The 117,090-nt window shown below is 39.9% G+C and overlaps 1 protein-coding gene across 2 annotated transcripts; it reads left to right on the top strand.

Moving 5' to 3' along the window:
• Window positions 1–1,505: 1,505 nt before the first annotated feature.
• LOC104139595 (zinc finger and BTB domain-containing protein 5) lies at window positions 1,506–106,734 on the top strand. Of its 2 annotated transcripts, XM_068925880.1 has the most exons (4): window positions 1,506–1,523; window positions 60,051–60,147; window positions 89,640–89,675; window positions 101,202–106,734. In XM_068925880.1, the coding sequence occupies exon 4, from the start codon at window positions 101,206–101,208 to the stop codon at window positions 103,231–103,233; it is 2,028 nt and encodes a 675-aa protein (XP_068781981.1). In that variant the 5' UTR covers window positions 1,506–1,523; window positions 60,051–60,147; window positions 89,640–89,675; window positions 101,202–101,205; the 3' UTR covers window positions 103,234–106,734. The 2 variants fall into 2 exon arrangements, with proteins under 2 accessions (XP_068781981.1, XP_068781982.1); XM_068925881.1 differs by lacking the exons at window positions 1,506–1,523; window positions 60,051–60,147; window positions 89,640–89,675 and having other exon boundaries at window positions 100,999–102,982; window positions 104,135–106,734.
• The last annotated feature ends 10,356 nt before the right edge of the window (window positions 106,735–117,090 follow it).

Genomic DNA, 117,090 nt, shown 5'->3' with positions numbered 1-117,090 from the left:
TGAATGTGTATCCTGCATACCTACAAGAATGTGTGTGAGGTATCACAGGTGCTGAGTTTGGGAGGGAGCCTGCCTTGTAGGCACAGGGCAGTGCCCCACTGGGGGGGGAGCTGAGCTGCAGAGAGAGATTTTGTAGCTTTCCCATGCCAGTGCAGGCCCTGAGTACATAAAATCCAGTACTTCAAGAAAAGAGCCACAAGTTTACATCTTGCTTTTTTTCATTAGCTATTAGATACAGTCAATTGAATCAATCAGTTCTGTATAGTTGTCAATTCACTTACAGGAGACATGGTTCTTTAGAAATGCCTACATTCCTGTCATATACTTCTGGGAAGTAATTTTCAGCCTATACAATTAGTCACCCCCCTTACATGTTTTCCAGCAGGTGCAGGTCTCCATATTAGCAAGATGAAGCCTACAGACAGTTGGTTGGCTTTCCTTCATCCCCTAGATGTAGTCCATGGACCCCCCCCAGGAGTCTGTAAACCAACATCTACAAAGTACTCCTGCAGGGCACTGGCCTGATGTTTGTCCTCTGGCTGCTCTTGTCCTGGTAGTTAGTTCTGGCAGGTCACTCAGTGATGAAAAACTATTCAGTCAAAAAACAACTTCTTCAATGGCCTAAAGGTGAAATTTAAAGGGAATCAGGTGATGGCAGGATAATCCAGCAAAGGAGATGTTATCACCAAATATTTGGGGGTGGTGGTTGATGAACAGGAAGGGAAATTGGGCTATAATATGTGCCAGCTCCCTTGTGTGCTCCAGTACAGGGACAGTGCCCACTTGCAGGAGGGCAGGATCCCTGCACGTGGGACGTTGGTGTAGAGGGTACAGAGGGGTTATTGTGGAGATGTTACAGGTGCATTGGGGTGTGTTTCTGTGTCAGTTGATTTCCGAATGTGGGAGAGGGTAAGAGGTCAAGAGAGCTGGTTTTTTTTCTTTCTCAGTAGAGTTCCTTCTTTCAGTTTAATTGCTGAGGAACATCTTGAGTGATTAATATCATAATTTGCTGCTGGTTTGGTGGGGCACCCATTCCTCATGCCATGCAGAGTCTTCTGTCCAAATGTCCATGTTCTCCTGCACCCAACTGCCCTCTCTGCTTTTCTCCTAATTATTCTTTTTCCAGTGTGAGCTGCTGTGGTGACATCATGCATCCCTGAGCCTGTGCAACAACTCATAGGGTTTATAGCATTTTTTTCCCTTAGTCACTAGAATCTAGTCTTTTTTCCCCTTTTATTCTCTTTCCTCATGCGAGCTCTTAGTAGCAATATTGGCAGGCACCTCACAGTGCAGTGAGAAATGACAGAAGGAACACAACTCCGTGTACGTCTGTGAGGCAAATAGTGTGATACATCATATAGATGATGTAACTCACGTGGTCTTTGAGTGCCCGTGTGCTTGTGTTTGCTTGAATCGGAAGTGATCATGACTGGAAGAGGAGGAGCCTGCTCTGCTGCGCTTGCTTTGGTCCGGAGGGCGGGGGCTGTGCTGTTTTGGTTGTTACTGTTTGGTGGCAGTTAACAGTGAGTACGTGAGTTTGAAAAGGGTTGCAGGGGGTACTGGTAGTTGCTAGTTTCTGTCTCTGAACTTTATTGTCTCTATTGCCTGTATTTTCTGGGGCTTTTTGTTTTATACCACCTTCTAGTTCCCTTCCAGTTTTTTGCATTATACCCTTGCCCCCAGCACAGTCCCTTACAGCTGACCCTGTTCACCTCTTCTCCCAGCACAGCCCTTGTGATCCCTCGTCTTTGAGCACTTTTCTTTTTCCAGTATAGGTACCCCTTGCTGCTGCACAGGTCATTTACTGGGTCCCTTAATATACAGTTTAATGGCCCTCTTTTGCCCTGGCACCTCCTGTCTCCGCAGGTTCTCTCTCTTTTTTTTTTTTAAAAAAAAGGGAGCCTTTCCCTAATCCCCTTTAAATCCATGCTGTTTTAGCCCTAGCACAGGCATATCTGCAGTCCTCCTCCACTACCTTGCTCTCCTGTAAACCCAACATAGCTCCTTCTGTACCTAATTTACTCTCTCTGCCTCACTTTCCCCTAGGCCTGGTTTAGTTTGCACTGGTGCTTTGTACTGCCTCAGCCTTTTCTAGTCCCTGCCTTTCATACTAGGAATAAATCACATCCTGTAGCTGTTCCTGAACATGAAGTATAAGTTTTATGCTTGTATTACTTGCTCTTGATTCACCTTAAAGTGAGGGGATGCAACATGTGCTAGGATCCATTTCTTTTATTAAAGTGGAAGTGGGCTGAGTTTTGCCAATTATAATATTACAGCTTTTAATGGTGCCAAGTATCTTAAATTTAGGAGCTACTTGCTTTTAAACAACTATACTTGTCGTTTGTGTTAGTGTGTATGTTTGACTGCAATGTAACTTAATCTTTAAACTAGCACAAGAAAAAAATGCACATTAGGTCACTAGTGGGTTTCAGTCTTGAACAGTGTTGTATGAGAAAGATCAGTAAAGAGGGATTGTGAAAAGGGAGCGATTTTTCAAAAGGCTCAGAATAAACTTGAAATGTTTTATAGTAGTTGTGCCAGAACTTGGGTATGCAAGATTCATTCCTGTGACCCCTTCAAGGGATTAGCTGCAATTAAAGGAGTATTCATGTACTTCTTTTTTGGTCCTTAAATGTATTTGCACTGTAGTTGAAAAAATTATAGAAGAGAAAAACTTTTTTATGAACATGATTGTAAATTAACATCACAATCTCTCCTTGCTTTTTACTTATTTTGGTACATTGCTGCGAAGCAATACAAGCTATCCTCAGATGTAACTGTAACAGCAAAGCCAGTTTAACTATTAGATCAGTTTTATGGTGCCCTCTATCTACTTTTTGGCTACTTGAAACTGCAACAATAAGTACCTTTTAGGGCTTCTTTTTATAGAAATTGATGAGAATAGCTACTACGGGATTCATCTCATGATAGCTTTTTAAAAATGTTTCAATACATGGATGGTTTTATTCTGGAATGAGTGTGTGCACACAGGGAGTTACTCTAGATATCTATAGGCTGCACATTTCACATTAGGTGATGCAAGGAAATTGCTTTTCTGTTATCGGTTTTGAATGCAGCCCTTTTTGAATGAAAGCCAAAATAAAAAACATATTACTACATTTGTTATGGAAGCACACAACAAGTAAAGCAAAACTGTCTCTTCATATTATCTTACTATATTAAACATGCATTTTTTAAAGCTACCTTGATTTAGCAGTTCCATACCTTTATTTAGGATAGCATGAAGAATGGAATAGAGGGTTTCTAATCTGCACTAGACTACAACTGCTGTTGATGTTATCTGAATCTCAAAAAGTCAATAAATGGCGGAGACTTTTGCTAATTTCTATTTGGTAATTCGGTAATTACTATCTTTCTCTTCCATTTATTGTTGTTCCTACCTGGTAATGGAGAGATGATCCTCATATTTTTGTCCTTACCTCATAAAACAGCACAGCATGCTGTTGTTATCTTCAATGCAGCATCTGTCATAAAATGTTGAACTTAATATTACTACAAGGATTGAACAGAGAGAGAGAGAGAAATAAGGAAATATGTGCTGTGCTATGAATTGTTTACATTTGACCACTAATGCACCAAGACCTTCTCATGGGAATAGAGGCCTACTGATTTTTCTTTCCTTCATCTCCAGACTTTTCATGGAGTATGCTACCCTATCCTTTTTAATCATCTTTTTTTATAAATATATTTTCTTTTTCTTTCTTGATAGGTCTTAATGTCTGCTGTTCATTCCTACTAGTAATAGTTGCTGCCCTGCCGCAAGCATTTAGTGAAATTGTCATTTTAGTTTTATTGCTTCTCAGCTGGTTTTAAGTAATATCAGAAAAACTAACTAGGTCTGTTGGCAACTGCTTTTAGAAGGTTGGGTTCCTGCAGATGTACTGGAATTCACTGTGAAGATTTGTGGAGGGAATACTGCACCTGTCTGAAAAGTTCTCTTTGCGACAGAAAATAGTCTTTCTTTTAAAAGTTAAATAATATTCTCTTTGATGTGCTTTTTTAACTCAATGCTGGATTTTTTAAAAGGGAAATATAGAGGTTTTCAAATGAAATTTGAGTCAAGATAAGCAGAAGTTTAAGAAGGAAGAGCAGTGCTAGTTAAAGCAGAGGAAAGAAATAGGTATTAGAGAGAAACAAGGTATGTGAAGCAATGATGGCATGGGAAAATATGGGCCAGCCACTACTGACTTACGCGTAGCACTCTGCACTCATGATCATGTCTGAATGTCCTAAGCAACTTTGGTATTGTGGCTGAAGAAGCAGCTTTCTGCATGTGACTTGAGAATTACTTTGGGTCCTATGAGTAACTTGTATGTTCTTTTTTCCCTGCTATGTTTCTGCCTTCTAGTCAGCATCACTATCTTGCTTCTAAACATGGCCCTACTGCTCATTTGCTTTTTTTTTTTAGGTTATTTACTTTTGGGGGGGTGTTTTTTTCATTTTGACTTCTGATATAGTAGGAATGCAAAAAGCTCATACAAACCCAAATCTGTCATCATTGGGGTTCCCTTCTTTGTGTGCATACGATATGTTGGCATAATGGGAGCCTTTATGGTCTTTAAATGCTACCTTTATGCAAATTTACTAGTATGGAAGGCTCACAGTTCTAAATTTGTGTACTTGCGTATCAATATGTGGACTTAAGCAAGACCATACCACTTTGTTTCATAACCAAAAAACTGAATTTAGTCTGACTTTTTTAGTCCAAAAAGCCCACAATGGCTTCAATAGGACTTAGGGCAACCAAGAAATGAAGGTTAGACCTTTCTCTTTAAAGGGGAGGGAGAAATCTGATAGCATGAACAATTTCTAAAATAATATCTCAAAAATTTTTTTATACAAATGGATAAGCCATAAAACATGAACAGCAGCTCTGTTCTTTTTTTTTTAATGGCTATACATTCTTACTCAGTAAGCTCTTTCCCTCTCTAGTCAGAGGGATGTAGGCTTAAATTATGTCATTTTACATACTCTAGTAGTGTAAGCCCAACAGAGCCTGCAATAAAGACATGAGTTGAATTCTGTGATCAGAAAAATCATTATCAAAGTCCCAGTTGTAGAGTTCTTACTGTTCATTAGATTCCATCTTGATTTTTACAGGGTTAGTTGTTAATTAAAATATCACATCTGTAAACATTAATAAACTTACTCTTAAAATTGTGGGATGTGAAGGGAGCAAGATCATATTTTTGCTAGAACAAACCAATATAGATATAAGAGCTTAAAAGCTACAAAATAAACTATGACAGAGTATAGTAAAGAAAGAAGTTTGCCACATTGTGAGATTGAGTTTCTTTTGGACATGTGAGGTTTTATATTTTCTAAGTTATAGTTGGGGGGTAGCACTAAGTATATCTAAAATGAGGGGAAAACATTTCATAATGGGGTTTCATCAAGAAATGCATCTAATATATGCATCTTAGAATTGAATAAAATAACTGATTTGTGCATCCATTTCAATGCTTTTTATACTTTTAAAATATTTAATCTATATCAAGGATATTTTTAACTAAATTTATTTATGTTAAAAGTACTCTGAGATTATGAAAAATTGATAAAGGAATATCAGTGAAGTTATTTGGATTCCTGTTATAATTTGATTGTAATTATTTCAAATTTGAGTATAAACTGCATTTACATTTACTTTTGGGGAAATGCTAATAATTTTGCTGTATAAAATATTTCCTGAATTCTTGTCCTTCTGGGGTTTTAATTCCCCAGCTTCTTGTGAGGGTGTTGTCTATGCCACACACATTTTACTTATGAAGTCACTATATGACAGGGAGATCTTTCTCTTTACATGTAAATGAGATAATTTAGCATCTAAATTAGACAAAGTAACTTTAGAGTGCCTTTGAATTCTTTGTCTGTAGGGGATATTTAGAGAACTTTTAAGAAATACTCTCCTTTTGATTTGGATATTGTCTTGTGGTGTGTTTGTTCTAACAGGGAATATTTTGCTGACTGAATGAGAAGGGGAATTTGGGCTTTAATCCTAGATATGCCAAAAGGCCTTTAAAGGTTGGAGATAATTACTGCACAATGGGTTGCAGTACAGAGATCTCATAGCTAGTGCTGATTTGGATTGATAAGTCCAGACAGTGCCTTCGGATATGCCCTCTTAGAGTCTAGGAGAATTGTAGCTGTATTTGTGTGGCATTGTAACTGAGCTTGAAAGCCCTGCAAAGAGGGTTGATCTTATTAGTTTACATGAAAGCTGTAGGTTTGTAGCTATGCTACCTTCAGACCTGAGCTTGTGCAGAGTTTGTCTGGGTGCCTCTGTGCCATAGCCCCTAGCACTTCTGGTTCTAAGGTTAGCTTGTGTAACACCAATTTGGGTGTCTCTGTATGCCAGGTGTAGATATGCTCCAAGTTATTTTTTTTTAATATTGATGAATGATGCTTGCCTGTTCTTTCAGATAGCTGTGTATAAGGAATTACTTAGAAACAGAAGATGCAAAATGCACAGAATTAATACTAGTTGGTGGAATGACCAAAGTTATAGGATGCTGAGAGCACATTAAACACAACTTTCACAAGTCAAAGTGGTTAAGGTTAAAATGCAAAACAAGATGCAGCCTTAACTAGCTCTTGCTATTGTGGTTGTGAAAACTGATACTTTTGTAGGTGTAAGTCTGCTTGGTTTTTTTAGAGTGCTAAGACTAATCATGATAATTCCTGCTAATTTCAGAAAGAACAAATGCAACATTTGGAAGATGCTTTTGGACTTATGTTCTTGATCATACTGATGTGAACTTTTGGGATTTTTTTTGTAGATATGATCTACTTTCTTTCCAGAATGTTTGATCGATATGAAGACATAGAGGATATAGAAGCATGTAAAGACGACTTTTATCATGAGGAAATATTCAGTGAGCTCAGTGTTGATAGTGAGGTACTGTCAACACTCAGTTGAGGTACTATCAACTCTCAGAGCAGTAAACTGCTCAAACATGTTTAAGAAAGGATGGTAGCCATTAGGGGCAGGAGACACAGGAGGAGACAAAAGGAAAGATGTGAGAAGACGCAGGAGGAGATGTGAGAGAAGATACAGGAGGACTCAAAAGGCAATTTGTGAGGAAAAATGTGAAGAAGAGTGTTTTTGGAGAAAATGGAGGAGGAATCGGAGGAGGCATATGGAAGGGGGCATTGCTGAGGATTCAGCTGGAGATGCATTCTTGGAAGGAGGTGCTCCATGCTGGAGGAGGTATGCCCCCAAAGGGACTGAGGACCCACACCAGAGTAGATACAGCCCTGAAGAGTGTGGCCCATGAAGGACCCATGCCTGAGCAGGTACGCCCCCGAAGGGACTGCCCCCCATGGGCAACCCACGCTGGAGCAGCAGAGCAGTAAGAAGCAAGGAGTGGTGGAGGAAAAGAATAAGAACCTAGGAGCAGCAGAAAGAAACCGTTATGCACTGACCCCAACCTCCTGCACTGCCTGTTGCTTCACTGAAGAGTTTGGGGACGGACTGTGTAACGCATGGCAAAAACATGGGGAGTTGAGACAAGGAAGGGGGGAGGAGAGGTATTTCCCTAAGTGTTTGTTTGATTCTGTTATCTTTTTTTCCTCAATACCCATTCAGTAATTAAAAGTTTATGTTAATTGGTAATAAATTAAATTAAGTGAAATTCCCCAAGTTGAGACTGTTTTGTACGTGGCCCTGCCTTATCTCATTGCCCCTCAGTTGTGAAGATACAAATGCTTTTTAAGGCTGTGCTGTATGCTGGACCTGTGAAACTACTATGGTTTTTTGCTTGTAGAATTGAAGAGAGAGGTGAACATCTGGCAGATGGGAAAGACTGGGTAGGGACCTCCTAAACTGATTTTGCTTGCTGAGAAACAGATCCTATGACTACACTTTTAAGAGTGTGGCAATTTGGGCTATTTATTTAAAATATACTGTAAGTTATATGGATTCTGCATTAAATAATTCAGAGAGATTCCCAAACAACACAATTATTAACATTTATATTTTGATATTTTCCAAAATATGCTTACAGAAAATTAGTAAATGTGATGGTTAATGCAATAGATTTTAGGTACGTGTTTGTAGTAAGTGACTTCTGTGATTGTTAGAACACTGGCCATGCATTATGATGTCAACAGCTTTATTATTGGGAGAGTATGTATCCTGTCATCAGTGACTGACAAATCTAATAGATAGTCATCTTTCCTTTCTTTCTGCCCACCAGTTTCTTGAAGAACAAAGATTGTTTTCAGAAACAGCATCCTCTGTCAGCCACTAAGAGAAAGCATTACCTTAGGAGGTGCAGATTCAGTAATCAAGCTAGTTAGATCAGCTGCAGCAGTTGGGACCTTCACTAGACTTTTGAATTAAAATTATGGCAAACTTTTTTTTTTTGTGCACATGGAAATGGGATGTTTCTAGGGTGCAGGGAAATGAAACTTTCTTGTATGCTAAACTCTAGACTAATATCAAGAATTTCCTCAGGATAACTGTGCAAACAGTGCTACTGTTCACATGCTGGTAATGACTTATTTGGGAAGGAAGAAAACTGAGAAATTCTTTCCTTTCTGGTAAATCATCTGTTTCTTGTCTATAGAAGTTCAGAACAAATATTTTTTTTTGTGTAATGTGTGTGTTTTTTCTTCTGTGTGTTTTTTAATAGTTACCCATAGTCCTTTGCTAAATAGACTATAGCGTGCCTTCTGTCTCAGAGGGTTGATCAGACTTCTGTGTGGTTGCTCATGCTTCAGATTTAAAAAAAAACAAAAAACTTTGTGTGTTTCCAATTCAATGTCAGAAGAGCAGCAGAGAATACAGTTCCCACAATACCACTCCAGATAGCCACATTATATTTAGCACTTGTAATAGATTTTCTCCCTATAAATTTTTTATATGATTTAAAAATGCAATTAATAAGGATTTACTCAAAATATTGCTATTTTTTATTAAAATATTTCTTTTTATATTCTCATGTTCTGTCCTTTTCTTCAAAACCAGGGCTAAATAGTGTATGTATTTTCTTAAAATACTTTGCCTCCTGGGGGGTAAATATTTGGGGCCACCTGGTAACTCCTGTAATAGCAATGCAACTTGCAATATGCTTTCAGGGTAGTTTGTGTGTCTTTTTGGTTCTCTCATAATGCTCAAGGAATAACTATTGGATAGGCAAATTACCTTTTTTTTTTCCAGGTTACTCTGTATATCTCCTTGGGGTAATGTACTGGAATTGCCAATGATGGTTCTAAATAGAAAATATCAAAGTAATGTAAAGGATTTTTGAGCTTTTTGTGCACATTCTAAAATTACACTCTATATGCTTTGGAAACATTTTGTAACTAATTTATCAAATTGATTGTTTACTAGGGATAGTGCCAAAGTGAAAATTCATGCCTTTATTCTTTGTGCTATAATAGTAAAGGTATGCAAATATTAACTTAAAACAACTTTTTTTAAAAAAAAAAAGTATGTTTAATATAGGAGGTTAATATCAGCAGACACTTTTGCTTCACTTGTGTGTTTTCATAACAAATGTAATAGGTTTTTAGCTTAGATTTTGAGAATGGCCAACCTGCATTTAAAGCAGATGATGGAAGAGGAATTTTCCTGTTCTGTATACAGAATCACAGAATCGTTTAGGTTGGATGGGACCTCTGGAGATCATCTAGTCCAACCTCCCTGTTCAAGCAGGGTCACCTAGAGCATATTGCCCAGGATCACATCCAGACGGGTTTTGAATATCTCCAGGGAAGGAGATTCCACTACCTCTCTGGGCAACCTGTTCCAATGCTCTGTCACCCTCACAGTGAAGAAGTTTTTCCTCAGGTTCAGATGGACCTTCCTGTGGTTCAGTTTCTGCCCATTGCCTCTTGTCCTGTTCCTGGGCACCACGGAGAAGAGGCTGGCCTCATCCTCTTGACACTCCCCCTTCAGATACTTATATACGTTGATGAGATTGCCTCTCAATCTTCTCTTCTCCAGGCTGAACAGGCCCAGCTCTTGCAGTCTTTCTTCATAGGAGAGGTGCTCCAGCCCTCTAATCATCTTGGTAGCCCTCCGCTGGACTCTCCCCAGTACTGCCATGTCTCTCTTGTACTGGGGAGCCCAGAACTGGACACAGGACTCCAGGTGAGGCCTCCCCAGGGCTGAGTAGAGGGGCAGGATCACCTCCCTCCACCTGCTGGCAACACTCTGCCTAATGCACCCCAGGAGACCATTGGCCTTCTTGGCCACAAGGGCACACTGCTGGCTCATGTTTAACTTGTGGTCCACCAGCACTCCCAGGTCCTTCTCTGCAGAGCTACTTTCCAGCAGGTCAACCCCCAGCCTGTACTGGTGCATGGGATTATTCCTGCCTAGGTGCAGGACCCTGCACTTGCCTTTGTTGAACTTCATGAGGTTCCTCTCTGCCCACCTCTCCAGCCTGTCCAGGTCCCTCTGAATGGCAGCACAGTCTTCTGGTGTGTCAGCCACTCCCCCCAGTTTAGTATCATCAGCAAACTTGCTGAGGGTGCACTCTGTCCCTTCATCCAGGTCATTGATGAATATATTGAACAAGACTGGACCCAGGACTGACCCCTGGGGGACACCACTAGCCACAGGCCTCCAACTAGACTCTGCGCCATTCACCACAACCCTCTGAGCTCGGCCATCCAGCCAGTTCTCAATCCACCTCACCGTCCACTCATCTAGCCCACACTTCCTGAGCTTACCTAGGAGGATGTGATGGGAGACAGTGTCAAAAGCCTTGCTGAAGTCCAGGGAGACAACATCCACTGCTCTGCCCTCATCTACCCAGCCAGTCATTCCATCATAGAAGGCTATCAGAGTGGTCAAGCATGATTTCCCTTTGGTTAATCCATGCTGACTACTCCTGATCACCTTCTTGTCCTCCAGATGCTTAGTGAGGACCTCCAGGAGGAGCTGTTCCATCACCTTCCCAGGGATGGAGGTGAGGCTGACAGGCCTGTAGTTTCCTGGCTCCTCCTCCTTGCCCTTTTTGAAGACTGGCGTGACACTGGCTTTCTTCCAGTCCTCAGGCACCTCTCCTGTTCTCCAGGACCTTTCAAAGATGATGGAGAGTGGCCTAGCAATAACATCCGCCAGCTCCCTCAGCACTCGTGGGTGCATCCCATCGGGGCCCATGGATTTATGGATGTCAAGTTTGGACAAAAGATCTCTAACCTGATCCTCCTCAACCAAGGGAGAGTCTTCCTTTCTCCAGCCTTCCTCTCTTGTCTCCAAGGTCTGGAATTCCTCAGGACTGGCCTTAGCAGTGAAGACTGATGCAAAGAAGGCATTCAATAACTCTGCCTTCTCTGTATCCTTCCTCACCAGGGCACCCGCCCCATTCAGCAGCGGGCCCACGTTTTCCCTAGTCTTCCTTTTGCTACTGATGTATTTGAAGAAGGCCTTCTTGTTGTCCTTGACATCCCTTGTCAGATTTAACTCCAAATGGGCCTTAGCCTTCCTTGTCGCTTCCCTGCACGCTCTGACAATGTCCCTGTATTCCTCCCAAGTGGCCTGTCCCCTTTTCCACATTCTGTAGACTTCCTTCTTCTGCTGGAGTTTTGCCAGGAGTTCCTTGCTCATCCATGCAGGTCTCCTGCCCACTTTGCTGGACTTCTTACTCAGAGGGATGCACCCATCTTGAGCCTGGAGGAAGTGATGCTTGAATATTAACCAGCTTTCTTGGACCCCTCTTCCTTCTAGGGCCCTACCCCAGGAGATTCCCCTAAGTAGGTCCCTGAAGAGGCCAAAGTCAGCTCTCCTGAAGTCCAGGGTTGCAATCCTACTCATTGCCCTGCTCCCTCCTCCCAGGATCCTGAACTCCACCATCTCATGGTCACTGCAGCCAAGGCTGCCCCCAACCTTCACATCTCCAACTAGACCCTCTCTGTTCGTTAGTACAAGGTCTAGCATTGCACCTCTCCGCGTTGGCGTCTCCACCACCTGTGTTAAAAAGTTATCCTCAATGTTCTCCAGGAACCTCCTTGACTGTTTGTGCCTAGCTGTGCTGTCTTCCCAGCAGATGTCAGGGTGGTTCAAGTCTCCCATGAGAACCAGGGCCTGTGATCATGAGGCTACTTCCAGCTGTCTGTAGAAGGCCTCATCGACTTCCTCTTCCTGATCAGGGGGCCTGTAGTAAACCCCCACAACAGTGTCACCCATGTTAGCCTGCCCTTTAATCCTTACCCATAGGCTCTCAACTTCAGAACAACTGCCACCTGCATCAAAAACCTTTCTCATGTTTTGACTAACATCAGTAATCTCATGATCAGAGCTTTAAGACATGCAGAATAGGGATCAGTTACACAGAGTAGTTTGGTACCACATTCTAGACTTAAAGATATGGCTTTAATTGTTTTCATTTGGTTTTTGCTCTCTTTGTATGTGTTTGTAGAAAGCCTCAAGATCTGTCCATTTTTCTTCCTGTTGTAAAGACAAGTTAATGATGATACATTTGAGACTACTGTATATGGGGGCTAGAACAGAATGGTGTACTCTAATGCTGAGGTGTGAAATATAATGTATGGCTCAGCTGAAGTGTAGATTAACCCCCTATTTCTGTACTTTGTCTGAAATTCAAGCAAGTGTTACTCAGGTCCAGTGTAGAAAAGTTTGCTTCAGTTGTTGTTTTGTTTCTAAAACATATAGTGATGGGGATGGGGTGTAAAGACAGATAGTGAAAATAACTTTGTTCTGTTGCATGTGTATAAAACAAAAAGCTAAAACAGCATCAAAATATTGATGAAGTAGAACCTTGTTCTCAGTTTTAGGGAACAAAAGCCACAAATCTTCACTATATAAAAGCACCCATGATTTATCTGTTTGAGCTTATACAGCATAATCTCTCAAGTGATGTAGACTATACAGCAGTTCTTTGCTGAAACTTAAATATATTTATTTAAGTCCAAAGAAGGAAAAAAGTTTTTGAAAATTGTATTTGTTCTTTGAAAAGATAATTCACCAGACTGTTAATTCATATTGCAATTATTTTGAGACATGTTTGTAGTTATATTTTCAGGACTTCTGAAGAACAACATTAAATATTGATGTGAATATATAGTGTGCAAATTACTGTTTTAAAGCTTATAATATGAATACGGGTGCAGTGCAAAATTTAGTGACTGGTGGAACCTTGCTCCTTCCCTCCTCCCCAGAAAGTACTTATGGCTGTTTAAATCTGATAGACCTCCTGTGACGGTTTCTTGGTGTATATAGTGCCCAGTTTGATTTGCATTAAAGAAGGAACTGAAACATGTGCAATACTGTGACTATTTGAGTAGCCTGTCTGTCAATCATTTGATGGGTCTGGTTTTGTGCCACTGAGATAAAGGTGCTGAGATTCCACTAGAATCAGGAATAACTGTTCAAGGAAAGGAATGAAGTATACCTCCTTATTGTGTTAACTTTTCTATATCTTAGTTTAGAACAGGGCAGTAAATAAAAGCCTTATTATTTTTAATATTCTTTATAAACAAAGAATATGCTTTCTTGATTCCTTCACTACCCAGAGAATCTCTTCTGCTTACAGTCTTCTAGGTTCTGTATATGGTGACTTTTGTCTCCTATTGTAACAGAAAGAGGCATCTGTTTGTCCTGGAAAAATGAGCACTGACTTCTTCATAGTAAAGCAAGATTCATCTGCATCTTTGTATTTTCAGTTAATATTTTGAAAATTATGGCTGATCAAATCTTAATTTCTACAACAGTGCTTTTAAGTACACAGATTAAAAACTACTTCTCTCCTTTCTGCCCTTCCTCCAAATGACTTTGACTTTTGCTTTTTATTTTTGTCACATTCATGCATATTCACCACAACTTTAGTTGTCCCCACATTTATAGAAGTGCAACTTTTCTCATATTTATGTTGCTTTTTCAGGAAATCTGGCTGATGGTCAAGCTTTATTTGCTGTATGAAGATAGATGCTAGCTTTCTTGTTTCGTATAGAGAGCTTTCTTGAAGGGGAATAATTACTGTTATGGAAACAGTTCGACCCTAGGTTTCCGAGGAGCAGAGTCTCACATACATCTAGCAGTGAAATTAATTATTTATTTAAATGACAGTACAACAAAGTAACAGCTCGAGCTGGGTGCTTCCAGGGAGGGACCCCGAACAAAGAAATTTTGGGGTAATTATACGCCTTACAGTCTTATTTCCCTGCCTGCCCCTGACAGTCTCTCCCAATCTTCTTTACTGAGTCGGTGGTCTCTTTCCTCTGGATTGGTTCACGTCTACGTCCCGGGATGGTTGCTATGTTCCAGCTTCATAGTGTTTTATCTTATCCAAAGGTTAACCGTTACCTCTGGCCATTGTGTGCTGTATCTTTGAGGGCTGGTTCTAGCTGGGTTTGCAGTCGCATCCTCAGCAACGTCTCTCGAGCTCATTTACAATTCAGTCCTGCAGCCTGCAGGCTTCATCTACTTTAGGCACTAGTGCTAAGCTGGGCGAGAGCTAAATTAGCTCCCTTTTCTAACATTACTGTATCTGCAGTGATTTTGAGCCACCTTATCCTGACTTTATTTTTCTGTTATGAGCTTATGTATAGCTTGGAACTGAACAGTACATCATAACACTGTAGAAGAAGGCTGGAAACTGGTCACTTCTCATAGAAGGAGAAAGGTTCTTGCTCCTCCTGAAGACTTGCAGCTGATGAACAGGTTCAGTGCCCTCCAGGCTGAGGAGGAGCTGGGCATGGCTCCAAGGGAAGCTACTGGCCTGGCAGACCCCGTGCCATGCAGGAACACTCAGAAGAAGCGGCGAGTGATTGTTGTGGGTGACTCCCTGCTGCAGGGGACAGAGGCACCTATCTGCTGACCTGACCTCTTGTCCAGAGAGGTTTGCTGCCTGCCAGGGGCTCGAATGAGAGATGTCATGGAAAGACTGCCAAGGCTTGTCCATGCCTCAGACTACTACCCTCTGCTGCTCTTCCATGTGGGCACTAATGACACCAAGGGCAAGTTGGAAACCATCAAACAGGACTTCAGAGCTCTGGGGATGGTGGTGAAGGGTCTGGGAGCCCAGGTCATCTTCTCTTCCATCCTGCCTGTGAGGGGGAAGGACGGGAGGAGGAGTAGACGAGTTTTCCAAGTTAAGAACTGGCTGCGCTGCTGGTGTTGGCAGCAGGGTTTTGGTTTCTATGACCATGGGACCCTGTTTGAAGATCGACAACTGATGGGGAGAGATGGGATCCACCTCACCAAGCGGGGCACGCGTGTCTTTGCCAACAGGTTGGCCAGCCTGGTAAGGAGGGCTTTAAACTAGGAAAGATGGGGGAAGGGGAGTGGTATAGAGCCAGGGTAGTCAGTAAAACACCACTCAAGTCAGGATGCCTCCAGTGGGTGCATGCAGCCAGGGGAGACAGCATGGGACATGGCTATGGAGGATCCTCTTGCACCTTGCCTGAGAAACCTGCGTGCTTGACTGGCTCTCTGAAATGCCTGTGCACCAACGCACGCAGCATGGGGAATAAGCAGGAAGAGTTAGAGATCTGTGTGCGGTTGCAGGGCCGTGATCTCATTGCAGTGACAGAGACATGGTGGGATAGCTCACATGACTGGAATGCTGTCATGGATGGCTATGTGCTTTTTAGGAAAGACAGGCCAGGAAGGTGAGGTGGTGGAGTTGCTCTTTATGTGAGGGAGCATCTGGAATGTATGGAGCTCTGCCTAGGGGTGGATGAAGAGCAAGTTGAGAGCCTATGGGTAAGGATTAAAGGCCAGGCTAACATGGGTGACACTGTTGTGGGGGTTTCCTACAGGCCCCCTGATCAGGAAGAAGTCATCGATGAGTCCTTCTACAGACAGGTGGAAGTAGCTTCACGATCACAGGCCCTGGTTCTCATGGGGGACTTGAACCACCCTGACGTCTGCTGGGAAGACAGCACAGCTATGCACAAACAGTCCAGGAGGTTCCTGCAGAGCATTGAGGATAATTTCTTGACCCAGGTGGTGGAGACGCCAACAAGGAGAGGTGTCCTGCTAGACCTTGTGCTAACAAGCAAAGAAGGGCTGGTTGGAGATGTGAAGGTTGGGGGCAGCCTTGGCTGCAGTGACCATGAGATGGTGGAGTTCAGGATCCTGGGAGGAGGGAGCAGGGCAATAAGTAGGATCGTGACCCTGGACTTGAGGAGAGCTAACTTTGGCCTCTTCAGGGACCTACTTAGGGGAATCTCATGGGGTAGGGCCCTAGAAGGAAGGGGGCGGGGTCCAGGAGAGCTGGTTAATATTCACGTATCACCTCCCCCAGGCTCAAGATGGGTGCATCCCTCTGAGTAAGAAGTCCAGCAAAGTGGGCAGGAGACCTGCATGGATGAGCAAGGAGCTCCTGGCAAAACTCCAGCAGAAGAAGGAAGTCTACAGAATGTGGAAAAGGGGACAGGCCCCTTGGGAGGAATACAGGGACGTTGTCAGAGTGTGCAGGGATGCAACGAGGAAGGCTAAGGCCCATTTGGAATTAAATCTGGCAAGGGATGTCAAGGACAACAAGAAGGGCTTCTTCAAATACATCAGTAGCAAAAGGAAGACTAGGGAAAATGTGGGCCCATTGCTGAATGGGGCGGGTGCCCTGGTGACAAAGGATATAGAGAAGGCAGAGTTATTGAATGCTGCCTTTGCTTCCGTCTTCACTGCTAAGGCCAGTCCTGAGGAATTCCAGACCCTGGGGACAAGAGAGGAAGGCTGGAGAAAGGAAGACTCTCCCTTGGTTGAGGAGGATCGGGTGAGAGATCATTTGCCTAAACTTGACATCCACAAATCCATGGGCCCCGATGGGATGCATCCACGAGTGCTGAGGGAGCTGGTGGATGTTATCGCTAGGCCACTCTCCATCCTCTTTGAAAGGTCCTGGAGAACAGGAGAGGTGCCTGAGGACTGGAAGAAAGCCAGTGTCACTCCAGTCTTCAAAAGGGGCAAGAAGGAGGAGGAGCCAGGGAACTACAGGCCTGTCAGCCTCACCTCCATCCCTGGGAAGGTGATGGAACAGCTCATCCTGGAGGTCCTCACTAAGCATCTGGAGGACAAGAAGGTGATCCGGAGTAGTCGGCATGGATTCACCAAAGGGAAATCATGCTTGACCACTCTGATGATAGCCTTCTATGATGGAATGACTGGCTGGGTAGATGAGGGCAGAGCAGTGGATGTTGTCTCCCTGGACTTCAGCAAGGCTTTTGACACTGTCTCCCATCACATCCTCCTATGTAAACTCAGGAAGTGTGGGTTGGATGAGTGGACAGTGAGGTGGATTGAGAACTGGCTGGATGGCAGAGTTCAGAGGGTTGTGGTCAGTGGTGCAGAGTCTAGTTGGAGGCCTGTGGCTAGTGGTGTCCCCCAGGGGTCAGTGCTGGGTCCAGTCTTGTTCAATGTATTCATCAATGACCTGGAGGAAGGGACAGAGTGCACCCTCAGCAAGTTTGCTGATGATACTAAACTGGGGGGAGTGGCTGACCCACCAGAGGGCTGTGCTGCCATTCAGAGGGACCTGGACAGGCTGGAGAGCTGGGTGGAGAGGAACCTCCTGAAGTTCAACAAAGGCAAGTGCAGGGTCCTGCACCTGGGGAGGAATAACCCCATGCAGCAGTACAGGCTGGGGTTTGACCTGCTGGAAAGCAGCGCTGCAGAGAAGGACCTGGGAGTCCTGGTGGACAAGTTAAGCATGAGCCAGCAATGCACCCTCGTGGCCAAGAAGGCCAATGGTATCCTGGGTTGCATTAGGCAGAGTGTTGCCAGCAGGTGGAGGGAGGTGATCCTGCCCCTCTCCTCAGCCTTGGTGAGGCCTCACCTGGAGTCCTGTGTCCAGTTCTGGGCTCCCCAGTACAAGAGAGACATGGCACTCCTGGAGAGAGTCCAGTGGAGGGCTACGAAGATGATGAGGGGACTGGAGCATCTCTCCTCTGAGGAAAGGCTGAGAGAGCTGGGCCTGTTCAGCCTGGAGAAGAGAAGACTGAGAGGGGATCTCATCAACGTGTACAAGTATCTGGAGGGAGGGTGTCAAGAGGATGAGGCCAGCCTCTTCTCCGTGGTGCCCAGCAAGAGGACAAGAGGCAACAGGCACAAACTGAACCGCAGGAAGGTCCATCTGAACCTGAGGAAAAACTTCTTCACTGTGAGGGTGACTGAGCCCTGGCACAGGTTGCCCAGAGAGGTAGTGGAGTCTCCTTCCCTGGAGATATTCAAAACCCACCTGGACGCGATCCTGGGCAATATGCTCTAGGTGACCCTTCTTGAGCAGGGAGGTTGGACTAGATGATCTCCAGAGGTCCCTTCCAACCTCAACCATTCTGTGATTCTGTGGACAAGGCTGTCAAAATTACATGTAGTAGGCCATGTTCAAAGACAGGTGATCAACTGTGACCATACCTGTATGCTGTTTCCTGTGTATTTTAGTTATAACTAGTGTGGCATCTTTTTAGACTTCCTTGTCTGATACTTAGAATAAGTGCACTCAACTGCTTTCAGTTTTTAACTTTGCAAAAGAGATCCTTCCCCTTCCCCCCTTCCCCCCTCTCCACTTTGTTTGATATTTTAAATAAGGGTAATCTGTTAAATCTAGATCTTTAGAACCTTTCTTTTCTGGAAAAATGCAGCACATTGAAGGTGGATTCTCTCATCCTGCCCCTTCCCTCTACTTTGCAATAAGGGTATGTATGTAGCTGTAAATCTTTCATCCTTTCCTTCATTGGCCGCCTCTTAACATATTTCCTTTCTCATGTGTAGCAGCAATTTTAATCTTTTCTTTTTTCCTCCCTGCTTTTGGAAAGACAATTTTCATTGAGATCTAGCTATGAAGGGGTACAAAAATGACTTATCTTCTTTTATCCCTTGCCCACCCCATATCTTCCTCAGAGACAGCATGCTAATTCTACAGCTTTCTCTGCATGGCAAGTTTGTGGAGCATAATTTATAAGGTTGTTTTTGTATCCAAAGCTTCTGTGAAATAGCATATACTGTTCTCCGCTAGGCTGTTAGAAGGAGGATGTTTGTTTTCTCTGCTTTGATTTTTTTTCTTAATTAAGACAATGATTAGACTTTTAAAGGGTATAATTAGAGATAGCTTCTAGTAGACAGAAGTAATATTAAAAGTAACAAATACTGGCTATCACTTATCCTAGTAAACAGCATTATGTTTAAATGCCTTTTGTGGTCATTGCTCATCAGACTGAAAACCTCATTAGAAACTCTGGAACCTTCTTAGCTGCTTTGGCTGTGTTTGAACAATGTTATGAGATGGTGACACGACATAAGATAGTTTGAGTAATTTACATATGCTCTGCATGGAGTAGATATTGTTTGAGATCCCGGCACATGATAGTTCTTGTCTTCCAGCAGCTGTGCTTCAGACTAGATATCTGACTTTACTTTTTATTCACATATAGTATATAGTATCTATGTAATTCTAGCAATAATCACTACTTTACAAAGTCTGTGCACCAAGGATTATGTTCTACTCTTTTATTTAAGCGTTTTGTTTGATGATTGCATGAATGCTTTGCCTTCTTGTAGCTTTGGCTTTGATGATAAATTCAGACAAATGAAAAATAGAAGACTTGGACCTGAACGTACAAAATTCAGCTGAACTTATAGGTTATTAGAAGATATTTTCAAATCTGTTTATCAAATAGTCTTCTAACTGTGTATATATGAAGTAATTCTTGGGGATTTTTTTCTGCTGGTCTGACAGATTGACTTTTAGCATCTCTTTAAATGCATACTTTTTTTAGCTTCTCTATTCAAGATGTTTCTGAAGGGAAACCAACATCTGAGCAGTAAATTGTTATTTCACTCCAGTTCAGGAACATAATTTTAAGCTAACCTTTGCTTTTACAGTTTTATAAAACTGTCCTGTACAAAAAAGTCCTCTACAGACCCTGATTACTCTGATTACCACCATTTTTAGTATTTCAAAACAATTTACTCTGCCATTTGAAGATGGTTTCTATAGGTGAATGAACTGGTAAAAAGAACAGAATATGTATCTGTTAGTACCTGAATAGTATCTGTTTCCATCTCTTGTTTACTAGGTTTACAAGTCTTTCAAGGCACTGATTTTTCTTGTTAAGTTTTTATCTGCAGTAATTTTCTCATTTAGTCCATAAAACCACAATGAAAATGTATGCCTAAAATGAGATAAGAAAAAAAGGCATTTGTAAGCATTTTAATTTTGCCTGTCCCTATGAAATGTCATATTCAGTGTAGGATCGAGTTTTCTATTTAGCAGTAATAACTGAAGCTTATGGAGATCCTGGAGTCAAAACAGAAATAGCAGCCTGAGAGAAATTTAACACCCATTGGTGTATCTCGACCAGCCATGCTCCAAAAAGGAAAAATTCTTTGTTAACTATCTGTTTAAAATGGATTCTTCTAGATAGTATAACTTAATTTTTTAGCACTCTACATTGATAGTCCCAGAGATCATTCAAAACTCAGACTATACTTGTAACTTTTCTCTCTACACTTATCCAATTCCCTTAAATGTATTTGTAAACAACAAAAAGGTTTATTTCAAAAAAATTGACAAAAATTGCACTTCGTTATGGTTTTTCTCCTTCCATATACCTTTTTTCTTTGATTACTAATTTCAAATACTTGATCTTTGCAAGATGTGGTATGTTTTGCTTCTAGAGGCTTGTTGTATTTGTAGCAACAAATTATTATTCAACATTAAAAATGTCTACAATAAACTTTTTATTTTGTTATACTATAGGAAATCTTGTTAAAAAGCCATGTTTTCCTGAGCTTTTAGATGGCTAAGATTTGGGGTGAGGGGGTTAATTCTGAAAACAATTTTTGCTGATATTTAGCTCAGCAATTAAAAAAAAATTTTGATTGATAGCATTTAATTAAATCTGCTCCATTTCTTGATTACATTAAAACCCACTAGTGTGGGCTATGTGCAAACTAATATGACACCAAAAGCACACAAAAAACAACAGTTTCTTTTTTGGTGATAAGGGATGCTTATTTAGAGTATGTTCCTGCTCACAACAATTTGTAAACAGCATACTTACTGTCATCTTTTACTTGAGACATTTTTTATAACTGTTAACTTTGGAAAACTTTTAGATACTGAAATTCAGTAACTGTGGGCCATGTTGCATTAATGTCTACTCAGTTTCCTTTTTTAAGAGTTTAGAATTCTGTATTTCCAACTGTTTCCCTTCAGTCATGAGCAAAATTTCAATGCTACCTCAGATTGCTTTTAAAAAAATAAGTGTTTCAATTTAAAATGAATTTTGATGTGTAATTAGCCTATCATCGCTGTTATATTTCAGTATAATAACATTTGGTTGACATACTTCAGTGTAAATAGGACCCTCCTTACCCTAACTTGTTCTGAACAGCTTACATGTGGATTTAGTTCTTGTTGTTGTCATGGTGTTCAGTGTCTCTTGGGGGGATGGGGTGTCAGTGCTGTGAAAGTCTGAGGCCTAAAGTTCAGATGTCTAGGCAAGTTCTGCTTGGATTCAGAGTTCCCTATAAAGAACAGTTAGTGATATTAGGGCTTAAGCGTGTGATGATTGATATATAGAGGGTTTTTTTTAATGAAGATGGAAACTGTGAAAGTCAGTTTTTCTTTCAAAGTTTGTCCATGTGCTGGTATGATGGTCTGTAAAAAGATATACCCTAGTTCATTATCACTTCTGTCTATGATAACTTTATTTTTTGTCTTGGGTTTCTGTTATATATAATATTATACATTCACAGTGATACAGAGTTTGTGAATATATACTTATTCACACAGATGAGAATAAATTATCAAATTTATGCTAAATCACACCAGTTTAAATTTAGAAGGCTGATGTCAGACTTTTTTTTTCTTTTTATTTTAGTTTATGTATTGCAAAGGTATTGACTCGGTACATGGCTATGAGCTTTCTTTCCAAAAAACAGTGGATCAAGGTGAAAACTGATGCTTTTAATGTAACTTCTAGTTTTTTTTTCCTTACTTTGTTTGCTAGAACCTTAAGGCTACTTAAATAGAGTTTTTGTGCATGTATTACTATAACAACATGCACCCTAGAGTTCTAATAAACAGTAGGCATCCACCTATCCTTTAGTAGATACAGTACATGCATATGGATATTTTGATTAAAGAAAAAAGTTAATCTTCTTTATGTTGTAATGTGGATACATTTGAATTTTTTGATCAAAAAAAAAGTTATTAAAACTAATAAAGTTTCTTTGGAAACCCCAGAAGATCCAGACTAAGTATACCTACAAACTTTGCAGAGCCTCTTATCTGTACAGATTTCCCTGCTTGTTGTGGACCTTAGCTCTAACTAATTTAAATTTTCCTTGAATTTGGGTTGCAGACTAGGTTTTCTGCAAGAGCGCCCATGCTTACGTGTTCATATATTCTGGGTGACTTTTTCACTTTTAACTTTTTTTTGTTGTTCTGGTGATTGCTAAAGACGTTTTTTTTTTTCCATTTCTCTCATCAGTTTTTTTTTCTTCCTTGTCCCCATTTGCTTCTGGTTTTTGCAGGTTATGAAGAAGTTTTATATTGTAGTTTGATCTTTGATGGAAAATTAATTTAGATCTTTTAAAGGAGAATTTGAAGATTTTTAAGTAATTAAATGCAGATAATTTTGAGGTAGCAAAGGAAGTCAGGATTTACAAAGTGCAAAAAATAAAGTTTGAGTTGACATACAAAAGGAAAGGAACATATTCATCTTGATGAGCACATGGAATAAACATAAAATCAGTTTATATTAATAAAGTTTATACTCAAACAAAAATCATATTCTAAAGGAGGGTTAATAGCAGGAATAAAATGACTAATTGCTAGGGGTTTATTATGTATGTTCCTGTTTGTAGAAATATGTAGTGGAAGAAGTCTGTTTCCAAGTGGTAAATTCTTGTCAATCTTGATTTTGCCCACAAGAATGGCAAAGCTTTTGTTGTGAGGCTATACTGACATGCTTCTTGAGAAGTTTAGGCTTGTTTACAGTACAGACTTTTTACAATAGAGACTCAATTTCTTTCTTATATGAATGGGATTTACTCTGAAGATGTGAAAGCTGCTAGTGTGTTGAACTATTGTAATATCAAAATACAAAGAGATGCAGCATTTTAGATAACCTTGAAAAATTTTTTTACTGAAAACTTAAAAAATTATGTTGCAAAGTGGTATCATCACAAAGAGCATTAATCTCATGAGTGCCTTTACAGTTGGTATTTTTTTGTTTGTTTTTTTTAAATCTTGTGGAGATAGGGAAGTAGGTTCTTGGGCTATTTATCTCTGTGGACACATTTATATAAAACAAAATAAGTCTGAATATAATTATAATGGTTGTCTTTATAATCTGTTAATGCATATTATTGATATCTTCAGTATTCTCACTTATCATATGCGTTTTATTATTGTATTTACTATATAATGATTCTTCTTAACATCTTTTACTAGACAAGAATTGTGGCATCTTACAGGCAAGATATTCAGTATATCTAGTTCCACGTATGTTATTTGTCACCAAAAAGCCAACAAGCTAGTATATCTTGGAATGAGCACAGTCTGAAACTGTGTTTCACTTTGTTAATTGGCATCTTTATATCCAGTCACAGTGCAGGGACCGTTTCTAATCTTCAAGTCTAAATTTGAAGTAACTCTTGAAACCTCTAGAGAAACTCTGAATTAGTATGGTTTTAACTGTAGCCAGAATCTGTTCAGTTGTCTGGTCCTCAACTTGTTCAAAATATCCTGGCTTTTCAAGAAAACTCTCAGCATTGACTAATTTCTGCTCTTTTGATATATTAATAAGTTAACAGGCGTCCTATCTATTCTAGAGAAGATAGGAGAGGTAAGGTCTGTCACTTCTGAAAATAAAGTTGATGGAAGAAGCAGTCAGAGAATGTCTCAAAAGTTTTATATAAAAATTCCATTGTTCAACTTTTGTTCTGAGAGTTTTCTGTTAGTAGCTACATTTCTAGTCAATGTAGAAGTTATAGTTCTGCTCTTTACAAATGTTGACAAATTTGATTTTAAATATTACTCTAATTGGCCAAGCTCAGCAATTGTTGTGTTTAACTGTTTTTTATATATATATTTTTAATACCAGATATGTTTCAAATCTGCAAGGGTGAACCTTTTATCACTTCATATGATGATGGTTCTTGTTTGTTTTTAATAATCTCTCTAATATATCTCTCATTTAAAGTTTTATTCAACAAAGGTTGATGTCTTTAATGTAAGAATGTTAGAAGTCAGAAATAGGAAAGTGAAAGCTCTGTATTTTCCAGAGAATTTCTACATTTTGGGGGCAATAGCTTTAAAGTTTCTATAACATAAGCTCTACATCACCATATTCATGCATTTTGTCACCAGTCTGCTGCTATTTCTGTGAATTCCTTTTTTGTCTTTGTACAATGTCAAGTTTGATACTTGGTGGGGTGGTTTTTTTTGGTGGTGATGCATTTTTTTCTTGTGAAACGTTGTCTATTTGTATAAACTGTTGGGAATATGCTCATATACTTTGGAAAAGACCTTATTTGGTGTAGCACGTTTTTGTGGCAGATGTTTACAACACTATTCTTTGTTCAGTATAGATAGATTTAGCTGCAAATACTTTTTTGTTGTTGCTCTTGTTGCCTAGGCCATTGCAGCATGTTCTACTTTCTTTGGAGCCTATAAACATAAGGAACAACCAAATTCTCTTCAGGCTTTTAAAATGCTTTATAAACCATTCATAGTCAATTATTTTTTTGAGAGAGAGAGAGAGACTGCCAGATGCCTTTTTTGGTCTTTATTTAAAACTTTGTCTACATCATGAAACACTAGTCCCCTCCCCCCTTTAAATCAGAATCTGTGAAATACTTAGTGTTTAACAGCCACTGTGATGACAGTAATTGTTTTAACGTTATATTTATTTCTTGGTCTAGATACTGCTCTTAAGATAAGCCAGTAAAGAATGATAGCATTATATCTTGTACATTGAAGACTTTAGCTTCAAAGGTGTTTTGTTTTGTTTTTTATTCTTCCCTGTAACAATAGTGGGCTCAGAATGTGTCTTGAAATGTGGCTATTTTCAGTTTCATGTAACTAATTTGGAATTGTGTGTGTATATATGTGTTTATGTATGTATATACATTTTAAGATTTAGCTTTCCCATTTGCATTGTTTACTGTGGAATGCCTATTTCTATGCAGCTTTATGAAGAAAACTACACTTAAGAAAAAAAATTGTTTGCCAGCTCTGGATACAGATTTCTCTGATATTTGAAAATGTCTTTAAGGTATGAAGTAGCAATTCTACTCTTTTTTCTTTAGCAGGATAGCTGTATTCTATGTGGTAGGCTTCCGAAATGTGATAATCCACACAAAACAAAATTGTTTCCTGATGGTTGCCCTTCTGTGATATACAGACTTTCTGTATCAATATAATTGCACTTCTAATGTTTTTAGAAAGTGAGTGGGCATATACTATAAACATGGTCCTCCAGAGAGTTTTTCTTGTCAGATTTTTAATGTTTATAACTGTATTTTAACACAGAACTTAAAATAGCCAAGAAGATTAGTCATTTAAGAAAGGGGGTGAATGTAATATGAATATCAGCAATCAAAACAGAGAAACAATTCAGTTGAGACTTGTAATATGAGACTTATATTGTAAATATCCCCACATCAGATGTTCTATTCTTTGATGGATTGATAGTGAAGAAAGTTTATGCTTTGTGTTTTAATGGAATATTTGTGTTGGCTTTTCATGTACCATTCTTTTCAAAAATATTATTTTTAAACTGTTGAACTTTCAGCTAATGAGTAAATGCTTAAAATGTTCTAGTGGTGGTGCTATATCCTTTTGTCAAAAATGAAGCCTCAAGAAACAGGCGTGCAGTTGTGTATTTCTCTCAGAAGTGGTGGTTTTGGTTTTTTAGCACTAGTCTTCTGCAGATAGAGTAGATGCTGTTTAGCATGTAGTTTCTCTAAAAATTGAGTTATTTAGATATGGTTTAAAGTGGTAACTTTTTTGTTAGCAAGGTAAATAAGCTTTACAAAGCAAAGATAAGGAGGGAAGAATACAACTAAATTAATTGCTAGTAACAGTAATGTATCATTTACTTTTCACAGCATTTTGCTTCCAAAGTTTTTACTTTGCCTGTGTGCTCATGTCACAAAACTAGTAAAAGATTGTAGCCCTGTAAATAGATCTGTGAAAGGAATCTGAAATAAGTGGAGTCTTCCAATTCAATGGACCTCTTTAAATGTTGACTGCCAGGAGATCCTGAAAACTCAAATGCACATGTATGTTAGTTCTGAGAGTTTAGTGTGAGTGCCTCAGTATGGGCTTCTGATTTGTTTATGTATCATCTTTGTTTTCTTTGCCTTTTATTATCATGATTAGGCAAGTTACAAGTCAGGCCATCAGATTTTCCTACTCACTAACCTTCTCACCCTTCCTATCCAAAATTGTCAAAGCAACTTGTTACATAAGTTTAACTATATTATTGCCAGCTTTCTGACTTGTATTCAGCCAAGTGTTGACTTAGCTGTTACAGTAACTGGAATGTAATTGATATGTGAATGCTCTTGACTGTGCCTGTTATGTGTAGGAGACTGTCAAATGTGCAAGGCTAGCTCACCCTTTGTGGAGTAGTGGGGGGGAGGAAAGGTCTCTGAAGATGAGGAGGAATTCTTTAACCTTCTAGCAGGGCCAAGGGGTCAAGGTCAGATTTAGTCATGCTGTTACTTTAGCCTAGTTGTCCAGAGAGATGACTGAAAAGTGAGTATTTTATTTCTTTTTTCTGTGTGGTTATTAACAGGATTAAATGTAAGCCATTGTTTACTTAGTATTAATTAGTTTATTATCTGAGAGATTTGTTATGATTTTTTTTCAGTCTTCCATCTTGTAATATTGTTTCATTGATTAGATTTGTGAAAGAATCAAAAGAAACATTTCTAGAACTGTGCCCTATCTATATTATTCTCTCCATATCTGCTTTTAGAGTTTCTAAGATAGAAGCAACCTTGCTAATAGAGTCCTGAATCTAAATATTTATAATTTACTTTAAACAAAATTACTCTTCATTGTAAATGGTCATAAAGTTACAAACTTGGGTGATTTAATATGTTTAAAAGTGAATAAATTTCAGAAATCAGTATAATAGCAGTAAAAACCAAATCTAGCAAGTTTTATTTATTCTCAATTTGTTGATATTTTAAATTAGTAGTACATTAGTTATGTATTCTAGCCCCCATGTTCTTAAAATATAAAATGCACCAAGCCATTTAATCTTAACAAAAATGAGCTGATGTTCATGGACAGTAACTTATTCCCATATTGTTTTAATATGTACAAAAAAAGGCTGTCATTGTTTATGTGACTCAATATAGTGTTAAATGCAAATGATTCTTTTAAGACGTATCAGTCTGACAATTTTTTAAGGTCCATTTATTTACAGTACATTAAGGACAAAAACTGAAAAATTTTCCCTTATGGATAATATGCATTTGAAAAACTCTCCTCTGATGGTCTCAAATGATTGGAAAGAGCACACAGAAAAGTTTCAGATATCGTTGAGATGGTGAAACACAATTATATCAGTGTCTTGAAAGCTTAAAAAAAGGCTCTAACTTCTCTTTAAGTTGTATTATTTTGGCACAGAATAAAGGAAATAGTGTGGACTGCAAAAGCATAGGAGTTAATTTTATAATGTTGTGAAAAATAATTTGATTTCATTGGACTTAAGACTATATGTGTATATACATAAATACATACAAGAACCCCCTTGGAAGTTGGATGACTGACCTCTTTTGTTAATAGGATATTGACATATAAATTGATAACTATTTCTAAATTTGAAAGTAACTTATTTCTAATGCATTTAGTTAACTTAAGACATCCTCAGTTGGCTTGTTTTTTATACCCCATTCACAATCATAGAGAATATGTATTCACAGTCTTCCTCTCCTCTTTTTTTTCCCCAATCTTTTTAAAATCTTTTTTTACTCTTTCCCCACCCTTTTTTGCCCCCCTTTTCCAGGAAGTACATTTGAAAAACAACAGTACAGTGCTAACTTAACCTCAAAATTTTAGCTAATAGGTTAACAATTTTGATAATGTTAAAATTAACTGGAAAATCTGCTAGTAAATTCTCAGATTAATTTATTTAAAAGAAGTGCTCTTACCTTGCAGTTCTTCTTCTTCAAATAGAATGTTTCATTGAAAGAGAATGTTAAACAGGATGCTAGAGTTGCTCCACTAGTTTTGATTGATTTATGTTTCCAAGCAGTAAACAGCAATGTTTTGCTTTTTTTTAAGCTGGAGGGTTGGATGCTTTTGATACATTCAAACTTATAAGTCATGCTCAAATTGCAAAAGCCATACCAGAAGACAAATTTTCAATTTTTCACTACTTTAAATCTCAGTTATATTTTTAAAACATCTGCTCATATCTGCAAAAATGACACGTATTCCAAGAGAAGTGGGGAAGCACACTAAATGTTTTGCCTGGCTTTCACATTTATAGTTCACTTTCAGAAATGCAGCATTTGTTTTTAAAATTATTTTGAAAAAAAAGCTATTTTCTTGAAGGTTTTTTTGCTTGAAATCACTTAAAAGAAAAAAGAAAGAAAAGGTATTTATAGAAAGGAGGGAGGACAATGAGTAGATTCTTTACTTTTGGTTTGGATGTGTCCTCCAGATCAAACGTATGGTATAATATCAACAGCAATCCCAGGCATTTCAGTGGGATAGCTGTACTTATTCCTCTTCTGTATCTGTGGATTATTTTGTTGTTTTTTTCATAGCTTTGCAAGAAAAAAAGTTGCTGCATAATATACCTTGTCTCAGATCTGGAATATTTTCTAAATCTCAGTTCTAAAATTAGTCTGAGTATAAAGGAAGGTAGTTTAGCAGTGTAAGATTTTTTAATGCTTAAGACCCCTGATGCTGTGCTGGTATAAACATATGCTGAAGTTTGAAGACAGAGGGACAAGAAATGAGTCTATTTTCAGAAAAACTGAATTTCACAAAAGTCTCCAAGTCTGGTATTTCTTGTTGGTCCAATCTAGGTCTGCAGGGTTACGTAGTTAATAGAAAACTCCAGGTTCAGAGACTGCAATGGAATCTTGGTTGTCTGAATGTGGCTTATGATATTTAAATCTTTGTAGGATGAAGTTCTAAATTTGGCCAATTAGACTTTTATGTCAATTTGCAGTATAAGAATATCATGCTGTCTAAAAAAATGTGAGCTGTAATGTTTGAAGCAATTTACTACATTTAAAATTGTGACACTAATTTGCTTTAATCTGAGTTTCTTTTATTTATTTATTTAGATGATGACTTCAAAAATCAAATCAGGTTTAAAGACTGGATGTATCACAGTGTAATAAGGAACAGGAATTTATTGTATGACCAATCTCATACAATGCATATGGTTTTTACTCAGGATATAGCTTTCTACTGTTGCTATACAGTCTCAACATGATAGAATATTATTGGTTTATGTTTCTTAAAGACTGGGGAAATTAACTGAAATGACTTTTTAAGAAAAAATGAAGTACTTAGAACAATAAATCCCAGTGTTAAGATTGCCCAGGTATTTAATTAATAATTTGAATAGTGTGCAGTGAGTGAGACAGAAATGTGCTGAAAGGCTTTGGTTCAGCAAAATTGAAACGTTCTTGACTTCAAATACATGCTTATGTCCTCTAGATTTAGGATTATTATAGATTAAAGCCAAGTGCAAGCTTAAATGTTCTGCTTAATTGTAGTCAAGGTATTTTAGACTTTGTTTATGGGCATATACTGTTTGGAATTTCCACAGTGTAAACTTGGAGTACTAGAGGAGTACGTATCAGTGTGACTAGAAATATTTTGGTTCTCAGTCAATAGGAAGTCGCCATAAAATGAATGAAACGAGGATTGGCTCATTGGGTAGTAATTTATAAAAAGAAAAGTTAAAATATGATAGAATATTTGTTTGGTTTGCCACACACCATGTAACCCCTGTAAAGTCACGCAGCAGTCCTGATATAATCATGGGTAGTCATGTAACTGAAAACTGCACTCTAACATATTCCATATGAGGCAGTGTTAGGACCACACAGGCAGCTATAAGTTTTGAGAGATCCTGTTTTTTGATTGCTCTTTTTAAAACTCTAGCATTCTTTTAACATTGTTTTTTGGATCTATCCAATTATTAAAAGACAAGTAAAATAGAGGCACTATATTTTTAAGACAGCAGTTATCAAAAAGTTGACCCACAGAGCACTTGATCATGCTCCAGATCAGCTGCTTAGTTATATGTTAACATCCTTCCTTGTTTACACCTCCTGCATTAATAGTAGTTAAAATATACTACATTCTGGATAATGTGTTTTTCTTTCACCGATTAGTGTATTTTATGTAGGGTGTTAAGTGTTAGCCAAATCAGAGAGATTATTGTCTGCAAGGTGCCAGAGGGTAAGATTGATAGAAGTTTGAGAATCTCTGCTTTGTCACAAGTACATGGGAAAAATATTTACCTTAATATGCGCTCTCCTACATTCCCATTTTTTGAGCCTGGAGTGCTTAATATTTCAACCTTTCTGTTGTAATAATATGCATTATGAGCTGAAGAATAGTATTGCAATAGGTACCCATACTTGGTAAGGCTGCAAAATAATTTTTGTTGAAAATTGTTACTGTTATGTTGCTCTTTTTCTAAAGCTTTCCTATTTCAGGTTGAAGTATTTTTGTTTTTTATCCCTTAAGACAAATAACCACTTCTCTCCAAAATTTGAACAAAACTTTAGCTACTCAGTGAAGTACTTTCTTGACTTATTTGTTTTTTATCAGCTTTTCAGGAACAATGAAAGAAATCTGAACCCTTTACCCCTTTGGTTATATTAGAATGCCTGCTTGAGTCCTCAGTTATGTCATGTGAGGAGAGAATCTTTCTCCTTTCTAGCTGCTACTGGGGGGATGATTGAATAAGAGATTATGAACATCTTCTACAGCCTGTATAAAAGAGTCTCCTTTAACATAAAGCCTTTCTACCAAAAGGCAGGTAGAAAAATAATTCCTGGATTCTGTGACTTTAGAGATACTGAAACTGTGCTTTTTGGAAAACATTGGTAGTTGGGGAAAGAGGGTATAACCTCCCCTCCAGCACATACATGCACATATTTACTTTGTAAATGCAGCTTGTAACATCAGTGAAGACTGGGCATTGCTTCTACACAAGTATATAGAAAAGAATAGGAGCCCTGACCTGTTGCTTCTCACTTTATGCTGGGTTTTTGATCAGATGTGCCTGTGCGAAAGTAGTTCACTTCAGAGATTGAACACTCATTATTTGAGCCTTATCTTTGTAAAATTCCACTACAATTGTAGCTGGACCAATCTAAAGAGAGTTGTTCAGGCCCTGTCTGGAGTAGGGAAATAAGTTCTGATGTAACATATCATTTGTTGCACTTACCTAAACACTGTTATATGTTAGTCTTGGCAAACCCTGTTTTTACCACAAGACTTTCAAAATTTAAGGTTTTAAATTTAAAATTTTGAATGTAAGGCTTTAATTTTAAAGGTTCCACACTCTCTGTACTGTTGGCTATGTGCTGTTTAAAATGTGCTAATGTAAAGCTATTGTTTTGATATGTTAAAATAGCATTTATTTTCCTAGTCTAGACTCTAGGCTCCTGTGGTAGAACCCTTGCCAGAAGACACCACATTGAACTACACATTGAATCTTTTTGGTGTCCCAGAAACAAAACAAAACAAAACCAAAAAGGAGGTGTGTAGGGGGAATAACTCAGTCATTAAAAAGCTGGAGGAATAGGAAAGGTATTTTAGATTTTTAGATCTCTCTTTTTTGTCATCTTGCTTTGTATTTTATTTTGAGAAAGATACTAGAGGTTTTTCATGTTATATTGTGATCTTAAAATATGAGGGATTTATAAATATGCTTAACATGCCTTTCCCTTTTGTCTTAGTCCTTCTAATTTGCAGGTGCAGTGCCTGAACAATTAAACTCTATGGTGTGACAGGTAAATTTCACAATTTCCCTGCTGTAATAGTGTACTCTGTACTGCCATTCAGTCATCTCAGAATTTTACTTCCCTGATTAGTTGAGTACAGCAGATTTTCAATGTAAATGTAACTTCATCTACTTGATTAAAAATGTAACTGAACATTATTTGATGCAAATATATTTCAGAGGATTAGATGATTTTGCCTGTTTAAAAATAACATCTGTTTATATTGGCTGGGAGCAAAGGATTAATACCTCTCTAATTTCAAGGTTTACCAGCCCAGCTCACTTGTCTCTTTGCATGGGTAGTTGAAATTGATGTCCATTGGGTATAAACATTTACCTGTTGATGTTTAGTTGATGGCTTTCTTTTTTAAGGATAACATAGAATCCCATCATTGGGCATTAATTTATTTGCTGCTCATCAAGATGATTGACAGTTTTACCAACAACATGGAAAAAGATTTTCCTTCTTGGCATGTAAGAGAAATTTAAGTGCCTCACAATAAAACATATTTCCAAGATTTTTCATTTCTAATGTTTATTTTAATTGTGTTGAATTGAAGCTTAAGGTTGGCATGAATTTAGTGGGACATAGTGGGAGGTGGACTTCTGACAAATAGGACAATTCTGCAGCTGCTTTTCATCAAGTGATGACTTGTTTAAGCTTCAAAGTAAAAATGAGAAAGAGCCTGCAAACCTGAAAGGCAATAATTTTGAACAGAATTAACACAAAAAGTTAATTCTGTGAAAGTATTAGTTTGCTGAGTGAAGATTTTGAGAGGCTTGACAGAGTTGATCATCTATCTATTGCATTGTTCTTAAGAGGTATTTTATTGCAATAAGAAATTGGAGCTATGTTAAAGCAATTATCAAGATGCCATACGTATCTGAACCTAAGATCACCCTGTATGTTTTCAAGATTGGTGGAGCAGATCTGATTTACAGAGGGAAATTGGGGTTCTGGAGCTTCTTCTTCCTTTCCATCTCCAATAAACATACACACACAGTCACTCTCTCCTTCTCTAGCTAAGAGCAGTAGTACTTCTTTCCATGTGATAGGAGAAATTGTAGCACTGCACAGACCTTTCCTGATATCAGCATCATAATGGAGGGAGTAGTCAGAGGAACATAAAACACTGGATGTCAGATGCCTGCTGTAATTGTCCCTTTGTATGTGCTTATTTTGCGAGTTAGCTAACCTACCTTTCTGTTGATAGGGAAAATACCTTGCATTTACTGTAAGATAAGAAGGTGCCCAAGAGCAGTTACTATGCTCACACACTGTGTAGATTCTTATCCTGCCCATCTGTATATTATTACCCTATATTGCTTAAAAAATTATTTTTGGATGTCTTATGCTCGCCTATTAGGTGATAAGCTAAAGCTTGAATTTTACATTTGTGAAAAAGCATCTTGGTTTCAAGTAAATATGATAAATCAGCAGGACTAAATACAGAGCTTAGAATTGTGATAACCTGTGTGTAATGGTATTGTTCAGATTCTGGATGGTTGTTTCGCAGCTACTACTTACTGTTAGTATTTTCTGTTTTAGTAAAAATAACAGTTTTACAAGTAGGATTTATGCTCCTTATGTACCCAGGGCACAGTACAAGGGAAGATATTATTGCTCTTGAATCTCTGGTGGAGAGACTGATTTATTGTGTGAGCCTGGACAAATCACATTATTTCTCTCTTAGTTTTTCAACCTCTAACATAGATCTGAAAGTAGTTGCCCAGCTTTGCAAAGCATGTATGTATTATATGAGTGTTGAGTTTTATGTATACTACTGTCTCTACATGTTTTCTTTGGAACTTTTTTGTAAAAAATTGTGATGATATTGACTTTAAATTGCAAAAAAGTATACCACCATTTAATTTTGCTCCTATCCTAAAAATATTTAAAAGATTATCTCTGTATGACATACAGTTATATTTAAATTCATTTGATATTAAGATAGTTGACATAGGTATTACTTACTATAGCCATGCCTGTTCTTCCATCATCAACAACACTGTACTATGAGCATGAAAAGTCATTGAATTTTCATTAACCAAAACCTAAAGTGTCATACTCTGCACTGCACACACTTAGGGCCCAATCCTCTATTATATCTAAGTGACATCCAAAGGAAGATGGCTGCAACTCCTGGTTTTCAGCCACTTAGCCCTGTTGGAAATTAAAGCTTCAGCGAGTCTGCTGTAAAGTCTATGATGGACTGTTTACCAGTGGAAGTTGAAGTATAGTGGTGGTCTACTCTTTTGTCCTTGCACTCTCCTCCTTTTTAGTTCAAGGCAAAGGATGGCTAGTATAGAAAGCAGTAGAGTAATTTTTTGCCAGATTTCCATTAGCAGGGCTGGATATGTCTAGCTTTTTAAAACCATGCTACATTGCTCCCACAGCATAAAGTGATCATAGCTTACTTAAAGAATTGAGTGCTAAAATTCCAGAATATCACAGAATCATGGAACGGCCAAGGTTGGAAGGGACCTCTGGAGATCATCTAGTCCAACCCCCCTGCTCAAGCAGGGTCAGCTAGAGCATATTGCCCAGGATCACATCCAGACGTGTTTTGAATATCTCCAGGGAAGGAGACTCCACCACCTCTCTGGGCAACCTGTGCCAGGGCTCAGTCACCCTCACAGGAAAGAAGTTTTTCCTCATGTTCAGATGGACCTTCCTGTGGTTCAGTTTCTGCCCATTACCTCTTGTCCTGTTGCTGGGCACCACGGAGAAGAGGCTGGCCTCATCCTCTTGACACCCTCCCTCCAGATACTTGTACACGTTGATGAGATCCCCTCTCAATCTTCTCTTCTCCAGGCTGAACAGGCCCAGCTCTCTCAGCCTTTCTTCATAGGAGAGATGCCCCAGTCCCCTCATCATCTTCGTAGCCCTCCGCTGGACTCTCTCCAGGAGTGCCATGTCTCTCTTGTACTGGGGAGCCCAGAACTGGACACAGGGCTCCAGGTGAGGCCTCACCAGGGCTGAGTAGAGGGGCAGGATCACCTCCCTCGACCTGCTGGTGGAGTCCATTATCTATTTCAAAGGTACAAAACCAAATGTTACTTACAGCTTATCTGTACATTTTTTTTTCCTTTTTTCTTGTTGTTCAAACATCTTGGAAAATTCTAGTAGAGTCATAACTTCCCCTCTGTAGATTTGAAATATCAAACATTTATTTAAATAAAAATTATACCCCATTAGGAGCTTGATCATCCTGTCACTGAAATTGGTAGTAAAATTCTCACTTCACTGCTGCTTAATCTGTCCCCCAACAATGCTATAATTTCTGACCAAAAATAATTGTAAATTAGGGAAGCAGCCACTGGTATACAAAATTTTCTTCCAAATCTTTTCAGGAATTTTTAGTGGACCTACTTGCGCATATAAATTCTATTTATTCTTTATTCTTATGCTCCCCTAAAGATAATTTATTAAAATACTGTCTTAATACTGCTAGAGACCTATGTATTATATCAATTTGTGATAAGAATATTACTTATTTTACACTGCTATGAAAATGGCAATATCACATCTGAACAGTTTAGAAAAATTATGAAATGTTTTTAATCACTTTTTAATTGCTAACATTATAAATATTGAATGTGGCATGAGTCTTCATACTATAAATATCAAACAGTTTTATGTGCAAGGCATGTAAATACATACACTTCTTAGATTACTTTTTTTGGTATAGTCTATTTCTCTTTATTGTATATGAGTACAAGAGTTATTGTAATTTTTTTTTAGTCTAAAAGCTGTTCAATAAAAGTAACTTCAGACTAATCCAGGTTGTATGAAAAACAAGGGTGGATACTTTAGAGGATTTGTTGAAGTTGTGCTATTGTCAGTCTGTGAGGTTTTAGAATACTGTTTCAATAGGTTGAGATGACCTCATCTTTCCCTGCTCACTAATCCACTACCTCAATTTTTAGCATGTCTTAGAAAAGTTTACTACGGAAACTTGCTCTGGAATAATGGATAGTGTTTTGCATAAGTCACAAAGTGAAAAATTAAATACATTCAGTTCTTTCTTTGCATATCTACTGTTGTAGAAAAATATTAAATTCAGTTTGACTAAATATTTTTATAATATTTTGATTTTTATGCAGTGATGTTAAAACTTAAAGCAGCCTCATACAATCTGTAACTAATACTCTAATTTAGTATCTGTGATTCAGTTCTCACTTTTTGAAACGTTGACTCCCTTTCCAGGCAATGCTAGGAAAAAGTCACTACATCTGTCTTCTGTGAGGATTCTTATTCCTGTGCCCTTGTTCTTTCATTTGAAAGCTGTAGGACACTTGTCATTTTTATAGTGTTTTGACTGCTGAGGTGTGTGGTACAGTTGATATAGTTTAAGTTGGGTCCCATAATACCTAATTGTAGGTCATGTTTGCAATATATAAATATTGCCCTTGAAACACTCTAGTCCGTTCATCTTGATTGTTGTTGGTTGAACAAGCTTTCTGTCATACAGACTTGTTTCAGCTCTTCTACATGATTTCCATTAGTTTCATAAAGAAGTCCAGAGAAAGCTCAAGGACCTTGAGCTTATTCTTATTCTTGCATGAAAATTTACATTTTTGGGAAACAAGTGGAGCCCAATTGCAGATGGGAAAGAAGACAATAGCTACACTGTCTTTTCTCAGGCCTGTCTCTCGCCCCAAGGTCCTTCTCTGGCAAGAGAGGAGAAAGAGTCTTTTGTCATAAGATCTCTGTTGCCACAGATGTCTTTAGATTCCTAAAAGTATATGACAGACTGCCCCAGCTATAGCTTCTACCCAGTAGAGGCTCGGAATTCTTGAAGATCTTTGAGCATATTACTTATGTCAAAGACCTCCTGACATATGTCATGGTTGTAGTTGGGCAGAAGGAAAAATCAGGAATCAACAAGTAGTTCTTCCAATATTGAGTTTCATCACTGCAACTTCACTCAGTATCCATGACACACTTTCATACAACAGTATTTAAATGAACCACTGGAAAAAGTTAGCATAGGTTCTTGCATCCCATAACAGACCTGTGCACCTCTGTATTTTTGGTGGCAGTCCAGAGACTGTTTGCAACTGGTAATACTTCAACATTTCAATACCTGTTTAATATATGTACTACGTAGGCTTCCAACGCAGGAAGAGGAGTCCACAGAAGAGGGCACCCCTCATCTGCCACCCTTCCTTCCCTTGCCAAGTGAAAATAGTGGTACGTGAATAGAAAATAGGTCACTTTCATCCCCACAACGTAAGTCTCCAAGGTATTTCCCCCTGCAGTCAGTGAAAAGATGGGTACTGGGTCAGCATTAAGGAGCTTCAGAAATCTTTTGAACTAAAAGTTACTTCTGGATTTGATGGACAGGCTATGTTTAAGCTAACAGCAGGAAATGAGTTTATAGAGGCCTGAAGATATGAGACTTTCAGAAGGCATTTTTAGTCACTGTACAGTGATGGAAAGCACAATTACAGATCTGCAGAAACAACCTTTGCAGGATCAGTTCAAGTTGTCTGTGGATACTGAGAAATGGCATTTCTCTCTGAGGATTGCCAAAAGTACATCATTTTTCTACCTCCTTGAATTGGAAGCTTTAGCCTCTTCATGGACCAGAGAAGGGAGAATGTTGTGTAGAGGTCTATGCTTTTACATTATTCAAGGAAGTAGAAGTCTAACAATTTGATGCATAAACTTGTCTATAAAAGTTAATTACAAAAGACAGAAAAAGCAAGTTAGACCAAACAAAAATGTTCCATGGTCCCATCCCAAGACTGTGCTAAGAGAGCTGGTAATCGAGAGATGTGTAGGACCTGAAGTTAATTGACCAGTCATGGAGCCAGAAAATCACACTTGTTGGAGGAAAAAAAGATGGTGGGTTAATTAAACCCCAGAAGTGTGATAGGTAGGTGACTTCAAGTGAACATGTGGAATCAACTGTTTTTCACCTCATCTGTTATGCTGTCATCTTCTAGAGTTTGAAGATTTGCAGTTGTACCATGAAGCTTGATAATAACAATATTGATGGTTCTGTTGATCATAATATTGATGATTCTGATACATGTCCAGAATGAGACAAGGGAGGAACACATATGGCAATGCCTCATACCAGGTTTGGCTACATCTTGAATATCACGTGAAATTTGAGAATTGCATTCCTGCTGGCACCCCTCTTTCATGTCTCTATTTCCTTTACAGTCCATTTTCTTCTCTTTCTTATTCCTCTTTTGCTTGCTGTCAAAGAATCAAATTCAACCTGCCAATCTTTTGCAGTGTTGCACTGAGTCTCTGAACAAGAAAGGCAGTTGAAAAATGCCTTAAAAAGCCCACAAAGTACAAAGTTTCAGGATCTTGTCTACTGTCTGTCCTTCTCTAGCAGTGAGATTGCAAGTAAGACAGTACCAGAAATAGAAGCTGAAATTTCTTTCTGCTGTTTTCTTTTTTCATTCCTCATGTATGTTTTTTTTCTTGTTTCCTCAACAAGAAAATAAGATTTGGATTCTAACTACTGCAGCCCCAACCAACCTCAGTGACGTTTTTCTCTTTCAGCCCCTGAAAATAATTATTACTATCTTCAGTGCTAACTGAAAGACTCTTAAATAGCTATTGGTGTTTGTGCTGGAACACTGACAAATTTGTAAAATATGTTTACATCTCTATTTAAACTTTGAGATATTCCTTCATTTGTATGCGTTTATATGAAGATTTCAGCTGACAGCATGAGACCTTCAGAAAGTCTGGAGAAAGGAAGACTTTCCCTTGGTTGGGGAGGATCGGGTTAGAGATCATTTGTCCAAACTTGACACCCACAAATCCATGGGCCCCGATGGGATGCACCCACGAGTGCTGAGGGAGCTGGTGGATGTTATCGCTAGGCCACTCTCCATCCTCTTTGAAAGGTCCTGGAGAACAGGAGAGGTGCCTGAGGACTGGAAGAAAGCCAGTGTCACTCCAGTCTTCCAAAAGGGCAAGAAGGAGGAGGAGCCAGGAAACTACAGGCCTGTCAGCCTCACCTCCATCCCTGGGAAGGTGATGGAACAGCTCCTCCTGGAGGTCCTCACTAAGCATCTGGAGGACAAGAAGGTGATCCGGAGTAGTCAGCATGGATTCACCAAAGGGAAATCATGCTTGACCACTCTGATAGCCTTCTATGATGGAATGACTGGCTGGGTAGATGAGGGCAGAGCAGTGGATGTTGTCTCCCTGGACTTCAGCAAGGCTTTTGACACTGTCTCCCATCACATCCTCCTAGGCAAGCTCAGGAAGTGTGGGTTGGATGAGTGGACAGTGAGGTGGATTGAGAACTGGCTGGATGGCAGAGTTCAGAGGGTTGTGGTCAGTGGTGCAGAGTCTAGTTGGAGGCCTGTAGCTAGCGGTGTCCCCCAGGGGTCAGTCCTGGGTCCAGTCTTGTTCAATGTATTCATCAATGACCTGGAGGAAGGGACAGAGTGCCTACTCAGTGAGTTTACTGATGATACAAAACTGGGAGGAGGGGCTCACACAGCAGAGGGCTGTGCTGCCCTTCAGAGGGACCTGGACAGGCTGGAGAGCTGGGTGGAGAGGAACCTCCTGAAGTTCAACAAAGGCAAGTGCAGAGTCCTGCACCTAGGGAGGAATAACCTGGGGGTTGACCTGCTGAAAAGCAGCTCTGCAGAGAAGGACCTGGGGGGGGACTGGAGCATCTCTCCTATGAGGAAAGGCTGCGAGAGCTCGGCCTGTTCAGCCTGGAGAAGAGAAGACTGAGAGGGGATCTCATCAATGTGTACAAGTATCTGGAGGGAGGGTGTCAAGAGGATGGGGCCAGTCTCTTCTCCGTGGTGCCCAGGGACAGGACAAGAGGCAACAGGCACAAACTGAAACACAGGCAGTTCCATCTGAACATGAGGAAAAACAACTTTCCTGTGAGGGTGACTGAGCCCTGGCACAGGTTGCCCGGAGAGGTTGTGGAGTCTCCATCCTTGGAGATATTCAAAACCCTCCTGGACATGATCCTGGGCAATGTGCTCTAGGTGACCCTGCTTGAGCAGGGGGGTTGGACTGTGATTCTGTGACCTCTACTCCTGAAACCTTTACACCTGTTATCCTAAGGGAATTTCTTTAAAAAACTTTACAAGCAATGTAGTCTTGGCTTCTGCAATGATATTTGTGCAATTTGTTCTGAGTTTCATTTGTCCTGTGAATGCTGATGGAATGGAGGTGTTTGTGGTCCATTACAGTAGTTATCTTCCAGTTCTTGGGATCTTCACTGCTGTGATCTAGATACTAGTCTTTCTAGTCTATGCCACTGGCTCCTTCTGCTTCCCAGCATCAACCTGAGCTCCAGCTCTGATGCTCTTATTTTTGACTGCCTGGCTCCATGTGCCCCTGCAGGGAGCATTCACTGCTTGCCAATTAATTCCCCCTTGTGGTGAAAGATAGCGAGCAAGAAGCAGCTGCATGGGGACAAAAAAAAAAAAAAGTGTGACTAGAGTAGAATTTATAAGATCTGGTGAAAAATCTTGAATTCTAGAACACACTTTGGGACAATTAACTCCATAGGTTTAAATTTTTTTAAAGGAATTTGAGCTGAATTTGATAACTCACACTTGCCCAGCTTTTTGTTTCAGACTCTCAGCAGACTCAGGGATGCCAAGTCCTTCAAATGCTATTTTCAGTGTGATGACTACAACAGTTCTTTGTTTCTTAAATTGAAACACAGCACTGAAGTGGCGATGAATGCCGTAATGAATTTAATGGCTGCAGAATTGGGATTTGTTAGGCCTTCCTAACTGTTCATTTGGTATCTTGATTAGTGATTTTTTTTTCTTTTTTACTGATTTATTTTTATATTATATCACTTTTTAAAGCCTGCATAAGGTCAGCAAATGTTTAAATGGCTTGAATTTCTTTAATCAAATATACTTTTCTGCAAGTCTAATGTGAGATTTATTATAATTTAGTTACTGATACAGAATTACAGGTTGGTATTTCTCCCCTTTTGTTACTTTGCAATTTGTATCCTACATCTAAGGGGACATATTTTTCCTGCTGTTTTCCTCACAAGCTCCTGTTTGAAGTTAAGCAAGCAAATTTTGGAGATTAGAAAAGTGATTATAGCTTTGAAATTTCTTTGAAAGAGATTTTACTTATTTTTTCTAATAATTAGTAAAACAATGTTACTTAAGACTAAAATTGTATAACACTTACTTCACAAAGCAGTGAGTTCTGTCACAGAATCACAGAATGGTTTAGGTTGGAAGGGACCTCTGGAGATCATCTAGTCCAACCTCCCTGCTCAAGCAGGGTCACCTAGAGCATATTTCCCAGGATCACATCCAGACGGGTTTTGAATATCTCCAGGGAAGGAGACTCCACTACCTCTCTGGGCAACCTGTTCCAGTGCTCAGTCACCCTCACAGTGAAGAAGTTTTTTCTCAGGTTTAGGTGGAACTTCCTGTGTTTCAGTTTCTGCCCATTGCCTCTTGTCCTGTCGCTGGGCACCACGGAGAAGAGGCTGGCCTCATCCTCTTGACACTCCCCCTTCAGATACTTATATACGTTGATGAGATCTGTCCTATATGTTATATTCAGAATTGTTTATTTTTGCTAGTTAAGGTTTGTTACTTCATTTGAAATAGAACCTTTTTTTTGGTAAATAAAATTCTTCAGACAAAACTAAAATACTTCTGGTGTTAGTCTGAAAGTTGCAGCTTCACACCTTGAAGCCTTAAAAACCTTGTCCAGCGGGTATCAGTATTGCTTTGTGGCATCACAGATTTGCATTAGTTTCCATATTATTTGTAGGGGATTGGGAAAACTCATTAATTCATTGCAATAAGTTGTTTCTAAAATTCCAGCTTCCTTCATTTGAAATTATCACATCAGGCAAAGATTTTTTTTTCTAACAGAAATATAAAGTTCATTAATATGCTGTGTATTTTTTAATCTCCTCGAATATAATCTAGGGTTTATATACTGTAATAGGATTTATGACATTATGCTGTTTAATATTTATGGTGATACAAACACATTAATCACTTGGCAGAAACTACCATTTGCCTTCAATTTAAGGATGCTCTAACATAAGAAAATGAGTATCAGAGCCTTACCTGAAGATCATTTGTCTGCTTTTATTGGTATTAATGTATGTAAAGATTTTGTAAACTCTGTAGAATAATATCAACCTGATGAATTCAACATCTTACTTTCAAGGACAAAGTAGTACTGTTTTGAGGGAAACTAGTATTAGCCATTGAGTGTATTTGTATCTTCATGTTGACATTTGTTTCTGTGCTTGATAAGGATATATGTTGAAAAGATTGACTTGAAAAGTACTCCATTGTGAAAGGAAAAACTAATATTTTTCTTGAATTGAAGGAATAAAAGTTCTTTGCTATCTTGCAGTACACAAAACTATACTAGGTGCTTTGGAAAGAGAGACCTTTCTTGTTTGCAGTCTAAAGAAATGAGCAAAGTGAAAGCAACAAAAATTAGAGAAAGGCTACTGAAAGGAGAGGGAGGTTCAGTAGTACAACACACTTTAAAAATGTATTAAAATACTAGTCTGAGTCATCCTCAGTACAAAATACTTCAGGCATCCTTCTTATGCTTCCTTTCTTTATAAATACAGATTTTTAGACCATCTTTTTAACACTTAAAAAAAAAGCACAGGGGAAAAATGAATATTTCTCTGCAGGGTTTAATATTACAGGGGGGGTAATCTTTCAACAGCTCTAGCCTTGGAGTAAAATGGACTCCCATGTTTTTGATTGGATGCAAATGGCGTAGCCATGTGCTTCCTCTTCTGTCTTCCTGTATTGAGTAGTTGGCTAAAGGCTCCCAACACAGGCCCTATTGTATTTTTCAGTCAGGTCCTATTGCCAGGCATGTACAAAGCCAGAGCATTCCTTGTCCTTGATAAAATGTTGATCATGTTAACTGTCACAAATAGCAATTAATGACATTAATAAGATATGATGATGTTTCATCTGAGTTTCTCATGTTGAGTATGAAGCGTATCATTTGGAGAAATGAAAGCATTCCAAAAGTGTTCCAGTGTTTGTTTTGGTATTAGGCAAAAAACCTTGATAAATGTGTTGGGGAGGAGGGATCTATGAAAATGTGCTGGGTTCAGTTTAATGCACTGCTTTCTAATAGCAATTCCTTCATCCAAGGAAAGTTGTTTACTGGGCTAAGGCTTGTTTCATGTGCAAGCTAATTAAGCTGTTAGAAATACAGTGGCTGTGTGAGGGACATGGCCTAAGCCATTATTGTATTTTCACAACACTTAAGCAGACACAAGCACTAATATGTTGTGATTTTACATTGATTATTGGAGGTATGGTGGTATTTCTCCCTCCATATCACTGTATGTTAAAAAAATCATAAGGACTGTTACTTGGCTGCCAAAAACCAGTATATTTATAAAAATGGGATCAGCATTGAGAATGTCTATGTAGATAAGGTGTATTTTATTAAAAATAAAATGTTTCAATATTAATCCACTCTAGCGTACTAGAGACATGGTGTTTTGTGATGTTGATACTGATCTGTGACCGACCAATAACCCCTACAACGGGAGAAGGCTCAGAGGGCCAGGTGCCCCATGAAGCTCAGGGATAGTGTAGGATGCAGCTTGTTAACCACAGCTGTGGCACAGAGAACTGACTTTATCTCAACCCAAAGGGGGCCAGAGGGTGGCCTTTGTTTCAGATAAGCAGCCATATCTGTTAATTGGACCAGGTGTAAATGCTTCTCCCTGAAAATAGCCAGACCAGCATGGGGGAAGTGTATATGTGGCTCAGCCCAACATAGAGTATAAAACTTGAACAACTACCAAAGGAATTGTGAAGACAGCAATGGACTTGAACTTGTTTCAACTGACATATTCATTTGTGATGATTGGGGATGCCTGGCATTGTGCTGGTGAGCATATTATAGAGACTGGTAATGGGAATCACATTGGTGTGATTGAACTGTATATTGCAATTGCTATATTTTGCTAAGTGTAACTTACACTTGTACTGTGATTTCAACACATTGTTGTATCACTCTGCTAAATCAAAAATCCTGTGTAACATCAAATATCTTCAAAGAAGTAAACTTTAATATAAAACATTACACCCTCCATGTGTAGACTATCTAGAAGAACCTGGTCAGAGAGTATTGGACTCTGATACAGGCATTTTCTGAAACCACACGGATCTGAGAGGATGCAAGAATGAGTGGCTGAGGACAGTGGAGAAGGGTTGTTGGAACAAAAGGTGGAAGCCAAAGTGCAGAACAACAAGCAGTAAGATCAGCAGCTTCAATCTCAATGGTTAACAGCCTTTTTTGTTCCAAAGCTAGGGTGCTACTTATGTACTGTGGCATTTTGCATGTTTGCTAGATATAAACAGTTGTAGAAGCTCAGACCAGATGTTTATTTGACCTAGTATCCTATCTCCAACTGTTGCCAACAGCAGATAGCTAGAAGTATAGGGCAAATAGGCACTGATATTTCTCCTTACTGCCTCTATTTGTGGCTGAGGGACTCTGAGCAGGGATTAATGTCTCTGTACTAGCCTGTCGGTAATGTTTTTGTCCATGAATTGTTCCAATTGCTTTTTGAACCTATTTAAAAAAAAAAAAAAAACACAATGGCATCCTGTGGTATAAAAATAACAAGTGTAACAGCCTGTTGTTTGAAGAAGTACTTTCTCTTCACTATGAAAGTCAGGGAGCATCAAGTTAAACTAGTGTTCAAAACAATGAACTCTCTTTAAAAAATAGTTTCTCTATATATTCATTATTTCTATAGACATCTATCATCACCCTCTCATTCTCTTTTCCTCATTTAACAGTAGCAATAAAAAAGTATTCTAGTCTATCACAAAGTAATACATACACTGTTTGAATGTATTTGCATATTTCAATTCCATATAAAGGTGATAGTTCAGAGCATAATCACATACATAATTTTAAGAATCTAAAATTAGTAATTCAGCCCTACTTCAACTCAGATCCTGAGTAAAACAAATACTGGTATTCACTTGTTAGTTGTTGTGGCTCAGCCCAGCATAGAGTATAAAACCTCATATACACCTCCCCCCCCCCATGCTGGTCTGGCTAATTCAGGGAGAAACATTAACACCAGTTGATTCACTCAACAGATACAGCTGCTTATCTAAAACAAAGGCCACCCTCTGGTCCCCTTTGGGTTGAGATAAAATCAGCTTTCTGTGCCACAGCTGTGGTTAATGAGTCACACCATACATTATTCCTGAGCTTCATGGGCACTTGCCCTTGTCCATCTCCTCTGGGCCTTCTCCCATTGTAAGGGTTTATTGGTTGGTCACAGCCTGAAAGAAACAGAAGTTGCAGTTGCTTTCAATAAGTCTTGGCCTCTCTTATCATAAATGTTATCTATGTTAAAATTGAAGTCTTTCAAAACAGTTTCTTATGAACTCTCTCACCATATCTGACTTCTGTCTCAGTTCTTATGAAAATTTCTTCATGGCTGATGACTGTACATGAGCATAATGTTCATGTACATAATGCTCAGGTACCAAGCTATAGCAATTTGTTAAACACTTCAGAATCAGGTCCTGTTTTCATGCAACATTGATATTTGAAATGCAGCTGCTACAGATGAACTCTGAGGCACCAGATGGTGGCTGTCTAATCCTCATGAGAATTCATGTCCTAGAGGCTGCTCTTATCTCTCCAGAACTGACTGACATTGTCTGCAGGTCTACTATAAGGGAGAATAATGTAAGCATGCTATGCATGAGTTTCACTTCCTTGAATATCACAAAGACACAGGAAGTTGTAATTAAATGTTACAAGAACAGAGTTCACGTTACCGAAGGCATAGCAATTTATGTTATGCTAGTAGGTAGCCAGTGGTTTTAGAGGTAGGGTGGATACTCCAAGCATCATATTGATTGTAGTTTGTTATTCAAAACTGTGGAATGTAGATAAATAATAAATTTGGATTTATTTCATCTTTACTATTAGTCATGATTAGCACATTGTTATAATTTTAAAAAATATTAGCAGACAGAAGAATTGGAATTCCCACTGTAGGATACTGGGTTTCCTGTATACTTCATGTCCTAAAACATGCTATAAAATGATGACACATGCATTTTGTATTGCTTTCCTTGTTAAATATAGTAGTAGACTTGTTACAGCCAAGTTAATGTTAACACTAAAATTTTTAATTGCCTATTATTCTCTGATTTTAATTTGCAACTTGAATATTACATTAATGCAGTGTTTTTTGCCTTCAGTTCTATGCTACTGTTTCTTTTCCTTCACTTAATAAAAACAGAAAATGAAAGTACAGGCATGTGAACGTTAAAAGCTTCAGGGTTTCACCAGTTTGTAGACTGATCTTTCTTCTATATAGAAAGCTCTTGTAGATGCAGCACAACTGTTGTATATAATGCTTTCAGATATTTGGTCTCAAACTGCTGAGCAATCTATAAAATAAACTTAAAACAAATGGACTTGAAATCAAAGCACAAATTTCTGGAACAAAATATGAGACAATTTCATGTTTAATGAGGGTAGAAATGTTGTCAGTAGCATTTAGCCTTAAAAATTATTGCCTCTCAGAACTGCCAGATGGAAAGTCATGCTGTGGTCCAGTACAACATAATCTCTGAAGTGCATGCTCAGTTTTTGGCATGGAAGTATCACAATGACTTAGGTTACTTGTGCTTAAACTTGAGCACGTGTTTAAACTCATTTCTCAATTGCTACCTTTGTAGCAGAGTTACATTATCAGACAGTTCAGAACTTTCCAAGGAAGTCCTTTTGCCAATGGAACACTGCAGCATAGAACTCTCTCCTCTGTGGCTGTTCTCTTGAACACAAAAGAGAGAAAGTAAATTGGTGGAAAAGGAATAATTAATAAGTGACTGCAGTTTGGGAGTTTTCTGATGTAACTATGTGTGTAACCTTAATGCTAGTTTAATACGAAGTTGTTGTTTTTCCCCTTTGGATGGGTAATAAATGTAAAATGCTATTAGGCTAGTGGTTCAAAGTTAACTTAGTAAGATATGATAGTTATTTGAGGGGCAGGAGGTTCATTCATACCTTCTTATGCAGCCAAGAAGGTACAAAAAATGAGATGGTCATTTGCTTTTAGATAAAAAATGATTCTAATAATGAGTATCTTGCATAAAAGCGGCTTGTAGTCTTCCTGAAGAGAGTAAATAAATTCTTTCTAAGCTGTATTATCTGTTGTCCTAGTATATCAGGGAATGGTACATACTAAATATGGCTCTGCAAGGTTATAGAATAGTTCCCTTGGATAGATCTTAATTAGTTTTCTGCAATAGAGGAAAACTTCAGTTAGATGAATGTAATTAGACTAACCTTGTGCAGGGGTTAAATAAAAATAAAGTCCTCAGTTTGGATATAGATCTGTGTCATGTATAATGCTGATTCCTACAAGGACAGGGCCTTCACCCTGAATATTCTGTAAATAGAATTCTATTCTTTTTGTTAGAAGTATTCTAAATTGCAATATATACAGTGAGTGCTACAAAATGGAATCTATTCTAATATGCTCAAATTAGAGTAACTTACTTGTATTACAGTCCTTTATATTATGTTCATATAACATTTATCTATGTTCCATAAACTTCAGTCTTCATTGTGACCTCCATAAACAATGATTATATTTACTCACTATTTTTTTTCTATTTAAAAAAAAAAAAATTTCACAAGATCTACTTTACATACTGAAAGTTTGGCCACAATGTATGCCAATGTATTTATGACATAAATTATTAGTGGCAATTTTAGTCTATTTTAGCTCCTAGTCCATCCAGAAGAGAAAATATATATTTTTATGTTGAATAATTGTCCCAGCCAATATTGTTTTGGTAAAAAGGGTACATAGTTGAAACTTTTATCAATCAAACTTTTGTTTCATTTGAAACTGTTTTATGAGAAACCATTTAATCTTAGCTCTCTAGCTTTATTTTAGCAAAAGCTGACAGTACACTTCTAATGGCATCTAGTAAGCATGTAACTAGCAGGCTTTTATGCTTTGGTCATGTAAGTTGTAATTAAACTATAGTTAGCCAATTTAAAGCTGGGTCCTGAAGTCAAAGATCAATTGCATTTTAACTTATGGTGTGGCAACACTGATGACCTTCCTAGGAACCATCATGTTTCATTTGAACAATGTGTTGTGAAAGTTAGCTAGGTATGAGTGTGATGGAGCTATTTCCAGGAATGTGTCCTCACTAGCCTGATGATGCTTAGTAGGGTTGTGGTATTGTTCATAAGCTGTTCCAATTTAAACTTGAATGTTCTTAAGGCATGCTTCTGTAACTTATTTTCTTAATGTTTTGTCTATTTTGTAATATATAAAAATGTTACCTGAATTGATTACAGTTGTACAGTTTGCTTTATTTCAGTTCCTAAATTATTGGCAGTTTTATTTATAAGTTTTCCTTGCTGCATATTGTTGCATCATAATAAGTATACGAACACAGAAGAGAACCTCTCAAGAGCTGAGCATATGTGATTGTTTTTCAATTATTTGCAGTAACAGAAGGTAAATCATACCACTTTTTAAAGTTGTCTTTTCTTTATAATAAAGCACTTAAACTAATCTCATTTAGGATTCTACTATTTAAACTTCTGGGAGCAGAAACATCACAGAATTCTTATGTTTTTAGTATTGAAATCGAGCCAAATGTCACAAAGGTTTTCTGATACAATATTAGAAAATGGGATGTGAAAAGAAGGAAATTTCCCTGGTTGCAGTTGAAAGATTTCTCTCTGTTCTCTTTAGTTTTAATAATGATTGTATTCTGCTTGCTTTACAAAGCCCTTTATTACAAACAGTTATGAATATGAACATCTCATTTGACTGCTGATGAACAGAGAGGGAAATCTAAACTAAAATTTCAAATACCAATTTTAGGTTACCTAAATGGCTTTGACTGTGTTAGCATGCCTGGGATTATTCTGTTTCAGTGCTTCCTTGGTAAAAGCTGGTGGCTTCCCAGGCTTGCTGCTGTCACTGATGAACTATATACAAATAAATGACATTATGGTAAATTCCACTTCATTGCATATTTTTAATTTGCACAACACGACCATTTTGACTAGTGAATGAAGGCTAATTATCTCAAGATCGGGGGGGGGGGGGGACTCTTCCCTTTGGAAAATAACAGAAATGTCACAGATTAATGATGCTGTTGATCTTTAGAAGAAAAAAAAAAATCTATCTTTATCCAGCTAGTGCTGCTCCCTGAGAAATGTGGTTATAAAAAGAATCTGAAGTTGCAACTTAATAGATTATTAAAATTATTTGAGTGCAGGCTCCTCTGATTTAGTCTTTCTATAAATTTAAATGGAAGGTTTGCTGTAGCTCTGAAAGAAGCGCTTGTTTATGAGACCACAGGGAGAAGGTAGGTTACTGACAGAAGATTCATTTTATCTTGTTCTAAATCTGCTTTTCTTACCTGAATGAAACAATAATGTTTCAGAAATAGTTTAAAATGTCTGGAGTATGTTATGCCTCTGTCTTTTCAACATTATTAGAAGAGTAAATAGGAATAAAACTTTCATTTAGAGTTAACTAAATCAGAACATGAAAAGCTGGGCTCTTATTTATAGGTTGGCACTCAGAAATATGGCATTCCATACAGGAAGAGTATGAGGAGGAATATTGTAGAATTGCAATGGCATGGAGAAACTATATCGAGTAAGCTTTGTCATTTGATTCTGGGAGAGTACTGTTGCATAGGGAGATGACACTGGTGTCCTCAACTGGCACAATTCAGATGTGGTGTGGAATGTTTTTGTTCTGGGGCTTTTTTGAGTTTCTAAAACCTGGGAAAGAGTGAAAAAAGGAGAGCACCTTCACTAGATCAAGTACTGTGGGCTGAAGTTATAACTATTTTTTTCTTTTTATTCCTATTGAAATGAAGAGAACTCTTCATAGTTTTCTTTAAACCAAACTTGCTTGCTAAATTGGTGATATCTTGCCTAGCATGTCCTTATCTTCAAAAGAAAGATGTTATTACTGCTTCAGTTTTTTCTGAAGACAAAATGATTGAATATTTCCCTCTTGTTGCTCATCCTCTTCTGTCTTTGGACAGACAAAATATTTTTTACTTTTAAGTAGTCTGGATTTCAAAGGGGATTCCCTTCATTTGCAGTAGTTTCTCTTAATGCTTTCCCTCCCTTCAAGTGTATTAATGAGTCCTGCTGTTAGTGTAGCAGGACTTCTACTTTACAGTGCAACAGGCTCTTGAACACTACGGGTGGTACTACCAGGAAGTTTTCACTCTACTTTTTGGGATCATAATTATGCTTCCTTGGGAGCCAGCACTTTGCTTTGCTGGCAGTCAGTTTAGGATCACTTTGAGAGACAGTAGTAGAGCAATCTTAAAATTAATAGCATTGTTTTGCTACTGTGCCAGAGCCTGCATCATGCTACAAAATTTATGAGCAAGTTGATGTAAAAGGAAGGAAAACCCTCTCCCTGTAGAGGGCTTTATGCAGCTGACTTGAGTTAAATCTCTAGCACCAGAACATATTTCTCCTTTTTTGGGAATCAGTGATGCTTGGACTTGTTCTTTGGCATGCAACTACGTACTTCCTATGCTGTACCTGACACCTTATTTACTGGTTGTAGGCCATCAGTAGGGGAGGGGGGAAGAATCTTTCTGTGCCTCATGTGTGGGCTTAGTCACAGTAGTTTTCTTGGGTAGTGAACATCAAGTTTTTTTCAGAGACATGGAATTTTGTGCACTTGTCTAGCCTCTGGTTGAAAACTGCTAGGAAAAAAAATGGAATAATAAAACAACCACTGTCTTGTGTTTTCTGACATTTTTACTTTTATCCTGCCTCAGTTATGCAAATCAAGAGAATGAACTCCAGAACTAGGAACTGGTTCAGAGATTCTCTGACACAGGAGTCCCAACAGCCAATTTTATTTGACTTTTGTAAGGAGGACTGGATCCTCTCATGTATTAAATGAAACTGAGTAGTAGGAGAGTCCTCTTTCCCTCTGGGATCCTTTTATAAGTTTCTGGGTCCAGCCTGGGGTCTCTTGTACCTTTGCAGCATCATCTTCAGTATATTTCACAGATGACCTATATATTATACATGAACCTCATTTATTTCACAGAATGGTTGAGGTTGGAAGGGACCTCTGGAGATCATCTAGTCCAACCTCCCTGCTCAAGCAGGGTCACCTAGAGCACGTTGCCCAGGATCATGTCCAGGCAGGTTTTGAATATCTCCAGGGAAGGAGACTCCACCACCTCTCTGGGCAACCTGTGCCAGTGCTCAGTCACCCTCACAGTGAAGAAGTTTTTCCTCATGTTCAGATGGAACTGCCTGTGGTTCAGTTTGTGCCCATTGCATCTAGTCCTGTCCCTGGGCACCACGGAGAAGAGACTGGCCCCATCCTCTTGACACCCCCCCTTCAGATACTTGTACACATTGATGAGATCCCCTCTCAGTCTTCTCTTCTCCAGGCTGAACAGGCCCAGCTCCCTCAGCCTTTCCTCAGAGGAGAGATGCTCCAGTCCCCTCATCATCTCTGTAGCCCTCCACTGGACTCTCTCCAGGAGTGCCATGTCTCTCTAGTACAGGGGAGCCCAGAACTGGACACAGGACTCCAGGTGAGGCCTCCCCAGGGCTGAGTAGAGGGGCAGGATCACCTCCCTCGACCTGCTGGCAACATTCTGCCTAATGCAGCCCAGGATCCCATTGGCCTTCTTGGCCCCAAGGGCACACTGCTGGCTCATGGTCAACTTGTCCACCAGCACTCCCAGGTCCTTCTCTGCAGAGCAGGTCAACCCCCAGCCTGTACTGGTGCATGGGGTTATTCCTCCCCAGGTGCAGGACCCTGCACTTGCCTTGGTTCAACTTCAGGAGGTTCCTCTCCGCCCAGCTCTCCAGCCTGTCCAGGTCCCTCTGAATGGCAGCACAGCCTTCTGCTGTGTCAGCCACTCCTCCCAGTTTAGTATCATCAGCATTTGTACACTTTACTCCTGTTTTAATATTTCCAAAGTCAAAAGTCTCATTCTTCTCTTCACATGGAAGCTTTCAGAACTTCATTGCACGTATCTGAAGACCTTTGACTTCTGCTAAGCACTTTCTGAAATGGAATTACCAGATGTTAAAGGGTACCTATCCCCTTTTTCCCCTTGGTTGGGATGTCTAGTTAAGAGACATGTAGGATGCATGAGTAATTAGCTTTCTTCTTTCCAGTATACACAACTGGTTTGTCAACAGTAAACTTTATCTACCCTCGTATTGCTTGATCATATAACTTTAGACTTTTTTAAACGACTGTGTGTGAAGCACAAAGACCACTGTGTTATATGGGCAGATAGAGTTGCATCCTTCTTTAAGGATTTGCTGATCGACTGCTAAATAGTTTCATAGTGGAGTCCCAGGAACACTAAGTCAAGCCCTGAAAACTGTTCTTCTGTGTGCTTGGTCATACATGTAATGCTTGACATATTGAGATTCCCCCCTAGTCTTGCTTGTTTCTGTTCTTACCTCCTTTCTTTTCCTTCTTACCCAAACATGTCACATGTCTCCTTAGGACTTTCTGAAAAGTTTGGACTGTATATCACCTTAAACATCTTCATGCTTTAAAATATGTATGTTACATGTTCTTTGGGGCACCTGCTCTGTTCATATCCTCACAAAGCTATAAGTGCTTCCCTCAACCACTGCTTGCTGACAATACCGACTGTTGCCACTAAACGGGCTATGCCATTAATGAATTACTATTGACCAAACTGATTGTAGATCTTGATTAGTGTGTTCTATTTAAGCTCTTTCATATACCCTGATTCATACTCTATTGTCTTGTAGACTTCCTACATGTATGTTTAATGTTTGTCACAGAGAAGTACATGATACAATCTATGTGATAATTTAAATAATTTCAATATAAGATGAAGATGATGTAGTTTTTCCTCTAAAGAAAATGAGAAAATAGCGTGGAAAAAAATGAAAGGCAAATAGTTTTCTTCATATACTGTTTTTAGTTTTTATTGTATCCACATTTAATGTCTTCTACAAATGTGTGAACACTACTTAACCACTGTTTCATCAAATGAATAGTTTTAAAATAATAATCTGAAAGGGTATTTTTAAAACTATTTGGTTTTAAAACAAACTTACACTAAGATCTGTGTGATTGTTGAAATGAAGGAAGATACTGTCTCATGGGAAAAAATATGTACTTGATAACATAGCAGATAAATGTAATTTTTTTTTCTGCCTAGTGTTGTTTGTAGTGTTATGTATTGATGGAATAAGTTGGTTTGCATTTGGACTTCAGCACTTAGAGTTTAAGTCCTAATAATCCATGATACACTTAAAATAAAAGATAAGTGAAAGAAACATGCCACGCAACACTTTACTATGAAAAACAGCAAACACACCAGGAATACTAAATGTATTCTTATTGTCACTAACAGACATAATGTATTTTAAGTTCTTTGCTCCCTACCTTGTGGTGTTGCTTTGTTTTGTTCATCTACCTTGTAGATATCAGTGACCCCATGTTCTATTCTTTTAATTTAGTTCTCCCTAGTAAAAAGCCAAAGCGCTTAAACAAGGAGGGAGGGTCATGAACAAATACTATATAATGCTGCAGTAAAGGAACAAATAAAATAGTTCTGTTTCAACTGAATATTTAAAAGTATCTTGAGTAAGCCAGGACTAATGCCTGTAGCTTAAGAATTTACTGTGACTATTTCTTGGCCTTTGTGTATTGCCTTGGATGAATCAGCAGTACATAGGATGGTATTTTCTGTAAATTATTCATCTACTCCGAAGTGTAATTTGAGCACAAATTTTGTCCTGAAGGTTTACTGGAGTTCATACAAGGCAACAGTGGCTTACGTGCTAAACTGATTTCAAATGATTCAGAAATCAGTCAATCCCCATTAAAATCTCTTCCTTGGAAGAATTTGAACTTGGAGCTGCTGCCAGATGTAGACTGATATTTCTGCAGGACTTGCTGTAACAAATATTCTTTCCTTAATATGTCTGTGCTCTTGACTATTCAAAAGATTTGGGACTTTGTGATGCACATGTACATATTACAGGTTGTAATAGCTCTTCAGCCCATGTCCATTGTATCTACTGCTGGCTTTTGAGGTTTTTGTGGTAAACTGTGGTCCCCTCCCAGATATAAGTTTGTCTTTTTGCTTAGTCCCCATAGTTTTAGGCTCAATAGCTTAAATGATAACTTGACTCAGATTTTCATAATTATACTGAAGTTCAGAAGATATTTCAGAAGCCGTTATGGAAAAAGCAATTGCCTTAAATATGAAAAGTTTTGAGTCTCAAAAGGTTAGGGTTGTAGTGCTGGCCACAGTTACTTCATTTTTTTGAATGTCATATTTTGCTTAGTCTGGTTTCTCCTTGGGAATTACCAAAGTTTATGTAGCAGATGTATATGACTTTATCATCCTTCTGTATAGGGAGTGATCATATTCTGTTAAGCTTCTATATTGCTCTCAATTTCCAATTTTCATGGGAATAAAGCTTTAGTTTGTAAGCTTGTAGGTTGGTAGAGCTCTGACCATAACCATTTCACTGGTGTAAGGGAGGATACTCAGCATTTATTCAATAAAATTTGTGAATGAAAATTATCTGCTTAAAAAATAAAGCAAAACTGCTTTTGTCTGAGGGTTTCTTTTCTTTTTCAAATTTAAGTTTTTTTAGAGATTTAGAATGGTAAGAATAATCTTGAGAAAGAGCTGCTGAGTATGGGTTAGAATAAAAAAGTATACAACTCTTACTGTATAATTATTGTATCTGCATATATGGAATGTGTTAGTGAATGTGTGTTGTTCATATTTTATTAAATAGTGTAATGTCTTGTGATGAAGTAGTAGAATTTTTCAAGTTAGTTTTTCCTGGTATTAAGTTATAGTAGCATACAGAATATTAGAGACATACACATCTATACTTTGCCTATGCTTTTGATGCAGTCTAGTTCCAGGAACTGAAAATCCCCCCCAAAAAAATCATGATTTAATGGCTTTTCTTTTTCTATTGGAGAGTTATTAATGCAGCCTAAGAGATCTTAATTGAAAAAAATAATTCAGGTTTCATTTTGATGTAATCCATAGACACAAGTTGTCTCAAAATGGCTTATTCTGTGTGTTTTTTTCTTTTTTTTTGTGGCTACTATCTAGCATTAATATATAACTTCTTCCAGTTGTGCTAATAGCCAAGGTTAGCTATTGCAGGAAATGGTTGCTTTTTTTAAAGGGGGTTGATGTAGAAAGACACATGTTTTGGAAGCATGGAAACTTACTGGAGGAGGTTGCAGTAATAATCTCATCATTATCAAATGATAGCTGGTAAAACTCTGGCCCTGCTGAATCAAGGGAGATTTTTCCATCAACTTCAGTACAACCAGAATTTTAACTCTAGTGTTTCAAAGAGGTTGCCATCCTACAATGATACACTTAACATACTCTCAATGGGTAATGTTGATTTTTTTCTTTTTTTTTTTTCTCTGTAATTGTTGCAGTATATCCTGTTCTGCCTTTTTATTCATCACATTGTAAGATGAAAATTATCTGGGCTGCTGGGCTCAAAGGTTTGTGATCAGAGGTATAGAGTCCAACTGGTGGCCATTTAATAGTGGTGTTACTCAGGAGTCAATACTGGGGCCAATACTGTTTAGCATTATTTTTTATTAATGACCTGGACAACAGGACAGAGTGTACTCTCAGCGAATTTGTGGATGACCCCAGATTGGGGGGAGTAGTTGATATGCTGGAGGACAGGGCTGATATTCAGAGGGACCTTGACAGGTTGGAGAAATGGGCAGAGAAGAACCTCATGAAGTTCAAGAAAGGGAAGTGCAGAGTCCTGCATTTGGGACAGAATAACCCCATGCAACAGGACAGGTTGGGGGCCAACCAACTGGAAAGTAGCTTTTGCAGAAAAGGACCGGGGGGTACTTGTGGACAAGCTGAACGTGAGTCAGCAGCATGCCCTTGCAGTGAGGAAGGCCAATCACATCATGGACTATATGAGCAAGAATGGAGCCAGCAGGTCCAGGGAAGTGATCCTTCCCCTCTACTTGGCACTTGTGAGACTATCTGCAGTGCTGTGTCCAGTTCTGGGCTCCCCATTACAAGATAGACATGGACATACTGGAGTGAGTTCAGCAGAGGCCATTGGGGTGATTGGGGGCTGGAGCACATGACATACAGAGAGGCTGAGCTGGGTTGGTTCAGCCTTGAGAAGAGAAGGCAAATAGGAGATCTTATTGCTGTCTACAGCTCCCTAATGGGAAGGTGTACAGAAGATGGCGCCAGACTCTTCTCAGAGGTGCACAGAGATAGAATGAGAGGCAATGGGCAGAAGTTGGAATATGGGAATTTCCGACTAGATGGTAGGAAAAAACTTTTAATGTGAGGGTGGTCGAACATTGGAGCAGGGGCCCAGGAAAGGTGTGGGATCTCCATCCTTGGAGATATTCAGAAGTTGACTAGACAAGGCCCTGAGCAACTTGCTTTAAGTTGGCCCTGCTTTGAGCAGGGGGTTGGACTAGAGACTTCAGAGTTTTGGGAGGTAGAACCTTTCTAAAGAAAGGAAAAATGTTATTTATTTGTAGCGTGAGGAAATAGTTATACTGGCAAGTAGTTCTGCTGCTGTAATCTTCATATTATGCTAGATGATAGATTTGCTGTGTTTGGCCCCATGAAAACTTCAAATCTGATATATTTGCTTTCCTAGTCTACTGCCAATGTATGGGATATATATATATAATTATATATAATAAAAATCTTCCTCCCAAAGCTCTGTGTTCTTTAAGCAAAACTGCCTCTTAGCTTTACACATGGGGGGGGGGGGGGGAAATCACCAGTTACACAGACTTCTGGTATACTTATGGAAACAGTCACATCTCAAATGGCAAATAATTTAGACTTTTTTTAGCCAATCTTGTTTTTATTTTTTACCTTCCTACTTTTTAAGTTAGCTTTAACAACCTAAACTGAGCTATTTTGCAAGAACCTTCTTTAGGAAGCAATCTTCATTTAAAAATAACACCTTAAACATTTCTTTCTGCTATCCTTTCCCATTCAAAAATTTCATTTTATTTTTAAAGTTATGTAGACAGCAAATGATATATCTAGCATTCTTGTCAATCATCATGATCTTCTGTCATGATGATGAAAGTTATCTCCCCAATTTATTCTTCTGCAGTAGTTGTTCCTTTCAGAGCAAGCATCTTGTATAGCTATTTGTTGAATTGTGTATCTACTGAATTAGTCAAAGACTTGGCTAAAACTATTTTTTTTTTCTTTTCCTCTTAACAAAAGCAAGTTTGGGGGAGGGGTTATGTATTGGCTTGCTAATCCTTGTGTTGAGCAGTATCAGACATCACCTTTCTTGGGGGCACTTAGTCCACTCTTCCGCTTTCTTTGTCAAAGGGCTCCCTTAATAGGAGAAGTCAACAGGGAGGACAAAAAGGATTGAAAGTTGTATTTAATCGGGGTCAGAGAGGTGTTGTTCAGAGTGACGGGCCCACAGGCAGGCTAGCCTTTTATGCCTTCCGATGCAGATGGTCCCAAAGCATTCAGCTAAGAGAAGAGAAAGCTGCCCAGTGAAAGCTATTGTAGGGCAGCATCGTTACAGTTGAGAAGGGTTGCCAAGGGTAACTAGAGAGTATCACCAGTATTGTGTGATCGCTAGTCTGTGCCATTGAAAATGTTGCACTGAGAATTGCTTTGGGTCCCTTGGCATCTTGATACTCATGTGTAAGCAGTATTATGTTATTTTTGCTTTGAAGTGCATGAACTGCAAAATCATTTGCATTTCTAGAAATTAAGAATAGTTACTTGGTGGAAAATATACAGCTACTTGTTCTAGAACATATTGCTCTTCTTCCCCTGGGGAATTGTCTAATATTTGAACTTCTTAAGATAACATTGTGTTTACAGAAACTTAATCTTTAAAAAATTGTCAGAGTTCATGAATATCTGAATTTAAAATAAGAAAAGCGAAAGGATATACTATTCAGCATGTATAGAGCCTGCAGGCATGTGTAAAAGCTTTGGAAACAGTATATAACCCAAGGAGATTTCTTGAGTCTCTCTTTTGTTTAAACAAATAGCATATTGCAGCAGGTAAAATATGTTCCTGACAAAGTAGCTTAATGTCTGTACCTTGAGTGTAAAAATGCACACTACCCTGAGAGAAGGGTAGCATGGCAGACTGGGGGAAAGGACTAAATAGTCAACCACGAGTTCCAGCAATATGATATGACTAAATAAACAGCATTCTCAGATCCCCCAATTCAAGCTTTCAGGCTCAATCCTCAGCTGTAGCTGAGCTCTGCTTGGCACAGCTGAAGGGGGAAGGGCAAAGGTGCCTTTGAGCCACCTTTGCAGTTCCCTGATCCTGAGGCTGGCCAGAAGTCAGTTCAGCCCCTGGTGCAACTTAGAGGACATGCAGACCCTTCTGGCACCAAGGGAGGTGATGTAGACCCAGCTATGCCACCTAGGAATTTCTTGACACTAAGGGAATCTTTAGCTGGCTGATTAGACTGGCACTGTAGCTTATTTGTTCTGCCAGAGAAGTGCAAAGAGGCGGAAGTAAGAGGTTGTAATCCAGCCCCTGATTTGTGGTATTTGTTGGTTTTGTGTGTTTTAACAATGTTTCAGCATTAGTCCTCGTTGAATTGCAGAGGACTACCTTCTAACAATGAAAGTTGCAAAACCTGCAACATAAGTTATATCAACATTTCCTGTAGAATTTAATCTCTTCAGTTTTGTATCATATGATAAATTAGAATTTCATGTGCATTTATAAAATAAAGGGAGATTTAGATAAAAATTAGTCATTCTGGACATTTTAGCACTTTAGTAAATTTTTAACAATTCAAATATTATATAGGACATGATTAAGCAATTCATTTTTCCTTTGTATTTAAGAAGTTTTTTTATACTCCTGCACATCAGTATTTTTCAATATGTGTATTCCCTTTGAAATTGATAATAAGAGTGAAATCATTGTGGATTTCCTGGAATCTCCTATCTCATATCTTTCTTTTTTTCAGTATTAAATCTCTTCCTGGGGGAAGAATATGGTTTTTGGTTTTGTTTGTTTTTTGAGTTAAAAAAAAATATATGGAAGGATGATATGTGCTATTTTTATTGCAGCAGTGTAAGAATGTAAAAAGGAATGTTTTGCAGCCTTTCATAAGGATGAACAATTTTGGAAGTTGAAGTTTAATCTTTAGTATAATGAATCATAGAAAATCATGAAGGTTGGAGGCAGGTATGTAATTCAAAGAGCATGTCATCAAATATAGTAATGGAAAAGGAAACCAATGTTTGTAGAACACCTGTTAGATGTTCTCTTTTTGAGTGACCAGTTAACATTTTTTATATATTTCTGAGAGGGAAGCTAGTTGGATATTTCTTTCTCAGATTAATAATATCCAGTTCACCCTCTCATTTTCACAGATTTTTGAATGGTGCTGCTGAGTGGTATATACTGTTCTGTTTAAAAAACATGCTTACTTGGAGGCATTTATGTTGAGTAGGTGGTTTTCTACTGTTGGTACTCTATCTTCTTTTTCTGAAATCATGAGTCTTACTGGGTAGCAGACTTCAATTATCGTTGCTCTTATGCCTTGCCTTCCCAATTCCATTAAAAAAGCCATTGCATTTTTACCTACTTCATCATTGACTTATTGGCTTAATGTATATTCTTCTTCACTCAGTATAAGGCATGAATTAGATTGAACATGTGGAAGAACAAAAGGAAATCTAACAATAATACATTTAAGATCTCATAAGTGTGTGATTTAAACTTGTACAGTAGACTTTTGTTGGAAAATATTTGTAAATTCAGTTTTTTACTGCACCTTATGAATCAGTGGCATATAATAAAAAGGGACACAAACTTCTAGCATTCAGGAACTTATGTATTGCTAACATAGCAAGGAGTTGAAATGAGATTTTTCTGAAGTTGTTCTTAGCAGAGGACATTTCCACATGTGAGGGGTAACATTTTATTAGTCTGTCTCTGGTTTGGCCTTTGTTTTAGGGGCTCAGTATATAGCAAAAGTAACTACTCAGACTTAAAATAATGAACGTTTCCTCTTTCCTTTTAGAATTCATGATGTAGATCTGGATTACTTCAAAATCATATGCACTCAACACCAAAGCCAAAACCTTTCTATCATTCCTGGCCACTGGAACTATGTGTATGTAAGTTCTTAGGTTAGACATTCATTGTGTGGATCAGTCAATTTGAACTTGCTGTCTTGTGTTATGTACTTTTGCCAGCACAGTTCTGTTGATCAGTAATGTAATAAAATGCACTTCCTGACCGTTGTAAGCTGTGCTGGCAGCAGCCCCTAGTGTAGACAGTTATTCCAGGAAAAATGTCTTTTGCAGATATTTCTCCCTTGCTCAAGAAGGAAGCATCTTGGGCTAGATATAGTAGCAAAAAGAACAGTCTTGTCAGTAAATTACTTAGGAACATTTTGTTAGTATAATGTATAGTAGAACCACACCAAATAAAACATTCCAGGTGTAGGTCTTATTTTATTTTGAAGACAGTCAAAACATGACTTGCTGTCTGCTTGGACATTGTTTAAATGTCACTACTGTCACTGATGCAGTATCCTACTCTTTGTTGGTTCTGTGCAATACATTCAATGACTGGCTGAAGAAGATAAGGTACTGTCTAGTCTTCCATTTTCTTCTCAATAGTCTAGATGTTTTTTAAAATTATGATGTGTGACAACCATTCCAATTCACAGGTACCTCCTATAATGTTTGTCTTAGTTGTGCTTCCATACCTCAACTCTTCAAGATTGTATTAGAAATTATATTGATAGTCCTGAAATCTGTGGTGATTACATTTCCTGATTCAAAGTCCATGCCCTGGTGCAAGGTTTAGAGTATCAGACATGTTTTATTGTTGTCCTTGTCTACCTCCTGTGTTTTGCCTCGTGAAAGAAGGGGGAGAATCCCCCCCAAGGTTCTAGGAAAAAATGCAATGCGAGTGTCTTGGGCTCCCAGTCTTTGCATTCTTCTCAGATTTTACTAGGAAAAGTTGATATCATTCTGTTTTACTGGCAAGTCTCTAGCCACGTTTACTAGCAATACTCTTGGGTAAAAGGGAGAAAGACCTGAAATTAGAGGAAATAATTTTTTTTTCTTTGCACTAACTGGAACATCTTTAGATATTCAAAAAAAATGAATAGTCTTCTTGAGAACCCTTATTTGCTAATTATCAACTGATGTTACATTCCTCCCTTTTATTGGGGGAAGGAAGGGAATGGCATCATTCCTGCTTTTGTCTTTCTAGCAAGGATGGAACTGTTCTAGACAAATGAGAATTGGTAACTCAAGGTGAGGCTACCTCATTTTCTGTTGCCTTACAGTGGTGTTTCTGCAGAACTCAGAAGCAGCGAACAGACGCAGCAGTTTGTGCAGCAGTGTCTGGGCTCTGCCTGGGCCTTTTGTGGGCCTTGTTGGGAGTTGTGGAGGCTTTCTGGGGACCCCTGAGGAACTAGACAGTGCTTGCTGCTAGCAGGAAGGGAGAGCTAGGCAAGGACTACTGCAGGGGGCCTTGACTTAACCTCTCCTGGGAAGCTCCAGCTAGGTGGGGCTGCTGCTAAGGAGCTCTCTGGGCTGCCCTGGTCAGAGGGAGTTGGGGCTTTTGTTTCAGGTGGCTCCTGACTGGGTGGGTCAAGCACCCTTGTGAGTCACTGCTAGGCAGAGGCCTATGTAAGAGCCAGGCCTAGAGCACAGCCAACAGATGCAGTGAACAGATGCAGCAGTTTGTGTAGAAGTTTGCACAGAAGGGCACCAGAAGGCAAAGAAGGCACCTCTCCATTTTGCACAGTGGTGTGTCCTTCCCCGGGGCATGGTCATGACACGCTGCAGAGCACGTTCCCCAGTGGCTGCTGGAGGTGCTGCATCAGCTGTGTCTGAGGCTTCAACCCAGACAGACCCTCAGACAGCAGATGCAGCTCTGCAGGTGTCAGGCTGCAGGGAGTGCCTGGGGCCTCTCCGTGAGGCCTGGGCTGACAGTCAGCTCTCCTGTGTGAGGTGTGCTGTGGTTGACCAGTTGTATTGCCAGATAAAGGAGCTGCGGGAGGAAGTTAGTAGGCTGCGTAGCATCCGAGAGGATGAGCAGGAGACTGACAGGGTATTCTCAGAGACTGTGCAGCTCCAAGAGTCCCCACCCTCCACTGCAGCGGAGTTGCTGGAGGGCTCTGTACCGTGTGTAAAGGTGCATCATAATGCTGTTGAAGAGGGCTGGAAGCTGGTGACCTCTCGTAGAAGGAGAAAGGCTCTTGCTCCTCCTCAAGACTTACCCTTGAAGAACAAGTTTAGCGCCCTCCAAGCCGAGGAGGAGCTGGGCATGGCTGCAAGGGAGGCAACTGGCCTGGCAGACCCTGTGCTGTGCAGGAACCCCCGGAAGAAGCGGCGAGTGATTGTTGTGGGTGACTCCCTGCTGCAGGGGACAGAGGCACCTCTCTGCTGACCTGATCTCTTGTCCAGAGAGGTTTGCTGCCTGTCAGGGGCTCGAATGAGAGATGTCATGGAAAGACTGCCAAGGCTTGTCCATGCCTCGGACTACTACCCTCTGCTGCTCTTCCATGTGGGCACTAATGACACCAAGGGCAAGTTGGAAACCATCAAACAGGACTTCAGAGCTCTGGGAATGGTGGTCAAGGGTCTGGGAGCCCAGGTTGTTTTCTCCTCAATCTTGCCTGTGAGGGGAAAGGACAGGAGGAGGAGTAGACGAGTTTTCCAAGTTAAGAACTGGCTGCGCTGCTGGTGTTGGCAACAGGGCTTTGGTTTCTATGACCATGAGACCCTGTTTGAAGATCAACAGCTGATGGGGATTGATGGGATCCACCTCACCAAGCGGGGCACGCATGTCTTTGCCAACAGATTGGCCAGCCCGGTAAGGAGGGCTTTAAACTAGGCAAGATGGAGGAAGGGGAGTGGTATAGTGGCAGGAGAGTCAGTAAAACACCGCTCAAGTCAGGATGCCTCCAGCGGGTGCATGCAGCCAGGGGAGACAGCATGGGACATGGCTATGGCGGATCCTCTTGCACCTCTCCTGGGAAGCCTGCGTGCTTGACTGGCTCTCTGAAATGCCTGTATACCAATGCACACAGCATGGGGAACAAGCAGGAAGAGTTAGAGATCTGTGTGTGGTTGCAGGGCCGTGATCTCATTGCAGTCACAGAGACATGGTGGGATAGTTCACATGACTGGAATGCTGTCATGGATGGCTATGTGCCTTTTAGGAAAGACAGGCCAGGAAGGGGAGGTGGTGGAGTTGCTCTTTATGTGAGGGAGCAGCTAGAATGTATGGAGCTCTGCCTAGGGGTGGATGAAGAGCAAGTTGAGAGCCTATGGGTAAGGATTAAAGGGCAGGCTAACATGGGTGACACTGTTGTGGGGGTTTCCTACAGGCCCCCTGATCAGGAAGAAGTCATCGATGAGGCCTTCTACAGACAGCTGGAAGTAGCCTCACGATCACAGGCCCTGGTTCTCATGGGAGACTTGAACCACCCTGACATATATTGGGAAGACAGCACAGCCAGGCACAAGCAGAGGAAGAGGTTCCTGCAGAGGATTGATAATTTCTTGACAGAGGTGGTGGAGACGCCGACGAGGAGAGGTGCAATGCTAGACCTTGTACTAACGAACAGAGAGGGTCTAGTTGGAGATGTGAAGGTTGGGGGCAGCCTTGGCTGCAGTGACCATGAGATGGTGGAGTTCAGGATCCTGGGAGGAGGGAGCAGGGCAATGAGTAGGATTGCAACCCTGGACTTGAGGAGAGCTGACTTTGGCCTCTTCAGGGACCTACTTAGGGGAATCTCATGGGGTAGGGGCCTAGAAGGAAGGGGGGTCCAAGAGAGCTGGTTAATATTCAAGCATCACCTCCCCCAGGCTCAAGATGGGTGCATCCCTCTGAGGAAGAAGTCCAGCAAAGTGGGCAGGAGACCTGCATGGATGAGCAAGGAACTCCTGGCAAAACTCCAGCAGAAGAAGGAAGTCTACAGAATGTGGAAAAGGGGACGTTGTCAGAGTGTGCAGGGATGCGACAAGGAAGGCTAAGGCCCATTTGGAATTAAATCTGGCAAGGGATGTCAAGGACAACAAGAAGGCCTTCTTCAAATACATCAGTAGCAAAAGGAAGACTAGGGAAAATGTGGGCCCACTGCTGAATGGGGCGGGTGCCCTGGTAGTGAAGGATATAGAGAAGGCAGAGTTATTGAATGCTGCCTTTGCATCAGTCTTCACTGCTAAGGCCAGCCCTCAGGAATTCCAGACCCTGGGGACAAGAGAGGAAGTCTGGAGAAAGGAAGACTCTCCCTTGGTTGAGGAGGATCAGGTTAGAGATCATTTGTGCAAACTTGACATCCACAAATCCATGGGCCCCGATGGGATGCACCCACGAGTGCTGAGGGAGCTGGTGGATGTTATCGCTGGGCCACTCTCCATCCTCTTGGAAAGGTCCTGGAGATCAGGAGAGGTGCCTGAGGACTGGAAGAAAGCCAATGTCACCCCAGTCTTCAAAAAGGGCAAGGAGGAGGAGCCAGGAAACTACAGGCCTGTCAGCCTCACCTCCATCCCTGGGAAGGTGATGGAGCAGCTCCTCCTGGAGGTCCTCACTAAGCATGTGGAGGACAAGAAGGTGATCAGGAGTAGTCAGCATGGATTCACCAAAGGGAAATCATGCTTGACCACTCTGATAGCCTTCTATGACGGAATGACTGGCTGGGGAGATGAGGGCAGAGCAGTGGATGTTGTCTCCCTGGACTTCAGCAAGGCTTTTGACACTGTCTCCCATCACATCCTCCTAGGTAAGCTCAGGAAGTGTGGGCTAGATGAGTGGACGGTGAGGTGGATTGAGAACTGGCTGGATGGCAGAGCTCAGAGGGTTGTGGTGAATGGCGCAGAGTCTAGTTGGAGGCCTGTGGCTAGCGGTGTCCCCCAGGGGTCAGTCCTGGGTCCAGTCTTGTTCAATGTATTCATCAGTGACCTGGAGGAAGGGACAGAGTGCACCCTCAGCAAGTTTGCGGATGATACTAAACTGGGGGGAGTGGCTGACACACCAGAGGGCTGTGCTGCCATTCAGAGGGACCTGGACAGGCTGGAGAGCTGGGTGGAGAGGAACCTCCTGAAGTTCAACAAAGGCAAGTGCAAGGTCCTGCACCTGGGGAGGAATAACCCCATGCCCCAGGACAGGCTGGGGGTTGACCTGCTGGAAAGTAGCTCTGCCCAGAAGGACCTGGGAGTCCTGGTGGACAACAAGTTAACCATGAGCCAGCAGTGTGCCCTTGTGGCCAAGAAGGCCAAGGGTATCCTGGAGTGCATTAGGCAGTGTTGCCAGCAGGTCAAGGGAGGTGATCCTGCCCCTCTACTCAGCCCTGGGGAGGCCTCACCTGGAGTCCTGTGTCCAATTCTGGGCTCCCCAGTACAAGAGAGACATGGCACTGCTGGAGAGAGTCCAGCGGAGGGCTACCAAGATGATGAGGGGACTGGAACATCTCTCCTCTGAGGAAAGGCTGAGGAAGCTGGGCCTGTTCAGCCTGGAGAAGAGAAGACTGAGAGGGGATCTCATCAATGTGTACAAGTATCTGAAGGGAGGGTGTCAAGAGGATGAGGCCAGCCTCTTCTCCTTGGTGCCCAGGGACAGGACAAGAGGCAATGGGCACAAACTGAACCACAGGCAGTTCCACCTAAACCTGAGGAAAAACTTCTCCACTGTGAGAGTGACAGAGCATTGGAACAGGTTGCCCAGAGAGGTGGTGGAGTCTCCTTCCCTGGAGATATTCAAAACCCGTCTGGATGTGATCCTGGGCAATATGCTCTAGGTGACCCTGCTTGAGCGGGGAGGTTGGACTAGATGATCTCCAGAGGTCCCTTCCAACCTCAACCTTTCTGTGATTCTGTAAATGCAGCATATTAATTGCTTGTACATGTAGCTGTTGTTTCGAATTAATACTCTTTTGTGTTTGCCATTAAAAGCTTTTCTTCAATGATTTGTTACTTTCCTTGAATGGTTGTTCCAGCCTGAAGGATGATTCGTCTTGCCTAAGATGAGTTTATTTTATAAAATTAACGCTCTCTTTTGTGAAGATAATTGTTCTTGTATTTTCTTATAAAGAAAAATATCTATAAGTGTAAATGAACAGAGAGAAGAGATAAATACTCCGGAAGTCTGTAAGGACATATTTCTTAATATATTAACACCACTTCCTTCCCCCTCAAAAAAGTAGTTTTAAGTTATAAAATTTTCGTTTGAGTTTACTTTTGACATTGGGAACTTAAGGAATCCAAAACTACCCTTAGCAAATGAAGGAAAGACCATCTAGATATAATATACTAGGGTAGGAATAATGTTAAAAGTCATAGAGACCGTGAAATTAAATTCAACTTTGAAGCAGCTCTAACGGTTTTGGGATGTTTGTCCAGAAATACAGAGCTAGAGCTTTTAAAAAAAAAAAAAAAAAAATCATATTGTGAAGAAATGGCTGCAGTTACATGAGTCTGAATTTGTCACTCCTCACAAACAAGTTTGCAAAAATTTCTCTGTGACTACATCTGTTAAGGGTGGTAACTGATACTTGGAATATACAGGGGTAGAAGACACCACTCTGGAGTGAAGTTATTAGATGTTTACCTTGAAATCCCTGAACTGCAAGGGGAACCCCAGGAACCTTGTGGGGAAGTGACCGGGCTGTCCCAGGCACCGCAGAGCACGGGCCCGTGGCAAGATTCAGGGGGGGTGTGGGTTTAAGGCAAATAGGCTACAATATGGGGTACTGTGCATGCACTACAGATAACAAGGGAAGCAATAACTCTTTATGAGTATACAAGTCTAGATTGACGCCTATGTGGCACAAGTCTAAGGGCTGTGACCTGCTGTTTCTCATGGATTCTGCACACCAAGTGTTTTGGCAGCTGGAATAATTGATTGGTGAGGAGATAGGAGCATGCTGACCAATCTTCTGCTGCTTACCCACTACACTCCTCCCTGTGACCGATTCTTACTCTTCCAGCTGGTAGGTCCATGGCTTTGATGTGGTTCACCGACATACACTGGCACACTGGATGACACAGGAGATATACCCACATAAATGCATATCAGAGTAAAAATTAATGCAAGTATTATTTGTACTATTTTCCCGACCCAGCCAGATAGAGAGGTCAGCCAGCCACACCAAGTCCCACCAGTACTCTGCTTTAGAGAGAAGGCCAAGCTGTGGAGGTCAGTTATGCATTGTTCAATAAGTTTGCTATTGTCAGAGATATTGAAACAACACATGCCTTTGAATTCTGCACATCCATGATTATGTGGGAGTAATAGGTAGTTGATGGCCAATCTATTTTGTAACACTCCTCTACGTACCTCTCCTTGCTCTTCATTCAAAGCTGCAATTAGAGGGGAGATTAGGTTTATTGATTTAGCTAACACGCAAGCAATTTTGACTATGGCATGGTAGTTATGTCTTATCATAGAGGGCACTCCTACAAGGGAGATAGTGAGGGCCAAAGCCTCAGCTCCTGAGAATAAGGTTAGATGTGAGTCACAAGTAGGTGGGATTGGCAGGGTCTCTCACTTAGCTCACCATTGCTGACGTAAGGGACTGGCTAAAAGTGTAAGGCGCCTAATGGTGCAAGGTCCACCCATACTGTTCATGGGCACATAAGTATAAGCAGTAATTCCACAGAGTAGGAACCACCCAGGAGGTAAGAGCAAATGAGCGTAAGCATAACTAATATTAATGATGGAATTGCATTGCAATATATGGTTTGTATGATTTATACAACGTAAAGGACAATTGACAAACATAACACAAACATCTGCAGTAGTTACGCTGGCAATATGGAAAGCATACATTTCTGCAGTTTTCCTTGGGATCACTGTCCCCAAGTCATATAAGTTAAGATAGCTAATGTCAACATCAAATGCTTTCAACATAGAGTAACTGTGTAACATTTGTATTGGTGTTGGTACGCCAATGAAGCAGGTCGACATCAATTCCCCGATGGAAATGCCACCTGGCAGGCAAAATGTCAAGGAATTCAGGGCCGTGCGTGCCAGCATGACCCACATATTGGAGGAACTTGAGACTGACATAAGCGACTGTTCTGCAGAGTCAGCTGCCCTCCCCAAGGTTATTAGCACGATCATGCTGGCTAATACCAACATCATGCTTGTGATGTCACAACATACACTGTGATAATCTAGATATGGGAACATAATATGGAACATTCTGGTTATCAGGTAACACATATGCAGTTTGACCTTGCCCCATGGCGAGAATCATGCCATTAAGCCTCTCTTGTTGAGGATGCTGTATCCAGACACTGACCTATTATAGAGTCCTGCACCTGTGGTGGTGTGGCAACTTTCATCTGTGCACTAGGGGCACCATAACCTGCAAGAACACTTCACCTGGGTTAATGTAAAGGTCAGTTGGCCCTATATTCATCAATATGAGTGAGATAGGGGCCTCGTCCACACTCGTTAACACACTAGGTGAACATAGTAGTTGATGGTGGTGCAGAACGAGGTGGAGAATTAATCCCTTAGGGATGGGCAAAGCAATGTCTGTATGGATGGCCATCACCTCTCCAGCATTTAACTTAACAGGCATTGGGGTGTGCACTACATATTCCCCAGACCCGTCTAACTGGGGTCTAAGAGTCCACAGATCCCCAGCGATTTTTGTTAACACTTTGAGTGTTGCTCTTTTACCCTCTGTCAAACACTGGTATGGGGTCTTTCCAGACACAAATTGATTATTAAGTGAAAAGAGAGCCTTATCCAACATGGTGAGCCAACTCTTAAGTGTATGCATTGGAGTGAATTTTCGTATTTAGTCCTTCAATAACACATTCAATTAGCCCATTAGCTTGGGGATGATAGGGTGTATGAAATACCCAATCCACTGCGCAATCCTCAGCCCAATACTGCATCTGCGATTTGATAAAGAGAGTCCCTTGATCACTCTGTATCTGCTGAGGAATACCGTATGGAAGGCTTAGTGCCATTAGGGCTTGGATGGTGGATTTTTGATCAGCGTGCACTACAGGGAACACAAAGCATAGTCCGAAGACAGTATCAACTGCTGTAAATGTATACACTTTTCCTGCAGAGGGGGGCAAAGGTCCCACATAGTCCACCTGCCACACTGTTGCTGGTCTACTTCCTCGATGAATGTTTCCCAAGGTTTTTTCTAATGGGACTGGATGAAACTTAGTGCATACTGTACAGCCAGTCCGGGCAGCACAGAGGGCCATTAGTGAAATATATTCCCCTTGTGCCCTGGCCCAGACTTGTGCTGCCAGGGTACCTCGGTGCCCTGCAGCTATGTGAATTTGCATTACCCTTTGCTGTATTACTGGGCTAACCAGGGCATCTACGTCTGTGTAAAACCATGCTTCTAGCATGTCTCTCTTAGTATGAGCATCTACATGGCGCACAGCGAGTTCTCGTTGAAGGCTGTGGGTATGTATGGCTTGCCACATGTCAGTCCACTACAAGGGCTTGCTATTGATACACCAGTCTTGAGTGGTGCACACTGCCATCCATGTGGTCATGTCCTTATATACCACCCAGCTATCGGTATATAAATATAATTGGCCTTGGGTTTCCCCAATTACTAAAAAGATTGCTCATAGCTCAGCCCATTGACTGGGTTGCCCCAGACCGCTATTGAAAAGTATGGTTTCACATTCTGGGTTTAGGCCTGCCACTTGCAATAGTTGTCGGCCCGTAGGGTCGTATGTGACTGACCCATCTGTGAACCATGCCTTTCTTCCTGTTCAGGGGATAATTTTGCATAATTGGGGGTATCCTGTATAGTTGGACTGGGGACCTCTGTGTTTGGCTGCTTCCATTGATCCAAGGCTGGCTCGTGCATAAAGGTAACCACCCCAAGGAGTAAGGCGTGAGGTGTGCTGATAGTGGGTTTACCTGCTAGCATTCGTTGCTGCAGATAGAGCTTCCATTTAAAATGCACTGCTGCTTGGGCTACGCCAGTATGGGCCCATGCGGACCAGTCCTCTAACCAAGCTTGCAGGGGTATAGGTGTATGCAATCTGACAGGGGCTGACCCAATTATACGTTCGGTATCCTGAAGGGCCCATACTACTGCCAAAATTTGGCACTCCAGGGGAGCGTACTGAGTCTCTGCACCTCGCAAGGTGCGTGACCAGTAACCGACAGGTTCTTTTTGCTTGTCCCCTATGTGATTGACCAACAACCCCTACAATGGGAGAAGGCTCAGAGGGCAAGGTGCCCCATAAATCTCAAGGACAGTGTAGGGTGCGGCTCACTAACCGCAGGTGTTGCACAGAGAACTGACTTTATCTCAAGACAAAGGGGACCGAAGGGTGGCCTTCGTCTTAGATAAGCAGCCATATCCGTTACCTGGACCTGGTGTAAACGTTTCTTCCTGAGCTGACCAAAAGGATGTGAATGTCTCCCTGAGATTAGCCAGACCAGCATGGGGGAAGCGTATATGTGGCTCAGCCCAACAGAGAATATAAAACCTCAACAACTAACACAGAAATTTCGAGGAGAGCAACGGGCTTGAGCTGGTATCAACCTACGTATTCCTTCCTGGTGACTGGGGACGCCCAGTGTCGTGACGGCGAGCATATTTGAGACTGGTAATGGCAATCACATTGGTGTTGTGCTTGATCTGTCTAGCTAGATTTTGTTAAGTGTATACACTTGAATTGTGATTTCAGTATATTGCTGAATCACTCTGCTACATCAAAATCCCGTGTAACATCAAATTCCCTCAAAATAAACTTTTATATTAAGCATTGCACTCTCCGTATGCGTGGAATATCTAAAAGAACCTGGTCAGAGAGTACATCAATTGTAATGGTAAGGCGGGGGCATCGCCTTGACTCCCGGCAGGGACAGATACACAAACACAAGGCACACTAGGGTCGATACTGAGCGTTTATTACCTCTGCGTCTGAGCAGGGGTTCCCCAATGATTTCCCAATCGAGGCAATAATGGAGCAGGAGAGTCCCTGGCACCGCTGAGCATCGGTCCAGGGTGAGGAATGCCGGGGGGGGGGCACTATGTGAGGTTTTTATGGACTACATGCATGTGCAGTGAGCATACTGAGCTCATCGCTAATCTCAATTCACTGCTTCCGATTCAAAGCCCAGGTGCAGTGCCACACTAGCACAGGCTCAGCCGCGTGACTATGGGTCAACATGCCCTGTTGATGCTCCTTTTCCCACGGAACGGTCTGGCTAGCTTCCATCGCCTAGCTCCTCCACATTCTTCTGCATTTTCCCATACAACTGGACTCTGACACCCTGCTTGTTGCCAAAGACCCCAGGACGCCATGTGTCCTGATCCATGGTCACTTCTAGTTCAAAGGGTAGATCCCTTCGAGGTGCCTGTAAGCAGGTGTGTTGCAGGATTGCCTCCTTACACAAATCAAAAGCTATCTGATGTTCTGGCTTCCAACACCAGGTACTGGCCTTCTGGACCAGCATTTGCAAAGAATGCATCAGCATGGCTAAATGAGGAATAAATGTTCGCCAGTACCCCAACAAAGCAAGGAACAATTGTAGTTGCCCCACATTTTGAGGCATTGGGTAAAGGCGAATTGTATCCAGTACCTTGGTGGGTATTTTCCTATCTGGCCCAGTCCATAGTACTCCCAGGAATACTACTTCTGCTGATGGCCCTTGAATTTTGTCAGGATTAACAGCCCATCCCCTTTCAGTGAGGTGCTGCACCAAGTGATCCAAGCTTCACTGTACCAGGGTTATATCACCACCTGATATCATGATGTCGCCGATGTAATGATACACCTTGACATCTCCTTTGAAGGGAATGTTCTGCAAATTTGCTGCCACGACAAATGGTTGGGCTGTGTTTGTACCCCTGGGGTAGCACTTGGAAAGTGAGAGCCTGACTTCGGCACCTCCTAACCCATTAATTGGGATCCCACTGTCTGCAGGAGCGTGGCTGCTGTGAAGTATAGTTACTTCTGCTCCTGTGTCTATAAGCACCGTTACACGCTGTTCCCCTCCCCATGGCCAGTGGATAGTAAGCAGACCTTACGGGCGATGGTCCCCCTGCTTGATATGACTGAATCTCCACATTTTGTGCTGCTGTAGGAGACCTGCCTGCTAGTCACTGATGGGCTTTGGGTAATTTCCACTGCTGCGGCACAGGGGGAGCTGACAAGGTTGCCGGTGGCTGGGCAGCCAGAGCCTTTAACAGCTGGACCATTCGTTTCTCAGGAGATAATTGGTGCCAGCAGCGGAAAAACTCTGTAGTCGGCAACCCATTAATCTCCTCTGAGGGAATCCTGGCACGCAACAAACCATTCCACGTTGTTCGTCTGGTAATTTTCCCTGTGTTTGTCCCTGTGTTTTTCACTTTCTTATTTTTCTGTCCTGCAATGGGGCAGACCCCCCTTACTGGATTCCATTACTTTTTCTAATTCCATTAATGTAGTTATGAACTCCCCAATGGTACCGTCCGCAGCCATCACTACCCCCAGTAACGCAGCTTTAAATTGGAGTGGTGCCAATTGCAGAAAAGCAGCATGGGTAGTTTTCTGCACATGGATGTCGTCAGGACCTGTGTCCCCATGGCCACTACCCATGCTGCACCTAATTGCCTGTGGGCATTAATGCCTTCTGCCAGTGTCTTCCAGGGGGGTACCAGGGCTTCTAATTCCCCAGTCGATGGGTACACTTCCTGAATGGCTGCAGACAGCCATCAGAAAAGAGTAGGGGCTTCTATTTCCCTACCATCATTGCCTTGCAGGGTTTTAATATCTGTGAGTGCTTTCCAAAGATTAGGATTGGTAGTTAGCACTCCCATTTGATTAAGTTCAGATTTTAACAGGTTAACTGCATTTCCCCCATTATCCCAAACACGCACAAACCACACTAGTAGCGGTTCCCCAGATTGCTGTTTATAATTTTGCAGTAAGTCCTGTATTTCACTAGTACAGAATGTGCAATACAGGATCTTGTCTAATGTGATTCCGAGGGTCGTTGGTACCATCAGTTTCCAAGCGCATTTCTAGTACCGGCCGAGCCTCAGTGGCAGGGATGTTATACATTTCCTCCCCCTCCAAATCACTAGATGCATCCCAGCTGTTGCCATCCCATTTCTTGGGATCCCAGTCAGGCTGACTCATAACTGCTTGAACTTGAACTGCTGTGGCAGGTGGTCGGTTGGCTCGGGAGTGCTTTTGATTTGTAATGCATGCTGCAATAATTTCACAATTTCCTGCCAGCAGTTGAGCTTGATCAGACTGTGCCGCCACTACCTCTTGGACAATGGTTTTTGCGTTTTTCAAATCTGCATGCTCCCTCTCCATATCTTTTATATGCTGCTGTAGATGTGACCATTCAGCATCTAGGGCGTGGAGTGCTGTGATCCACCCCCAACTCCCCTACAGCTTTCTGCTCTGCCCTGTACGCCGATTTAATCGTAGCTTTTGCAGCAGTGTTTCCACACTATGTGGAGTGACATTACTGGCAGCCGCTACCTCTGGCCAATGGGCGAGTGCTGCCAAGCCCACCAGAAACTACGCAACTGGCCCATTGGAGTGTTCCCCCACCCGCCCGATTTCACCCAGAAGGGCGTTCTCCCCTGCATATCCTGCCAACTACACCAAGTGGTAACAGCACTAACTGACACTTGGAATACGCAGGGGTAGAAGACCTTCCTGGAGCAAGGTTATTAGATGTTTATTACCTTGAAATCCCTGAACCGCAAGGGGAACCCCGGGAACCTTGTGGGGAAGTGACCGGGCTGTCCCAGGCACCGCAGAGCATCGACCCGTGGCGAGGTTCGGGGGGTCTGGGTTTAAGGTGAATTAATAGGCTACAGTATGGGGTACTGCACATGCGCTATGGATAACAAGGGGAGCAATAAGTCTTTAGGAGTACACAAGTCCAGACTGGTGCCTATGTGGCGCAAGTCTAAGGGTCGCGACCCGCTGCTCCTCATGGGTTCTGCACACCAAGTGTTTTGGTGTGCTGGACTGATTGATCGGTCAGCGTGCTCCTGTCTCCTTGCCAGTCTTCTGCTGTTCACCCGTTACAACATCTCATCCATTTGCAATGTAAGCCCTTGAAATGCTAACATACGATCACTGAGGAAATTGGCTTTAAACAGATGCAGCCATGGTCCCAGAATATTTTTCAACCCTTTACATTTAATACTCTATGAAGGCACTTAGGCTCATTTGCATAACTCACAAAGTATGTGCCTAAATGGTCCATATTTACAAACCATTCCAACTCATTGTGTTATATATTATATAGCACGTTACTATGACATGGATTTTTAAAAAAACTTTCAAACAAATTTTGTCAAAAATATGAGATCACACAGAGTAGTTAAGTCCTAATGTTTTCTTCTACTCTGAGCAAAATGCACTTTCTCCTTTAATGTTAATGTTTGCTGATTTTATTGAGCAAGTAATACAAGTGTATACACTGTTTTGTAGTGCTTCTGACCCAAAGTCACTGTCCAAAAGACAATCTGTGGAATTACAATTTCAGGTTTTACTTTGCTTATTGTGTTCTATCACTGTAATTTCTTCATGAAACATAATAGCTATACTATTCTTAGTTGTGAGCAGACATTATGTATGATGTTTTATTTCTCACTTTTAATCTGTTTCTGGCCCCCCTCCCCCTTCTTTAAACCGCTGAAAGAAATCCAGCTAACACACTTTTTTAATTTCTCCATAGAAAATTCCCCCTTGTTGCTTGTGTGAAGAAAGAGGTCACCTACAAAACACTTGCTCAGCATGGTTTTGTTTGAACTGCTGTTTGCCAGGACACTATTCTAAGAGTGTCTTGAGAAAGCCTATTGGAGTAAACACTGTAATCACTGTGATATGAAAGGGCATTATGCTGATGTGAGTATAGACTATAGCAAAGAATAGCCTTCATTCACCTCTCTTATTTTTATGCATCAAAACTATAAGTTAAAGCAACCAACATCTTTCCATCTTTTCACTTATTTTAATATAGTGTATGTATGTGTAGTAGTTACCTAGCAACATCACAATTTTCAGGAGGGGGGAATGTTCCAAAAGGTAAAAAAAAAAAAATTAAAAAAAAAAGAAGCTTTTAAACTCCCAAGCTTTACTATGTTTTAGCTTTTATCCAGTTTAGTTTGGACAGTGAAAACTGTTTATGAACTAGCATTGAGCCTTTCATACGGTAAATAAAATAAATTATTTGTGTTTCTGTCTTATTCATCACTTTTAACATAAAGATTCTAAAACTGAACCAACAGGGTTCAAACAGGTTCAACATGTAGTTTTACAAAATTAGAAAATAGACATATTAAAAAAAACCGAATGAGGTATTTACATTTTAACATTACAGTGTGCACTGTCTGTGCATGCGTGAAGAACTGTTAAAAATGGTAGCAATGTGCTCTCATTAAAACTTTTCTCATTTCTATTCAGCTAGAGGTGTTGGTAGGATAAAATTAGGAGATATTGTCTGCCTAAAGCATGCCAGCAAGAATTAGAGGGATAGCTGTGGCATGCAAGACGTCTCAGATCAGTAAGTTTTTTACTATGATCATACCACTATAAAAATATTATTATAAGTTTGAGTTAATGTGTTTGGGATGCATGTGTAACCTTATTGTATTTTGCATCACAAGTGTACTTCAGTAAAGAAATAGAAATGCTACAGTTTTTTCTTATGTCAGTCCAACTAAATAAAAATTGTATCTGGCAGTAATTTATAAAGAAACAAGTTTAAAAAAATATTTAAGTGCCTGCTTTTCAGTCCTTTGTTATCTATAAACATGCAATAAGAAAGTTGATGATGAGGTTAATTATCTATCCCCTTCCATGTCCCTAGGGACAGGCCCATCGCATATGATGTAAGAGAAACTATAAAGCAGTGGAACAGTTGCAGAACTGTATACCAAACCATTGAAAAAATGATATAAATGGACACATTTCTTGTATGAAACCTATTGATGATTGTCTCAATCCCCTTGTGACTGACCAATAAACCCCCGCAATGGAAGAAGGCTCAGAGGAGATGGGCAAGGGTGATGTGCCCATGAAGCTCAAGGAAGAATATAGGGAGTGACTGACCACAGCTGCTGCACAGAAAGCTGAATTTATCTCAACACAAATGGGACTGGAGGGTGGCCTTTGTTTTAGATAAACAGCTATGTCCGTTGAGTGGCTCAACTGACTGCATCACAGTTGAGTGGATCAACTGGTGGTGTAAATGTTTATCCCTGAGTTCATCAAAAGAGTGTGCAGGTCTTGCTGAGTTAGCCAGCAGACCAGCATGGGGGGGGGGGGGGAGTATATATGTGGCTCAAGCCAGCATAGAGTATAAAAACTGAACAACTAACAAAAGAACTTTGAAGAGAACAATGGGCTTGAGCTGGTTTCAACCCACGTATTCCTTCCTGGCGATTAGGGACGTGATGGTGAACATATTGCAAAGACCAATCATGGGAATCACATTGATATTGTGATTGAACTGTATATTGCAATTGCGATATTCTGCTAAGTGTAACTTACACTTGCATTGTGATTTCAGTATATTGCTGTATCACTCTGCTAAATCAAAAGTCCCATGTAACATCAAATATCCTCAAAGAAGTAAATTTGATATTAAACATTATACCCTCCATGTGTGGAATATCTAAAAGAACCTGGTCAGAGAGTATTGGACTCTGATACCCCTCAAGAACCAAATTGATGTTCTTCATCTCCACTATTATTCAAAATCAGACATTTGCTACTTAAAATATCAGTGTAGCTCATACAAGTTGGGGTGGAAACTCTGGCCACAGGTGCCAATCATTTCTTTTCCCTTTTCATATTGTTACATTGCCACTATATCAAAACAGCGGAGAGAGAAAAGCACTTAGAGGAAATAGTTATCTCTATACCTTACCTAACAAAACAATGTTTCAGAAATGTTAGCAAGCTTCTATCTGTACTCACAGTATTAATGGTACTGTCAAATGGGAATATGGAAATACTCTCTTCATGTATCTATTAAAAAGGTGCTTATAAAAAGATAGAGTATTTAGTTTATTTCCTGTGAGATGCTTGACTACCTGTTCCAGGTTGAGTAGCAAAATGGGGGAAGGATTTCCATTTATTTTGCAGAGAGATGGAGGCCCCATAAAACACATGCAATCTGCTATTTTGTGCACTTTTTTGGTGCAGCCTTGAAAAAAAATGTCATTCAGATGAAGCATGTTTTCCATCCAGAACACTAACTGTGAAGTAAAGTTGTGGAAGTTTGCTTCCTTTTTGGATAAGCTTTTATATTCTTGAACCATATATCATTATTTAAACAGTATCATTATGTAAACCCAGTATTCAATATGTAATCTCCTTTCTTAAAAAAAAATTTTGAATTGAAAAAATGTTTCTGTTTCCCAAATGCAAAGTATGTTGAGACATTTTGACATAAATAGAAACTCTTACTTTTGATTATCTGCCCAAAGCTCATGTTACTGCTAGTGAAAGTTTGTATGCATCACACACAAAGTTAGGTGTAGGTTCCATACTAATTACTGGAAATCCTGGATGCGAGGTATACAGGATCAACTTTATGTATGACTACTCTGTGCTGTGATATAAATCAAAAGATTTTAAATAGGAATATTGAAAATTATCCTGAGTAACATGTAAATGAAGTAACAACTTGGATTAATATTTGGACTTCGACTTCTATTTTAATGGGAGTTTTTCTTAAAGCATCCACAAACCATGAAATTAAAAAAAAACAAACAAAAATCCCACCAAAAACATACACTTTAAAGCTTTCTGGATGGAAATCTTCATGTCAAGTTTTACTATAGGATGAATTATTATTATTTTATATTATATTGTTCAATGTCTGAAAGATATTTATAGCAGACATTAAAACATTCTTAAGTAAGTATTGAGCTATAGTGTACTGGAAGTTTAGTGGTAGAATAACAAGATGTTGACAAAACTATCATGCTTGGTTTTTACAGGTCACATGAAAGTACTATGGGATCATGAACTGCCAGCAGTACGTTAGAATGATATACTAACTTTATGAGATTAGTTATGACAGTGGAAAAGAATATTTGGAAAGGTCATGTGTGTGTACAAAATCTTTCTCAAACATTCTTTAAATGTGTGTCCCTCTCATATGGATTGAAAGATTTTTATATTTATATATGTACATTTAAAGATGTAAGCTAGATGATAGTAATGACACTTAAATAGATGAGATATGAAATTAAAGAAGTACACCGACCAGTCTCTTACTACTAAGAGTTAAATATAAACTCTGGAAAAGATCAGTGGAAATGCAGAAATATCAGTGACTAATGTAGCAATAGCTACCCGAGCTTTTAAACATATTTGTCAGAGGATGCAAACAATTGTCAGAAATGTATAATTTCTTCATCCAAAAAAATCAGATTTATTTTCTTTGTCTCAGTGCAAATATACAAGAAACTTTATATCGATTTTTTTTTTTTTGTGGCACCAAAATAAAAGACTGGCATTTGGAACTGACAATACCATAACGTAATGGTGCTGACTCAGCAGTTGGGGAAGAAAAGAAAAGAAACATACTTGAAGTACGATTGGAAATATCTTTCAGGTGGCTTTTTGGAGTTAGTTATACCCAGCCATTCTAGCATAGCTGGACAGCCACTGATAGAGATGCTTTCATAATAATGCAGACTTCAATCATACTCATTTCAACTGTGACTATAACATGAAGATGTGTCCTCATGTTTCATTCCTATATATATATATATATATATACACACACATATAGGAATAAGATATGTCACGTGCTCTCTTTAACTTCACTAAGGCTTTTTTTTAAAGACTAAAAAGAAAGGTGGAAGTAGTTTGAAACTCTGTGGGTACATACATCTAATATGATCAGCCCAAATAAAATGTAGGTGTAATAGTCAATGTGATTTAAATGTAACTTTTTTTTTAAATTATTTTGCATGATATTGTTGTAGCTATTTGCATGTCCTATAAATTCATTTCTGGTATGCAATAAGCATATTTAGCCTTTTATAATATATTTATTTTTTCCTCTAATGAAAAGCAGATCAAACACAAAAATGTGAAAGGATGTGGAAAGCTATGATATAGCCAGCATAAATTCTAGCTTCCCTTTATAGCTAAAGGTATGATTGAAATGTTTCTTTTCCCAATATATGTTTGATTCCCCAATATGCTTTTTCTCCTTTTTTTTCTTTAAGGTTTGAAATTATGTGAAATCTCTTCCTACCCCCTCCTTTTTTTTTTTTCTTTCATTTGGTCAAAGTATAAGACAGATACTGGGAAGGCTTTTATTCCCTTTCACCAACTGAATACCACCTCCACCTGATGAAACTTAAGTGGCATAACCTGTCATTATACTGACCTGACAGGCAGGAGAATCTGCCCTGGATGTGGCTTTTGAGTGTTGTTTCCAGACAGGGTACAGGGTGAAAGTGACTCTTCATATATCCATCCCGCTCCTGAAGATTATCTGGTACCACACCAAATGTGAGAAGTTGGAGGAAGAAAATTTTGAGACTGTTGCGGGCTTATCACAGAGGAGAGGCAGATCGTTTGATGTTTTGGATGTGCAAATTTTTCAACTCATTTGAGAGTTTATCTAATACTATTTCTTTTGGTATTTGAATGTTAGAAATCTAAATTTGGTCTTCCTCTCCTATCTGCACTTTTGCTACTTACAGGTATGTATTAAGTACCATTATTTTAAAGGAAATGAAAAGATACATTTCTCTCAAATATTTCTGCTTGTAGTTAGACAAAAGCATAATCTTTTCTTTGCATGTCTTGCTTCCTTTTCCATCTTATGGATCTTACAGGGCCGATTCCCATAAAATATAACTTTCTTGTTTGTAAAGACAGAATTATCCCAAAATGTAAACCCTATTCAAGTTGAATAGATCATTGGGAATGTCACAGTATATGTTTGTGGTGTTTACCACATACAACTTGTTTAGGTACAGCCTAATTTAGAAAAACTTGGGTGCTTAAACTTTTGGGCAATCATCTTGGTCTCATGCCTGTAATGCAGAAGCCTATCTGTGCAGTGAATGCTAGTCCATGTGAGCTGGATCTCCCCTCCTCCCTTCCTTGAAAAGGAATCTAGCATAGCTGAATCGCAGAGTGCAAAAGGAAGCTGGCATGGCTACACAGCAGGATCAGAGAGGTTGTTAAAAGCAAGAAAATCTGATCTGATCTAAGTGTCCAAATGAAGAAAACAAGGATGATAAACTCTGGCAGATTACATTTGAAAGCACAATAAATCAGGCTAAAAAACCTTGAGGAACAACTAGCAAAGTAATCAAAACTAATAATAAATCTTTCTCCAAACACTTTGGGGCAAGAAGTCTGCTAAGAGTCTGTAAGGCCAACTGATGATCAAGGCATAAAAGGAGCACCCAGAGAAGATAAAGCCATTGTAGACAAACTAAATACTTTGTATCCAGTGTTCATTGTGGAAGAAGCTGGGGAGGTTCTTACACTGGAACCTTGCTTTGTGGAGGGACTCACCAGAGAATTTCTCTGAAACTGAACAGCTTATGAAACAAACTTATAAAATGAACAGTAACAAATTGACTGGATAGTATTCATCTGCACACCTCTCTCATACTCTTTAAGCTAGAGCTTTTCCCTCCAAAAAACAGAAATATATATCAGTATGCAACTTTTCATATACTTTTTCCTTGATGTCTTGCCTGGCAGTTTAAGTAACCTTTACAATCATACTTCTCCCAGAAGATTTTTTTTGCCTATTTTTAGAATTTATACTGTCAAGTGCTTAGTATTAGTGATATGCCGGCATCTTAGGGATTGGCCATGGCTTTACTCATGCTGAAGCTAAAGTGGCTAAAAGACTGTGAGGGTTCTGCTACTGGTGCTGTGTTTGGACTTCTTTCCTTTGCTAGTTAAGGTGTCTTCCTTCCTTTTAAGTCTCTTGGAAGAAAGCAGTGATTCCTGCCCATTTTTTTTCCTTGTGATCTCATTCCCCCAGTGGCATTCTTTTTTTTCATGCCTGCTCCTGAGTCAATTTGTATCTAATCGTAAGCATAAGTAAACATTATAAAGAGTCTTTTTAATCCCTGTGGTTAAACACCTTAATTCTGTGTGAGGTGGCAGGAGAGTGTGATCATGTGAGGCTTATTATGAGGAAAGGGTCTTTACATCTCGTTGTGTAAGAATGTTTTTAAAGTAAAGCATTTTATTCTTTTTGTGGTTGTTTTTATACAAAGGTAATGAAAAGTGTTCGTTTTATTAAATCTTTTGTTTCGGTGTGGTGACTAGCATTGGGGCAGCTCCTAACAGCCGCCGCTTTGACAAAGCACCAGAGGATTCTGTTAAAAAGTTGTGTTTAGTAATTGTAGTCGTCGTGTCAGACCATAACTGACTTGGAGCTGAAGGATTTTTGTGAGATGAGTAGCTGTGCCAGCAGGGACCCAAGTCTCTTGGGCCAGCCGCGCTCTCATTAAGATTTGCCGCTAGCCGTGGTGGTGTTCGGCAAGTATGTGACGTGCATTCTGTTATTGTATGCTTGGCTTGTCAGCCTGCAGCTTTCTGACACTCACTTATGTCACTCTTTATTCAGAGAGGAAGAAGCTTTTGATAATTTGACAAGACAAGCTCTTAAACGATCTAGGTCATGGCCTTCACTGTCTGTGATTGTGAACATATTTCCTGAAAGCCCTGTCACTCATCACAGCTACATTTTCTCCCGGGGAGCCATAGGCCCGTCCTGGTCTCTTGTCAGCGCATACATTTTGGTTATTCATATACCAAATACAGTAGTGGGGTTTTTTTCTTCACTTTTGCAAATGCTAGCATGTTAGTAAGGCTAATCCTTTCTCCTGTGTTGTGTTCCCAGCAGGGTTGTGTTCAAGGGTTCTCTCTAGTACAAGGCAGACAACTGGCCAAGGGGAGCTGAAAAGGAGGAAAGGCCGCTTAGTGCTGTTTTTGTGTTTGTTCATTGTTGTGGAAATATGAGAACTGGTGGCAAGGGCCTTGTCTATTGAACACTTGAGTCTTGGTCTGCTGTCAGGGGCTGTTTAAGATTGAGTGTTTTATTTTCTTTGATGTTCACATTTGAGAATAGGGAAGTGGGAATTAAACAACAGATGCATTAAGCCGTTGTTCTCGTAAAACAATAATTAGCACCTGATAAAATTCAATATGGGTTGAAATGCACAATATATGCTCTTAATTCATCTGGTCTGGCAAACTTGGTTCATGCTTGAATGTTATGAACAAATAACTATTCCAAGTTACTAAAATTTGGGTTACAATAAAAAATAGCATTAATTGTGGAAAACTTAATTGTGCAGAATTTAGAAAAAGGCATGCAGATGCAGTTAAAGCTATTGAAAAGTGTACTTTGTGTATGCTTTGTGCAGATATAAGGTGGTAGTACTGCTTTTAAGAGTAGGCGCTTTTTGTGTTCATCTATCTAATTGCTAGTAAGCTTAGACCACTGGGGCAGGAGATAAATGCAATTTTATTTTAATGCAGTTAATCATACTGCCATTGTACTTGTATACCACAAGGGCCTTTCTTTAAATGAAGGCTGTTCATGGTTAAATGCTTTTAAATGATTAAGAAAAATCATAGATTCAATTGTTGTCATATTTGGTTATGCTCTCTTCCATTATAAACTACTTAATTTCATTTGAGAAGCCAGGATTCTGCACTGAATTGTTAATTTATATTTTCTTCATTCAATGATAAGGAAGAGATATAGACAATAGCTATAAAGTTAATGCAAAGTAGTAAGACTCCAAGTTAAAAGTCTAATTTTTAAAGGGCCAGACATAGCTGGACATTAACTTTGTACTTTTATATTCAACTTCTGAAGTTTTTAAAGTAATCATTGTGATCATTGTGATTATAATCATTGTGATTATAAAGTAATCATTGTGAGCGCAGCCAACAGAGGCAGCGAACAGACGCAGCAGTTTGTGCAGCAGTGTCTGGGCTCTGCCTGGGCCTTTTGTGGGCCTTGTTGGGAGTTGTGGAGGCTTTCTGGGGACCCCCGAGGAACTAGACAGTGCTTGCTGCTAGCAGGAAGGGAGAGCTGGGCAAGGACTCCTGCAGGGGACCTTGACTTAACTTCTCCTGGGAAGTTCTAGCTAGGTGGGGCTGCTGCTAAGGAGCTCTCTGGGCTGCCCTGGTCAGAGGGAGTTGGGGCTTTTGTTTCAGGTGGCTCCTGATTGGGTGGGTCAAGCACCCTTGTGAGTCACTGCTAGGCAGAGGCCTATATAAGAGCCAGGCCTAGAGCACAGCTTCCAGAGTGCAGCCAACAGAGGCAGTGAACAGATGCAGCAGTTTGCACAGCAGTTTGTGCAGCAGGGCACCAGAAGGCAAAGAAGGCACCTCTCCATTTTGCACAGTGGTGTGTCCTTCCCCAGGCATGGTCATGACATGCCACAGAGCATGTTCCCCAGTGGCTGCTGGAGGTGCTGCATCGGCTGTGTCTGAGGCTTCAACCCAGACAGACCCTCAGACAGCAGATGCAGCTCTGCAGGTGTCAGGCTGCAGGGAGTGCCTGGGGCCTCTCCGTGAGGCCTGGGCTGACAGTCAGCTCTCCTGTGTGAGGTGTGCTGTGGTTGACCAGTTGCGTCACCAGGTAAAGGAGTTACGGGAGAAGGTTAGTAGGCTGCGTAGCATCCGAGAGGATGAGCGGGAGATTGACAGGGCGTTCTCGGAGACTGTTCAGCTCCGGGAGTCCCCTGCCCCCACTGCAGCGGAGTTGTCAGAGGGCTCTGTACCATGTGTAAAGGTGCGTCATAACGCTGTTGAAGAGGGCTGGAAGCTGGTGACCTCTCGTAGAAGGAGAAAGGCTCTTGTTCCTCCTCAAGACTTACCCTTGAAGAACAAGTTTAGTGCCCTCCAAGCCGAGGAGGAGCTGGGCATGGCTGCAAGGGAGGCAACTGGCCTGGCAGACCCTGTGCCGTGCAGGAACCCCCGGAAGAAGCGGCGAGTGATTGTTGTGGGTGACTCCCTGCTGCAGGGGACAGAGGCACCTATCTGCCGACCTGACCTCTTGTCCAGAGAGGTTTGCTGCCTGCCAGGGGCTCGAATAAGAGATGTCGTGGAAAGACTGCCAAGGCTTGTCCACGCGTCGGACTACTACCCTCTGCTGATCTTCCATGTGGGTGCTAATGACACGAAAGGCAAATTGGAAACCATCAAACAGGACTTCAGAGCTCTGGGAATGGTGGTCAAGGGTCTGGGAGCCCAGGTCATCTTCCCCTCCATCCTGCCTGTGAGGGGGAAGGACGGGAGGAGTAGACGAGTTTTCCAAGTTAAGAACTGGCTGCGCCGCTGGTGTTGGCAACAGGGCTTTGGTTTCTATGACCATGGGACCCTGTTTGAAGATCAACAGCTGATGGGGAGCGATGGGATCCACCTTACCAAGCGGGGCACGTGTGTCTTTGCCAACAGATTGGCCAGCCCGGTAAGGAGGGCTTTAAACTAGGCAAGATGGGGGAAGGGGAGTGGTATAGTGGCAGGAGAGTCAGTAAAACACCACTCAAGTCAGGATGCCTCCAGTGGGTGCATGCAGCCAGGGGAGACAGCATGGGACATGGCTATGGAGGATCCTCTTGCACCTCTCCTGGGAAGCCTGCGTGCTTGACTGGCTCTCTGAAATGCCTGTGCACCAATGTACGCAGCTTGGGGAATAAACAGGAAGAGTTAGAGATCTGCGTGCAGTCGCAGGGCCGTGATCTCATTGCAGTGACAGAGACATGGTGGGATAGTTCACATGACTGGGATGCTGTCATGGCTATGTGCTTTTTAGGAAAGACAGGCCAGGAAGGCGAGGTGGTGGAGTTGTTCTTTATGTGAGGGAGCATCTGGAATGTATGGAGCTCTGCCTAGGGGTGGATGAAGAGCAAGTTGAGAGCCTATGGGTAAGGATTAAAGGGCAGGCTAACATGGGTGACACTGTTGTGGGGGTTTCCTACAGGCCCCCTGATCAGGAAGAAGTCATCGATGAGTCCTTCTACAGACAGGTGGAAGTAGCCTCATGATCACAGGCCCTGGTTCTCATGGGAGACTTGAACCACCCTGACATCTGTTGGGAAGACAGCACAGCCAGGCACAAGCAGAGGAAGAGGTTCCTGCAGAGGATTGATAATTTCTTGACAGAGGTGGTGGAGACGCCGACGAGGAGAGGTGCAATGCTAGACCTTGTACTAACGAACAGAGAGGGTCTAGTTGGAGATGTGAAGGTTGGGGGCAGCCTTGGCTGCAGTGACCATGAGATGGTGGAGTTCAGGATCCTGGGAGGAGGGAGCAGGGCAATGAGTAGGATTGCAACCCTGGACTTGAGGAGAGCTGACTTTGGCCTCTTCAGGGACCTACTTAGGGGAATCTCATGGGGTAGGGGCCTAGAAGGAAGGGGGGTCCAAGAAAGCTGGTTAATATTCAAGCATCACCTCCCCCAGGCTCAAGATGGGTGCATCCCTCTGAGGAAGAAGTCCAGCAAAGCGGGCAGGAGACCTGCATGGATGAGCAAGGAGCTCCTGGCAAAACTCCAGCAGAAGAAGGAAGTCTACAGAATGTGGAAAAGGGGACGTTGTCAGAGTGCGCAGGGATGCGACAAGGAAGGCTAAGGCCCATTTGGAATTAAATCTGGCAAGGGATGTCAAGGACAACAAGAAGGCCTTCTTCAAATACATCAGTAGCAAAAGGAAGACTAGGGAAAACGTGGGCCCGCTGCTGAATGGGGCGGGTGCCCTGGTGACAAAGGATACAGAGAAGGCAGAGTTATTGAATGCTGCCTTTGCTTCCGTCTTCGCTGCTAAGGCCAGTCCTCAGGAATTCCAGACCTTGGAGACAAGAGAGGAAGTCTGGAGAAAGGAAAACTCTCCCTTGGTTGAGGAGGATCAGGTTAGAGATCTTTTGTCCAAACTTGACATCCATAAATCCATGGGCCCCGATGGGATGCACCCACGAGTGCTGAGGGAGCTGGTGGATGTTATTGCCAGGCCACTCTCCATCCTCTTTGAAAGGTCCTGGAGATCAGGAGAGGTGCCTGAGGACTGGAAGAAAGCCAGTGTCACGCCAGTCTTCAAAAAGGGCAAGGAGGAGGAGCCAGGGAACTACAGGCCTGTCAGCCTCACCTCCATCCCTGGGAAGGTGATGGAACAGCTCCTTTTGGAGGTCCTCACTAAGCATCTGGAGGACAAGAAGGTGATCAGGAGTAGTCAGCATGGATTCACCAAAGGGAAATCATGCTTGACCACTCTGATAGCCTTCTATGATGGAATGACTGGCTGGGTAGATGAGGGCAGAGCAGTGGATGTTGTCTCCCTGGACTTCAGCAAGGCTTTTGACACTGTCTCCCATCACATCCTCCTAGGTAAGCTCAGGAAGTGTGGGCTAGACGAGTGGACAGTGAGGTGGCTTGAGAACTGGCTGGATGGCCGAGCTCAGAGGGTTGTGGTGAATGGCGCAGAGTCAAGTTGGAGGCCTGTGGCTAGCAGTGTCCCTCAGGGGTCAGTCCTGGGTCCAGTCTTGTTCAATGTATTCATCAATGACCTGGATGAAGGGACAGAGTGCACCCTCAGCAAGTTTGCTGATGATACTAAACTGGGGGGAGAGGCTAACACACCAGAAGACTGTGCTGCCATTCAGAGGGACCTGGACAGGCTGGAGAGGTGGGCAGAGGAACCTCCTGAAGTTCCACAAAGGCAAGTGCAAGGTCCTGCACCTAGGCAGGAATAATCCCATGCACCAGTACAGGCTGGGGGTTGACCTGCTGGAAAGTAGCTCTGCCGAGAAGGACCTGGGAGTGCTGGTGGACAACAAGTTAAGCATGAGCCAGCAGTGTGCCCTTGTGGCCAAGAAGGCCAATGGTCTCCTGGGGTGCATTAGGCAGAGTGTTGCCAGCAGGTGGAGGGAGGTGATCCTGCCCCTCTACTCAGCCCTGGGGAGGCCTCACCTGGAGTCCTGTGTCCAGTTCTGGGCTCCCCAGGACAAGAGAGACATGGCACTGCTGGAGAGAGTCCAGCGGAGGGCTACAGAGATGATTAGAGGGCTGGAGCACCTCTCCTATGAAGAAAGACTGCAAGAGCTGGGCCTGTTCAGCCTGGAGAAGAGAAGATTGAGAGGCAATCTCATCAACGTGTACAAGTATCTGAAGGGGGAGTGTCAAGAGGATGAGGCCAGCCTCTTCTCCGTGGTGCCCAGCAACAGGACAAGAGGCAATGGGCAGAAACTGAACCACAGGAAGTTCCATCTGAACCTGAGAAAAAACTTCTCCACTGTGAGGGTGACAGAGCACTGGAACAGGTTGCCCAGAGAGGTGGTGGAGTCTCCTTCCCTGGAGATATTCAAAACCCGTCTGGATGTGATCCTGGGCAATATGCTCTAGGTGACCCTGCTTGAGCAGGGAGGTTGGACTAGATGATCTCCAGAGGTCCCATCCAACCTAAACGATTCTGTGATTCTGTGATTATGAAAACTTTTACACTGACTCACTATCTGAATGAAGGAATATGCTAGGCTGATTTTCCTCTAGCTTCCTCTTTCCATCTTCCTTAAGTTTTCCCATAATCTTAAAATGTGCATGAAGATGAGAATAATAATACCTATTTCTTGATAGCATTGTTAAATGGTTGGGATTGCTCCTCTTTGAGTATTTTAAGAACCTTATAATCCTACTTTCCTATTCTTAGTTACAGGTTTTCACTATAAATAGTCTTCATGTTCAGAGCAACAACGTGATTATTCTAAAATCAAGTTATTTTTTCATTAAATATTTGCTGTGCAAAGGTCATGTAGCAGAATGCCATTGTGCCAGTATATGACAACTCATTGATTGTGATTTTTTTTTCAACCGTATTAATCTGGGGACGCTGTGGTAACCAAAAACTAAAAACTACCCAGAAGTAATGTATAAATAACTGTCTGCTACCCCTGTGCTGAACTAGCAAAAAACATGTACAGTTGAAGCCCTTTTATAGTTTGAAGGAGGAAGACAATGTCTTTCATAGAATACTTCTATAGGATAGAGAATGTTTATATATTGCACTTGAGACTCCTATGCAAGTGCCAAACTAATATCTATTTTAGGGGAGTAGGTAAATCCCTTTGTTTCCTTTCCAAGACATCTTGACTGTGTTCAGACTGTCAAATGTTGTACTGTTTTCCTCTGGTTAGAAATGTGATATACTTCACACAGTTTCTCTATAAAAATGTTAATATAAAACTCAAATTTTTGCATGCATTATTTGACTAAAAGGAAGAACCATGACACAGAACACATTGTAGATCTTTCTCCAGACAACTTTGTTACTTAGAAAATGAATAATAAATAATATAATTTCATCACATTTTGGGAAAAGATATTGTATATGCTATAGGGTCATTGGCAAAAACTTGGTTTATTTTTTGAGAGATTCTATTCCTAGTATCGGGGGGGGGGGTGGAATTATCATGCTCTGTTAATATACAAGAAAGCAAGAATTTGTGTGTGAGGGAAAATTATTCAAAATCTTAAATGTTAATAATACTAATTTGCAAGTCGGCATGAAATTTGAATGTTTGAACTTAAAACTGCAGCATATTATATAGAAGTCCTGGAATAACTAGTATTTCTTGTAAAGCTAAAAATTGAGATCGTCAAATGAAATGGATAATTGTTCAAATGATTAAGAAAATATTTTAATGTAAGGACATTGACATTGAAAGACATCCACAGATACCTTACAATAGTTCTGTTTATGTACACATGCACACTGTCAAGTGCTTATGTAGCTAATAGATAAAGTAGCATTATGTCTGTATCTTTCTGGCTTCTGTGTGGGTACAGATAGAAAAGCCATTGTTACTTTTGTAAAAATATTAAGAGCTTTAAGAAAATGCCCCATGTCATTGATCATTAATATATTCTGATTTTGCTTAAAGAAGTTTCACATTTTCTCTTACCTGTGTCTTATATATTCGTCAGGTCTATTGTGAAATTGGTGCAATTGAAAGTCTATTCTGCATAATGTTTTACAATGGCATGCACTTACAAGTTTGTGTATGAACTGGGCAAGTATTAAAAAAAAAAGCAAGCAAGCCATTGTAAAGATAGAAACGTTAAAACAATCTGTTATGCTCCTTATTTACATCTCATCTGACATTAAGCTACTGAGATTATTCCATGTAGCAACTATATTTTGATTAGGGTAAAGATACGTACAAAAATAGTAAAAAACCCTTCTACTCCTACATGAAAGTAAGGTACCCTGTGATTTAATTTCCAAAACATTATGTTACTTTAAAATGTTAGAAAATGCAATCTATGCCAATATGTAGAATTTCAGTCTGTTGTTTGTGTTTGTTTTACAGTATTAATACTTACTACAGTTGAGAGCACATTGCTCTCCTGAAATTCTAACCTTAAGAGAAGAAAGGCGGAGAGAAAACTGTTACTGGCTTTCTGACAATGGCAGGGAGTGTGTTAAACCAGTGTAAAATTCAATTAAACTATCTAGCTGGGTTTTTTTGAAGGTGAAACACAGACCCTTTCAGTTAAGCTTCTTATTTTCCTGTGACTGACACTGGTGGATACTGTGTTATGCCAAAACCAATAGACTGTAAAGCACCTTGTTTCATGCTCCTAGGTGATCAATATTTTTATTTTCCAGGCTTGCCCAGAAATATGGAGGCAGTATCATCTAACAGTAAGTAGAAACAGCTTTTTATTTTTGTTTACACCCAACCTATTTACTCTTCTATGAACTGCTGACCATAAAATATAGACAAGCATCTTCTGCATGTAGATAATAAACATCTGAAGAGTTTTGGAATTGAAGGATGTTGTGAAACACTGTCCATGTTTTTTAAACAACCTTAGAAGTTCTGATTTGATTTTAATACTGGAATCATTTAATGAGTTCATTGTAGCAATTTTGTCTCTGTGATTGTGTTTACTGTACACATAAAAAGATTAAGTTTTATGTTGAGATACATAGCAGAAACAATAGTCCCATCTCAGATATCCCTGATTCTGTTAGCTATTATCATTGTATATTACAAGGTATTCTTTTTAAATTAATAAAAGAAATCTCAGCCAGAGAGGAGATGTTAATTTGAGGGGGAAAAAAACTTTACAAACTGTAGATGATTATTAACAAGAAAGAAAGTCTAACTTCTTGTTTGGCCCATATTTTGTTGATCTTTAGTTTAAACAACAAAATTAAACCTGTTACAGTGTATCAATACATTAGTCAAGTTTTTTCCTTATATTAAAAATATAGACAAAAATGAAACAAACTGCATATAAATTTAGCTAATATCAAAACTAGAAACAGTATTTGACCATTTCAAAAAAGCATTTAATGGATTTGTATCACAGAACTGAAATGTATTTATTTGTAAAAATATTATTCTTTAAAGTGTTTGTAAGATTAGGATTTTTAGATGTTCATCTGAATATTTCCTGTCATTACTGTTCAACATAAAGCTTATGTATGTTTAATTGTTATATATTAATAATCTTTGTCCTCTCTGAATGGCAAACAAAGTAGGAAAGTTTGTCTGGTACTTTTTTCTTGATTTTGGTCTTTTTTTTCCTTTCAAGTAAGAAATGTAGGATGCACTTTATAATCTGTTCCTTCTGCCCCTTTGACATAGTGGAATGGGGTTTTTTTGTTTGTTTTTACAACTAAATTTAATGGTAAAGGATGTTGAAAATTTCTCATTTGTCTCCCCTATTTAATGATTTTAAAACAAAATTGTACTTTGGAAACCCTCCCCTCTATTTGGGCAGTTACTTTGCTCTTAAAGAAACAGAACTGAAAAGACTTGGTAAAAAGATGATGAGTAAAATAGATGCATTCACTCACCACTACTCTTTGCTTATTTAAAAATACATCAGTGAAAAGGGTAAATTATTTCATTATAATCCATAAGAGCATGTAAAAATGATTTCTTAAATTGTTGATATTTGAAGTTTAGTAATCATATCGATATACTAGGTACAATAATATGTTGGATTATATTTTTAACTGAGGTCTTAAAATAAAATTAATTTTGGCCTTATTTGGTCATTGAAAATTCCTCAGGAAAAGAGTTGCAATCAATACTATAAAAACAGTTACTTTTAAATGGCAGCTAAAACAAGATTCTTCTGAGCAATCAATATGAAGTGTCTGAGCTATAAAAATTTAGCTATTAATTTTGTCAAAAGCATTTTGAGTTTACACTTTTATTAGTATGAAACTAACATTTATCAAAACAATATCTACTTAGGAAATATTATTACTATAAATGGAAATGTAGTTAAAAACATCCATTTAGAATTTTTGTGGTGTTTTTCAGAGAACATTTTGAAATATGAAAAGTATACATTTAAAAAAATAAATTCAAATTGAATCAGATTCTAGCTTCTGTTTGACAAATTAATTTTTCTATTTTGCAATTACCTGCAAATAATCCAGGTCTCTAACATGAGGGTACTACTTTACACTTGCCCAGTGTTTTCACGTGAAGACTAATTTTGACTCCTAGCTAAATTATCAGATTAAATTTCACATTTCAAAATTTCAGTTAACAGATATACTTGATATTTAAAATAAATTTACTTCAGAAAACTCTTTATTGTCCAAGTTATTTAAATATGTCAGGCCCAACTTTTATTTTCCATTTAAATATTCTCTTTTATATCTGAAGTAGAACAGAAGTAAATACCATTCATTAAAGGAATCAAAACTTCTATTTTAGTATAATGTGTTTATATATTTCTTTTATAAAAGTAGAGATAGCTTACTCTCAGATTAGCATAGTGGTATTTCAATATGATTGTTAGTGTTTAAATTTTCCTTAGTTTAAAATAAGTATTTCTGTACAAACAGGATAGTTGTTGAAAGAAAAATAATGCAAGTGAAAAAATATTATTATGCCTATTTCTGCTGTATATGCTAACCTTAATGTTAGCATACATTCACTAAAGTCAGTTTTTCCCATGCTTTAACCATTGATGCGACCACTGGATTTAAATTCATTTTGATAAAATGATCATGTTGCATATGCAGATACCTGTACATGCAAAGCAGTGCTTATATATTATAAACAAGGACTTCAGGTTTGTAATCTTTTAAGATTACTTATATAATACTGCTTTAACAGTATTCTGTATTTAACTCTTTACAAACTTTACAAACTCTTACAAAGTTTGTCTAAATGCTTGTCCATTATTTAAAATCACTGTGAATATTTCTTAAAAACAAGAGAGCCCAATACTTCTCTTTGTGAAATTTTTGGTGTTTTTATTCATTATTTAGCTCTTTCCCAAGAGTTGGACTGCCATCTATTGACTCCTTGTATCCCTGCACTGAAACAGTCGATTCACTAGGAACAATGACTAAATAATTAATCTATTCTACTTTTATTAATGGTAATAGCTTTTGTTTATGCTACTGTGGTGACAAATTTTGACATGTTTCAAATATTTTGTAGTTTTGGCAGAAGTGTCTTAATTCTGACCAAAATAGACTGCCAGGATAAGAAATCTTAGCAGTCAAAATGGCAAAAAGAATTATAAGCAAAGCGTTTTAATTTCCCCTTGATAAAAAGAGATAATCATGTTGTATTCAATGAAGGTTAAATTTAAAAGGCCCTGTGATAATCAAAGCTTTATAACTGATGAAGTTAGTTTCTTTAAACTTGTTCTTTCAACTCTGTTAACTAAAATTATTCTGCAAAAAAAAGTCAGCAGAACAATCTAACTTCCTCCAGAAAGAGAAAAATTTCAATATAACTTCAGTGAAAAATATTGAGGCTTGAGAGTTAGAAAATTTGGATTCTAGAAAGGACTGTGTAGGTTTTGTGCAGATGAAGGATGGCTTTAGTGTTTTCCAGAAGGGGTTAAGCCTCTTTTTTCTCAGATTCAGGGATGAGATTGTTGTAGTAGCTTTGAACGTTGCTCCGATGTCAGCTCTTCTAGTATTGCATGACATAAATTTGCCAGATTAGTGGATTATCACACTCATGTTAAGTACATTTGCATTTCACCATTTGACCAGTATCTCTCCTTCCCCCCCACCAATTGTGGAGAAAAGTACCTCTTTGGTTATACATGTTGACAGTATTTTTTCATATTTTGGAGGCACACTGCAGGCCCCTGTGCATAATGTGTCAATACTTGAGTAGCTGTTCAACAGGATATTTTACAGTGAAGATGATCCAAAATTCCTAGGGATTTGAATTGAGAGGAAGGATGACTTTATCTTCTGTGTGGTTGTTGGGAAAAACAGGAACATCTGAAATGAGGCGGTATCCCCATGCTTACCATAGAAGGAGAAGTGACTTTTTGATATTTGGGTTGCAGAAAAGTTTTGTTCTGTGAACATTTGTGATGACATGTTAATAATAATAATCTATGATGTGCTTCCTTTAAGCCTTAACCCTGTCCTTTTTCTTGTGCAGTTCTATGGCAGAGATGCCCCTGGAATATGTGTCTAGACTTCACAACTGTTCTGTTTAAAAATAAATATATCAGGGAGAGTTTGATTTGCTAGTTAAATTAAAAGGTCTTTTGAGTTTTATTTTACTTCATATTTTATTTTTCCCTATTAATGATAATCTCCTCCTGCTTAGTGTTCCCCTTGCAAGGTTGCTTAAGGTATGTTTACAGTTATCAGCAAACTAAACAAAAAAGTTTATTAGAAAATAACTAGATTTTACAAAAGACAGTATTTTGATAGTTTTCTTGGACACACAAACATGACTAACTTCAGTGAATACAAAATATGTTTTACAGATTTCAGTAAGGTAGACCATTGGAAAAAATAAAATTATTTCCAAGTTTTTAACTTTAGAATTGTATTTAAATTTACAGGAAAATTGAATTCCTGTAATAATTTTATATTTGTCTTCTCAGGAAAATGGTGTTTTTTAAATGAATACAGCTAGCCACCTATGAGTCCAGAATAATTGGGGGGGGAGTTATTTGTTGGTAAAGTTGAAATAGAAAGTTCAAATTGCTTATCTATAGATTGTCCCCATGCTGTTGCATTTGCACATATCTTGGGAAAGAGTTACATTTTTTTGGTACCTTCCTAATGCTAAGGACAGATCCTTAGTTGATATACACGATTATATCACAGAGTTGTGATAGTTACCCCATTTAAGTATCTGGTCCTTGCTACATTGAACTGTAAAGTTAAAATGGCTCTTAAGAATTCTACGTGGACCTGCAAAAGGTAGTTAGGATGGACTATATAATCTTCCAGCAACTGTCACTTACCTTAATCATTTAAGCATTGTCGTTAGTTCCTGCCAATTTTCTCTAATATTTTATCCTTCCCTTGTTCTCCTGATTTTTTTTTTTTTTTTTTTTTTTTTACATTGAGGGGGTAAGGTACATCTTGACTAGAAATTGCATTCTTACTTTTTGTTGTTGGAAACAGTCTGGGTGGGTGGGGGCAATAGATATAATGGCTGATTGAAACAAGTCCTTTCCATTTCTCTAATTTTGGAGTGCATATATGCAGCATTTCATATATATATATATATTTGGAGTGTGTATATATATATATATATATTTGGAGTATATATACAGTAGCCCCTTTGAACTCTTCCTCTTTAAGTGACATCCTTCAGAGAATCTCTAATTTAAGTTACAGATATTTAAGGACTTAGGTATTTCTGCAAAATAAAAGCTTTGGGGCCTGCCTTTAAGTTGGAAAGGGAAAAAGAGAAGAAAAAAGAATGCAAGTTAAAAGATTTTATTTTATTGTGAGGTATTTAAATCTGTAGTAAACAGTAACATCTTACTGTCTGGAAAATGTTTTGTTGGGTACACAACTTTTTTCAAATGTTGTGCCAGTGATTCTGGTGGCAAGATGTTCCCATGACTGGGAACTTGTTTAAAACTGACAGGAATTGCTGTATTCTCAACATACAAACCACTCTTTACATTCATTCTTTTTTTCATTATATATTATTTTTGTGGTGTACTGAAAGTGTTGGATAGTTAAACAGAAAACATAATAATCACGATAAATCCATTGTTGAAATGTCTTCCCCTCATACATAACTGCACTTCACTTTAATCAAAAGGATTAAGGTGAACTTTTCTTTAATGCTTACAGCTTTGATCTTTCTCTCCTCTTTCCTTTTATTTAAATTGAAAAGGTGGTTTTAAATGATTGCGTAGCTCATTTTTTGTTTTGTCAAATATTAACCAATTGAATCAGTAAATAAATAAGTTTCAGGTAAAAATCAGTTTTACCATGTGATATATTTACACAACAGGCTTTAGTGGTGGTGGTGGTAGGGAAGCAGTATTTCTGCAGTTTTTCTGCACTAAATTTTCTGTGTAAATATTTGACATGGGGTATCTACATTCCTGAAAAGTATTGCCCTGGGCTTAATCTTGACATAAAAGGTGTCAGTTCAGAACTATTTTTTCTCAATTTGATTAAAACTTGAGAAATAGACCACAGATCACTTTTGTTCTTTCTTATAGCAAGCCTGAAACTAGCTGGCATTTTTAAATATATAAAAATTGCACTTTCATGTACTTACTTTAAAATATGCTTTGGTGGATTTTGATATTATGAAGTGGATAGATGCTTTAATATGTTGCAAAATCAAAGCAAAAGTTAAAAGCAAAAACAAAGAAACAAACAAAAAAAAACTACTGACAGAACATAAGTATCCATGAACTGTAAGTATATATTATCATACTTATGAGGGCTATTTTACTTGTCAGATGTCTGCTCAGTAACTGTCTGTAAATTATATGCCTTAGTATCGTTTAAAACTTGCATTTTATCATACAACTAATCTGCATGTTAAAATCCTTGGAGTATTTACAGATTAACATGTATTTAGCTCTACTATGATAGACATGTATGTGACACACCATGATTGCTATTTAGAAGCTGTTTATTTTGTCAATGATCCATGTATTAAGGAGCAGCTAAGCACTCAAATATGTTAGACCATTACTTTATGAAGTTATGCTTGATAACATTAATAATCTATGGATTAAGATTCCTCAAAAGTATATATTAATTTAATTCTGAGAGGGTCTATCATGTCAGGAATTTTAATACATCTTGTTATGTCCTGTCATACAAATAAAGAAGTTACTATCTCAGTGACAGGATTACCCAGATTTTGTTTTATTATTTAAAAAAAAAATCAAGCATAAAATGAATTATAAGAATTGAAATCCTATATAAAGTCCTAAAGAGCTTAGTTCCATCTTAGATATCTTTTTAGCTCACTACTGGAGAAATCTCAGAGCAGTGGGTAATTTGAGTGATCATACATGCTATAATATATGTGCATGATTAAAAAAAAAGTAGTCTTCACTCAATTTTTTTGGCTTCTGTGGATTGACGTTAGGCCTTCAGCTGTAACTTATTTTTGCATGTTAATTTGTTGTTAATTAACATTGAATAAATTATTTAAAAATATATGTGTATAACTCTCGAATGTACATAGATACCCTGTATATTTGACTTTCTCTTAACAGCACTTCAAGATTAAACAACCCATGATGTCACTGTCATTGACTGTTCTTTTCATCTCCATCAGGACTCCATAAACCTTTTGCTTTTTCTTTAGTAGACCAAGTCAGCGTTCGGGTTCAGAGTTCCTCAGAGTCAACTTTTAGTCCAAAAGCTATTTGTCCATGTTTTTTTCAAACTATTAGTTTCTGTGCCTATAATAACTTCTCATCTTATAGTTAACAGAAGATACTCCATGTGCATAGGCCATTTGGTTTTGGGTTTTGCCCTTGCAGTTAATTCTATTTGTAATATCTTATCTTGGCACTTTACACACATACACGCAATGTATAAACCTGCTGATTGTCTGTGCGTGAGCATGAACACATACAGAGTGAGCATGCATGAAGGGATTTCTCAGAGCTATGTGATAGTCCTGAAGTATTTTCTTTCTTTAATTATGTTAGGTTTACACATTACGTACAGTTTGTTTGACTTCTTTTGATGGCAGATGAGAACCTCCTTAAATGATTTATTTCTGATAATGCTTTCCTGATGATGGTGTGAGAGGGGAAGCAATAGCAATGAGATACTCTGAACCGTGGGGTTTGTTGGGCTCCCCAGTGTATTAGCTAATAAATATAACCATGTTTTAGTTCTGTTTAATTTCTGATTGTACTAGCTTTACTACTGTTTGTGTTCAGATTAATGTATAAACATATGTGTAAATATGTATATACTTAGTGGCATGAGCATGTGTGTATATAACATATGCCTGTATACATTCTTCATGTGCTGTATGTGTATATAAATGCATTTGATTAGTCGCTTAATAAACATTCAAATAAAACATATATGGACCCTCATAAAAGTCTCCTCATTCCTCTGCTGTCTTCCCCATTCCTCCCATCTCACCCACCATACTTCAAAGCTTTGTGGTCCTTTTCCATCCTTGTACTAAACATTTTCTTTGTAAGCCAAACCATTTGTCTATCATTGTTTGGGGTTCAAACAGTGGTAAAATGCCCTGTCACCAATCCAGAATGCTGTGAATGGCAGATCCTCTCCAGACAACTGTCCGGAGATGCTGAGAAATATTCTTGAGAGGATTGTTTAACCTTTCAGTTTAGGGGACACAAAGCCTGGCTGATTAATGAACTTTCTGATAGGCATTGATAAGCAGATCTATTTCTTTATTTCCTCTAAAAGTGATTCTTTCTCCTGTTCCTTATTACTATAATCTTAAACATAATATGTGGCAAATATAGATAAAAAACCAGCACTGAAGTCTGGTTAGCATACTGAAGGAGCTAAATTAAAATTGGTAATGAAAGCAGTGGCTGAGCCCTGTATGTGGGTTATATGTATGTGATGCTGTTTCCAGCTTGCCTAGTAATGACTGCTTTTGGTGAGCAGGCCAGGGCTGGCTTATGTAATCTCCATTCCCCCCTCCTTCCCCCCCCCCCCATGAGTTGTGTTATCTGGATGACTGCAGACCCATATACATCCCTCTTTCTCACTGCATGGGCAGACAAGGTCGATAGCATTACAAGGTATTTGTGGCAGTGCTTGTTTCAGCTTTCAGAGCTGCCAGTTTTCAGTCAGATTTGAATTACAAAAGAAGAAGCTGGCATGGAAAATGAAAGGGTTTATCGGCTAGTCTGAAGCCTCATAGCACATTGCTTATTTATGCAGTCCATTTGCACAAGAAAATATAAAAAGGAAATGCATTTTAAAAATAAGGTCATAAAGACCCAGATATGTTTAAGATCACAAATAAAATATAGATACCTATAATATCTTTCCAGGAAATAATTTCACTTAATGTTGCACATTAGAGGAACATTTATGTTACTGTTATAAATTTGTGCATTTGTGTCACTACATAGATGGTCTTTGGTGTTAGAAAAGGGAGCTAATTTAGCTCTCGCCCAGCTTAGCACTAGCGCCTAAAGTAGATGAAGCCTGCAGGCCGCAGGAGTGAGTTGTAAATGAGCTCGAGGGACATCGCTGAGGATGCGACTGCAAACCCAGCTCGAACCAGCCCTCAAGGACACAGCACACAATGGCCAGAGGTAACGGTCAACCTTGGGATAAGAGAAGGCACCGTGAAGCAGGAACACAGCAACCGTCCCGGGATGTAGACGTGAACCAATCCAGAGGAAAGAGACCACCGACTCAGTAAAGAAGATTGGGAGAGACTGTCACGGGCAGGTGGGGAAATTTCACTGTAAGGAGTATAATTGCCCCAAAATTTCTTTGTTTGGGGTCCCTCCCCGGAGGCACCCAGCTCGAGCTGTTACTTTGCTGTACCGTCATTTAAATAAATAATTAAATTCACGGGACGTGAGACTCTGCTCCTTGGAAACCTAGGGTTGAACTGTTTCCATAACATTGGGGATTAAGAAAGAAGCCTTTGCTAACTTGCTTGAAATTTAAAATGCAAGAAAGATAGGTCTATAGTTTGAGAGCTACATCAGAAATAGTTGGTCTTGCATATATTCACTGTTCTTCACTAACTGGAGATTTTTTTGTCCACTTTACAAAAAAGACTTTCTAAATTAATATATTTTTTTTTTCCTCTACTTGCAAGAGTATGGAAAGATTACATTCATTTCTTTTAAATATATAATTGCATACCTCTTGTCTCTTGTTCTAACCTTTTTACATAGTTAATTGTAGATGCTATTTGCATCTATTGAAAATGCATTTTACAGATGTCTTATTTCTGTAGAAGACTACCACATTATACCACTTGTACTGTGGATTGAGCAACTTATGTTTCTTCTTCTGGAAAAGACTTTGCTTTTCCAGGCTATGCAATTGAAAACTAGTATTCTCTCCTTTGATTTGTGAGTTAATGTGTATCTTTTTTTTTTCTGGTTATTTCAGTGTGCTTGTTAACTACTGGGTGTGGAAGTGTTACAAACAAACACATTTAGTAAACTCATCTGCAAGGTGTAATTTGTGATAAGCAAACATTTAAGTGTTTTGGGGACCTGAACAACTTCTTTTGGAACTATAGAATTTTGAAATGGCTAGCGGTGAATGAATGATCCCATCTTCTAATTGCTTGGAGATTGGGATTTTTAAAGCCAAAATATTAAAGTTCTATGTTTCTTCTGTATGCTAATCAAGCTCTATATTCCCCATCCCCCGGAATTTTCATATGAATTTTTACAGTGTAGCATGTATGGTTTAACGATGCCATTACCTGACAGAATAGGAAGACTTCAAAGGAGATGTTCCAGTCTGTGTGTATAATACTTGTTTCAACAATCTGCCTAATTAAGGACTTACTTACCCAATGGAGCACAAGTCTATTGGGTGCGTGACATGACTTAAAAAACAAAACCAAAAAAACCTCAGTATCTTAACAATATTACACAATATCTTATATTGGTAACTTTTAATATAGTGAAATGATGCATACTTACCATTGTTTCAGCTAAAATAAATACAAATAGACTGTGATAGTTTGTAGTGACACCTACTGTGTATAATCATTTACTTGATTAATTATACATTGAGTGTATAATCATTTACTTGATTATCTTTCGGTGGCTCAAGAAACTGTTAAAACATCACTGATAATGAGTTTTAGTCCCTGTTTCATATTTGCTTATTTGCCTTTGAGTTGCACTGATCTGCAAAGACTACCCTGCATGCAAAACTCATGTGTTGATTTTGATGGGAGCTTTATTAGAACAAGGAATGCAGGATCATCTGTTTGGTTTATTTATGTCTCCCCCCCCTTCATTAATTCACAATTTAATTGTTAGTGTTACAAGGAATAATGGCAAAAATGAATTGACAGATTAGGCATGAACATGGCAGTTGGTATAGTGGATCAGAAGAAACAACTGTCTCTTAGCATGAGAGCACAGTAGCCTTACATCAGGCAACCCTAGGATATGCTGTGTGGAGAGTTTACAAAGTTATCATGTTGCATGCTAAAGTGGAGCTATCCAAAATAGTGTTTGGTGTAGCCATAAAAATCAGTGCAAGCCTAAATTAGATGCAGAACAGTGGCTGGTACAAGCTGATTGATGTATGAAGAGTGTGACCTTCATATGAGGTCACGTTAATATGAGGTTATATATCTGTCTGGAGTTTTCTATGCCAATTATGCTTGTAGTTCATGGCTGCACACACATGAAAATAATCATCAACTCTATTTTAAAAGCTCCTATGCAAAAGGCAGATATTTGAACGAACGCTTTGCAGTGTAACAGATAGCAATTGGCTCTTTGTATACTTCTGAAGATGAAGCTAGACCAATTCAGACTGGAATTTAATTCAAACTTTTTAGCTCAAGCTTTTCAATATGAGGTTATCTAACCATCTGAACAACTTATCAAATAGTGTGTTGGATTCTTCACAAGTAGAAATTTTTACATTAGGAGTGGATGGCTTACTGAAGGGTGTGTTTTAATTTGGACAGGAATTAACAGGAACCATGTATTGCATTATTTAGCTCACAGTAGAGCACCCTGTGACATGTTTGATGTTGTGCTGGCTATTATACTGTGTTAACTCTATAACAGAATTTGTTTTTTGGGGTTTTTTTGTGCTCCTTCACAGAGTTGCCAGCATGAGTATGATATCAATATGGTAGTGGGAAATTAAGATAAGTTTTTTGGTCATCTGTCTTTTAGCTGTCATCTTTCATTTTTAACCTGTTCTCACTGTGATCCAAATAAACTTTAGCCATTTTAGCATGATTTCTTCTGCTTTATTTTATAGGATCATGGATTTTCCAGGACACTTTGAGCAAATCTTTCAGCAGCTAAACTACCAGAGGCTTCATGGCCAACTTTGTGACTGTGTCATTGTGGTGGGAAACAGGCATTTCAAAGCCCATCGCTCTGTTTTGGCAGCATGTAGCACACATTTCCGAGCTCTCTTTACTGTAGCAGAGGGTGATCAAACTATGAACATGATTCAGCTGGATAGTGACGTGGTGACAACAGAAGCTTTTGCTGCTCTGATTGATATGATGTACACTTCTACGCTAATGCTTGGGGAGAGCAATGTTATGGATGTCTTGCTGGCTGCTTCTCACCTACATTTGAACTCTGTTGTTAAAGCATGTAAACATTACCTTACTACCAGGACACTACCGATGTCTCCACCTAGTGATAGAATTCAAGAGCAAAATGCGCGCATGCAAAGATCTTTCATGCTTCAGCAGCTTGGACTGAGCATTGTGAGCTCTGCATTAAATTCCACTCAGAGCACAGAGGAACAACCAAATACCATGAGCTCATTGATGAGAAGTAACATAGAGCAACGCGCTACTTTTCCTATCCGGCGTCTCCACAAGCGTAAGCAGTCTTCTGATGATCGGGCCAGACAGCGAGTCAGACCTACTGTAGATGAGTCTGTCTCAGGTGTTACTCCAGAGAGTGGGCAGTCAGTAGCTCATTCGCGAGAAGATTTTTTTTCACCAGATTCACTGAAGATTGTGGACAATTCTAAGGCTGATGCTGTTACTGATAAACAGGAGGATAATACTATTATGTTTGATCATTCTTTCAGTGCTCAAGAAGATGTTCAAGTGCCCAGCCAGTCAGACAACAGTGGAGGAAACGTTTCACAGATATCCATCGCATCCCAGGTAATAGAAGTGGAAACCAGTTTTGATCAGAAAACTACTTCTGAGAAAAACAACTTATCATGTGAAAATCCAGAAGTCAGTCTAAATGAAAAAGAACACATGGAGGTGATGGTTAAATCTGAGCCTTTGAGTTCCCCAGAGCCTCAAGATGAAGTGAGTGATGTCACTTCTCAAGCAGAAGGCAGTGAGTCTGTTGAAGTGGAAGGAGGAGTGGTGAGCGCAGAGAAGATAGAACTGAGTCCTGAAAGCAGTGATCGTAGCTTTTCTGACCCACAGTCCAGTACTGATAGGGTGGGAGGCATCCATATTATGGAGGTGTCAAATAACCTGGAACACAAGTCCACTTTCAGTATCTCAAATTTCCTGAATAAAAGCAGAGGTGGCAACTTTGGTGCTAGTCAAAATAGCAATGACGACATTCCAAATACAACAAGTAACTGCAGAATGGATGGTGATGCCTCTTACCTAATAAGTTCAGAGTCTGGGCCTGCTAATGGTCATTCCTCTGCTACAGTTTCTCATGTAGAGAATCCATTCAGTGAGCCTGCAGACTCTCATTTTGTTAGACCAATGCAGGATGTAATGAGTCTTCCCTGTGTACAGGCTTCTGGGTACCGAGCTGCAGAACAATTTGGTATGGATTTTCCGAGGTCAGGTTTGGGCCTGCACTCTTTGTCAAGGACAATGATGGGCTCTGTAAGAGGTGGAGCTAGTAGCTTTCCTGGCTACCGTCGCATAGCCCCCAAAATGCCTGTTGTGACCTCTGTCAGGAGCTCCCAGCTGCAAGATAACTCTTCCAGTTCCCAGCTGTTAATGAATGGGACCACTTCTTCTTTTGAAAATGGGCATCCTTCACAACCTGGTCCACCACAGTTGACAAGGGCATCTGCAGATGTTCTTTCAAAATGTAAGAAGGCCTTATCTGAGCACAATGTCTTGGTTGTAGAAGGTGCTCGCAAATATGCCTGTAAGATCTGCTGCAAGACTTTTTTGACCCTAACAGACTGTAAGAAGCACATCCGCGTGCATACAGGAGAAAAGCCTTATGCCTGTTTAAAGTGTGGCAAACGGTTCAGCCAGTCCAGCCATCTATATAAACATTCCAAAACAACCTGCCTGAGGTGGCAGAGCAGCAATCTACCTAGCACTTTGCTTTAATCTCCCCCACTTCCCTAGCCCCTATGAGAATGCCAATACAAACTTTTAAGATTCTGGAGTATTTCAGGAACATTAATGCTATTTTATTCAAGGCTGAAGGTTAGGGAGCTGCCCTTGTAGATTAGTAAATACTTGCGTGTGATTGTGCCACATACACAAAAGTCTTGATTCTGTAAACTGGGGATAATAATACCATACTTACCTCACAGGGGTGTTGTGAGGCTTAACTGTTAGTGAACCACTTTGAGATCCTCAGAAGGAGGCACTGTAGACAGGTTAAGAGTTATTGTTAGGTACATGTCGGTCTTGGGCTCACAGGGATGTAATCCCTATAACCAAGTAGTTAGCATTGCAGGGCAGATGGGTGAGGTTCGAGTGAGAATGTAGTTAACTCCTAATTATGTTTAAGTAGCATGTTTCAAGAATGAAAAATTGAAGGGCAAATTTCCTTTTTTAGAGATTTTGTAAAATTGTGAAAACATTTCAGTAAATGACCTATAACATAAGTTATAGCTGTGTATGAACAATAATGCCAAGAGCTTTTTACAGTAACTAACACAGATTGCATAGTCTTAAAACCAACCTTGGATGCGCCTGTCTGCCATAAACTGCTTTAAAACATGTTAATTATGAAAATAGTTTTAGGGTTCTGAATGCATTTTTGGCTCTTTTGCAGTACAGGACACTGTATAATGAAGGTACTTAAGTCCAAGACAAGTAACTTTTGGACTGTTAGATGTGTGTATATATATATATATATATACTCTGAATACAGCAAGGTCTGGTTGTTTCACCATTTTTTTTCCTGTAAAAACTTGTATTGAGTGATAAGTGAAGTACTGTTTCTTGTTTGTGCTATTCTTAGCAATATTTTAACCAACTTGTATTTCATATGTTTAAGTTTCACAGACATGGAAGTGCGAAAGGAGCTTGTCTGTATCCGATTTGTTTTTTTTAAATGAGAGATGATTTGTGGTGGCTCTTCTTACTGGGTAAGGTAGTCTCTTACTCTTTCCAGATGCTGATAGTCGGTCTGATCCATGTTACTGTGTAAGTATACTGTCCTTTTTTCATGTTATCTTCAGGCTTCAATTTCCTTCTCCATATACTTACTGTCCTTCCCAACTGTAAATTGTTCCTCAGATCAAAGTCAGGAATGAGTCTCACTGGCCGTATTTATGGATGTCTCTGTATAAAATGTAGCTATCAAGGCCAATCCTTCAATTTAAAGTAGTATGATAAATGTACTTTTTCAAGTAAGTAAAAATCTAGTATTAACTTAATTTTAAAATATAGCATTGTACACTTTGTTAAGCAGAAGTTCAGGGATCTTTATTCTTCAGGTGAATCACGTAGATCTTGTTTTAATTTCCTCTTCTTTGAAACCACTGTGGCTAATACAGTTTGCAGTCTCTTTCCTTTGTTACAGGAGCACATGAACTAACTACGGCCTTTCAACAGGTTAGGTTTCTAAATACGTTTTGGAGCACTTCTGATAAATGTTACTCTGCTCTATGGGAGCTGGGTCAGTGCTTCAGCATGTCAATTCTGCCTAGACCATACAGATATTTAACATTTTCTATATCTAAGCCGCACAGCAGTTGCTTCTTTTAATATAAAAAGTACTTGCAAACTTTCCCCTCTTTGATTTGTTCTGTATGGCAAATATCCTGTGTGATGTTATTGACCGCTTTTGAGGAACTTGTACTAATAGACAGGTTAGCCTTCTGAAGGATCTTGGATTTATATTTAGGTAAACTGAAAATAAAATCCTAATTCACAATCCTGTAACTAATTTAACTGGATGAACAATCCAAAGATTTACCTGGATGAACAATCCAAAGTATTGAATCACAGAAACAAAACATTTGTTGTCAGACCAAAGGAAATATGGAACTCTGTTTATATGTGGCTTTATATGAAACAGTAGTTCACTAATAAAGAAATACAACTTAATCTCCTCTAACTACACTACTTCACGTTGAAAAACTGCCTAATGTCTGTCAATACTTTATTTGCAACTTGAGTATCCAAGGTAAATAGGAGTGTGGAACTGTGGTGAATGGCATGATTAAATCCTTTAATATGTTAAAATCTTGCTATAGGTTTTAGTTAATGGTCACATTTCTAGCTCTTGATTTTTAAAGCATTAAAGAAATTTGCCATACTTACAAAAAGCAGTAGGAAAGAGCATATTTTGTTGGATAACAATATTGATATTGGGGTCTAATGGCATTGAGCCTCACTCACTGTCTCACTGGATCACCAATAAAATATGGTATTTTCTACTTTAATCTTATCTTGTTGGTGTGTTGCCTTATTAGTGACATCCTGCCTACTTTTTTTCATCTTCCTTGCCTTTCTAGTGTTTTCTTTAAGACTAGTTTTATCTCTATTTTCTATCTGTTTTCACATGGTGTATTGCATCTGACACCCTACCATGCATAGGAATAAAGCAGATATGGAAGTGAAGAGATTAAAGTAAAGAGAATAGAGTAATGAAACTTAAGAACTGGTAAGAGCCTTATGTTTAGCTCTACTTTTTGACCAGCTTTTATAATAAAACCTTAATGCCTTTCTGAAATGCCAGAGGTTGTTAAGGGAGAACTTTTTTTCCCCCTTAAAAAAAATCTTAAAAGTTGTTAGTTGCAAAAAGTCTCTAATTTTTATCAATCATTGATTTCTACTGTTCCTAGAGGGGCATACTGAAAATCTAGGAGCTTGTGTTTGACTGCCCTTGCTTTCCCAATATGACAGACCCACAGACCCATTCAGGTTGGAAGGGACCTTGGGAGATATCTAGTCCAGTCTCCTGCTCAAAGCAGAGTTAGCTATGAGCTCAGACCAGGTTGCTCAGGACTTTGTGCAGTCGAGGCTTAAAAACCTCCAAGAACAGAGCTCCCACAACCTTTCTGGGTCCCTGTTCCACTGCTTGACTGTCCTCATGGTGAAGAAGTTTTTCCAGGTTTGTTTTCCAAGGGGGATTTACCACTCTGTCACTAATGAAAAACATGGAGCAAGCTTGGAGCAGCTCATCTGTGGATTCATCCCTGGGTGGTATAAACCTGTGGAGTTTCTCTTGTATAACAGCAGAAGGAATCAAGTTTGCATCAACTATGGATCCACAACTGTGATGTATCCTGCAATGTTAAACCCTGCTTTCCTTCTGTCCTCTTGCGTGTTTGTGCTGAAATAATCTTTACTGCTATGACTCTGATCATACTGGTATGTTCATTCTCAAACGGTAGAACGTTCCTGTGATGAGTTTTACAAAGTATTACTGAGTTCTTTGAAATCTAGGAGATTCTTCTGTGTTCTTCTAGAAAGAATAAGAAGGAAATACATGGAGCTTTAATAGGTTGCTCTTTTGCTCAGGTGCTTTTTAGATAAAATCCACCCATCCCTTGTTCGTACACATACTAGCCCTTACTAGATGCAGCCTCTATTCTAGTTATTCTTCATCGATGAGTGTGTGTGTGTGAAATAAAGGCATGTACATGTGCTCACATACATAGTCTATTTATTGGCTCTGGAGGGGAGGGGGGAGTCTGCCCGTTCCATTGAATTAAGTGGAGCATGCCAGATCTTTCTTTCCTGAACACCAAGGTATAATTTTGTGTTTAGAGCAGAACTGGATTCGCAAATTGTCTTGAAAAAGATTGACAGGTTACTCTTTAGTGAAAATTTTTCTTGATACTAGTTTTGGAAATGAAAGAAGGTTTGGGAATGTGGTAGGTGAAGGCTGTACATCTCAGATCTTTGCCCTATTGCTTGAAGTGAGCCCTGCTGGGAGGGACTATTTTGGTGATACATCCACCAACTGCACTGGAACATATGCATAATATCTGATGGCCCTGGCTGTCCCCTGGAGATTGTTACATGTAGGGCTTTTGCATGTGACTGAGAGCCACATGCACGCTCAGAGAGAGTGCAAACATGAAACTGATTTGGGGAAATTAGTTCAAATGGTGCCTACACATTTGGGATCTCTAAGGTCGAGGGTAGCAAGTCTGCAGGCTAAGGTCCAAATTCCCAATGAGTCTCACACACGCAGATCACGATATTCATAAATTCAGAGTCTTATTGACAGAAATAAAATACAGGAACATGAAAGTACAAGCATATATATTTTGCTATAAGGTGCCTTTAAAAATAGTTGCTGGTAATACAGGATTTCTACTGAGAACAAAGAATCATAGCTTTAGTCAGTCCTTTGTTAATTTAGCAACTCTCAATTTTATCAAATAGGGGCTATATTCCCAGGAATAATTCTGACAAAGGGATCTCCCAGAATCTGGAAGATTATCCAATTATAATTTAAAGAAACCTACAGGAAGGATGACTGACTAAAGATAGACGTCTCTGAGAGCATTAGGGAAAGAGAAAGAAAAAGAGAGAGAGAGAGAGAGAGTGAGCGAGTGTGTGTGTGTGTGTGAGAGAGAGAGAGAGAGCGCGAGCTTCACTTTCTCATATGAGTAAAGTGAGGAGATAACTGTGCTTAAGTTTTGTGGTGACTGGAGTCAAGGTCCCTGGTGTCAGGTCTGGACCTGCTTGCTTTCCTTCCTTCCTTCTTTTCTTCTACTTCTCTCTCTTGCTATGTGCAGACCCCATATTTATATGAAAAACTTACTTTGGTTCTTATGGAGTCCTTTTAGATGTACATGTGGCAACAAAAGGGGGCTTAGCTTGAAAGCTCTGTTTGGGGCAGTACCAGCAGAGGTTAAAAGATTGCTGTTCCTCCTAGGCTGAGTCAGGGGAGTGGTAGACTGCTGTTTCCCCTGGGAACAAAAGGGAGGTTGCAGAGCGCCTTGGAAATCCCACCCAGAGCAGGATCATCAAGAGCTAACAGAAGCTCTCCCAGCTCTTTCTAGGTACTGGGAGTTGTCCACAGAAGGAGACCGTGTTATCATGCCTAGAAGGAGAATTGCACTATCGTGCATTCCCATCCCATGCAGACCATAGGTTTTGTGAGCCCTGAGCTGACACAGGAGAGCGTCCAACTGATTCACAAGCACTTTAGATTGACCAAGCCCGTTTACTCCTCTTTATTGCCAACAGCTCCTGCCTGACTCACCCTTAGGCATGGCTGGGCACACCTTACTGTTTAACACTTGCAGGTTCGGCTCTGACCCTCTGCATGGCTGTGAGTCAGTGGATTGCCTGGGCACAAGCTGGGAGCTTTTTTACAGGATAGAGGGGCATCTATGAAAAGAGGGGAGGAGGAGGAAAAAAGGGAAGAGGAGGAGGTGAGAGAGAAATCGGCAGGCTAGTTTCTTGTGTTCAGAGCTGAAATAAAATGACCATGTGGAATAGACACTGAAGTTACTTCTTTCCAAATTATTTTTGATAATGAAGATTTAATTTGCTTTCTAGCATTACTGTAATATGTGCAACTTGCTGCTTTTTCAAACTTTTATGCTCCAACTTGCTCTTGGAATGTTATTGATTTAAGCAGCACTTTGTTTATGTTATTTTAATTTATTTTTAAAAAACTCCTTAGGCTAATTTAAAAAAATATCTAAAAAAACAAACAAACAAAAAGGCCGCATTCTCTCTCTTTGGCAGGTTTATTGATTTGTTTTTAAAATCTAAGTTAAAATGACAATGAGAGAGAATATTCATGGGGAAATCAACAGTTGCTGAACAGTATCCTCCCCTTTTTTTTTCCTGTGACAATATTAGTGCATTGCTGCCATGTTCAACAGCTTATAAGTTCTTTCACTGCAATCAGCCCAATTATTTGAAATTCCTGGTTGTTCTGACGGTGACTGATGCAATCTGATTAGGAATTCCCTGTTTCTGTCTGGTTTTGGGGATCATTATATCTAGTTGCTTATTTCCAATTCAACATCTGAATTAAGTTTACCCTCGTTGTTCTTTAGGGTACAAACCTTGTGTGATGATGAACACCATAAGCATTAAGTGGCTTCAGTAAAAATTGAAGGTACATTGCATCCCTCTGGGACAGGTTGCAGATAAGTATCTTGACTGCTAGCCTCCTGTCATGACAGGTGCAGCTGAAGTACCTGCAAATATCTCAAATAAGCATATGTTAGTTCTTTTTATCATGGAATAAATCTAGGAGACAATAATACAATAATATTCTAGAAAATGAGCATCTCATGTACTGAATGGGTTATGTTCATGTTTTTCTAAAGCTTAGAGATAGCAGATTCCCAACCAATTTATTCCTTCCCTCCTGCCTGCCCTGCATGTCCACTTATGTAACTACTGAAGTTGTATCATTAAAAGTTTACTGCTGTTTTCAACTTTGCTATGAGAAAAGGGCATGTCGTTTCCTGAAAATTTAGTCCTTGTGGGGAATAGTGGGACAGGTAGGGCAGTAAAAGATCAGTCAGGTTTGCTGGGATTTTCTGTTGACAGAACTGAAAACTGAGTGGAAGAACTTTAATGCCAAACTTTGCTTGGAGCCAAATAAAGATTTCTCTGTTTGAATAGTGCATTGTGGCCATCATGTACCTACTGTTACATTCTGGATACATTGTATCCTTGACATGTGGGTTGCAAGGCCCAGAAAATAAGCAGCTATCAAAGTAGATAAGATATAACCATTTGTCAGCAGCCTGGTGTCATCTATACTAAACAACAGGAGCTATCTTTGCAATAGTTTGTGAGTCTGAATGGTAGATTTAAGGTGCAAGATGTGCTTAAGATGCAGCAATAAATCTAGTGACAGTGAGACCTCAACACTTGAGTTATATGAACTAAGTCTTTCAGTCCAGGATTTGAGACTATAGTTTCTAAAACCTTCTATGAGGAAAGTATTGAAACTGACTACATTGTTACATGCAAACAGTCTAAAGCCTGTACCAGTAATATGAACACTAAAATCAACACATACAATGAAAACTGAATTGACAGGCCAGAATAGAAAATGAGAGAGAATATTGACCATTCATGAGGATCATTTTACTATGACAAAAATGATGATCAAAAAAGGCAGCCACACAGTGGTTACAGTTAAGGCTGCTGTAAAAATCAAAATATCAAAGAACCGTTCATGTTGGAAGGGACCTCAGGAGGTCTCTAGCCCATTCCAACCCCTTGCTCAAGGCAGGCACTGAATCCAGACCAGATTGCTCAGGACTTTGTCCAGTCGGGGCTTGAAAACCTCCAAGGATGGAGCTCCCACAACCTCTCTGGGCCCCTGTTCCACTGCTAGAATGTCCTCATGGTGAAAATGTTTTCCTTGGTTCCAGTGAGAACCTCTCTTGTTTCAATGTATGTGCCTTATCGCTTGTTCACCCACCATGCACCACTGTGAAGAGCCTGGCTCTCTCTTCTTAGTAATCTCATTGGTACTGGAAGGCTGCTATTAGGTTCCCCCCCCCCCCCAAGCCTTCTCTTCTCCAGGCTGTACAAGCCCAATTCCCTCAGCCTTTCCTCATAGGGCATGTGCTTCAGCTCCCTGAGCCTCTTGGTGACCCTCCACTGGACTCATTCAAGTTTATCAACATCCTTCTTGTACTGGGAGGCCCAAAACTGGACACAGTATTCCAGAGGCAGTCTAATGAGCGCCAAGTAAAGGGGGAATGATCATTTCCCATAATCTACTGGCTTGCACTCCTGTTGATACAGCTCAGGATACTGTTAGCCTTCCTCGCTGCCAGGGTGCACTGCTGGACCATGTTTAGCCTCCTGTCCACCAGGCCCCCCAGGTCCTCTTCAGTAGAGCTGCTACCCAGCCAGTCCCCAGTCTGTATTGTTGTCAGGGGTTCTTCCCTCTCAGGTTATGGACTTGAAATTCATCAAGGACAAATGCCATGAGGTTCCTGTTGGCCCAACCCTCTGGCTTGTCTAGGTTCCTCTGAATGGCAGCCCTGCCCTCAAGTGCACCCCCTCCCCCTGTTTGGTGTCATCCACAAACTTGATGAGAGTGCCTCCTCCAGGTTGTTGATAAAGATCCCAGAATAGACCCCCCCTGAGGATCTCCACTTGTAACTGGCCTCCAGGTAGAGTAAAAACCATTAACCACTCCTCCCTTCTTTGAGCCTGACAATTCAGATGATAGATTTTCATCCATCTAGTAGTTCACTCATCTAGACAGTAAAGTCCCAACTGGGATACAAGGATGTTATGGGAGACTGTGTTGAAAGCCTTGCTGAAGGCAAGGTAGCTGATGACATCCACTGCTCTCCACTCATCTGCTGATCCAGTCATTTTATCAAAGAAGGCATTCAGGTTCATCAAGCATGAGTTCCCCTTGGTAAATCCTTGCCAGCTATTCCCAATCACTTTCTTCTCTTTCACATGCCCAGAAATGGCTTCCAGGAGGACTTGTTCCATGATTTTTCTAGGGACTGAAGTGAGGCTGACCAGCCTGTAGTTCCCTGGATTGCCCTTCTTGTCCTTTTTGAAGATGGGTGTATTTACCTTTCTCCAGTCATCGGGGACCTCCCTCAATGTCCATGACCTTTCAAAAGTGATAGAGAGTGGCTTCACAATGACATCAGCCAGCTTTCTTAGCACCCTCGGATACATCCTATCTGGTCTCATGGACATGTATGGGCTGAGATTTCTCAAGAGGTCCCTGACTTGGTCCTCATCCACTGCTGGTAGTTCTCCTTGAACCCTTTCTCTAAGCACAGAGGCCTAGGAGACCTTGTCAGTGAACAGTGAGGCAAAGAAAGCACCTCAGCCTTGTCTGTGTCTGCTGTTGCTAAATCACCCATCCCGCTGAGCAGCAGGTCCATGTTTTCCTTGTTCATTCTTTTACTGCCAATGTAGTAGTAGTTCTTCTTGTTGTCCTTGATGTCCCTTGCCAACTTCAACTTGCTTTCCTAACACCATCCCTGCATGCACAGGCATTTTTGAATTCCACCTTTGTAGCCAGTTTTCACTTCCACCTCCTGTTTACATCTTTTTTTTTGCATCTGAGCTCCATCATGATTTCCCTGTTTGGCCAAGCCAGTCTCCTGATACGTCTACTTGTTTTCCTGAGTATTGGGATAGACCATTCTCGTGCTTGGAGGAGGCTGTCTTTAGAGACCTGCCAGCTCACTGGGACTGCCTGTTACAGACAGTTTCCAGGTTTTTCCTAAAAGTTTGTTAATGCAGGCAGGTAAATTTTAGGAAAAGCACTATATTTTCTACATAATGTGATTCAGTAAGGGAAAACATAATCAGATGTTAATGATTATTGATATACCAGTTCTGGACATGATGTCTGATAGACCACTGTTGCATTATTAGCAGGACATAATTAACTACTTTGATACATTTGATGAAATATTTTTTTAAAAGTCAAAAGTAGAACAAATGGGTTGCCTGTGCAGGCAGGGCCAGAGCTTCCCTTATGCAAAGATCCAGCATAAAACTCCATTGAGTTGATTGTTACAGGGACTCTAATAGTAGTGTTCTTCCACTGTAAAAGAACACTTAAATGTCTGCAGATGTTACTATTAAGTATTACTGAAGAGTATACTGAAGTAGCTATAAAATGAAAGAAAGAAAATAGAATGGGAGTTCTGAGTTAGCAGGATAAAAATGGTTTGTGTGTGTGTGTGGGCATGTATATTTTCATGACTGACACTTTTTTGTATGCAATTTTAACCTTTTAACACTTTGATTTTTTTTTTTTACTAGCTCTAACATATTTGTAAAGATTTATACTCTTAGGTTACAGATACACAAGAACATGAAGTGAAGGTTCAGTGAATGTATGATTAAAACTCCTTCAGGAAATGGAAAAGATGCATTTAGTTATTAAGTAAGTTCCCCTGCTCAACTAGTTTGGGATATAATGACGTTTTGGAGGTCATCTGAGCTATTGAGATGATTTTACACTTAAGCTCAGCCAAGCAAAGGCTAGATGAACACATTTTTCATGTATTGTGACTCTAAAAAGAGAGGGGAGGAGATAGGAGAAGACATGGACAGGAGGAATGCTAGAGGCATCAGATGGCAGAAGTAGCAAATTCAGGAAAGAAAGCTGCTCAGCATCTGGTGGAGACATCAGGGTGAATGAAAGCCCCTGACAGTTTCTTGAGCTGCAAGATACAGAGTTCATTAGATTTGGACAATGTTCAAGGAGTAGAAAAATCATACTGCCAAGCACAACAGCTAACAAACAGTTTACAAGCAAAATAAAGCATCAATTAATATCACGTGGTACCCTGAATAAATAAAATCAGTCATAGGAAGTACCATGAATTTAGCCTGGCTCATAGGACATTGATAAAACTTAATTTGTACAGTGGTGAATAAATTCACATTGCCAAGTTGAATATTTGAGAAATAAGCCCACATATATCTGACATTACGTAAACATTCTAGAACCAGTCTGTTTCTCTGCCCACAATCAATGGTTTGTGGCTCTCTTCTGCTTCCCCACAGATCTGATATATCCATATGTCCCTTCTTGCAAGTTATGACCATTTCCTCTTGTCTTTTCATTATACATTTCTGAAAAGAGTCTGGCTCCATCTTCTCTAGAACACCCCCGCCCCATGTAGGCAGTGGAAGACTGCAATTAGACATTCCTCCTCCCCCCCAGGCCTTCTCTTCTCCAAGCTGAACAAACCCAGTTCCCTCAGCCTCTCCTCATAGGGCAAGTGCTCCAGCCCCTGACCGTCTTGGTGGGCCCTCCGCTGAACCCCCTCTAGGTTGTTGACATCTCTCTTGCACTAAGGGTTCCAAAACTGGACATGGTATTCCAGATGTCTAGATCACTGTTGTCAATGAGACTATTAATATTTTAGCCTGGAGAAGAGAAGGCTGGGGGGGGGACCCTAATTGCAGCCTTCAATACCTACAAGGAGGTCATCAAGAAGATGGAGCCAGGCTCTTCACAGTGGTGCATGGCAGGAGGATGAGAGACAACAAGCATAAGTTGAAACAAGGGAGGTCCAGACTGGATATAAGGACAAACTTCTTCACCATGAGGACAGTCAAGCAGTGGAACAGAGAGGTTGTGGGAGCAGGAAGTTCCGCCTGGACAGAAGGAAAAACTTCTTTACTGTTAGGGTAACAGAGCACTGGAACAGGTTGCCCAGCGAGGCTGTGGAGTCTCCATCCTTGGAGATATTCAAAAGTCACCTGGACAGGGTCCTGGGCAATGTGCTCTAGGTGACCCTGCTTGAGCAGGGGGGTTGGACTAGATGATCTCCAGGGGTCCCTTCCAACCTCAACCGTTCTGTGATTCTGTGATTCACTGATAATTTCATTAATTTCCAGTAGTCCTTCCTGCACACGCACAGAAACATTTAAATATCTAAACTGCAGTTCTTCAGTAGCAAATGGAAGGAATCCCATGTCTCCCATCATTTACTACAGATCTGCAGCACTCAAAAGCAGAGAACTAGAATTAGATGAACTATAGGTAAATACAGTGCAAATAAACTGAGTGAACAGACTATGAAGAGACTATGGCTCTAGGGAGAAGTACCCTTGCTGCAGCAGCCAGGTTCTCCTCCTACCTCCTTTAGCTGCTGCTTCTTACTGCCCCCTCCAGTCTTTCAGCACAACTATTTGATCACTAGCCTTTTTCTGTCAAAAGACAAATACTTCTAACAGTAGGGTTTTGTGTGGGGTGTGGGGGGTTTTGTGTGTGTGTGTGTGTGTGTGTGTGTGTGTGTGTGTGTGTGTGTGTGTGTTTGGTTTTTTTAACCTGGCTGATTTAGTGGGTGACTACCTGCAGAAATGTGGCAGACAGAAAGGACAAGGGGGAAAAGGAAAGGGAAGAGGTGAGAAAACAATGAGTAGCTAAGGGCAGCAATCTTTTCACACAGTTTGTCTGCAGCCAGAACCATATGTCTGACCACATACAACTTTCTCAGAGATACAAGACCAAACCTGCAGGAGATTCTGCCATGCAAATATATCAGATCTGTGGGGAAGCAGAAGAGAGCCACAAACCATTGATTGTGGGCAGAGAAACAGACTGGTTCTAGAATGTTTACGTAATGTCAGATATATGTGGGCTTATTTCTCAAATATTCAACTTGGCAATGTGAATTTATTCACCACTGTACAAATTAAGTTTTATCAATGTCCTATGAGCCAGGCTAAATTCATGGTACTTCCTATGACTGATTTTATTTATTCAGGGTACCACGTGATATTAATTGATGCTTTATTTTGCTTGTAAACTGTTTGTTAGCTGTTGTGCTTGGCAGTATGATTTTTCTACTCCTTGAACATTGTCCAAATCTAATGAACTCTGTATCTTGCAGCTCAAGAAACTGTCAGGGGCTTTCATTCACCCTGATGTCTCCACCAGATGCTGAGCAGCTTTCTTTCCTGAATTTGCTACTTCTGCCATCTGATGCCTCTAGCATTCCTCCTGTCCATGTCTTCTCCTATCTCCTCCCCTCTCTTTTTAGAGTCACAATACATGAAAAATGTGTTCATCTAGCCTTTGCTTGGCTGAGCTTAAGTGTAAAATCATCTCAATAGCTCAGATGACCTCCAAAACGTCATTATATCCCAAACTAGTTGAGCAGGGGAACTTACTTAATAACTAAATGCATCTTTTCCATTTCCTGAAGGAGTTTTAATCATACATTCACTGAACCTTCACTTCATGTTCTTGTGTATCTGTAACCTAAGAGTATAAATCTTTACAAATATGTTAGAGCTAGTAAAAAAAAAAAATCAAAGTGTTAAAAGGTTAAAATTGCATACAAAAAAGTGTCAGTCATGAAAATATACATGCCCACACACACACACAAACCATTTTTATCCTGCTAACTCAGAACTCCCATTCTATTTTCTTTCTTTCATTTTATAGCTACTTCAGTATACTCTTCAGTAATACTTAATAGTAACATCTGCAGACATTTAAGTGTTCTTTTACAGTGGAAGAACACTACTATTAGAGTCCCTGTAACAATCAACTCAATGGAGTTTTATGCTGGATCTTTGCATAAGGGAAGCTCTGGCCCTGCCTGCACAGGCAACCCATTTGTTCTACTTTTGACTTTTAAAAAAATATTTCATCAAATGTATCAAAGTAGTTAATTATGTCCTGCTAATAATGCAACAGTGGTCTATCAGACATCATGTCCAGAACTGGTATATCAATAATCATTAACATCTGATTATGTTTTCCCTTACTGAATCACATTATGTAGAAAATATAGTGCTTTTCCTAAAATTTACCTGCCTGCATTAACAAACTTTTAGGAAAAACCTGGAAACTGTCTGTAACAGGCAGTCCCAGTGAGCTGGCAGGTCTCTAAAGACAGCCTCCTCCAAGCACGAGAATGGTCTATCCCAATACTCAGGAAAACAAGTAGACGTATCAGGAGACTGGCTTGGCCAAACAGGGAAATCATGATGGAGCTCAGATGCAAAAAAAAAGATGTAAACAGGAGGTGGAAGTGAAAACTGGCTACAAAGGTGGAATTCAAAAATGCCTGTGCATGCAGGGATGGTGTTAGGAAAGCAAGTTGAAGTTGGCAAGGGACATCAAGGACAACAAGAAGAACTACTACTACATTGGCAGTAAAAGAATGAACAAGGAAAACATGGACCTGCTGCTCAGCGGGATGGGTGATTTAGCAACAGCAGACACAGACAAGGCTGAGGTGCTTTCTTTGCCTCACTGTTCACTGACAAGGTCTCCTAGGCCTCTGTGCTTAGAGAAAGGGTTCAAGGAGAACTACCAGCAGTGGATGAGGACCAAGTCAGGGACCTCTTGAGAAATCTCAGCCCATACATGTCCATGAGACCAGATAGGATGTATCCGAGGGTGCTAAGAAAGCTGGCTGATGTCATTGTGAAGCCACTCTCTATCACTTTTGAAAGGTCATGGACATTGAGGGAGGTCCCCGATGACTGGAGAAAGGTAAATACACCCATCTTCAAAAAGGACAAGAAGGGCAATCCAGGGAA

The sequence above is a fragment of the Struthio camelus genome, chromosome W (assembly GCF_040807025.1).
Source record: "Struthio camelus isolate bStrCam1 chromosome W, bStrCam1.hap1, whole genome shotgun sequence".
NCBI classification, from domain to species: Eukaryota; Metazoa; Chordata; class Aves; order Struthioniformes; family Struthionidae; genus Struthio; species Struthio camelus.
The sequence above is the reverse complement of the archived record's forward strand: the minus strand, read 5'-3'. Positions and strand labels throughout refer to the sequence as shown.

Bases quoted from the DNA above. Each gene is read 5' to 3' on its own strand.
- LOC104139595 (XM_068925880.1), top strand. From the start codon at position 101,206: ATGGATTTTCCAGGACACTTTGAGCAAATCTTTCAGCAGCTAAACTAC.